The following is a 144,179-nucleotide window of genomic DNA, read 5'->3' on the forward strand; positions in this document are numbered from 1 at the left end:
GAAATTCTCATCCTCTGGGCGGATTTAACCTAAGTAAAGTGTACTATATCCGTGCTGTTTCACAGACTAAGTACTCACAGATACACTGTCTCCATTGCCTTTTAAAAGCATGTCTGGTCAGCTGAGGCTCATCCAAACATAAAGCTCCAGCTCCGTTACTGTAGCATTCAGTGTCAAGTTCATATGAGTGTGAGATATAGAGCTCATTATGAGCAAGTATTTTTCTATACTAACAGTTTTCTAATTGGTTGTCCTACAACAGCTTCAGCGGATTTTACTCTAAGTGACAAAACTTTTTTTATTTTTTTTTAAATTTTCCACTTTACAGTCAAATTCTGTCCTCAAATACACAGCAACTACTCTTCACCTTATATGGCATTCTATGAGTGAGTGTAAAATTTGTTCCAAGTTTTGTAGTACATTTTTAATTGGGAGATGTCAACAAAACCATTGTAGGAAAAAGCTAATAAAAACAGAGTTTAGATGAGTCAAGCTCATTAAGCTTTGGTTGGCTTTTTTAGGCTGCATCTATTATTGAGGCAAATTATGATACTATCTCCTGGTGCTCACCATGCCACCTGATTCAACCATTTTCAACCCTACAACCTAGCTCCTGCTCCTCCCAACTCTCTTGTTCAGAGTGGGGTGCAGCCCAAACCTGCCTGCCACTCCGGCACCATCCACTCTGGGGTAGCTCCTGGCTCTTTACCCCGCCTGGCCGCCAGTGCCTGCTCATAAGGGTTTGGATACTGGCGGTTTCTTAAAGTGCCCGGCCCTGATCTGGGAACTGATCCAAACCATGCAAATCAATGGCACCTCCCCCAAATCCCCTTACCTCCTCCACATGTACTAAAGACCAACCCCACTTGAACCCACTCCTGCAATCTAGCCCCTCCAGCCCCCATAGCACCCACATGGCTTACTTCTCCCTCCTGCAAGTTCTGTGACGGAGAGAGAGTAGCCTGTGCTTAGGCTTTTATGGTAGTGCTTTTATGGTAGTGCAGCTGAGGAAGCTGCTAGCACTCAGCTACTAGACACCTCAATTTTTTTATTTAAATACTGAATTTCACAGTATTCAGTGGGATACTTTCATTTTACATTAAAAATGTTTACACTGCTCCTTCAGCATTGTATAAAGAATGTACATTGCAAAGGTCAAGCTCTGCTTTGCAAACTGGACCATGACTATTTTGGATGGATTCAGACTTGCACCCAGGTCTAACCCATAATATATTAATCAAAAACAGCACATCAAAGAAACCAGAGACTTCTTAGATCGTTCAGCCTATTCCGTATAAAAACATAGGAAGGAGTGTTCTGTCACACTCCTTCAAACTTGCCTTCCCCAAGAACACACAGCAAATTTATTTGAAACAAATACCAAACACTTGCAATACATACAGTTTTCCTGTGAGGTAAAGGGGGAGACTAGAGAGGAACCACATCGTAAAGGGGACATTCACCTCCTGAGTCCCACCTTGCAGTTGAGTGTGGTCCTCCAGTACTTTTCCCATTCCTGGCACCTCTGTAGATTGTCAGCCTCACTTGTTGGGTCTTCAGTGGCTCACCTCTCCAACCAGGTCACACAGTCAGAGAGAACCCCTTCCAGGGTAGCAAAGAATCCAGCCAACAGTCTATCTTCCCTCACCAATGTCTTCAGCCTCGGCTCTGGCCCCTTAAATCCTGCTCTTTGCTCTGTGTTCCAGACAAGCCCTTCTTGGGGCTTAACTTAGGTTTGTCCCCCGTTGTCAGGGTTCATGCCAGTGTTGGTGGGGAAACCTGAGTCCACCCATTACTCTGGGTTCCAATGCAGGGACGCTAGCCAGCAGTCACATACTGCTCAATTTAATTTGTTGCTACTTTCCTGGGCCTCTTCCTCCAACCCCTTTAACTTCATCTTTAGCTCAGGGCTAAAGTTCTCAGGTCTGTCTCCCCGCAAACCCAGCTATGCAAGTGCAGCCAGAAATAGACCCTGACTGGTTGTTCGGCTCCTTTAACCAGAGAGGAACACCCTTTCCTGCTCCTCTGATCCCTGTCAAACACTGCCCCGCAGCTCCTTTCCAATTGGCTGTTGCTAACCCTTCTAGCCCTTGGAGGATCAGGTCTCTGTAGTTTCCAAAATGGCTGGTCCAGACAGGCCTTTCTAGTCAGGCCTGGACCAGGAGGACAGCCCTTTGCTGCTCCTTTCCTCCCACATGACTGCTTTCTGGGGTGGGATGTGGGAAGACCATGGGGGCTCCTATAGGGTGCAACAAAGACCAGGTATACCTTGTCACACACATACAAGACATTAGTCCTTTGTCTGACTTCCTAATTGTGGAAGGCTCTCAGGCACCATACTGAAGGGCATGAGTATGAGTATGAGTACCTGAATAGAATACAATGCGTATAGTGATTAGTCCAGTCTCCTTTTAGAATATCCAAGTGAGGGGGCTGCCCACCACTTTCTCGAAAGATATTTCCACAGCAGACTACATCTCAATATCAGGGAAACTCTTCCTGATATTTAGCCTAAATTTTCTCTCAGTGTTGTTTCTTTGTATTGAGTTATACCTCTTTGTAGCACTCTAAACAGCATGCTTATCCTTGGTGTTGGAAAACATTACACAATACTACTGCCCAGAATTTTTTTCACATAATGCATAATTATAAATAAGGCTAAGATTTTGTCACGGATATTTTTAGTAAAACTCAGGGACAGATCATGGCTTCCGTGAATTTTTCATTATTGCCCGTGACCTGTCCCTGACCTGGGGAACGTGGGCAGCTGTGGGTGGGGTGGGAGCTCCAGGGTCCCCCTCCACTGGGGGCTTCGAACTCTGGGGATTCCCCCTGCCTCCATGGAGGCGGGGAGCTCTGGGGGTCCCTCTTGCCACCCAGAGGCTGAGAACTGCAGGTGTCCCTGTGCTGCCTGGGGTGGTGAAGAGCAGTGGGGGTCCCTCCTGCCGCCCATGGTGGCAGGAGCTGCAGGGATCCCCCTGTCGCCAGTGGTGTCGAGGAGCATTGCGGGTCCCCCCTGCCACCTGCGGCGGCTGGAGCTGTGGGAGGTGACCCTGCAGTTCCCAGGTGGGGCTGGCTGAAGTCACGGAGGTCTTTGGAAGTCACAGAATCCGTGACTAAATCGTATCCTTAATTATAAAACTTCCTGCTTCAGGGTCTAAAGTGGGATTAGGATGAGACCTTTAAAGGGGGCCTATAATCCCACATCTACCTTCTGTGGGGTTTTATGCACCTCCCTCTGAAGCATCTGGTTCTGCCTACTGTGAGAGAGACGATGCAGGACTAGATAGACAGGTCGGAGCCAGCGTGGCAATTCCTAGGAAACAATTTTCCCTGATTGGCATATTGGGGACATTCTGTTGGTTGTCTTTGCTCGTCTCCTGCCCTCTAAGTAAACCAGCTGTGGAAACATTTTAAAGGAATATCCTAAATGGAACTCACCATTCCCTTATGATACCTCAGTTACTTCTCAATTTGGTTGAGTCTGAGTATTCATCATATATTCCGCCTGGGTAATGCTTCAGTTGAATATGGTCTGTCCCTTTCTTGGCTGATTCCTTAATGAAAACTAAATACTACTATGTAAATATGATGTGAAATCCTCACAAAAAGGCAGCAGAGTCTAGAGGCCTGGAAGCTATAAGCTGCAGAATTTTAGCTCTGTTTCTTCCCTGCATAGCCTTGGTCAAATCACTTACTCTCTCTGGGCTAAATTCACTGTTAGCATCATGGCTGAAGGGTGCTACAGCCACTCATGCCAGCAGTGAATTTGGTCTTCTGTATATTATTCTCTCTTTATAAAATGGGGAGGATACCTAGCTCTTCCTCAGGGTTACTTAGCATTTAGTGCTTCATAAATGCTAGCTATTAGTGAAAGCTTTGGCAATGCCGGTGGTTTCTTTACATCATTGTTTTATTTGCAGCTACACATCAGTGTTCTCATGTTTCCTCTTCCTTTTCCTGAGACGTCACTGTAAATCATCTGCTTGAACGGACAGAATCCTCAGAGATTCTGAGCAAACCAGACAAAGTTACAATAATAGTTCAGAGTTTCTTTTACTAATTTATTTTTCTTGATCTTTAAGGCTGTCTGTGTCCAAAATGCATAAATACATTCTCTCCACCTGTATCTGTTATCCGAGTGTATTAACATATAAACCAAAAGCACATTGGAAGCCTTTTTAGAATTAGAAGAGTTATTAAAAGGGGACTAAGAAATCCTACTTAAATGGAACAATTACAGGAAGTTGACACAGCCATTATGATGTTTAGAAGAATGAATACAGATGAAAGTGGTTTTGGGATGGTGCCATATCACATAAGGAAAAGGCTTGTGAGTAGAGATGGTTTTAAAAAAAGAAACAAAGCAAAACAGCAAAAATGGAAAAACTGATTTAACTGAAAGCAGCCTTGCATGATTAAAAATTATCACGTTTGTGTCCTGTTCTGTGACCCACTCTGGTATATCACTGGAAATGGAAAATGGCCACATCTTTCCAAATAGGGATTCCCTCAGGACTGTGAAGTCCCCAGCAGTCAGAGAGCTGGCATAATCTACATCACACCTCTGCCGTCAATCCCCAGATTAAGATATGTTTTAGGCTGGTGAGAGGGCGTGTCCAGGATAGCACCATGGCTATCCCCAGATGGGAAATACACAGCTGGGATTTGGAGCCTTTACCATGTGGCATATTTTAGAGCAGCTCCCAAGGTTGCCCTGGCTTGAAAAAAAAAATTAAGGAAGCACAAATGGTTTCATGCCCTTTTCCTCCCACCCTTGCTGCCATTTCTGCTGCACCCTGCAGAGAATATGGGCCTTTCTCCCTATTTTGGGGTAGGACAGTGCAGTAGCCAGTTCTTTGGATTCTTGTGCAAGACCCAAAACTAATAAATTCTCACACCAGCTTGGGTTTATTGAACCATGCAGCTAAATGAAAGCAACCTGTATTTTTTCACCACTCATAGAGAGAAAAATTGAGGAGGAATACAAAAGCAATATGTTAAATTAGGCTGTATTTTAAACAATCCTTATTGAGGTTACAGGGACAAACCATCCCGATGTGTAGAAAGAATAGTAAATATGGCAGGTGACCAGCTTGGCTTAACAGTGAAATCGTTGCTGATCTTAAACACACAAAAAAAAAAAGCTTACAAGAAGTGGAAGATTGGACAAATGACCAGGGAAGAGTATAAAAATATTGCTCGGGCATGCAGGAGTGAAATCAGGAAGGCCAAATCACACCTGGAGTTGCAGCTAGCAAGAGATGTTAAGAGTAATAAGAAGGGTTTCTTCAGGTATGTTAGCAATAAGAAGAAAGTCAAGGAAAGTGTGGGCCCCTTACTGAATGAGGGAGGCAACCTAGTGACAGAGGACGTGGAAAAAGCTAATGTACTCAATGCTTTTTTTGCCTCTGTCTTCACAAACAAGGGCAGCCCCCAGCCTACTGCACTGGGTAGCACAGCATGGGGAGAAGGTGACCAGCCCTCTGTGGAGAAAGAAGTGGTTCAGGACTATTTAGAAAAGCTGGACGAGCACAAGTCCATGGGGCCGGATGCGCTGCATCCGAGAGTGCTAAAGGAGTTGGCGGATGTGATTCCAGAGCCCTTGGCCATTATCTTTGAAAACACATGGCGATCGGGGGAGGTACCGGACGACTGGAAAAAGGCTAATGTAGTGCCCATCTTTAAAAAAGGGAAGAAGGAGGATCCTGGGAACTACAGGCCAGTCAGCTTCACCTCAGTCCCTGGAAAAATCATGGAGCAGGTCCTCAAGGAATCAATTCTGAAGCACTTAGAGGAGAGGAAAGTGATCAGGAACAGTCATCATGGATTCACGAAGGGCAAGTCATGCCTGACTCATCTAATTGCCTTCTATGACGAGATAACTGGCTCTGTGGATGAGGGGAAAGCAGTGGATGTGTTGTTCCTTGACTTTAGCAAAGCTTTTGACACAGTCTCCCACAGTATTCTTGCCAGCAAGTTAAAGAAGTATGGACTGGATGAATGGACTATAAGGTGGATAGAAAGCTGGCTAGATTGTCAGGCTCAACGGGTAGAGATCAATGGCTCCGTGTCTAGTTGGCAGCTGGTATCAAGTGGAATGCCCCAAGGGTCGGTCCTTGGACCGGTTTTGTTCAATATCTTCATAAATGATCTGGAGGATGGCGTGGATTGCACCCTCAGCAAGTTTGCAGATGACACTCTACCTCTCCTCCCAGTTTATATGCTGGAGGGTAGGGATAGGATACAGAGGCCCCTAGACAAATTAGAGGATTGGGCGAAAAGAAATCTGATGAGGTTCAACAAGGACAAATGCAGAGTCCTGCACTTAGGACGGAAGAATCCCATGCACCGCTACAGACTAGGGACCGAATGGCTAGGCAGCAGTTCTCCAGAAAAGGACCTAGGGGTTACAGTGGACGAGAAGCTGGATATGAGTCAACAGTGTGCCCTTGTTGCCAAGAAGGCCAATGGCATTTTGGGATGTATAAGTAGGGGCATTGCCAGCAGATCGAGGGACGTGATCGTTCCCCTCTATTCGACATTGGTGAGGCCTCATCTGGAGTACTGTGTCCAGTTTTGGGCCCCAAACTACAAGAAGGATGTGGAAAGAGTCCAGCAGAGGGCAACAAAAATGATTAGGGGACTGGAAGACATGACTTATGAGGAGAGGCTGAGGGAACTGGGATTGTTTAGTCTGCAGAAGAGAAGAATGAGGGGGGATTTGATAGCTGCTTTCAACTACCTGAAAGGGGGTTCCAAAAAGGATGGATCTAGACTGTTCTCAGTGGTAGCAGATGACAGAACGAGGAGTAATGGTCTCAAGTTGCAATGGGGGAGGTTTAGGTTGGATATTAGGAAAAACTTTTTCACTGGGAGGGTGGTGAAGCACTGGAATGCGTTACCAAGGGAGGTGGTGGAATCTCCTTCCTTAGAAGTTTTTAAGGTCAGGCTTGAGAAAGCCCTGGCTGGGATGATTTAGTTGGTGATTGGTCCTGCTTTGAGCGGGGGGTTGGACTAGATGACCTTCTGAGATCCTTTCCAACCCTGATATTCTGATTCTATGATAAATATTTGTGAGCAAGCCACGCCAGTTATACATGACGACTGAAGTTTGTTAATGAAAGAGACCAAAGAAGGCATATAAATCATAGACCTATCAGCCTTAAATGATTTTGGTCCTGGGTATCACACATTTCCTCTCTTTCTCCATGTGTTCACATACAATGGAGATTGTCCAAGGCACTCAAGATTCACCCCTGACAGCCTGCAGGCAGTGACTTGTCAATGAGTGACCCTCCCGTATGGAATTCACTTCCTCTTTCACTTTGTTCTAGTATGAACATGATGTCATTGCAAGGCACTACTGTTCTCCAAGACTTTTCCTGATAAAAATGTTAAGCTATTGAGTAAGAATAATAGGAGAATTGATGGGGGTTTTGAGAGTAATAGGAAAGGTATTAATTGCCTTTGTGATTCTCTTTGAATTATTGTTTAATATTTACACATTGTATCTTAAATGTGTGGTTTATAGTCCTGTAATTGATATCAAAATATATAATTTTCAGATGCTTTATTAAGGATCTGATGGTGGTTAAATTTGCAAGTGATACAAAATCATTTGCATTACTCAGGTTAGAGAAACCTGCTGGAGCTTCAGAGGGACCTAACAAAGCAAAGCGAATGGATAGGAAAAAAAAAAAGTATAAAAAATTCAGTGCTGGCAAATGCAGCGTAATGCACACTGGAGGGAATAATATGAATTAGTGATATACATTGATGGATTCTAAATTAACTGCAATCACTCAGGAATACGACCAAGGTGTTACTTCAGACCAATCAATTAAATCTCTGCTCAATGTGTAGTAGCAATCATAAAAGTAAATAAAATGTTAGATTATATTAAGAAAGGGGCAGACAACACTGAAAAATATTATAATGGCATTGTATAAATCAATGGGACGCCCTCATCTGGATTATTGTGTTGTGTTATAGTCACCCCCCACATCAAAACAGTGGAAATAGAACAGGTTCGGAGATATGTGATGAAAATTATTACAGACATAGAACTGTGAAGTGAGATGGAAGAGACTGAGACTTTATTTTAGAGAGGAGATGTATAAGAAGGGGCCAGGATAGATGGACAAAAAATAGTGACTGATATGGAGAAAGTAAACTAGGTGTTTCTTTTTACCCCTTTCATAACACAAGAATAAGAGGACAGTCAATAAAATTGTAGGGCAGTACAGTTAATATTGTTAAAACAATATATTTTTTATACAACACATCATTAGCCTGTGAAACTCATTGCTTCAAGATAACATTGAAGTCAATGGCTTAGTAGGCTTCAAAAAGGCTTAGGCAACAATATGGATAACAAAAGCATTCGGTTTATATACACACTCACACACATCTATATATGTGCATCTGCATGATGATACAACCTTTAATTATACAATCACATATGATTTTTCCACAGGATACCTGCCTCATTCAGCAATAGTACTCTTTCCTGAGTACAGATATTTCTTCATTGTCCTGAGGCCAGATTTTTATTTAATTAAATTTTTTAAATAATTTTAAGGGATTATCCTTTGAGACTGAAACTTGGCAGCATTCTTTTAAAAGTAAGTATTCTTATAACCACATTATATGCTCTTTTACTAGATTCATTACACAAGTAAATCCAGAGTGGATATTGACATTAGTGTATAGCAAATACAGCATTTGGGCCTTTGATTTTTTGTATCTTTGATTACATTTTTGAATTGTTTATTTTATGTTTTTAAATAATCTGTTGCCATGGCAATGATATTTAGATACAGAACTTCTGAAATAGCTGTTGATAGCACAAGGAGGCCAGTGAGGTCATATGAGACAACATAGAATGATACAACATAATAAAATGCCTCCCCTAGCTTCCTTTCTTTCCCTCACTTTTTTACCCCAGAAGCCATTTGGATGAAAGGTCGCACTCAAGGGCTGGTTCATGAATTGCAAAATATCTGGCCAGCCACAGAGTGTGAGTGCCTCTATGTTCTGCAATACAGCCTTGTAAGTGGTTTTACTCACCACCATAGCACTCCCTGGTATCAAAGTATGGCATTAGAGGGGCCTTCGTCTTCAGCCTCCCTGTTGCCCACATCTTTGGCCCTGTGATGGCCTAGTTTGGCAACATCTTCTGTGGCCTGGCCCTCCAGCCAAGTCACCTATTTCCAGTTCTATTCCCTTCTGGGGTAACAAAAGTCTGACTAAAGTCCCAACAAGAGATCCTTTCACCCCTTCCAGGCCACTCCTTAACCCATATTCTGGGCTCATTCCTCAGCCTCACCCTGGGATCAACAGTCCTTGTGTTCAGCCTCTAATACTCCTTCCTGGGGGCTGGTAGGAGAACTCAGCCCCACCTGCTGTGCTGGCTTCCAGCCCAGGGACCTTGTGTTAGCAGCTAGGTCCGCTCCTTTAGATGGGCTGCTGCTTCTGTGGGAGACTCCTTGTCTCCAACTGTGCTGTTTCCCAGTATCCTCTTAATACAGCCTCTCCTCTGGTTCCCAGGCCTCACAGACTTCTCTCTAGGTCCTCCCAGCTCCTTGTTCCCCCTGGAATGCCAAGACACAGGACTGTCTCACTGGACCTTGCCCCTTTTCCAGGACCCATTGCAGGGACTAACTCCATCCCTAAAGCCCCCTCTTCAATCTTCCTTCACCAGATCCTTCTCAGAGAGAGGCACCACCTCACCTCCTTTCTCCTTCTCCTAAAGGACTTCTCCCCTCTCTCTGTGTAGTCGATGTAGTATTGCAACTGAGTCCAGATCAGGATCAGCTGGGAGTTAACTCCTAGGTTAGCCCAACTCCTCTTAAAGGGGTAGCCAGTCTGTTACAAGTCTATAAGGAAAACAGCACTTTTTTTTTTCTGAAATCGTTCATCCAACTCTAATCCTTTTGTTGCTCCACTGGAGAATACCTTTAACAGGTCTTATCTAAACAAAAAGAAATGTATTGTGGTCTTCCCCCTTTCACAGCTTGCCTTGAGTGCTAAATTGCCTTGACAGGTCAAAAATGGCTAAGAACACTGAATGAAAATTAAAGAAAGGATATTAATGTTCCTGAACTAAAATATCATCTGCTCTTGGTTTTTAATAGACCTTGCAATTTCTCTCTCTTCTGTTAATGAGTAGTTAGGGACTACTAGCGTGAGTGTGGGGTTGCAGAATGAGGCCCTTAGAAGGTCACAGCTGTGTAGTTTAGAAAGCACAGTTTAAAATCACCTTCTGTCTTAGGGTCTTGGCTATTAGTGACACCTGTGCGCAAAACAAGTTATTTTGTAGAAGGTATAGAATTATCATCCAAACCAAACTGATGTCATTTAGGTCTTATCTGCACAGGAAAGCTTTACCAGTTCTACTGATATAGTTGTGGAGGTATAACACCCCCCAATACATCCCCCGCCCCCCATACTCTCATTCAGTATAAGAATGGTGGTGCTCTTTGGTTTAGCAGAAGCTCCTCTGCAAGTAACACAAGCTAAACTGAAAAAAAACCTACTTTAAAGTATCTGCATGATTTTTTTTTTACCAGTATAATTATAATAGCTCAAATTCATACTTTCAGTATACCAGTATAACTTTCCCATGTAGACATTAACGGAAATTTCTCTATCATCACAATCTGGCATGTTCAGACTTTCCACACTGCTGCTTTCACTGAGGGCCTTAAAATAATGGAAAGAGATAAAACCACGCAAACAACAGATAATTACTCTATGTGAAGGTGCCCTTCACTTGCCTCAAAGCATGAGCACAGCAGTTGACAATGCATTTATTTGCAGAGGCATTAAATTTCAGAGAGACTATTTTTAATTCTTTTGTAGTAAGTTGAAGCAATCAGCCCAAAGATGGAGGAGAAAAGTTTATTTGTTTTCTTTAAAGCAGGTTTAGTTAGTGAAACCGGGGTTTCTCAAGGCAACTGCCTCAAAGTTACTTGCAATAAGGACTGAAATTTAATGGGACAGATTGTGAAATCTGCGTTCCCACTGGTAATTCATACAAGTCATCCCAATTGATTTGTGTGGCTCAGCAGTGGGAGTGAGGCATTCATAGTCTGACCCAATGTCATTCAGAAGCCAAATGGTGCCTCCATGATTGAAGAATGAGCATATTTTATAGAAATAAAGATTTAAATGAATGAAAAATGGCTGTTCCTTTAGCTAGGACATGCCTGAAAATTCCCCCCACCCACCCAGCCATAGGTAAGTGTTTGGTTTAACACACATAAATAGAAGTTTATCACTAGTTATCAGAAACAGAAAGGTAAAATAAAGGTACACTACATAGTAGGTGCTCTATAGATCAAATAAATAGACATGACAGAGCAAGTGGAAGTCTAAGGGTAATACAAATAAGATCAGAGTTACTGTGCATGTCTCAATGACTCCATTAAACTCTTTGTTGGCATGTCTAAATTAACTCACTTCTTGTGGAAAACATAGAAGCAGTGAGTGTTTAGGAAGGATTTGAATAGGAAGAAAACAGCTTGGCAACAGGGACTGACATGAGACAAACACAGAAAAGGTCAAGAAGAAGGGACTAAGAGGAGGATTTGGAGCAGGGACTTGAACCTAGATCTTCTGCATCTCAAATGAGTGCCCTAGACACCAGGCCAGTGGATATTCTGAAGGAGAGAACTGCCAGTCAGTTCCTAAAATTCCCACTCTGCTTACTGCTGGTTGTCTTTTGTACAGATTAGGTATGCTCTGAGCTTCTGAATCAGGATCCACAGGAAAGATAGGTGAGGAATACCTAGTTCATAGAATCATAGGGTTAGAAGGGACTGCAAGGGTCATTTAGTCTAACCCCCGCCAAGATGCAGGATTTGGTGTATCTAAACCATCCAAGACAGATGGCTATCCAGCTGCCTTTTGAAAACTTCTAGCAAAGGAGCTTCCACAACCTCCCCAGGCAGTCTGTTCCATTGTCTTACTGTTCTTACAGTTAGGAAGTTGTTCCTGAGATTTAATATAAATCTGCTATGCTGTAGTTTGAACCCATTGCCTCTTGCTCTGCCCTCTGTGGCAAGACAGAACAACTTTCCTCCATCTTTTTTATGGCAGCCTTTTAAGTACTTGAAGACCGCGATCATGTCCCCTGTTAGGAGTGCTAGTGATAAGGTAGGATTCAGGCCTGTATTTTCACCTGAGATAGAATTTGGGGCCTTGTTTGCCCATTTGATTTTTGATACACTTATATCCTAAAGGGATGGCTAGGTGCTTAAATCCCATTTGTGAAGTTAGTCCTCTGAATGTAAAATGGCATTTCTGAAAAAAACATTTTTCATGGTTAAGTGAAGTGCAAAAAACTGCAAAGTGGAGGGGAGGAGAACAAGCAGAGCAGCTCCATGCTGCAAACAACCTGCTTGCCATAGTAGCCATGGCATAGTTCAACTTAGGGTCTCATGCATAGGACAGGTGGTATCTTTAAGAGGTCCCCATTAGCCAGTCAAAGGAGCATTGTTGCCACCTACTGTCATGGGGCAAAAGTAACAAATGCCCCTAAAAGTCCTTTCACATAGAGTCCCATAGTTCCAAGAATGATGTTTCAGCATCAGATAAACTGATTAGCAAGCAATGATCTATCCTGGGATGAATGAGCAGAGATCATTCAGAAAAAGGCATCACAATGTATTGTATTTGCTTGCGATGCAGGTATTTCGGGAACACCTCTGGATGCTAACAGATATATTGCAATCTCTTAAAGTATATTTCATAACAAATAAAAGAGGCATGTTTTATCATATATTGCAGAGTCTGGCAGCAGTTTCAAAGCCAGAGCTGAGTGCCAAGAGGGGAATCTGAGAAAGACAAGTAGTAACAAGTTTCAGAGTAACAGCTGTGTTAGTCTGCATTTGCAAAAAGAAAAGGAGTACTTGTGGCACCTTAGAGACTAAATAAATTGGTTAGTCTCTAAGGTGCCACAAGTACTCCTTTTCTTTTTGCAAGTAGTAACAAGTTTGAGAAAACAATGTTACTCATTTAATTTCTTCTGCAAACAAACATTCTTAAACCAGAGAGCTTAGAAATACTGTACACTCTGTGACAGAGCTCTGTCCTTGCCTCCGTGGGTCCTGCATTTCCTGGCAGATTTCGCTAGCCTCAGAGGCTCACTGTGACCCTCCACGTAACCCTTCTCTCTCTAGAGACAAGGGTCACAGTCTACTGAGCCATTTTCATCATAAGCCAGCAAGGGAAGTGAGGAGAAGTTATCCTTCCTTGCACAGTCTCTGTTGTCTCTCAGCCTCATTGATTAATCGGGGAGCAAAGGTGTAGGGGAGGGGGAGCCTGGGCCCACCCTCTACTCCGGGCTCCAGCTCAGGGACCCTAATAGTATCAGCTATGGTAGCTGACCTTTTAGAAACATGACATGTACAATTCCCTGGGCTACTTCCCCCACAGCAGCCCTCACTTCCTCAAGCTCCACTTCACCCTTACCTCAGGGCCTTCTTCCTTGTGCCTGATATGGTGTGTTCTACTCAGCCTCTCCAACAGCGTAACTTCCTCCCACAGCTCCCAACATGCACACCTACCTGACTAACTGGGAGGCTTTTGACTAGTTTCAGCCAGCCCCTGATTGGCTTCAGGTGTCCCAATCAACCTAGCCTTCTCCCTGCCTTCTGGAAAGTTCTTAATTGGCCCCAGCTGTCTTAACTGAGCTGGAGCAGCTGCCATTTCACTTATCCTGGTACCAGGGATTTGTTTAACCTGGAGCTAATATATCTATCTCCCACTACTTTTCTATAGCCATCTGGCCTTGCCCCGTCACAACTCTTAAACTAAGTATTTCCCAAGAAGTTTTGACTTTTGTATAACCCTCTTTCTTAATAGTACTCCTAGCAGTCTGCGGTTTCTGTGGGCAGCTCCTAAACCAGTAGGACAATATGTCATCAGATTGCAGCCCATAATCCAGCTACCCTTATGTTTTGGTTCATTTCAGTTGTGAACATGAATCTTTAGGATTCAAAGTCCATCCTGTCATAAACTGGAGGGAATGGAGCTGCTTTACACTGGAAATGCCTAGGTAGGACCCTATCAATCACCTGTGACTATTGCAGCATGTGGCTACCAAAAAGTAATGAGACATCAAGGACATCAATAATGTCATCAAGGACTTACAGCCTCTACAATTGCATTGACTTCACTTTTATTGATATCAGTTGCCCAGGGATACCAACTTGTAATGACTCTGCAACTCCACCCCCGTCTATTACCATCAGCAAGTGGCATTCTATCCCAGGAGGAGGAGTAGGTATGACTAGTCAGTCAAAGAGTCTGGCTCCCACAGAAAACCGGCAGCAAAAGAGATGAATGGAGAGGACCTGCCAGTCCTTCCTTCCCTATAACTCCCAATTGTTTCAGTGAGACACAACACCAGCTAATTAGGGGACTAGGGCTAGAGCCACAAAGGGGCTTAGGTGTCTAAATCCAATATTCAGACACCACTGACATTCTTAAATCCCCTGCCCAGATGTCCCCTAACTCTGTAAGCACCTAAATCCCCATAGATACCTAAGTTTCCACCCACAGCCATACACACAGCTGCCCAAGTCCTGATGCCACCCCAGAGGTAATGGACTGCTAAGAGCTCTTGCACATGTCTCTGTCCAGGGAATTATTCTCAGACTAGGCAACCCACTTCCTATCTTGCCTGTGGGACCTGATCTGGTAGGTGTTCTCACACAAGAAACACCTAGGGGCAAGCCGGTCAGAATTCTTGGGGGGATGGCTGGTGTGTCCATCCCACAAAATGCTCAGTAGCCCAAGGACTAGGGCACTCACCTGGATGTGAGAGACCTGTGCCCCACTCCCTGCTCCATAATTGCTAGAGGAAGGATTTTAACCTAGGTCTCCCACATCTCAGGGGAGTAGCCTAATTATTGGGCTATGAGTAAAAGGGGGACATCACCACTTCCTCCTTAGTTTTTCTTGACATAGGGCTGACCTGGTTTAGGCATCCAATTCCAGGAGAGGGGTCATGGCTATGAATTCCAAGTGGAGATAGGGGCCTACTTCTGGCCCAGAGTTATATACCTAACTACCGTTGAAGGGCTGGCCTTAAGCCACACCCCTTTGCTTGGCATTTCCTATTGGCTAGCTTAGGTGGCTCCCTGCTCAACTTGCTGTCTTTTGTGAATCCCCTTTTTAGGCACCTAACTCTCCCCATGCACTGTGTGAGTAGCCGGGGCACCTAACTTGGGGCTGTGAATTCCACTCGGCGGCCGGGCATCTCAAAGTTAGGTACATCAACATGTGGCTATGCCACACTTACATCCCTACTTGTGAATCCAGCCTAAAGAACCTATAGACTTTTCTGCTGGTTGGAAAGCAATGCAGTAATGACCGTTGACTCTCATCCTCATGTAGGGAGGGAAATTCCAATATCAGGGCTGCTACTTTTCTTTAATCCAATATGGTGCAGATTTACTGTGTATCATCCAAGCGAAGGGAAGTAAAATGGTCACTTTGCGCTCTCACGGCATACTGCCATGTAACACAGAGAGGCCCATGCAGCTGCTCCTTGAGATAATTTAGCCACAGGTTTTATAACCTGTGATTGGAAATCCCCATAATGTCCTTTGCAGTACATTAGTCTACTACAGTAACCTGTGTTTGGTACATTACTGTACAGTACTATACTTTGGAATGCTCTCCTTAAGGGACCCATTATTGACCTAGGGAATCTTGCCCAAGCTCTGAAAAAACTGAATGGCCTGTACAATCTTGCCGTGAATGTTAATATTCATGGAAATGCTGTTGGAATGCCGAGCTCTGCTGTGAGAGGCTCTCCAAGTTTTCTATTGCTATTTTAAATGCCTGGCATTTTGCTGTAAATTATCTAGGATAAGAGTATGCTTTGTATGAAGGTCAGAGCTAAGCTTGGTGAGTTTGTTAACTGGAGATTTACACAGCTCATTATTGATAAGGTCTGGGATTTTCAAGGGAGTCAAGTACCCAGATCCCAGTGAATTTTAATAGGAATTGGACAGCTAACTCTCTTAAGCGCCTTTCAAAATACCATCGAAAGTCATATTAAAGCCCATGTTAATGCCTTGCCTTGTTCCCCTTAGATATGCTGAACTGCATACTGTGATCATGGTATCTACTTATTGCTATTTCTGCTCCTGTGCCATTGCTTATTTTAACTACTAGACTGTACTCCGGCACTTTCAGTAAACACTTACTGAATCAGTATCCCAGTGTTTTTATTTTAAAATAAAGTACAAGATGGGGAAGAGCAGGTGAGGAATCAGGACAATAGTAGGAATTGAGTACTCGTGGAGATATCAACACTCCCAACCACATAGGCCCACTTTGACTCTCTCTTTTCTTGGGGGGTGTTCTTAGGGTGCTACACTGATCATAGTACATTGAGGAGAGCTATGCAAATGTTTCTGGGAAGTGGGATATGAATTAGGGCTCAGCCTGATCTGTCTTGGGCACCAATTGGCAGGAGCTGAGCATGAATGGAACAATCTGAAAGCCATTTTGGGTATGTCTTCACTGTCACAGGGTTCACTCACCACTGCAGAGCCCCCAGCTGGCTGTCACAGGGATTAGTGCTGCTAGCTGGTGCACCCTCTCCTGGTGTTGCCTTGCTCGTCATTGTCACTGCCTGCAGACCCGCCTGAGTCCAAGTACTGGAGCATCCTCTTCATGACTCAGCCATCCAGCCATATCACTGTTCATGTTTTCACCTTCTGGGGAAACAGTTCTATAACTTAGCCACTTCCCCAGTGATGAGCAGGGGAGACCCAGGCCCACTCACTACTCCACATCCCAGCCCAGGGACCCTGTAGCTAGCATCCTCCTACTGCCTCTTAATTTCTCACCAGTGCTGCTTTAATTCCCTGAACCACTTCCCCATGGCCCCATAACCTTTTCCACCCTCTTCTCAGGGCCTTGAGCCTGCAAGTCCCAGCAGCCAGCCAGTCTCTCTCTCGAGCTCCCTGCTAGCAACTGCCCAGTCCAAGGTACACCTTCATACAGCCCTCTACAAACCCTCTCCTTGCAGTAACTGACCTTGCAGCTTCTTTTATGTGAGCCTGCTGGGCCCTGATTGGCTGCTCCCTGTGCAGCCTCCCTTGGCTGCTTTTAACCCCTTCTCTGCCAGTGTGGGATGGACATCCCATCACACACACTTGGAGCTAGGGGTATAATTCCCCACTCAAGGAGATGTGCCCACACTAACTTTGACAAAGCTAGCATGCTAAAAATAGAGTGTAGCCATGGCACCATAGGCAGTAGGAAGGGCTATCTATTCTGCCCAGGATACCTTGATCTACCAATGCTGATAGACAAAGGTAGTTACTCAGTTGAATCTGAGGGTTTGTCTAGACTGGGGATTTTCCCCAATTACAGCTTTTAGTCTATTGTCCTGTGCAAGCCCTACTATAGACAAAGCAAAGCTGTTTACAATGCTTGAAAACAGAGTAAGTACCACCTGTATAAATAGTGGCTTTGTCAGTCTGCTCTAGGGTTAGAAGTGGTGCATCGGCACTGATGACTGGACACTGGTGGGTGCAATTAGGGAAAATTCCAGGTCTAAACTAGCTGTAAGTGGACTTGGTCAAATAGTACCTGAAAGCCTTAATGACTCTTTGAAGAAGACATGCTTAAATGCTCCTGTCATAAATATAAAGGGAAGGGTAGACACCTTTAAAATCCCTCCTGGCCAGAGGAAAAACCCTTTCCACCTGTAAAGGGTTAAGAAGCTAGGATAACCTTGCTGGCACCTGACCATGATGACCAATGAGGAGAAAAGATACTTTCAAAGCTGGAGGGGGGAGAAACAAAGGTTCTCTCTGTCTGTGTGATGATTTTGCCAGGAACAGAAAAGGAATGGAGTCTTAGAACTTAGTAAGTAATCTAGCTAGATATGCGTTAGATTCTGTTTTGTTTAAATGGCTGATAAAATAAGTTGTGCTGAATGGAATATATATTCCTGTTTGTGTGTCTTTTTGTAACTTAAGGTTTTGCCTAGAGGGATTCTCTATTTTTTGAATCTGATTACCCTGTAAGGTATTTACCATCCTGATTTTTACAGAGGTGATTCTTTTACTTTTTCTTCAGTTAAAATTCTTCTTTTAAGATCCTGATTGCTTTTTCATTGTTCTTAAGATCCAAGGGTTTGGGTCTGTGTTCACCTATGCAAATTGGTGAGGATTTGTATCAAGCCTTCCCCAGGAAAGGTGGTGTAGGGTTTGGGAGGATTTTGGGGGGAAAGACGTTTCCAAGCGGGCTCTTTCCCTGTTATATATTTATTAGAGGCTTGGTGGTGGCAGCAATAAAGTCCCAGGGCAAAAGGTAAAATAGTTTGTACCTTGGGGAAGTTTTAACCTAAGCTGGTAAAAGTAAGCTTAGGAGGTTTTTCATGCAGGTCCCCACATCTGTACCCTAGAGTTCAGAGTGGGGAAGGAACCTTGACATGTCCCTGCTACTGTTGCTGTCATTTTGTGTTGGAATTCAAAACCAGACTTTCAGCTGTAATGTACTTGGCTCCTGCTGAATCCTCAGTGTTGTGTCATGATGCATTTTTCTGCAGCCCTGATCTGAGGTTGGTTTGTCACAATACTCAGATTCTTATTGTAAGAACAACTGTTGCAGCTTCCTGGAAGGAGAAAGTACAGTTTAATGGGAGCAGAGGTCAGACACAAGATAATTCCCTGTCAATTAAGATGAGAATATATTTCTTAATTATACGCCACATAGAATCATCTTGTAAAAGGTGGCAGTTCTCAGCTAGAGTTTGCGCAAACCCCAGCCTGTTTGGTTTCACACGAGTTCAGCGAGTCTTTGTGGGTTTTGGTATTTTAAATCTAATTTAATGCAGAATAACTTGAGTCATGGTTTTAATACTCTATCATCCATAATATGAATGATGGACCAAAGTGGTATACACTGTAATACAAAATGATGGTCTGATACAAAAGACTTAAATGGCTCCAGATAAAATACAAAAAAATGTTTCTTACACATTAACTAAAATATTACCTAATATTAAACATGTAGATTGCTGTCATACCTTGAGGCATCAGCAAGGTCAGGACTCCATTGTGCTAGACATTGTGCAAACATACAGTAAATTTCCATCCCTGCTTTAAATTTTCCTTACAGTTAATAGACCGTACCACGAGGAATGCAGAAACTAAAATGTTACCACTCAGACACAGTATTTACCAAGTATGCAGATAGCTTTCAGTGATATTTTTACTAGGGTTTGGATGTTTAGCAGGTAACTAGTATTACTCTTAAATCTCTATCATGCACATTTACATTACAGGAGGATCTGTATTATGCCCAAACATGTGGCAAATTGCCAGCATTACTATGATGGGTCTCGCGCTTTCTCTTCTTGGGGTGTGGGGGGTTCAGGGCACCATTTCTTGATCTTGAACTGGGGTATTAACTACCCCACTAGTGTCTTAGAGGAGGGGAGTGGAGAGGGAGGGACCTGGGCCCGCCCTCTACTCTGGGTCCCAGCCCAGGGGCCCTAGGGATAGCGGTAAACCACTTGAACTAGAGGTTCCTTCCCCTGGGCTACTTCTCTCTCCTGCCCTTCAGCTTGTGGGACTTCCTGCCCTCCCTCTGCACAAACCAGGTGTCCCTTTACCTAAGGTCTTGGTCTTCTTAGCCCACCACAGCAATTGTCCAAACTGCTCTCTGCTCCAACACCAATCCACTCTGCTTCAACTCCTCCACTTGTCTGATTGAAAAGCAGAAGGATTTTATCATGTGACTGGCTTCAGGTGCTTTAATTAATCTATAGCAAACTTTCTTCCCTCTACAGGGAATAAGGCTCCCTTCTAAACACTCTCCTGCTGCCCTCTGGCCATACTGTATCACACACAGCATATATTTTTTATACACCTGTTGTAGTTTGCACTGCAGAAGGGACTGATTTATATTCATACATTTTGATGAAGGCATGTGGCTCTCTCCCTGTCAACTGACTAATGTCCAAAGACCTTGGGTATTTATCCTAAGGTCTGCGAGAAGGGGCAGGCAGGGGGCTTGGATATCAGCAGACCTAGGGGAATTTGGTTTGGTGGGGGGTTGGTTTTTCCCTATTCACCCTGTTGCTTCTTCCTGTCTCTCACTCTGAACTCCCTGTGACTCCAAGTAGTCCAGTCCCTTTGTCCCTTATGAAATTTGTCAGGGGTCCCCAGCCCCCACACTGCAATTCTTAGAAGGTTCATCAGAGCATCACACCTCTTGTGAACATTAGGATGCTCATTGGGGGCCCAACCAATCCCCCTTATGAGTCTTAGGGATGTCTACACTACACACCCCGTACAGCGGTGTGCAGTGTACATCACTGCCCCTTCCCCACACCCCAGCAGAGCTATAGATAGCAGTGTAGATGGTGAGGCACTGCTTAGGGGACTAGAGTAAACACTGCAGAACCTTAGGCTGCAGGAAGGGCGGCCAGCATGTCTCTTGGCCCGCGCCTCTTCCCGCAGACCCCATTGGCCTGGAGCGGCGAACTGCAGCCAGTGGGAGCCGCGATCAGCCAAACCTGCGGACGCGGCAAGTAAACAAACTGGTCCAGCCCACCAGGGGCTTTCCCTGAACAAATGGCGGACTGGCTTTGAGAACCACTGCTCTACATGACTTTCCACACGCCCAAGCAGTGCCTCCCCCATCTACACTGCTATGTTTAATAGTGTAGTGTCCCTCCCACTGCCTCACCACTGCCGGAGCATTTCACTGACGTGTGTAGTTACACATCGCAGTGTGGACACAGCCTGCTTTTCACTGCAGTGCATAGCTACACCTGCCCCACACGTCACTGCCAGCAGTGTGCAGTGTAGACATAGCATTAGCTTGTTTTCCAGGTCCCCTCCATTCCCTAGCATCAGGGGGTTCCTATACCCCACGAACCAAAAGTCAGTTTTAGTCAAAATTGGTTCATCAGGCCCCCAAGGATCCAGCATACGCTCATCAGTTCCCCAAAATTATGAGGGGGCTAACAAGCTCCTTGGGGCTTTGGGAGAGCCCGTACTGACATGCCTAAGACTCAGAGGGGGTGGTGAACTCCCAGTGGCTTGATGGGGTTTCTCCCCTTCTGCTGATCTCAGGAAGTCCACAAGGAGTAGCTGAATTCCATCGTGATCCCCTGTATTTATTTTTTTAAATGAATAGCATAGCAAAAAATGCCCCACTGAAGTGATTTGGAAGCAGAACTAGCTGCAGAGGGAAATTAATTGGTGGTCAGATTGTCCTAAACTCCTCAGTTCCTCTAGAATCCACAGGAAGCCAGGGCCATTCCGTGCCAGCTCTGAGGCCCCTGAGTGCCCAGCAGCGCACCCTCCAGGAGTCACACACTAACCAAGTTCCTCTGTGCAGAAGGTGCACCTCTGAAAAGACAGATACAACCCCCAACCCCTGGGGCCATTTAGGGATTTGATGCATCTTCCCTCTAGTCCTGTTCCCATCCCCAGACCCAGCCAAAGTGGGCCCACTCCTAGTGTTACTCTTCGGCTGCAGCTGAGTCTCAGAGGACAGACAGGGAGAGCAAGAGGAGAGAGTGAAGACAAGAAAAAGGAAAATAGATTTAAAAAAAGTGCTTAAAATTAACAGCACTCCTAATTCCTACCATGCTGATTCCAATATATTATTTATATATCTAATCAGGTCTCCAGTCCATTACTTCAAATGGACAAGAAATGAATATAACTGCAACCTGCAAAGCCTCAAGCAATCAGTGAACTAGTGTATTATATATATATATAAGAAGAGTAGGTATTGACAAAGGCTTTGCTCCTGGACTCTGCTGGAGGACGTAGCATTCCACAGACCAGATACTCTCCCACAAGGGCTATTCAAAATATGTAAAGTACAGTTTCAAAATTATTCTGCAGTTTTGGGACATGAACACATGCCCACTGAGTACAAGGTTGATTCCCACCAAATACATTTTACTTGTGATCTGGTTCAGATTTTAACTTAGTTATCTTGACCTCCAAAAATCTAGTTAGTACCTTACAAGGACACCGTCAACTTAGTAATTCAGAAAATAGAGAAAAACTCTTTGTTGTTCCAGTTTGTTTCCTCTGTACATGTGACAGAACTTTGTATATAGTCAGTTAAGCACTGATCCTGCAGAATGATGCAGGTGAACTCCTGAGTCTGTGCAGAGGCCCATCAACTTCACATTACAAGATCAGGGTCCTTGTTAGTTAACTACCCATATTGTTTGTGTCGGTCTTTCACACAACAACAGGAGTGAGAAAGACATTTTAAATAGGAGAATGTGATTATAAAACCACAGAAAAATTGGCCTGGGGAATTAAGAGCAGAGGTAGTATCTGAAAATACTTTTAACTCATGTTTTGAAACTGACTAGTTGTCAAATTGCACCATCCCTTTAATATCTCATAGCAGCACCTAACTAACATGATTTATGTATCCTGCACATATTAACCATCATTCAAGAGAAACTGGCCAATGATTTAAGAACGGCTTTCTTATGGGAAGTAGATCTCCCAGACATTGCAAAACTAATGAGAGACTTGGATTTCAAGGTCTTAGAAGATAGTGCCTTATCCAGAACTAATGCCATATTTAAATCTTTTCTTCTAGGTGGTCAGGAACTAGAGGAACTGTCATTACAGTAACAAATGGCATCCTCTGGGTGTATTACCACATTCATAATAGGATAGAGTATGGGCTATTTGCTTCCAAAATTGACTCAGATACCCAAGTACAATCTGTTTAGAGGAAAATGAGCCAATTTAACTTTCAAATTGAGTTTAACTGTATGATTTATTGTGATGTTTATTCCTTTAGTAGTCTTGCTCACTTGCCCATAGCTCCCAAGAAGTTCAAACTCATTGCCTCCCAAGATCTAGAGTGCATTGTGTATTAAGGGTTACACTTTACTTGACAATATGTATAAACAATGGTTGCCCTTTCATGGGTACATTAATGGGGACGCTGGAAGGAACTTCTCTCTTCAGCACTTCATAACAGTAGACAGGCATAATGTCATCTCAGAGGCTCCTGTGACAGCTCCCATCTTGGCCAACACAATGGAGCTTTAGGTCTGGAGGTCCCTGGTTCAAAGCATAAATTGCTACAGCTTGAGTTAAAGTGAGATAGCCCAGGGGAGAAGGGGCTGTGATAATTCTTAACCTCTGCAGATCTGCACAGGGTGGTCGGTGGGGGCAATTCTCACACTCACACAGAGTTACGCTGCTTCAGAATAAGAGGGCCTAATAATGCTGCTGGCAGTCTGTTTGGGTAGGCTGAGTCCAACCTTCTTCCACCCTGCATTCCAGCTGTTGCCTGGAGGCCAGCTTTGGGAACAGCCTTACCTTCGGAGTATATCTTCTGATGTTGACACGGGTTCATTCCAGCACTTCTGGAAACACTATGTTTGCCTCTGCCTCACACAAGAATAATGCCTCTCCTCCCCTTGAGTGGCTTCACTCAAGTTTTATGGCTACTCTCCCCCACTTGTGTACCAATGGCTCCAAGGGCCATAAATTAGCTTCTCTTAGTTTTCCAATTAGGTAATGCAGGATAAATTGTTCCATGGAAAAACCCACGGGAGCTTGCAGCCCTTTTCCACTGACCCAGTCCTTTCCCCCTCCCCTCACATACTCTCTCATGGAGGAAAATTAATCTTAGGAGTAGCAAAGATCCCAGTGTTTTTTCTTTAAAAGGTTTTCATAATGTCTGCATCTTATAAATTTCCCCTGCTGTCACTGCCAATCCACCTGAAGCAAGAAGCTGAGGGAGCTGTACCAGACACAGGGCCTCCTCTCAGCCTCAGAGGAAAGGCTGCGTGCTGTGGGGCAGGCACATTGTGTGTAGGAAAGGCAGGTTGGTGTTGGAGGGAGGATGTCTTCCACTTAAATGAGATCTTTAAATATTTGCCCTGTGTGTATTTCAATTGAGTGAGGTACAGAGGAGAGGAGGGTAGAAAAGAGTAAGTGGCAGGAAGGACTGGGAGAAGATAGTAAAGGGTGGCCCACTACGTTGCATGTTGTGGATGCCAGTGTCACAGACTAGAGGAGTCTTCTCGTGCCATTTGTACCACACCTGAAGACTGTTTAGTACTTTCACCCACCAGCAACCCCACTATAATCACCTCCTGCTGCTGCGACTCGTAGTAAATGTTACATTATTTTTACTTCATATTTGAACATTCAGGCCCAGATCTTCAAATGGTATTTAGGCATCTAACTCCCATCGATTTCAAAGGGTGTTAGGCACCTAAAAACCTTTGGGAATCTGGGCCCCAGCGATTGGGGTGTTGTGGCTGGTGTGCATTCCTTCTGGAGGCCAGACACAGCAGACTTGTCAGACGTAGTCCCTATTGTGGTGGGTTTGTCTTGCTGTGTGACATGCACCCAGCTTCAGTTATGACCTAAACATAAACCTTTCTGGTGTGCAGGCAGCAGTCCTAATAAGATTCCTAACAGGAAAACTCCCTTTAATTCAACAGGTAACAGCTGAGGTAGAGGTCCCCATTAGGGAAGCCTTTCTTACATACATCAGACTAGCATAACTGGCAGCATACATTGTGCACCATATTTTTAACCTTTGAAGTTGCCTGCATACAAACGAGGACACCAGGGGTGCAACCGCATTTTCTTATGAAAGGGGCCTAGAGCTCTCTCTCCCCTGTGCTGCACCCAGCCCCAAGCTCTCTCCCCCGCAGTCTCACGTTGTGCTCAGCTCCACACACTCCATCCCCTCCCTGCCCCTGCACCCACCCATGAGGTCTCCCCTGCTGCCTCCCCCACACCCACTCCTGACCTCTTTCATGCTGTCTTAGCACCCAGCCCTGCATTGTCCCCTCTGTACCCAGCTCTACACACGCTCACCTCCTATCCCACTCTCCTCCCCCTGCACCCAGCCCCCAGCTCTGACCCGGAGAGACCATCAGGCTAAGAGCACCATCCCCACCCATGGGCCAGGTAGTTCTGGGAGTCCCAGACCCCATCTTCTTTCTGTGTCTCTACTTCCTCAGGAAGCACAAAAGCCTGGATCTAATCTTCCTGCCCTCCTGGGCACAGAGGGTTCCCAATGTCCATGAACAGTGGACTGCCTAGATGGTAGGGGGAGGAAGGAGAAGCAGGTATATGGGGTTTTAGTGCCACTCAAATTTGGCCCTGACACTTCTCCATTACAGAGTGGGACAGCCAGGCCAAATTTCCAGCTGTGGTGGAGGTGGGATTGGGACATCTGTGTCTCTCCACACTCCCAGCCCCTCATTGCACCCCTGAGCAACACCATGCTGGTTAACTAACTGCATACATGCAGTAGAGACCAGAAATTTTGGGACTTTCTGCTCCAAAAGGCTCTACCCAGAGAGCAAGGGCCAGCTCCATTTCAGACCTCACAGTATCCACATGAGCAGGAAAGATCTGACACTATAGACAGTGGGACATTAGTACACTGTATGAGCTTGACTGTGTACTGTGTTGCCTCTACTGGGCTAGACCTAGAGCGACAACATCCCTATGTACTCAAAGTGGGTGTAAAATGCTTCTGAGTCAGAATTCTCCACTCCCTCCCAGAGGTCATGTTTTACAGCCAATTTGATCTCACTTTCCACAGGTGCAAACAACTATGCCAAGTTCAAGGCAAAGGAGAATCAGACTCTGCAAGTTTAAAGCTATGCTATCAGTAATGACCCCTTTTTGTAGTAGTGTAAGATTAGCTCTCATGTCAGCTGTGAGCATCTGGTCTTGGCCATATTTGGTCTATTACAAGTTGTTGAATGAACAAATGGGGCAGCTGTGGAAACCCTTGTGGGACTAATATCTTCCAAATAAATGTCTCAGCAAAATAAACTATCAAGAAGAAAGCCCGTTCATTGCACTGCTCCAAAAATAGATGCACATTAAAAGAGAGTCAAGTGTTTTACAAAGTGCCCTGGCAACAAGAACTAATATTGCAGTGAGTTGTAAGTCCTAGGAATGCAAAGAGAGTTGGGCAAACTGCTAAGTTATAAACAGAGGTTGCTGCAGAGAAAGGCAACGCCCATAATGAAATGTGTGAAGGGAACCTCTGCACACTATAAATCTGATGCACTAAGTTCAGGAGGCAGCAAAATATCAGAGGAAATAAAAGACTGACTCTTTTGGAAGCAATTTACAGGGAACTTCACATAAGCTTAGGAAGTACAGTTGAAGCAGCTGGAACAATTTCATTCCAAAGCATTGCACATATTTCAATCCCAAAATAATGTTAATAATTCTTTTCAATATAGGTTATAGATTCTACTTCAGAAGATCCTTCTGAGTGTCAGGAGGGAAAATTTTCCAAACTGCCACAATCCCAATATATTTCCTGCACTGAGACAGGCTACATTGAAGTCAGTGCTTGATTCTGCAAATTTGTGTCTTTGGAGTGCATTGCTAGATAGCATGCAATAATCGCCAAAATAGTTGATTTTGTAAGACACAGTTTGTGGTGATGCATGACTGTGTTCTTCTTTGTAAAACTAGAGCTTCCGGAAACAAACACATTTATTGTAGAAAGGCAGAGATGAGGATTATTAAAAGTCACAACAAAGCAGTTTAAAAGGCACCCGAGGTTGGAGAATTGAGGGGACACGGCTGTCCATCAGTTCATATTGTACCCTGGGGAATGTCACAGCAAGCATTTAGTGAGGCCTGGGGCTTTGGCATGAGCTGGCACCTGATCTGCCAGCATCACAGGCAGTCAAAAGGATGCTTGAAGAATCTGGGAGATATGTGCAGGATGTCAGGAAGTTACAATAGGCTAATTTTACTCACACAGGTATACACACGTGCGGCAATACATACACACCCCTACACAAAGACACACAGTCTCTTACACACATACAATGCATGCATGCACACACTTGTCTACACAGAGACACCTTTTCATACACTTTTCCAGGGTCTGCCTAAATCACGTAGCTGGGAAGGGAGGAGCGAGGGCTGGAGGAAAAAAGGTGGGGGTGGGGGTGGGGGTGGAGGAGAGAGGATGAGGAGGGAAAGAGGTCAAGGATGAGAGCAGGGTGGGGGTGAGAGGGGGCAGTGAAGGTGAGAGGAGGGAGTATGGGTATTTGGGGTGGTGGGGATGCAGGGGGAGGCAGAAGACTACAGGTGCATGAAGATGTTGGGGGCACAGAGGTGAATAGGGACATAATGGGAGTGCAGCAGTGTATGGAGACGAAAGGGGTGCAGGGCTATGAGGGGTGAGGAACATGGGGGTGGCAGCTCTGGGAGGTGGAGAGGATGGGTGGGAAAGCACTGTAAGGGATACAGAGCTGGGATGGGAGGTGTGGGGGGCAGGACAGGATGAGACAGGGAGGGATTCAATGACGGGAGGATGGGGGTGTTGGGGGGGGGGTTGGGGCAGGGAGGGATGCAGTGAGGGGGATGGGGTTGCAACCCCATTCCCAGCACTCGGAGATGGGGATACACATACCTCTAACTCCTGGGTGCTGGCGATAGGGCGACAGACTGACCGTGGTTCACCACAGGGCATGCGCCGCAGCTCGAGCCCAGCCACACAAGGAGCAGGAGGAGAAGAGAGCCAGGCAGCATTCCTAAAGCAGGAGATACCAGAGTCGACCCTGTCTGATTCTAGTATCAAGGATCGCATGGACAATATACTCATCATGGTCTTAAATGTGTTAGTGGGGTGATTGGGAGCAGTGGGGAAATCAGTCCTGAATGTGGGGCTTCAGGAGTGATGTATAGAAAATTGAGTGCATTCAAAGACAATGGGGTAAATCAAGTTCATAGGTGAATGGGTTAAACTTTTCAGTGAACTTGGTAGAAGCCAAAGAACTGAGAGTCCAATTTACAAGAAGGCCTGTTCACGTGTAGGCGTTTCATTGGAGACATGCCTTCTGGATTACCAAAAGGGCCAGGACTCTTCTGGTGTTGAAGTTCCGCATATTGTTTGTAGCTTTTCTTGGCATCCTCCAGGTGAACTTTTAGGTCATCTTGTGTTTGACGTATCTGTTGTATCTAGTACCGGGCTGCTGGGTTGTGAGAAGTTGTGAGTAGCCCAAGGTAGAAGTGAGGGTGGAACCTCATAGTTTGTGACGGGGGGAGTGGAAAGGAGGGAGGCTCTGTCCCTTAGCAGCAAGTTCTGCACTATAGTTTGCGAATTCTGCCTGAGGAAACATCAAGGAGCAGTCATGCTGGTGGAAGTTTATGTAGCACTGAAGATTTTGCTCCAGGATTTGGTTGGTTCTCTCTATTTGAACATATGTCTGAGGGTGGTAGGCAGAGGAGAGGGAGGAGCAGATGCCCAAAATCTGGAGAGCTTCTTCCCAGAAGCGGGAGCTAAATTGTGCACCATGGTTGGAGACAATGTGCTCCAGGAGGCCATGGAGGCAGATGACTTTGTTCACTCAAAGCCAGGCAGTTTCCTGGGAGGATGACAGGGCAATTCAGGGAATGAAATGTGTCATATTTGTGAAGTGGTTCACAACTGTCAGAATGGTCAGACTCACTGGACTAGGGTAGCTCTGTTACAAGATCTAAGGTGGTAATTGTCCAGGGGCCAGGTGATATCTCAAGGGGTTGCATGAGTCTAAGGGGTTTATTGTATGGCAACTTGGAGCAGGTGCATACAGTCACATAGGCCTGCACTGTGGCCCCATGAGACACCTCCAGAAGACATGAGAGACTAGGCTCTGAGTTTTAAAGTGGCCAAAATATCCTGTCAGAAGGGTGTCATGACATAGTTGTAGGGATGTAGTCCTCAGAGGCCCAGAGGAATATTATTACACCTCTTTACTTACATTACCCCATCTTGGACATTGAGGGACATTGTGGGGTTCCTTACTTATAGCTTCCTTCTTGTCAATCAATCAAGCATGAAAAGAATAAGGCCCACTGAACTAATCACTGGTTGAGGGCTTTGGCCATATGCAGATATTCAAGGTTCTGTACACCTGGATGGGTTACTGGACCCCTTCTAAATAGTGTTGCCACCCTCAGTTGCCCAGAGTTTTGTCCAAAATTTCATAGTTTTGTTCGATGAGTGAGAGTTTCCTGGAATAAAAAGGCACATAGATGTAGCAATTGTTGAGGACTATATCTTTGGGAGAGCACTGCTCTGATTGCCAAGTTGGAAGGGTCCACTTCAATGTTGAAAGCCTGCTTGGAGTCAGGGTGGACCAATATGAGAGTGCTGGTAAACATGAGTTTTACTTGCTCAAAGGTCTACTGGGCCTCAGGAGACCAGAAGAACATGGTGGTGTTTGAGGAGCAGAGCAGCGTGAGGGGCAATCCACTCAAAAAGCTTTGAGATGAATCACAATAGAAGTTCACAAATCACAGAAAACTATGTAGTTCACAACTGTGCCATGGTGCTGACCAATCAAGGATTGCCTTTACCTTGTATGGGTCCACTTTGTTACCAAGGGGAGATAGGATGAACCTTAGGAACCCTATGGGGGAATGACCAAAGGCAAATTTTTCTAGTAGGCACATTTGTCAAACCACAGGGCATCAAGAATTATTTGAGGTTACCGTAATGTGTTTGAAAGGTGGTCTTCTATTCGTCCCTAGCTCTAACATGTACAAGGTTATACTCCCTCAGAGGTCTAGATTTGTGTCCACCTGGGTGGAGCTCACATTGTCCATTAGCTCAGGGATCTATGTTAATGGGTACTGGTTTGTAACAGTGACCTGATTCAGGGCCCGACAGTCCACACATAGTCAGAACTTCCATCCTTTTTTTTTTTTTTTAAAACAAAAAGAGGACTGGAGCCCCGGCAGGTGAAGTGCTCTTATGAATAAGTCCCTGAGTGCACTTCTTCTGAAGATAGGTGTGAAATGTGGCTAGTTCAGGCTCAGACATGGTATATATACTCCCAAACAGAACATTTGCCCCGGTTGTAGCTTGGTTGGGTCACCATAGTCCCTGTGCAGGGGCAAGGTTGTCCTTTTGGGGAGAAAAATGCAGATATCTTTGGAGTCATTGTATCTGGACAGAAGTCGAGGACCAGAATCAGCAGGTGACTTTGCCAGGACAGCTACTTCAGAGTGCCATCACTGGGGAACTACCATGCACTATTTCCTGGGGCCAAGAAGTGCTGCTGGCAGAATTCTGAGAAAAAAATCAACTTGTAGTTCATGCCTGCTGATAAAGGGATTGTGGAGGGCCAGCCACGAGATACACAGGGTCAGAGTAAAGCGTGGGGAGTGAATGGCACTGAACTGTAAGGTTTCTTGATGCCCTTGAGAGGAACAGTTTCCATAGCCACTGGTCTGGAGGATAAGAGGGACATGTTGATCTCCTCTACCAGGTCTGGAAGGGACGTAGGCTACAGAGGAATCTGTAGTTCCTGGGCTGCTTCTGCGTTGATAAAAGTTGTCTGCTGCACCCAAGTCAACGAGGGCCTCCTGTGGAGAGAGAATTGTTAGGAATGCACAGGATTTGTAACGCCTCGACTGCTACTTGTAGGTGCAGTGCCAGTCGAAGGAAGCAGTATTGTGTTCATCTCAGGACCTCAGTTTGGGTTTCAGGGAAACAGTGTTAGGATGCCCAGGCTATCCCTCTTCACCAAACCTGGGCTGGCTCATTTTCTGCATTCTGTCAGACTGGGTTCCCTAGTGTGGCCTGCTTTACCACAGTAGTAACACAGGTTAAGGAGTCACTACCACTCTCTCACTTTCAGGCTCGAGTTGCTAGCAGGTCAGGTCTATTTGCATTGGGTCAACTGGTGGGGAAGAATCCAATAGTGGGGGGGGGGCATGGTTGTGATGCCCCTCTTCTTTCTTACCATTGCTCATGAAGACGATTAATAATATGGATAACAAATTTTCTAAAAGTGTCCAGACCCACCGAGGTCTTGATTTGGGCCAGTTCATCCTTGACCTCATCCCACAAGCCCCCCATTCCATTCCTTGTATCATACAAGATGGTTGAAGTGAGCTACATAGAAAGCAGCTGTGCCCCAAACCTGTTGGTGTTTCTGCAGGGTGCCCTCAGCAGAAAGGGTGGGGTTGGAGTAACTGAAGATGGTTGATATCACCTGCTGGAAGGCATCCCAGTTGAATAGAACTGGACTGTTGGCTTCCAACAGGGGAGAGGCCCAGACCAAACCTCTAGCTGCAGGCAGATTACTAAGACTATCTTGGCATGGTTGGAAGCATACACCTGCGGTCGAAGCAATAACATGAGGCAGCACTGATTCATGAAGCCTGGGAATTTAGAGTGGCTTCCATTGAAGCACTCTGGCAGAGGGACAGCAGTTTCCAGCTCAGGTGACAGAGCAGCCAGATAGGCACAGGGTTCTCTGCCTGGAGTTGAGGGACTTCCTTCCACAATGCCTGATTCTCAGTGGCCAGCTATGCATTCGGCACCTGCAATGCTTTGTTGTCTGCCTGGAGGCAGATCACCTGCTTGTGCAATGCCAATGCCCATCTGGGGCGTGGGGAACTCCACCAGGTTCATCCTTGGTTGGACCCACTCAGGAGTTGGTAGTAGTCTGAGCAAGCTGTAAGGCATGGGACATGGGTGTCCAGCCCTGTCAAGGTCCCTCCCCCACTCTGAACTCTAGGGTACAGATGTGGGGACCTGCATGAAAAACCTCCTAAGCTTATCTTTACCAGCTTAGGTCAAAACTTCCCCAAGGTACAAAATATTCCACCCTTTTGTCCTTGGATTGGCCGCTACCACCACCAAACAAATACTGGTTACTGGGGAAGAGCTGTTTGGACACGTCTTTCCCCCCAAAATACTTCCCAAAAACCTTGCACCCCACTTCCTGGACAAGGTTTGGTAAAAAGCCTCACCAATTTGCCTAGGTGACTACAGACCCAGACCCTTGGATCTTAAGAACAATGAACAATCCTCCCAACACTTGCACCCCCCCTTCCAGGGAAATGTTGGATAAAAAGCCTCACCAATTTGCATAGGTGACCACAGACCCAAACCCTTGGATCTGAGAACAATGAAAAAGCATTCAGTTTTCTTACAAAAAGACTTTTAATAGAAGTAAATAGAAATAAAAAAAATCCCCCCTGTAAAGTCAGGATGGTAGATACCTTACAGGATAATTAGATTCAAAACATAGAGAACCCCTCTAGGCAAAAACCTTAAGTTACAAAAAAGATACACAGACAGAAATAGTTATTCTATTCAGCACAATTCTTTTCTCAGCCATTTAAAGAAATCATAATCTAACACATACCTAGCTAGATTACTTACTAAAAGTTCTAAGGCTTCATTCCTGGTCTATCTCCGGCAAAGACAGAATGTAGACAGACACACATACCCCCTTTGTTTCTCTCCCTCCTCCCAGCTTTTGAAAATATCTTGTCTCCTCATTGGTCATTTTGGTCAGGTGCCAGCGAGGTTACCTTTAGCTTCTTAACCCTTTACAGGTGAGAGGAGATTTCCTCTGGCCAGGAGGGATTTTAAAGGGGTTTACCCTTCCCTTTATATTTATGACAAGCCCTAATGGTCAGTATCAGGAGCCTGGAACCAGAGCCAACGTCAGAGCCAGAGACAGTCAGGAGTCAAGTTAGGGATTGAAGCTGGAGTCAGTATCAGGGGTAAGGCATAGGAGCAGGGACTTAGAGTCAGACAGGAAAGCAGAAACCAAGAACTGATGGAGGTCTGGGATTAGGAGAGCAGCAACCAGGAATGTGTGGGAAGGCAGAGTCCATAATAGTGGTCTGCCAAGTATTCACCTAGGTGTCGTACAACTTTCTGTGCCTCTTTCTGGTTTAAATTGTGCATCCCAGTCAATCAGTGAGGCTGGAGGTCTTTCCCAATCAGGAGGAAGTGATCTCTTTACATTTTTTCTCCCATCTGATTTGGCTCAATTGCTTTCTGCTTTGTGAAACTGGCTCTTTTAAAACAAAGTATATATTATTGGTCTGGACTTTATTTTGCTTGCATTTAAGGGATGTAATCAAGTAACAATCACTTGCATCTAAACAACCACTGATAGTTACATCTGTGATAAATTCATCTTTATCTGTCAAGATGAGGTCTAATATAGAAATAGGATGCAACACCTGTGTTAGGAAGTTGTCAGCTATAATTTTTAGAAATTCCAAAGATGTTTTAAAATTGGCAGCATAAGACTGCCAACATGTGTCATTCAATGCAGCTTGTTCTGCCTGCATATTATAGATTAGATGCTTAAGGAGCCATGATGCTTCCCAACTCTAATTGTCCAGAATTCCTTAGCCTTTCTGATGCTCCACAGTCTCTGTACTTTTCCTTCCAGGCCACAATTTTTTTACTCTAGTATGGGCATCAACTTGTTCTTCATACACAGGCAGGAGACAAAACTTGGCACTTCCATTGCTGGTCACAGCCACAGTTTCATGGCTGGCCATTTAAAATCCCCGCTCCTGCAAAGTTCAATGACATTCAGATTCAGGGTTTCAGTTTAGCCTACTACACATAGTGGCCAAAATTATGAACTTCTGATCTGGGTCTGCATTAGATGACAACTCCCCTTCCTCCTCAAAAGCTCTGGGGTGTTTGAGTTGAGGGATTAAAATTGGGGACAATTCTAATGTTAATAGAAATTCCTATTTCAAAATGTCTGTAGTACCTTTCCCACTTTGTCCTTGTTACTATTTGTGCAGACCAAGAAGTGAAAGTGGCTGTTTTTAAATGCCTCATCTTTAGGTCTTGTGGATTCTGAATGTCAAGACCCTACATTGAAAGAAACTGCCTGATGACACCTTGCCACTGTTGATTTTGAAGTATGAACAGTTATTACCACCCCTCCTGCTTCATGAGCCAGGTGACAATGAAACCACTTTCACTGATTTTTAATGAAAACTTCACACTAATATTTTTTTATGGAACATGATTAGCTAGGAGGTACACATGCTATACCTGTATCAGTGTCTGTATTCGCAGTATAGCCTGCTAGTGCACCCATTCCTCCCCACAAACCGAGACATATTTTTCTTGTAGTCTCAGAGCATGCTCACTTAAAATGTACATATTCATTCAGGAGAATTAATTTTCAAACACTGGACAACTATAGACATTAACAGCTTCTAAACCAAACACACACCATTACATCTGTGTGGCTCTCTCGGTTTGTGCTTGAAATCAAGGATTGCCAAGGCTAAGCCTAACCGAAAGAGCTGCAGAAAGGTGTGTCAGCTAGACATACTTCACAAGAAAGCACCTGCACAGACATTGACAGTTCTGCAGATCTTTGGGTAGGCTTTGTGACCAGTTTTGGAGTCTACACTGAACACAGCTACTAGCAGGTGAGTATACCTGGTCTTTGACAGGTACAAAGACTTCAACAAAGGATCCAAGCTGAAGCAAGGCTACAAAAGCAAGCAGCATGCATCAGTTGCTTACACCCAACAGCCACCTCCACCAGAAAGTTGCCTTGATGGTTACTGAAAATAAGAAACAGTTGATTGACATCATTTGTACAGAACTCATTCAAGACAAGAAGTTCTATTAACAACACACACTAAAGCATAAGCTAGCCATCATAGGCAAAAGACAATACCCCAGTTGAAATAAACCAGAGAGGCACAGTGATCTACAGAAGCTCTGGCCACCTCAAATGAAGTCAAGAACATCTTTGTACAACAAATGTGGCAGGGTGGGATGAAATGTCCCTATTTCAAAATGCTTAACAATGATAGAATGTCATTAGGCAGATTCCTAAAATCTTGAGATACAGAATCCACAAAAAACCTTGTATAGACCTTGAAGGAAGACCAGGGTAGTTGCTGGACTGAAAACCTTCACATTTTTACTCCCCTTTTTCTACTCCCCTCCCAACCCTACTAGGAAGGTTTTCAAAGCAAGATATTCTGAGGCAATTTTCAGAAATATCTCAACAGTAGTGAAAGATAATCTTGTACTATAATTGAATACTGTGGTAAACCCAGGACAAACAGCTACAAAAGGGGGGTAGTAATTAGTCCCAAGGGATTAAAAGGCCCCTCCCTATCCACTGAGGAGAGAGAACCGGGTGGCAATAAGGTTCAGCTGGAAAAGGGGTTGCTAGAGAACCAATTAGGTTCAGCTGACTCCAACTACTTGAGACCTTTTTAAACCCTCTCCTGGGTGGTAGGAGGGAGAGAGTGAGGGGGAGCAGGGAAGTTGCTAGTAGGCTGTTTGCAGCAAGACACCAGACCTTCCCAGGAGGGAGGCTGCACTCGCTCCCCAGAAGGGAAGGAAAACAAGCACAAGGGACTAACTGAGGAGAGGCGTAGCAGGACCCTGTGCCACCTATAAGGATTCGCCTTGCCCCAAACCTGAGTCTCCAAGGCTAAAAAGGACTGAGCCTACTGGGGCGAACAGGGTATTTTGCCACAATACATATAATAGGCGTTCACACAAATGGCCTAACAGACACCTCGCTAGTTATTTGTGTGTACATTTTCCTGATTTGCATTCACAGGTGTGGTCTAAAATTTCATTTTAAAATGTGGTAAAATATATGCAGAATTCTGAGTGGATACAACAGCCAACAGGCGAGACTAATAGCTTGCTACAAGTTACCTGCCTAGTGAACCATAGAAACAATATGCTGTAATAAACTGCAGTACATACAACCATGAGTAAAATAAACAGTTTGTAAAGACTGAAAATGTTAACTTTCAAAACAATGGACTGAAGATGAGGAATTAGATTATGTTCTTTGGCTAGAAAAAACATATTAAGCACTTCAATTAGTACAGATTGGCTGTAGTCACTTTGGCATATGAATGGAGTCCACTGTAAAGATACATTTGAACAAGCCTATACATTGCACAAAGCATTTGTTTTGACCTAGCATCTGTTCTATCTTTCTGTCAGATCTTATTGAGATATATTACAAGTAAATCTTCTCAACCATTACCACTAACTCCAAAATATTTACAACTGTTTAGGTTACTATTTCTCATGAAGGCAGAGATTTTGTAAACAAAGTGAAAAATGAATCTAAACTTAGTGCTCTTGATTATAATTTTGGAAAATTATGTTTTGATTGCACAGAGCAGAGCTGTCCCAAATAAGAACTACCTAAGACTGGAAGAAGCTAGGCAGTGTTTTGACAGGAAGATACCAAGGCTTTTATTTATGCAGCTTTCTGATAGAGAAATAAGAAAAGTTCTTTGGAGGAAGAGCAGTACAAAGGGTTTGACATCTCATTTGAGATATATTGAGGGTATTTCTCATGAAAGAAAACATACATTCCTGGGAGACAAATTGTAGATTAGAAAAGAATGTGTGTCTTCCAGTCACATACTATGTTGATAGCAGCTAATAAGATATATAATGGGGCTAGGCACTTCCATCTGCCAAGGTAAATGGTCTTAACATGGAGCTAACAAGGTCAGTCAGGTCACATTAAAAAAATCTTATTGAAGATAGTCACTGTCTTGGGATTTTCCTGATAGGATTAAAAATTAAAGTGATAATTCAGACTATGGTAGTAGACTATACTGTAATAGTAAACCAGAGTAATCCCAGAGAGACTGAGAAACTCTTACCTGTCAAGAGGAATGACATTTGAGAAGCGGACAGACAGAATCAGAAGCTACAGAAGAGCCAGAGCTGCCTTTAAAGTAAATAGGAAAAAGTAAACCTGGCATGACCCAAGCATGGAAAGCATATGATACACAGAAGCAATAATTAACATGGGGTTAAATTAAATATCAACATAAATTGCTTTGATTGTTTTGGAACTGATACTAAGTATATTTCACAGGGTTTGACTCCTTTACAACACTAGACCACAGGAAGATGCATAATTTTCAACACTTTGACCAAAATACATTCTGTATCACGCTAATCTGCCAAGAGTCTTTTTTTTTTAAAATCTCTCATTATGCAGTATTCTCAAAAGGTACAGACTAGTTCTGACATCCTTTCAGAAAGGATATAAACTTTCATATGGTACCATTCATGGAATGCTGAAATGTATCAGTGTCATAGGACCACTAACTAAACAGATCGTTGACACAACAGAAGCCTCAAAGTGTTTGTTTTATCCATTGTATAAAGGCTTTTCCCTCTTAAAAAAAATCTACTGTAAAAAGGTACTAAAGATTCTCTCATAGCTAAGTCTTAAAGGTTCTTCTATCATTTTTGTTACCATTTCTCAGCTACTTTCAGTGGAGCTTCTCATTCTCTCTCTTGATTTCCCCCCACTCTTTTAATCAGTTCACTTTCCTGGTTCACCTCCAACCTTGCTGATCATTCCTTCATCTCTTTTGGTGGTTCATCCTCTCCCTTTCATTCCATCTGTTGGTGTTCCTCATGCTTCTACTCCTCAGTCCTTTCCTCCTCATTCTCTAAACTTGCCATCCACAAATGTTCTACTGGCTTCCTCTACCACAGTTATGTGAATGATGCCCAAATCTACCACTCTATCCTTGACTTCTCCTGCTTTGCCCAGTCTCACATCTTCAAATGCCTTTCAAACATCTCTTTTTGGCTATCCCACCACCACCTGTAACTCAGTCTCCTCCAAACTCAACTTCTCGATCCCACTAAACTTCTTTCTCACACAGTTATTTTTCATGTCTCCCAAATCCTCAGCCTCTGTATCATCTCCAGTTCCTCCCCCCGCCCCCACCCAGTCTTCTGCTAGGCCCTATAGCTTTTTCCTCTTTGATATAATCAAATTCTACCCTTTCCTCACTATTCCCACTACAAAAATCTTGGCCCACACCTTCTTTAACTTGTGCCTTGATTTCTTTAACCTTCTTTCTGGGATTCTGTGATGGGATTATATAAACCCCACACTGGGCAACCAGGGATTAATGTGCTGCTCTGGGCTCAGCCTGTCCTGCCCCACTAACCCTACAACAGAGGCACAGACCAGACAAGAAGTTAAAAAGGAGCACAACAGCTCACGTGGAGGCAAACCTTTTATGCTGGATCATATTAAAGAAGTTCTGTATTAAAATCACAAATGAGTTTGATTCCCCATAATTAAATTCCAGGCTATTACTAATTAAGAGGTCTCTTGGTCTCTTATTTTTACTGTTTCTCTCCCTCTCTGTGTGAAATTTGCAAGCTGCTAATTGTGTCAATACATCCTAAAACAGAGTCTGTTCTCAAAGCAATACTTTGTAACAACAGAAACAGCACACAGAGACTCCCTGCCCTTTTGTTGTATTTATCGCGCTTTAACAATTGTGATTAAAATAGAGAGAGAGGATGTATGTGGATGGATGCTTGGTGTGGATAATAAATGAATGATCATGGAGGTGCCAGCCTAGGAGTTCAGTATTGGTCGGCCAAAGAATGCGCGGAGTGGAGACAAACAGATTGGAATCCACCCAACAGCCTCAAGGATGGGAGAACCAAAGAACAAGATAACATCTGGCAGCATGGAGCTGTCAGGAATGTGCCATCTGCTGATTGATTCAGCAACAGCATGATGAAGCAATTCCCATAGACTGGCACAGGAAGAAATTCCTATAAAAATGGACTCTAGAAAGTGAGAACTTTGGGGTCTGATTCTGCAAACCAACTTCCAGGAGCATCAGATGAGCATCTGACAAGGCCCTGCTCTCTCCTCATGTCCAGGCCACCTGGCCAGTGGCTTGGCATGAGCAACTCTAAGGCTGGCAACTATGATAACAACCTAGCAGAACCTGTGTGTGCGTATGAATGTGTGAATAAATATGAAATTGAATGGAATGTTATAGCTATAACTGCTTACTATGATTCTTTCTTTATTCAAAATAAATGTGGCATTTTGCCTTTTCCCCTTTAAGATCCTGCTGGTTTTTATTTTATTGGTATAACAAACCTGCCATTTGCAGCTCCTGAGAAAAGAGCTGAGGGAAAGCAGGATCTCTCCCTACAACAACTGCACGAAGGTCCCTCCCTGAGGGAAGGGAGGACCTGCTGCAGATACACCCTGAGAGCGTGGCATTTCCTCCTCACCTACTCATATGAACTCAGTTGATTTGTGTTAAGTCCCCCCCTTTTTGTCATGGACTACCCCAGCAGGGGAGAGACACTTAGAACTAGGGTTGCCAACATTGTATTTCAAAAATAAGAGTGTTTTCTTAGCACCCATGCCCCACCCCTCTTCCAGATACTATCAGTAATAAGCAGTACTCCGCTACATTCACAAGTGGTAGTTTCTGAGTGCTGCAAAAAGCAGGAAGAAATACCCATCTTGTACAGAGATGAAGGAAACACTTCTAGTTATCCTGCAAAATTATGTAAATTTTGAGCTGGCTTTTAATTAAATCTATGCTGCATCTGTATGGAACCATCTGTATGAGACCATTTATTCCCCATTCATAAAAAAATTCTCTCTACAAATGCATTTGATTCCAGTACATTCAATACAAATGACATCATTTAGAGCAAGATTTTAAAGTTTTCTTTTCCACACTTCTGAAACATATACATCCATTTTCACTGATAGATTTAGAAATGTCATTTCTTATGTTTTGATCACATCCTGACTGGTGCAGTATTCCTTCTAGAACTGGTCCATGTTAGGATTTCCCTCATTTTGAATGTGTCTGTTACATCCTCAAGCTCTGAGAAACTAAGCTTCTTGCAGACACATGGGTTTCAGCTTCATCACTGCAGTGTCAGTAGAGAAATTAAACCATTTATCAATATACAAAAGCATATAGTCCTAAAACTTCATGAAGTCATGCATTACCTTTGCTTCTTGTTGTGGTAGTAGCTTTCCCATCAGTTGTTTGGCTTTGTAATAAATGAAAGGAGTGTCCTTTTTCCCTCAGGGTCTTAAAGTCCAGCAATGCAAAAGTCCCTTTAATGTACCTGTCCCTTCTCTGACCCCACTCACAGTTGCTGTCTTTCGCCAGTGGAGCCCCAGAGTTTAGAGATTCATCCACAGAGTTTACCTCCCACCCTAGGTGGGAGGGGGCGTAAGAAGGCAGCTTACATGCTGCACTGCTCAGGCACTAGCTCATCACTCCAACAGCCAATTGGCATGACTCTGCAGGGCTCTGCTCTGGCCCCCTCCACCAGCTACTCTGCTGGCCACTTGCCATGCCTCTCCACCAGTCGCTCCCTCACCAAGAAGTCTTGAGGACCACCCCCCACACTTAACACAGCTCTCTGTAATTTCAGCTGTTAGTGGGGGAGCCTTACTGCTAGTGCACACTGCCCAGTCTCTTGCAATAGAAACACTGTCCCAAAGTAAGTGTTAGACCTAGGTATCAGTAATTTCAGCTCTGCAGCATGTAACAAGACTCTATATTGAGTCTAAATTAGATCTTTTATTATATCATGAAGAGAGGAAAGGTTAAATGGTATCTGGGACCCTTAAACAACCCCCACCCCACCAAACACCTCTCCCCACTCATTGGGCTTTGGAACCCATGTCCCCTACCTAACACGTGCTGTTCAGTTGAGGGTGAGTCCCTCCATTGGGGTATGCCAGGTACAGTTCTGCTGCCCTCAGTTCACACAACAAGGATAACACTTTATTACTCCTACCCCAACAAACAAGGAGACTGGGGATCTAACACCAGCCACAAGTGATCATTTGGGCAAGCAATCCCATCATGCTGAGCACCTAGGCAGGACGGGTGTGTCTATGCAAACAAGATCAGCTTCTGAAGTCTTTTTCCATAGCTCACCACTAGAGGTCAGAGGAGAGCTCATCCAAACTCTGCTTACACATTTTTGCAAGTAATGTGGGCTATGTGTGCAGGGCAGTTTGCCTTCGAAATGCGGTCATTTTCAGAACAGAACAACTGATACACCGAATTGTGTTTGGCATAGTTCACATTAATGCAATTAACACTAAGCTGGTGTTTCTCTAGATAGGTCATTACAGTACAATGAATGCCTTTTGCAGATTCATGACTATCTTCACAAAAATTTAGCAGCTTGCACTGAATGCCGTCTGATACAGTGAAACATTGCAGGCACATTGGAAACATCTTCCTGTTCCCCTTATTTGAGACATCGGTCACTTCAGAGAAATACACGTGCTGTTCTGGTGGCGATGGTAATAAATCCCATAAACAATCCCCGCTCAGACTTTGGGGTCAAAACATTGGTCACTAATAACTCCTGCTTGGGTTCTTCCCCAACACAATTCGTTTGCAATATTTTCAGTGCATCCCAACCCTCCTGCACCCCACAGTACTGCTAGTGCATCCCAAAATCTTTGGGGAGAAATTAGACATGTGAATGCTTCCAGGGAGAGGTAATTAGAGCGTGGAAATATGGGGAAATAGGAGGAGAGGGTTTGGGGGCTGAAGTGGGATTATGAGGAGGTGGATAAATAGGGACTGGTGGCAGAAGAGGTGAAAGAGGTGAATGGAGGCTTGGGGGAGTGAAGGGGTGGGATACTGGGAAGGGGAACATGGATTGAGTGGCAGGGCTTAGGAAGACTAGGGAGGGGGTACCTGTCCTCTCCAAATTCTCCCCTCCTGTGAGTGCACGCACTCAGATCTCGGGGGCTCTGAATACCCCTTCCTGCACTGCACATCTGACACCTTGCCCCTCTGGGTGTCTAAAATCTTCCTGCAGCTCCCCATGTGTGAACCAGGGGGTCCCCTTGCCTGGAGTTGAACACCCCCTCCCTATCTTCTCTCATGCTTTTGGGAGGGTCTGAGGCCGCCATCACTATCCCTCATATAAGTTAGGATCTGGAGAAATCCTGCTCCTTTGAGTGGGGAGCTGAGAATGGGTATATTTCACTCCTATCACAGGCTCTCTAAAGCACTCAAGGAGGGGGAAGGGAACATCCAGTAAAATGAATGGAGCAGTTTGGAGGTCTCAGAACTATTGTTTCTGTTTGTATTCATCTCCTTGGGGTGTTCTCATTCAGCTGAGAACATCTCATTGAGGAGAATGAGTCACTTCACACCTTTCAGAGCCCCCTATGCTGCAAATGGAAGTGTAGAGGAGTCTGCCGTCTCCCGGCCATGTCCCTCTATCCCTTGTCCATCTTGAATGGAAACTCTTCTAAGGGCTAGTCTACACATCTGGGGTCATTTCCCTTGGGCGGGAAAGCTGGATGCGCTGCAGCTGGACTTCGTCTATGTAGAAGACCGTATAGGGTAGTTCCAAGGTAAGCACCCTAATCTCAGAGACCCAGTGGGTGGACGTTATCACAACTAGGAACGCGACCTTCCAGGAGAGGAGGAGAGAGCAGGAAGCCAGAGGCTCAAAGGGGGGTCCTGTGAGCTGTGACAGAACAAGATTCAGGTCCCATGCTAGAACGGGGTCCCTGACATGAAGGTAGAGGTGCTCTAGGCCCTGGAGGAACCTGGCAGTCATGTCCTGGGTGAAAATGGACTGACCCTCGAGCGGTGGATGGAAGGCTGAAATAGCAGCCAAGTGGATCTTGATAGATGAAAGGCACAGGCCTTGGAGCTTGGGATGCAAATAGTCCAGGATCAACTGCAGCGAGGCCCACTTGGACTGAATACCTTTATCCAAGGTCCAACAAGCAAACCACTTCCATTTGGCCAGGTAGGTTGTTTTGGTGAAGGGCTTTCTGCTGCCCAACAGGACCTGCTGGACAGCAGCTGAGGACTCCTGCTCCTCCACATTTAACCATGCAGCAGCCAAGTAGTCAGGTGCAGCACTGCCAGGTTTGGATGCAGAAGACTGCCATGGTTTTGGGACAGCAGGTCCAGCCTGAGTGGCAGCTGTAACAGAGCAGCCACTGAGAGGTCCAGCAGCGTGGCACGGCCACACCAGTGCTATGAGGACTACCTCTGCCCTGTCCTATTTTATTTTCATGAGGGCTCTGTGCATCAGCAGCACTGGAGGGAAGGTGTAGAACAGAGTCCCTGACCACAGGAGCAGGAAAGTGTCTGACAGGGAGCCTCTGTCGATCCCTGAATTGAGCAGAAAATGTGACATTTCCTGTTCTGTCTGGATGCAAACAGATCCACCTGGGGAGTTCCTCACCTCTAGGAGATGAAGCTGACCATTTCTGGGTGGAGGGACCACTCGTGGCGAGACAAGAAGGTCCTAATGAGGCGATCTTCCAAAGTGTTCCTGGCCCTGGGGAGGTGATATGCTTTTGGATGGATGTTGTCCACAGTAGTTCCAGAGCCTGAGGGCTTCCTGGAAAACGGGCAGACAATCTGGCTCAACCCTGCTTGTTGATATAGAACATAGCCCCTGTATTGTCCATCAGGACCTAGACCACCCTGTTTTTTATGTGAGTTAGGAAGGCATGGCAGGCCAAGCAAACCACTCTGAGCTCCCTAATGTTGATGTGTAAGGAGTGATTGTGACTCGACCAATGACATTGCATGCTGAGATCACCCAGGCAGACTCCCCACCCCAGGTCCATGGCATTAGAGACAAGGGTCACTGACAGGGACACAGCCGTGAAAGGAACTCCCTCCAACACCAATGCAGGACTCTGTGACCAGTTGAGTGATGACAGTATGTGGTCCGGAACTCTGACCTCAGTGTCCATGCTGTGTCTGTTGGGGACGTCCCTCTGGCCAGGAGGGATTTTATAGTTCTGTATACAGAAAGGTGGTTACCCTTCCCTTTATATTTATGACACCTGCGAAAATGGAAACATGCATCCTTCAAGTCGAGTGCAGCATATCAGTCTCCCGGATCCAGTGAGGGGATAATGGAGGCCAGGGAGACCATGAGAAACTTCAACATTTTGAGGGACTTGTTGAGATGATGCAGGTCCAAAATGGGTCTGAGGCCCCCTTTTGATTTCTGGATTAGGAAGTAGCGGGAGTAGAACCCCTTTCCTTTCATGTCTTGAGGGTCCTCCTCCACCACCCCCACGCGCAAGATGTTCTCAACCTCTTGGACGACGAGTTGCTTGTGAGAAGAGTCCCTGAAGAGGAATGGGGAAGGGGAGTAGTAGAGAGGGACAGTTGGTCACAAACTGCCGGGTGTAAACCTGAGGATATTACTTTGAGCACCCAACGGTTTGAGGTCAGCTGAGACCAGGCCAACCGGAAGGGGCGGAGGCAGTCAAGGAAAGAATGGGAGGAGTGGATCCTGGGAAATGACAGGGACGTTGTCCTCAAGCACACCCTCAAAATGACTGCTTCTGGCCTCCTTGGTTCCTGGAAGGGCCAGGCTGAGCAGGCAAATGGGAAGATGATGAGTGTCACAGTTTATATGCCTTGTCTCTATCCTGCCTCCTGTAGGTGCCCAGCCAGGGAGTCCCCGAGTACCTAGACTGTGGACGAGGAGGGCAGAACTTCTTCCTTGCCTGCTGAGGAGTATGAAGGCCCAAGGAAAGGAAGGTGGCACAGGAGTCTTTAAGGCCATGGAGTCTTCAGACCGTGAACTCAGAGAAGAGCTCCACCCCCTCAAACGGGAAGTCCAGTATAGTGGCCTGCATCTCCTGGGATAACCCAAAAGGACTGCAACCAGGAGTTGCACCTCATGGCCACCACGGAGTCGACCACCCTGGCCACTGAGTCAGTAGCATCCCAGGCCATTTGAAGGGTACCCCTTGCCATCGCTGTGCCTTTGTCCATTAAAGTGGCAAACTCCTGGGCTCGGTCCTGTGGGAGGGCCTCCTTGAATTTGTTAAGGGACTCCCTCAGATTAAAATTGTACCTGCCTAACAGGTCCTGGTGGTTAGACATCCGAAATTGCAGGCTGGCCATTGAATAAATCTGTCTGCCAAATAAGTCCAGTCTCTTGGCATACCACTGACTCGGTTCTGCCTGTCCTTTTCATTAACAGCGGACATGACCAGTGATGCCGATGGAGGGTGTGTATACAGATATTCAAAACCAGGAATGCAATACTTCTTTTCCGCCTTCTTAGAAGTAGGTGTAATTGAAGAGGGGGTCTGCCACAACGATTTGGCAATCTTAAGGATGTGGAGGCGGGGTCAGAGTTGAAATATTCGCTGATTGGAGCACCACTCTACCAAAGGCTGCACCGTCTCAGGCCTGTTGGGTGATTGCGTAATGTGATGTAAAAGTAAGTATCGAGGACCACATCACCGCTCTGCATATTTCCTGGGTCGGAGCCTGCCCCTGGAACACTGCTGACAAAGCCTGCGCCATGGTAGAGTGTGCTGTGAGTGAAGGGGCAGGCACTTCTGCCAGGTTGTGAGGAGACTGGAAGCCTCTTCATCCTGTCTGCTATGGCAACAAACAGTTGAATTGACTTTTGGAATGGTGTCATTTGCGCAACGTAAAAGGCTAATGCCCTGCAAATGTCCAATGAGTAAAGCCTCTGTTCCCTGCCGCTTGAGTGTGGCTTAGGATAAAAAACTGGGAGGAAGATGTCCTCCTGGTTGATGTGAAATTGGGAAACAACTTTAGAGAGGAAAGCTGGATATGGCCTGAGTTGAACCTTGTCCTTACAGAACACCGCGTAAGGGGGCTCTGATGTTAAGGCCTTGAGTTCAGACACCCTCCTGGCTGACATTATCACTACCATAAATGCCACCTTGTATGAGAGGTACAATAGAGAACATGTCACCAGTGGTTCGAATGGTGGTCCCATTAGTCTGGAGAGGACCAGATTCAGATCCCAGGCTGGGACCAGCTGTCAGACGTGTGGGTACAACCTATCGAGACCTTTCAGGAAATGGGTGACCATAGGGTTGGCAAAGACTAACCCTCTGTGCCTGGATGGAAGGCAGAAATGGCGATCAAGTGAACCTTTATTAATGACATGGACAGTCCCTGCTGGTTAAGGTGGAAAAGATAGTCCAGTATAAGAGGTATGGACATGAGTGTCGGAGACGGGTGGTGTTGCGCTGACCAGATCAAAAATCTCTTCCATTTGGCCAGCTACGTAGCCCTGGCGAAGGGCTTCCTACTGCCCAGGAGGACTTGTCTGACCGGGTCCAAAGAAAGGAGCTCCATCAGGTTCAGTCATGGAGCTTCCATGCAGTGAGGTGCAACGACTCAAGGTGCAGGTGCTGGAGAACACTATGATCCTGAGTTATCAAGCCCAGGAAGAGCGGCAAGGTGATTGGGGCTTCCACTGACATTTCCAGGAGAGATGTGTACCAATGTTGATGGGGACAGGCTGGAGCTGTCAATATCACTGAGGCCTCGACCCTCTGAACTTTGAGGAACATCTTGTGAATGAGAGGGATAGGAAGAAATGTGTAGAGGAGGTGATCCCCGCCCAAGGAAGGAGGAACACGTCCACAATGGAGACGGGCTGTGATTCAGGAAGGAGCACAACTGCTGGCACTTCCTGTTGTGTCGTGTGGTGAACAGGTCTTTTTGGGGTAACCTCCACTGTTGGAAGATAAAGTTCACGGCATTTGGGCACAGAGGCCACTCATGGCCATGGAATGACCTGCTGAGATAGTCCACCAACTCGTTCTGTACTCCGTGTAGGTACAATGCTTCCAGGTGTATCAAATGAGCTACACAAGTCCCACAGCTTGAGGGCTTCTTGGCAAAGGGGAGAGGCTCATGCACCCCCATTTGTTTATGTAAAACATTGCAATAGTATTGTCTGTCATTACCGATACACGTTTCCCTTCCAGATGAGCTTGGAAGGTCTGACATGCTAGAAGGACCGCTCTCAGTTCTTTGACATTGATGTGGAGCACGAGTTCTGCCTGAGACCAGAGACTTTGAGTCCTGAGGTCTCCCAGATGTGCACGCCATCCCAAGGCTGACGCATCCATCACTAGTGAGAGGGATGACTGAGGTTTGGTGAAGGGGACTCCTGCACACACTACCTGCAGATCAAGCCACCACAGGAGGGAGTTGAGGACCAGGCGAGGTAGAGTGATGACCCTGTCTAAATTGTCCTGAACCAGCCAATACACCGAGGCTAACCACGATTGGAGTGGCCAGAGTCCGAGCTTATCGTGTTGCAGCACATAGGTACAAGGGGCCATATGTCCCAGGAGTTTCAGGCAATTCCTTGCTGGAGTGGTAGGGAATTATCTGAGACTTTGAATGATATTGTCTAGGGCTCAGAATCTTAATTCCAGGAGGTATGCCCAGGCCTGTGTTGAGTCCAGTACTGCCCCTATAAATTCTATCCACTGAACCAGGGATTCCACAAGAGCATTGATTTTGCCACATTCAGGAGAAGGCCCTGTTCATCAAATGTCATTCTTATGAAGTCGACTTGTGCCTCCACTTGAACCTTGGAGTGGCCCTTGAGCCACATGTGCAGGAACGTGGTCATGACTGCCGTGCACCTGGTAAACAGTCAAGGCACTGCTGACAGGCTGAACAGGAGGACTGTGAGCTGGTAATGGGTGTGGTTGACCACAAACCTGAGGTATCTTCTGTGAGACGGTGTGATCGCTATATGAAAGTACGCATCCTTCAAGTCGAATGCGGCATACCAATCCCCTGGATCCATGGAAGGGATAATGGAGGCCAAAGAGACCATATGGAATTTCAGTTTCTTCATGAACCTGTTGAGATCACGCAGGTCTAAGATGGGCCTGAGGCTGCCTTTGGCTTTTGGTATTAAGAAATACTGGGAATAGAAGCCCTGGCCCTTCAGCTTCTGATGAACCTCTTCCACTGCCCCCAGTGATAGGAGCAAGTGCACCTCCTGGATTAGGAGTTGCTCATGAGAAGGATCCCTGAAGGGGGATGGGGAAGGGGGGTGGAAGGGCGGGGAGGGCTGAGAATTGGATGAAATATCCCAATTCTACCGTGAGGAGCACCCAGCAGTCTGATGTAATACGGGACCAGGTAGGGTAGAAAGGGGATAGTTAGGACAAGAAGGTAAGGTAAGGATCCAGTTGTGGCGCTGGTGTGTTGTCCTCGAGCACACCTTAAAAAGGCCTGCTTCTTGCTCAAAGATGACTTGGGATGGCCAGAACCTTGGCCTAAGGGCTAGTGTGGTCTCTTCCTGCCACTCCTGTTTCTCCTCCGGGAACCGTCCTGTAAGTTCTGTGACTAGTAGAACCGTGGAGGAGGCTGTGGCCTGAAGTGCTCCACTGTGTCTGGAGGCCCAGCAATTTGAGGATGGATCTCAAGTCCTTTAGACTATGAACTTCCTTATCAGTCTTTTTTGAAAAAAGAGCTGAACCCTCAAAGGGGAGGTCCTGAATGATCTGTTGGACCTCATAGGGCAGACCAATGACTTGTAGCCAGGAGCTTCTTCTCATGGCTACAAAATAGGAGCTTCTCATGGTACAAAATAGCATCTCTCATTTTGCTTAGCCGTAAGGGGAATGAGGCGGGGGTCTGCCAAAAGGTTTGTTTTAATTAAAGGCAGGGCAATGTGGTCAGGCCTAGAGGGAGTGAGGATGTCCACCATTGGATTGGTGTTCTCTACCACTTCCACCACCTGGATCCCCAGGCTCTGGACTACCGCCACAACAATTGCTGCAAAACCCTGCAGTCCTCTAAGGCTGGGGCCCCTGAGGTGCCTGCCACCACCTCATCCGGGGAGGAAGATGATGATAACCCTGGAAGAGGTGGCTGCTCTCCTCCTGTGTCACCTATGGTTCCTGGGATGCCATGCTATTTAGTAAGCTATTTTTAATGACTGTATGCATGAGTTACCAGGGGAAATGCAAAAGTTATTTACCAGAAAAAGTCCTAGGTATCTGATGCAATAGAAGAAAGTGAGTACTTGTATAATTTTCTTTAGCACTTCTAGGTGTTAATTACAGCCCTTTGATGTCAATAAATATCATTTAATTTCCCCTGCAGTCATTGCAAAGGCGTCTGTGATAATAAAAAATATTTTCCCATAGCGCATTTTGAGCTTTCAAACTAAGCATCTACCAATCTAATTCCTTGTTAACTGTACTTATCTTCTTTGAGTAGAAGTTTTATATTTAAAGACATGCTAGTAATAACATATATCAAATAAATTATGTTTCCATGGATTTTTATTTGGTCCAATTAAAATTGTATTAGCCTGATTCGCGGCTGCACTGAGTTTGCCCTTAGTGTAGTTAAGAAGACCATGGGGGAAAGGTGGGTCCTGGCCAGGAGCTGAAAAGACCCAGGACATAATATCAATCAGCCAAGGGACTCCTTTAAATTACACTGTCTGTAGCAGTTCTACAGGGACCACCACATTGGCTAGCGGTCCAGTTGAGTGCAGTTGAGGTATGCCACTCCAGGGCAGTCCTCTGCTGGCGGTGAGCTGCTTTGGCTGTTCAAAGCAGACAGAATTGGGGTAGGCATTTTCATTTTCATGTTGGCTAACACCTATTTAAATAAAACACCCAGGAGTAAAGTCCTCTATGTATTCCTGCACTCTTATTCCTTTAGTTAAAGCTTACAAGTTCTCAGCACCCTTCTCTGAGTCAAGCAAAAAATCAAAGGAGACTAGAGCTGATGTTCTATTTTTAAGGTGAAAAACAAGCAAAATTTTTTCTCTTCTTCAAACATAACCTTCCAGGCCCTTTTATATATAATAACTGAAGGAACAGGCTTTTTTCTAAACAAACAGTATGTCACTCTTAAAAGTGACCAGCGCAAATCCTACTCAGCTTCAGCTGCTTATTTCGTGATTACATATGATAATGCTGAGCGACCTCCTGTTCTTTAAAAGAAGTGCCTAATTTTCTAATCTGGAATCATGACACAGTGACAACATATTTGGGGTGCCCCCCCCTCAGATAATCTAGTGTTAGTGCCCAATACTGTTGTCATTTTATAAACTTGAATAACAAATTTGGTCTTGTCCCCAGTGTGTGCTCCAGTAGCCAAACAACGTGCTTCCTGTGGGATTTTATGCTTAATTGTCAGAACTGTGTGGGAGAGTTTACACACAGTGGGATTTTCAGAAGCACATAAAGGATGTAGACGCACAAGTTCCATTGACTTTTCATGTGGCTTTTGCTCCACAGTCACTGAGGAGCTTTTGAAAAATCTCACTCACAACCCTCATCTGCACTGCAGTGTGTCTTGTAGAAGCTACCATGTACTTTCCTGAGCACTAAGGGCTGGAATTAAAGGGGGCTTAGACTGTGTGGCAGCACCTAATGTTTAGGTTCCCTGTTGCCTAGTGGAATCCAGAGCCCTGAACTGGGTACCCAGGCTCTCTATAAAATGCAAGGGGACTGCTAGGCACCTAAGAAAGGGATTCACAAAAGCCAGCATGCTGGGGAGGGAGCCACCTAAGCTATCCAGTGGCCTAAGCCCCATGCGTAATTCCGGGCCAGAGAAAGGTGCCCATCTCCACTTGAGGGTCACACACATACACACAAACCCTCTGCTGGAGTTGGGTGTGCAAGCCAAGTCAGACCTTTCTTGTGACAAATAGTCAAGGTACTGCTGCCACACCCTTGTTTTTGGTACTACCTATAGCCACTGGTTAGTGCACTTAACTAGGATATGGAAGACCAAGTTCAAGTTTCCATTCTGCCTAATAGGGAGAAGGGGCTTGAATGCAGGTCTCTCACTACCTAGGAGCATGTCTTAACCTCAGAGCTATAGCCTCTCTTTGGCTTAATAAATATTTAAGTGTTTATACAAAGTTGAACCACTCCAGCAGGTGAGATTAAGAGACACTCACCCCAGACTACCCTATAGCTCAGTGGTTTGGGCTCTCATCTATGAGGTGAGAAAAGGTCTTGCTCCCAATGAGACACAGTGGGGACTTAAACCTGGGTCTCCCACCTCCCTGGGAAGTGGTCTTATCACTGGGCTATAGGGGACAGACCCTTCCTCCACATCCTGTAGGCTTCCAAGATTGCCTATCAAATTAGGCCCTGCAGGAAAGAGAGGAGAACCAAATGCAGAGACCATGAAAGTAACAGAGGACCCAATCCTACAGGCGCTCCACATACAACTACATACTGAATGGAATTCCCTTGAAGTCAAAAAGCAGCTGCAAAATCCTGCCCACATGTTGTGATTTGGCAGAGAATAAACACCACTGCATTCAAGTCCCTATCAAACATGCCTTGCAAAAACAGTTTCTTATTCTCTTGGTCCTATTTTATGTGACACAAAATATCACTGTGTAGGATAATAAATGAAAAAGATCATATGAATTAAAAGGTCACTTTAATTCATATATTTGTGACTCATGAGAAATAATACATGAGTAATGCCTTTAAAAAAAATAAACAGAAGAATCAGTGTTAATATTTTCCTATATAGCTACCACTTGAACATCAACAAAACTTCATAATCTCACAAAATGAGCAACATCCAGGCTGGAAGGTTATGCCTGTCCACTTTTTTTATTCAAATCAATTAACTCCAGACTTCCTGAGTGAGAACATTTCCTAAGGAAACAAAGGGTGGTCCCACTATGTTATCTAAGTAGCTTGGCCCTTCTTGGATTCTGAAAGTTTGAGATATTCCTGTCATATTTTTTCCTAAAGGTTCTTTAAAAGAAGTGCCTGTAGTGGTCTTGAAATTTGTAAGTGTAATGTTCTTTCAATGACAAGTTTCAGATCTCTATAAAGGTTCAGACCGAGAGAAGCAGCAAAATGATCTCACAAGTATCTTAATCTCCACATTTCTTCCCAGTTAACAAAGGGAGAAATCTAGTCTGAAACATTTCTATAGGGAACATTTCAGTATTGAGTTCCCTTGGTGCATTTGCAAGTGTTGTGTGTTTTGCTCTTTACACAATATGAAAGTGTGATGGGGTCCAAATAACTATGTTTATAATAAGCAACGACTAGCTACATAGACACACTGTTGCTCTGTCGGCTTACAGAACACTGTGAGTGCCATTAGAAGGGCTCACAAACTATTTAAAGGAATACTATCATATTTTGGTACACAACAGCAAGCAAGTTCTAAAAAAGTCCATGAATGCCTGTATCAGAAACCTATACAAACTGAGAAATAATTAGAATGATAGAGTAATAAGCTTCCTTTTGTGAATGAAGCCTTTGCTAGAAGGGGATTTCAGGAGCACATGCCTCTGGGTAAACATATAGGGCCACAATGAGATACCTTACTTATAGTGAATAGCAGATTAGTCCATAAGTAAACTCATTTTTCCAAATGAAATTATTCAAGTTGTAAAGTATTACATAATGTGACTATGAGTAAAGGTGGCAAAATCTGGTCCTTTGAGTGCAAAGAATGGACCTGCTTTGGGGCTAAATCAAGTTTATGTCCTGAAGGAGGCTGTCATTTGTAGGTTCCCAGCTTCATTTGTTGTAGAAATTGGATGGTGTATAGTGAACGAGAAAGGGACTAGAGGAACAGAAAGGATGCTGTCATTGTTCAGGCAACTAAATGTTGCCCAGGAGAACTAGATTCTATCCCTGTCTGTGCCAAAGAGTTACTATGTGATGCTAAGCAAGAAACTTAAACTAAACTTTTCATGGGTGGTCACTAGGTGTGTGTTCCTTTTTCTCTGGGTGTCCAGCTTTATGTTTTGGATCAGATATGCAGAGGTGCTGAGCATTAACTGCTGCAATTTCAAGTCAATGGAAGTTGTGCTTTGAACATATAAAGTGCCAAATTATACTAAGTCCTCTGAAAAATCAGGTCCTAGATGTCTCAAATTGGGCACCCAAAAGTAGTGGAAACTTTTAACTTAATCTTTCTGTGCCTCAGTTCCCTACCCATAAAATGGGGATAATACCACCACCACCCTATACCTCACAAGGGCATTGTGAGAATAAATATTTATGAAGCTCTCAATTACTATAGTGATGAGGACCACAGAAAAGCTCAGAAGAAATTAATAATTTTGTCTTCAGAGCAGGGCGTGAATAGTATACAATAAATAAGGTCTTGAGCCACACTCCAAATAATGAGAATGAAACAAAATATTGAAGATCTGCTCCTTAAGTGAGCACCAGCCATACCATAGATGGAATGAATCAGGAGTCCTGTGAAAAATATAGTACGAGATCATGTAATGAAAGATTGTGTAACCCTTCTGCCACGTGAAGCCAGCAGCAACAAGGGCCGGGTTCAGTATCTAAGAGTTCCTTGTCAACAATACTACAGAAAACCGGCTTGAGCTCCCATCCAGTGACCTAGGAAAATTACACACCACGAACATGATACAGTTCTGTGGTGACCTGGAATCCTATTTTCAACGTCTCCGACTAAAGGAATATTTCCAACATACCTCTGAACAACATACTAATCCACAGAGACCTCCCTACCAACACTACAAAAAGAAGGATTCTAGGTAGACTCCTCCTGAAGGTCGAAACAGCAGACTGGACTTCTACATAGAGTGCTTCCGCCGACGTGCACGGGCTGAAATTGTGGAAAAGCAGCATCACTTGCCCCATAACCTCAGCCGTGCGGAACACAATGCCATCCACAGCCTCAGAAACAACTCTGACATCATAATCAAAAAGGCTGACAAAGGAGGTGCTGTTGTCATCATGAATAGGTCGGAATATGAACAAGAGGCTGCTCGGCAGCTCTCCAACACCACTTTCTACAAGCCATTACCCTCTGATCCCACTGAGAGTTACCAAAAGCAACTACAGCATTTGCTCAAGAAACTCCCTGAAAAAGCACAAGATCAAATCCACACAGACACACCCCTGGAACCCCAACCTGGGATATTCTATCTACTACCCAAGATCCATAAACCTGGAAATCCTGGGCGCCCCATCATCTCAGGCATTGGCACCCTGACAGCAGGATTGTCTGGCTATGTAGACTCCCTCCTCAGGCCCTACGCTACCAGCACTCCCAGCTACCTTCGAGACACCACTGACTTCCTGAGGAAACTACAATCCATCGGTGATCTTCCCGATAACACCATCCTGGCCACTATGGATGTAGAAGCCCTCTACACCAACATTCCACACAAAGATGGACTACAAGCCGTCAAGAACACTATCCCCGATAATGTCACGGCTAACCTGGTGGCTGAACTTTGTGACTTTGTCCTTACCCATAACTATTTTACATTTGGGTACAATGTATACCTTCAGATCAGCGGCACTGCTATGGGTACCCGCATGGCCCCACAGCATGCCAACATTTTTATGGCTGATTTAGAACAACGCTTCCTCAGCTCTTGTCCCCTAACGCCCCTACTCTACTTGCGCTATATTGATGACATCTTCATCATCTGGACCCATGGAAAAGAAGCCCTTGAGGAATTCCACCATGATTTCAACAATTTCCATCCCACCATCAACCTCAGCCTGGTCCGGTCCACACAGGAGATCCACTTCCTGGACACTACAGTGCTAATAAACAATGGTCACATAAACACCACCCTATACCGGAAACCTACTGACCGCTATTCCTACCTACATGCCTCCAGCTTTCACCCTGACCACACCACACGATCCATCGTCTACAGCCAAGCTCTGCGATACAACCACATTTGCTCCAACCCCTCAGACAGAGACAGACACCTACAAGATCTCTATCAAGCATTCTTACAACTACAATACCCACCTGTGGAAGTGAAGAAACAGATTGATAGAGCCAGAAGAGTTCCCAGAAGTCACCTACTACAGGACAGGCCTAACAAAGAAAATAACAGAACGCCACTAGCCGTCACCTTCAGCCCCCAACTAAAACCCCTCCAACGCATTATTAAGGATCTACAACCTATCCTGAAGGATGACCCAACACTCTCACAAATCTTGGGAGACAGGCCAGTCCTTGCCTACAGACAGCCCCCCAACCTGAAGCAAATCCAGACTCCAGCGAGAAACTGCTGAATTGGAATTCATTTGCAAATTGGATACAATTAACTTAGGCTTGAATAGAGACTGGGAGTGGCTTAGTCATTATGCAAGGTAGCCTATTTCCCCTTGTTTTTTCCTACCCCCCCCCCAAGACGTTCTTGTTAAACCCTGGATTTGTGCTGGAAATGGCCCACCTTGCTTATCATACACAATGTAAGGAGAGTGGTCACTTTGGATAAGCTATTACCAGCAGGAGAGTGAGTTTGTGCAGGGGGGGGGGTGAGAAAACCTGGATTTGTGTTGGAAATGGCCCACCTTGATTATCATACACATTGTAAGGAGAGTGGTCACTTTGGATAAGCTATTACCAGCAGGAGAGTGAGTTTGTGCAGGGGGGGGGGTGAGAAAACCTGGATTTGTGTTGGAAATGGCCCACCTTGATTATCATACACATTGTAAGGAGAGTGATCACTTTAGATAAGCTATTACCAGCAGGAGAGTGAGTTTGTGTGTGTGGGGGTGGGGGGTGAGAAAACCTGGATTTGTGCTGGAAATGGCCCAACTTGATTATCATACATGTTAGAGAGCTTATTCCTTCACTCTCCCACTTCCCTGGTCCTTCTCACATGAACAAAGAGCAACAATACCCGAAGTCCGAAGGTGCAAACAATTCGATTTTTATTGGGGTGAACTTCCAGCAAGCTTAAATACAAGTTCCTTTTTCCTTATTTTCGAATCCCAACTTACTTCCTGTTTGCCCCTAATTTATATAGTAATATTCTTAGCTATACCTTAACCAATCATTCTACTGAAATTTAACTAACCAATCCTAACATATTGTAACATGATTAGCTAACCAATTATATCCCACCACAATAATTAGATTACACCCAGCAAAATTAATTATACAGCAGACAGAAACAATCACAGAACCAGACAGAGATTATATAGACAAACAATAGCAAAGTGGGAACTCTAATGACAAAACAATACAGAAGTGAGGATTTCACATCCCAGCTATTGATAAGTGAGTTCTTGCCAGACAGGATGCTATCAAACTAAGTTTCCTTTTACATTTTCTAGGCACTTCCCTTTCTCTGGAGGTGATAGGAATTATCAGGACAGGATTGTATTCAGGACAGGATTGTATTCCTAACAGCCCAATAGCACCTTCTTTCAATGTGACTAGTTTGGAATGTGAGGATGTGACTGTTCGCTTCCTGGCTTATGGCTGCCTCTGCTGCTTAGCCAAAGGCCTTAGCCTAAGCACAGGGCCTCAGACTGTCACAGTAAGAGAAGGCCCTTACACCAGCAGACAGTGATTTTGATTCTTTCTTTTATACCTCTAACTAGCCAAGTAATAAGAATACCCCTAAATTCTTAAAGTACAGGCCTTTACAGACAGGCCTGAATACCTATATCCTAACAATACACATTGTAAGGAGAGTGATCACTTTAGATAAGCTATTACCAGCAGGAGAGTGGGGTGGGAGGCGGTATTTTTTCATGCTTTATGTGTATATAATAAGATCTTCTACACTTTCCACAATATGCATCCGATGAAGTGAGCTGTAGCTCACAAAAGCTCATGCTCAAATAAATTGGTTAGTCTCTAAGGTGCCACAAGTACTCCTTTTCTTTTTGCGAATACAGAGTAACACGGCTGTTACTCTGAAACCTGTCAAAGATGTACAGTTTGTCTTCCATAGATTATTCTTCCAAAAACAATTTTCTTCATGAATCCTATGATTTGATCACTCAGCTGAAGGATCTGTGTGTTCTTTCTTTGCAGACCAGTATTCAATTCATTACGTTTCCCAAATATGTCTGTGATGTGGGAAAGAAGGGACAACTTCCTTTGGACATTTTGGCCTTTCATCATTCTTGACCAAAACACTGGTTAAGCCACAAGCAATGAAAGCCTCATCATGTGTGCGAGCATGTCGTGGACTCCTGTTTTTCATTCATAACTACATCACTTGACTCACTGCTGGAGGCTGAAGCAGATACTCTGTGTAAAAATGAGTCCATTGTGCCTCTTATCACAAATCAGAAAAAGGAATTCACTGTTAAGCCAATGAGGTCAGGACTTAGGAAGGCCCTGTGTGGTGATGTCAGGGCAGCACAGAGACAGGAACTTACAAGGATTCCTTATCCTTCAGTGCCAACAGGGTATTCAGGGTGCCATAAAAGAAGATATGGGCCCTTCTTTAAAGAGCTTACAAGCCACTGCAGATTCCCATCTCAGAATAGGCTATTGCAGGCTCCTACCAGCTCAAGCAGAGAGGATGCTCTGTTGATGAGGCTGCTGCCCATAGATAAGTATCTTCTGCATTCAAGTCCTTGAGCTGGATGCCTGCACAGCCAGATGGTGCAAATGGCCAAATTGGCATCTGCACAGCCACCTCTGCAAAGCCAATGTGTCTGGTCCTGCTCCACAAACACTGCATTAGGAGGCCACTGTTTTGATCTACAAAATGGCAGCCTCCACAAAATGTGACCTCACATGCACCATATGTGCGAGATCACGATGTGTAGAGGCAACCATTTTGTAGATCAAAATGGTGGCCTACTGGTGCAGTGTTTGTGGAGAAGGTCTGGACACATTTCAGGACAGATGGCATCATCTCAAGAGCCATATCTGGCTCGTTGGACTCTTGAACTCATCTGCTGATGACACAACCTCATCTGGGGTTGTAACTCACAGTTTGGGAACCTATGTGAAGGACATAAATCCACACCGTGTAGAGGTCAAGCATAGGAGTTTATTACATACAGCGCTGACGGAGTGTCACCTCGCTTACTAGGCTCAGAGACACTGTCAATCAATTGATTACACTGGAATACATGGATTTTCCATGGGTGGGGAAAGTGACGGGGTAGGCAGTCCCACACCCTGGGATAGGTCTAGCTGCAAGACATGATAGCACAGTAGCCAATGGTCAAAAGGTTCCATAATGTCTCCGCCCATGGTCTCAATGTTAACAAATTAACATTTAGCATTTAATTAGTACTTTAATAAATGTATTAGTATAGACTATATGTTGAATTCAATTTGGGGTCCGTAGGAATGAAGTAGCTCCTTTGATTGTCCAACAGATACATATCTAGGGGTAAAAGCAAAGAAACAGTGAAAGTATATGGCAATAAAGATTGTCTTTCAATCTTCAATCTTCTATTGCTTATTTGTGTTTTAAGGCAGGCATTGGTTCCTAGGAAAGGGAGGTGGGAGGAGGCCATATCTTATACTGACATGCTTGAACCTTTTATAAACTCAAGGTTGGATGTGTGGGAAGAACATCTCCCTACAGAAGAAACTAGCACAACAGAAACAGGGCTTCTTTGTTCTATTTGAAACTTTGAATAAGACACAATTATTGCCCCCAACATCTGGCATTTTGCTGACCAGGCATATCTTAGCAAAAGCAAGGTTATCTTTGGTTATTCTGCTTTCTCTTAGCTATTGCTAGGCCTCTGACCTCTTGACCAAACTCTGGACTTTGGGCCTGTACACAAATCCATATACCAGGTTATTACAATAGCAATGGATTTTAACCCTTCACTATGCATTACTGTAAAAGTGTGGGCAGTTCCCATGCACTCCCTTGCAGCCCTGTGTGGCACTTCAGGTGTGCCCCTCCTTAATTTCCCCCAGTGGGGCAGTAATGGGTTCCCTTTTGTAAGTAGAGTCAGGATGAGCTCCACCCTGACATCTGGTGATGAGTTGTGGCAAGTTGTGGAAAAGAACTTCAGGGGCTGATCTCGTTTGCATAGGCACACCCACCCCGCCTAGCATGAGCCCATAGCTGCCCAAATGGTCACTTTGGCTGCTGTGGGATCCCCAGTCTCTCTGTTATTGGGGCAGGAAGAATAAATTGTAATTATCCTGATTATTTAAATCAAGGACAGTGGAACTGTACTTGGGGTTTTGTTATGATGGAGGGACTCGCCATCAACTAAGGAGCACTCGCTAGGCAAGGGATATGGGTTCCAAAACTCAGTGAATTGAGAGGTTAGGAACAGGTATTAATATCTGGTGCCTGTTTGTCATGCTAATTGCATCTTCTCCTCGTTCCACTGTAGAATATCAGAGCTAATTTTGATTCTATTAGGAGTGTAGTTACAGACTGTTAAGCTGAATTCACTTTGGGCCAATGGTGCACCAGCACTGAGGCTCCCCTACTACAGGCTGAAATCACAAAAGAGCTAAAATCACTGAGTGTTGTGTTAAGTAGTGGGGCAGCCTGAAGATATATTGCAGAGCAGTTTGCGGGACAGCTGGCAGAGCAGAGCGGCTCGTGGGGTGGCTGCTAGAATGGAGCAGTTTGTGGGATGGTTGGAGCAGCTCATGGGGCGCGGCTGGCAGAGAGGAGCGATTCATGGGATGGCAAGCGGAGCGGAGCCCCATAGAGAGGTGGGGCAATCGGCTTTGGACCACGTAAGGTGCCCCTAACCCCCTCCCGGTTGGGAGGTAAAACTCTGCAGATAAACCTTTGAGCTCTGGTGCTGCACTGACCAAGGAGAGAGACTTTTGAGTTGTTGGACTTTTGGGACTTTGGGTGACTTTGGGTTGCTGGACTCAAGAACCAAAGGGAAAGGACACACTCCAAATTGCTTGGGCTGGGTTTTTTTTGCTCATGGGTTGGGTTATGAATCCTGTTGGTGGTGTTTCCCCACATAATGCCACATTGTTTCTCTCTGTTATTAAAAGGCTTTTGCTACACTCAGACTATGTGCTTGCGAGAGGGGAAGTATTGCCTCTTAGAGGCACTCAGCGGGGGTGGTATATATTTGTCCCAGGTCACTGGTTGGGGGCTCGAGCCGGTTTTGCATTGTGTATTGGAATGGAACCCCTAGATACTGCCAACTCTGATGGGCAGAAGGGTTACACTTTAACAGCCTGGGGCCAGGAGAAGCCAACACACAGTAACAAAATAGCATGTCCTCTTTTAATAAGGTTTCAGGACAGGAGCAACTACAATACACAGTTCATAAGGTCCTCACCTAAGGGCCCTGGTTAAAGTCCATAACACATAGGCCTTGTCTACACTACAATGGTTTGTTAGCAAAGCTGCTTTAATGAAAGCACTTTATTTAAAACTGCTGTTGTATGTCCACACTAGTTCCTTGTGTTGGCAGAGTGCATACACACTAACAGCTCTTGCAGCAACACAGAGAGCAGTGCACTGTGGTAGCTATCCCACTGTGCAACTGGCTGCAGGGTGCTTTGGGAAGGGTTTGCAGTGCCTCATGGGACAGGTACAGCATCACATGATGTAGGTTTCTCAATCCCATCATTCCAGGGGCCTCCTAGTAGACTGTCAGCCACTTTTTCAACTAAAGTGTGTGGGGGGAGGGAGAGGAGAGTGGTGTGTCTGGGGCAGGGGATACAGCAGGCTGACTGACCTATCCTGAGGCAGGGGGAGGGGAACACCCAAAAGTCAGCCCCCCGGCTCTGCTCAGCAGTCTCTCCTGAAGCAGCCCGCTCTGCCTGCCTGCCTGCCTATGGTTCTGTGATTCCCTCCCAGTTCTCCCACAGCCTCCTCAGCTGCTGGGAGCAGCATCCTGAGCAGCTCTGTGAGCTCTCCTTGTTGAGGATTGTCAAAGCAGGACAGCAGTCCCCCCGACCAATCCTCCAGCCCCCACTCTCTGCAGCAGCAGTCTGTCTGCCCCTGTGTTCCTAGTGCAGGGCAGAACAGGACCATTCCATGTTAACGATTTCCTCTTTGCTCCCCAAAGGAAGCAGCACGCTCTGCTGTCAGATACTTCCCTGGAGCTTTGAAAGGGGAGGGGCGCATGTCTGCAGGGCAGCAGAGATCAAAACAGTGAGCAGAGCGGTCACGGCCAGGGCCAGCTCTAGGTTTTTTGCCACCCCAAGCAAAACATCTTTTGGCCACCCTCCCCCCGCTTTTTTTGGGCTTTTACACATGCTTGCACTTTGCAATTTTTTTTGTTTTGTTTTGGGGTTTTTTTTGACTGTTTAAAATTTTAAAATAAATGAAAACAGAGAATGTGTAGTTAGTGAACTAAAACAATTTCCTACTAGTGTACTCATTTAATTTTAACAAAATCACAGATCACAGTTACAAACAATTTGGGTTCAACTATACACTGTAATGAAAAACATTAGTGTCTTGCGGTGTGCCCAGCTTCTCATAAATTAAAAGAATTTATATGAACGGAAAGGAGTACTTGTGGCACCTTAGAGACTAACCAATTTCTTTGAGCATGAGCTTCCGTGAGCTACAGCTCACTTCATCCGATGAAGTGAGCTGTAGCTCACGGAAGCTCATGCTCAAATAAATTGGTTAGTCTATATGAACGGAATTTTTCTGGTTTTTATACTTGCATAGTCTTTTAATAATTCAGTGAAATCTAATTTTTTTGCAATGGTACTTTCAATTGAAATTAATGCGAGTCCTGACAAACGATTTTGAGACATGGTGGACCTCAAATAATTTTTTAGCAATTTCAGTTTTGAGAAACTGCACTCACCAGAAGCCACTGATACTGGTAGTGTGAGAAGAATGTGTAATGCTATAACAGTGTTTGGAGTGAAAAAAATTATTTCTTGCTATAAATTCTAATACTTTCAGAGGAGAAGTTTTAGGACTTATTAACTCAGATAAAGCTATTAATTCATCATACAATTCTACTCCATCAGTGTCAGCAGCGTTATCAGTACTGAGCACTAAATGTAGGTCTTGGCAGTGCTTTATGAGGGCTTATTTGGAAAACTGATTTTTAATATTTCAAAAAATAAAAATTCAAAAGTTTCACAATGACCATGCAACTGATAAAATCTTTCTTCAATGGAAGTTATAGCTACAGCCAAAACCAAAAAACTACACCTTTGGTCTGTGAATTCACTAACCACAATCTATTAATTTGTTCCCCATTTTTCATTTTTTTCTTCATACTGGATGGCATAAATTGACGATTTGACTCATTAAATGGATATTCCAATGTAGGATCTAGTTTTGAAGAACCTTTTTTCACAATAATCATTAGCATTGCTTTGTAATTATTGTCAGCCATTTACTTGGATCCGATCCTATGTCAGTCTCTCCACCTTCCAATAATTGTTCTTCATTTTTAGATTTGGATAACAGTTCTTCGTTTCTGGACTCTTCAGCTGAAGAAGTAAATCTTTGGATGAATTGTGATTGTTCGTCTTTATCAGTTACCGAAGATAATCTTTGGTCGGATTGTTGTTCATCTTTATCTGTTGATAAAGATAATCTTTGGTTCGATTGGTCTTCATCAGTTGATGAAGAATCACTTTCAATGCATTGCTTAGAACTTTCTCCTTGATTATCAACTTTTTAAAAATACATGTTTGAAGTAAGAGATAGTTTTTCTAATTCTTTTTGCCGTTTCTCTCTTTGTTGCTGGTAGGCAGCACCAGAAAGTTGTTTTTGTCCAGGCATTTTAGCCCTATAACCACTGGCACTGATGCAACACAGAAATTGGCGCGAATGGCGCCAATAGGGCAGCACAGTACACACAAGTAATCATGATTCCTGATTTAATTTATCAATAACCGTTAACGTTTACACATTTACACACTTTCACATTATGAGTGACCATGTCACAACGTGACACGATATTTTTCATGTCACGCTCCTATCGCACTTCTGGAGATTTTTTTGATCGTCATGTATTTTTTTTTTTTTGTACGCTGGTGGATTTTTCCGAAAAAAAAAGGGATGGCTGGAATGCCGCCGCGCCTGGAAATGTGCTGCCCCAAGCATGTGCTTGCTTTGCTGGTGCCTAGAGCCGGTCCTGGTCATGGCAGGCATTGTGGGATACTGGTGGAAGCCAGTTCTGTCACTAAAACAAACAGCAGTGTCTACACTGGCTGCTGGTGGGTGCACTAATTTTTCCCTGTGGGTGCTTCAGCCCCGGAGCACCCACTGAGTCAGCGCCTATGGGCAAAAGAGTAGTTTTGCTACCAAAAGTAGCTTTGTAGTGTGTACACCTCCCCTGTTCTGTCGGCAAAAGCTGCCTTTTGCCAACAAAACTTTGTAGTGTAGACCAGTTCATAGTCTATGAGTTTGGTTGGGCTGGTCTCCTGGAGCCTGAAAGAAACCACCATCCACTGCAGCCTGCCTCACTTTCCCTCTCTCTTGCCCAACTTTCTTTTCCTGTTTATATAGCCCAGCCCTAGGGCAGGGCCTCTTTGATTTCACCCTAGGCTGTCCTAGACCTAGGCTTCAGCTTGTCCCCTAAAGAGGAGGTACACTTCTTCACAGTTACCTTCACAGCATTTTTTAAATCACTTTTTTTTTTAACTTTGTCCCTCTGCCACTCACCCATTGCTCTCACCAAACCATTCTTCTGTATCATTGCATTCATCCTCTTCCTTCCTCCTCCTTTTCCCCCACAATTCCTTTTGCTCAATTGCTCCATCCTTGTTACCCTCATCCCTCCACAGTTCCCACCAGTTATGCCTGCTCCTCTTTCCCTCTCCATAGTGATCTCCCACCAATCCAAAAACCATGTCCACATCCTCCTCTTCCTCTTCACCTCTGATGAGATTTTCCCCAATCCTGGCCTTCCCTCCATCACCACCTCCCACATGTGTCCCTGCCATCACCACTACCCCTCTCAGACCACCACTCCTAACCTTATTCCCATCCCCCTCCAACCCCTCCTTTCTTTCTCTTGCTGTCTCTGGAATGCCCATTCCATCTCTAAGAAGATCTCAACCATCCACTTCTTCATACTTCACTTCCTTCAGTACTTGGTTGTTATAGATTCTAGATCTGGATCCCTTCATCTGATACTACCTCTGCAGCTAGCCTCTTTTACAGAGGCCTCTCCTTCTCTTGCAGTCCCTGCCCTGGTTCAGACCAAGGCTCTCTCTTCTTCTTCTTGTCACAGTCTCCCACACTTATCCTTGGTGACTTCAGTTTACATGCTGATGGCTCTACTAGGCCCCTTAACTGCACATTTTCTTGTCCTTACCTCTTCACTTGACCTGCAGTCCTCGTTCAACTCTCCCACTCACCAAAAGAGCCACTCACTTGACTTGGTCTTCGCCAACCATTGCTCTCTCTCTGGTCTCTCTGATTCTGAATTCCTCTTTGTGACCTTAGGCACCCCTGTATTCACCCCTTAACCACAATTGCAATAATATTTGTACAAAATATACCTTGTGAGGTATAATTTGAAAACTAATAGCACACTGGTCAACAATATCATTGAGAAATATCTGTGGCAGTGTTGTATGTGGAATTATGGATACTCATTGATATTATGCCTTTAAGTCCCCGGGCATGCCAGGGGAAGTGGTAAACAGCTTTTCTCCTGGCAAAGGAAAGAGGCCAACACCGCAAATCAGCTGTGGCCAAATTTAATGGTCTAGTCATTTGTATCATAGGTTGCAAGAAGAGGTAATTTGCATTGTAAAAATCACCAGCAATGGAGTAGGCAACACAGAGGCTACAACAGACAGCATTGCATCCACACCCAGCGGGGAAAAGGTACTTTATCTGTGGATACATTTCAGAAGAATACTTTTCAAAGGTTTATTGAACTAAAAAGAGAGGGGGAGTGAACCCCCTAAGTTATCCTTCACCTGAAGAGACAAGGAAAACAGCACATTGTACTCTAAGGGGACCTAGGCAGAAAGCTCATCATCTATTGCTGGGAAAGGGAAGATTGGTGAGGAAATACCTTGAACAAAGACTATAGCTTGTTAAGTCAGGTCTTAGCCATTACAAGTATATTTTTATTTTTGTTTATTTGTAACCCTTTCTACCTTTATTCCTTCTACTTAGAAACACTTCAGCCTTTGTCTTTTGTTTAATAAACTTGTTTTACTTTTATGTTTGAAGGGAAAGATGTATTTACTACAGTTAAATTAATAAGCTGGAATGTACTGACTCTTTAGAACAGCAGCAAACTTAATAAGCTACTGTACATGTACAGTGTTAGGGGCAGTGCATTGCAGAGAAACATCTCTGAGGATCCCAGGGATGGAGTTCACTGATTGTTACTTGCTAGGTAACATTTGGGCTGGGAGAGCCTGGAGGAGATTGCTTGTGAGGAAAACAGTCTGGTGTGGCAGGGAGCAGACTCATAATCTAATATCTTCAGCAAACGCTCATTCTTGCTTAGCCAGACAGGTAACACAGGGGCTTACAGCTCTGAATATTCCCAGCACTGTGTTACACCCTTCTATGACCATCACCTAATCTCTTTCAGCATCGCCCATCAACTGCCCCCACCCCATGCCCTGTCATGCAGCCCTCCAATGACTTCCAGTCCATCAACTTTCTATCAAGGTTCCACAGAGTTCTGATGCTGGTCCCCTTTTCTTCTCCCTCTACACCTTTTCACTTGGTAATCCCATGCAAATCCAACTACCATCTCTATGCATATGATTCCCAGATATACCTTTCTACGGCATCTCCTTGTGGACATCTAGCCATCGAGTCAAGTTCAACATGGCTAAAACAAAGCTCTTAATCTTCCCCCAAGCCCTTCCCACTAATTCCTTTCTCAATCACTGTGATCAACACCACTATGCTGTCTGTCACTCAGGCCCATAACTTGGGCATCGTATTTGACTTAGAGCTCTCTCTAGGGCCTCATATTCAGGCAATGTCTAGGTCGTGCATATTTTTTCTGCATAATATCTCTAAGACATGGCCTTTCCTACATATTCACATAGCTAAAGCTGTCATCCAGGATCCCATCATTTCATCTCTCTATGGCTGCAATAACTTTTTCTCTGGCCCCAATAAATGCATCTTACCCTGATCATATCCATTCAGAATGCTGCTGTAAAGAACATTTTCGTAGCCCATCATTTGAACCACATCACCCATCTCTTTGCATCCCTCCACTGGCTCCGTATTCTCTATCACATCAAACATAAGCTGCTTGTCACTTTCAAGGTCCTTCATGGTGAATCCCCATCCTACCTATCATCTCTCATTCAGTGTCAAGAAGTTGATGCCTTCCTCAGTTGGTCCATGGTCAGCCTCCATCACCCACTTGTTACATTGTCAAATAAGCACCTTCATGCGTTCTCCCATGCTGCCCCTCATGCTTGGGAAGACCTTCCCATAAACATCTGCAAAGCCATTTCACTGTTCTCCTTCAAATCCTTTCTTTGCCACATGCCTCTAAAACTATTTGATAACAGTTAGGCTGCTGGTGTATAGAGTCATTTAGCTATCATACTGACCAATATTGTCTCATTGTTTTCATGTACTCCCCTTGTGACGGGTTGGGTCACAGAAACCCCCTTGGGACTGCCACCTGATTTGCTGAGACTACTTTTAAGCCCATTTCCCCTGGCAGCTTGGGACTTCAGTACCTTGCCAGGTTGTGCCAGACACGCTAGCCTGATACAAACTCAGACTCAGGTCTGAACCACATCCCCCAAAAGCTGCAGTCTTATCTGAAAACAGCTTAAGAAGTGCTCCTGTCTCCAACACTCAGATACCCAGTTCCCAATGGGATCCAAACCCCAAATAAATCTGTTTTACTCTTTATAATGCTTATACAGGGTGAAGTCATAAATTGTTCGCCCTCTATAACACTGATAGAGAGATATGCACAGCTGTTTACTCCCCGAGGTATTAATACTTGCTCTGAGTTAATTAATAAGTAAAAAGTGATTTTATTAAATATAAAAAGTAGGATTTAAATGGTTCCAAGTAATAACAGACAGAACAAAGTAAATTACCAAGCAAAATAAAATAAAACACGCAAGTCTAAGCTTAATACAGTAAGAAACTAAAGCAGGTAAATCTCACCCTCAGAGATGTTCCAATAAGCTTCTTTTACAGGCTAGACTTCCTCTAGTCTGGGTCCAGCAATCACTCACACCTCTGTAGTTACTGTCCTTTGTTCCAGTTTCTTTCAGGCATCTCTTTGGGGTGGAGAGACTATCTCTTGAGCCAGCTGAAAACAAAATGGCGGGGTTTCCAGGGGTTTATATAGTCTCTCTTGTGGATGGAAACCCCCTCTCCTCTCCTGTGTAAAATCCCCTCCACAAAATGGAGTTTTGCAGTCACCTGGGCAAGTCACACGTCTATGAATGATTCAGTTTTTTGCAGGCCGACGCCATTGTTTACATGTTAGTTTGAACATTCCCAGGAAAGCTCAGATGTCAACTGGTGTCTCTCAAGGTCCATTGTTAGCTGTGTACTCCCAATTACTTGAATAACTCCTTCACACTATGTTGACCAAATCTGCCTTATGTGCTTCCTACAGCAAACGCTTTAAATACAAGCATAGAGCCAACGCTCATAACTTCAGATATAAAAATGATACATGCATACGAATAGGATTAATACATGCAGTAGAACATAACCTTTGCAAAGATATGCTACATGGCATATCTAACATAAAACATATTCCAGTTATGTCATATTTACACTCATAAGCATATTTCTATAAAGCATTATGGGGTGCAACATCACATCCCTGTCTTTCTGTAGCCATCTGTTGTCTTATACTTAGTTTGTAAGCTCTTTGTGGCAGGGATAGTCTGTTTGTTCTGTGTTTGTACAGCACCTAGCACAATGGGGTCCTGGTCCATGATTACAGCTCGTAAGGGCTATGGTAATACAAATAAGTAAATAATAACAATACTATCGTACACCTTGCGCAGACATTTACAGCTATGCAAAATGAATGCCCAATGCTGACATTCTAATTGGTAGTGCATTTAAATGGGTATACAAAGTATAGAGAGGAGCAGTATCAGGCCCATAAGCTTTGGACTTTCCTGGATTAAGGAACTTCTTTCTACACATTATTACAGAAAGGGGTCCATGTACTTACACAGGTCTTGGAGTAGCAAAGTGCTTAAGATCAAGCTTAAGTCCCATTCAGTAAGACTTAAGCATGTCTTTATGTGCTTTTCTGAACAGGGATGGACTTAAACATGAGCTTAAAGTTAATTGTGTGCTTAAATGGTTTGGTAAATTGCGATAGTTCTGCCCAGCAAAGAGTTAATTTTCCCATGGTACACCAAATCCAGCAAATCCATTAATCAATAAGTGACATTTCTCTTTTGCGTATGGCCAATAACATTTTAAAAACTGTGAGAATAAGATAATTGCAGCATTCTTTACAAAAGAGCAGAGGACTATCTGGGTAGAATCCTAGAAGAGAAACAACTGGATTGAATTAAAATTGGAATCCTGTGATCTTGTTTATGATATCACTGACCTGTGACCATAAATGAGATGGACAAAACCACTACTTCTGTTGTATCTTAACTCAGCATTTCTCTGAAATGTCATAATTTATTCCACATACATATTCATGTCATTTATAGAATCAAAAATAATTAATATACATTTCTTGAACCATATATGAAAATAAGTACTTTGACGTATGCTTCCAAATGATTTTGCCTTCTTTGCCTGGGGTATGTGGATACCATTTTTTGACAGTGGCTTTCATTTCTGGATATATGTCAAGGATTGTTTTGAAAATATTTCCAGTAATGAATTGGGTATCCTTGAGAATAAACATTGTAAATTAATATTATGATTTTGCATTCCCATTAAAACAGTTTCCTCATAAATTTTGTGGTATAAAGTTAGAGATAATGAGGTATATGTAGTGAGTCAGAAATTCCGTCTGACAAATATATTTCCTATATTTTAATAAACAGTTTTAAGATTTGTACCAGGCCCTTAGCTTCATGACATTAATAAGAGCAAGAGAAAGCTTGTTTGAAATTAGTGTGTGAATCTTTGTAGGGATATAGTAGGGATATAGGAAGAAAGTTTCTTGATAATGTTTGCATGATTACACACTTTGTTCTAGGTAGATATGTGCAAAAGAGAGATGAGCTGGGATCCTTGATTTAATAAAGAGCAAACTTAAAAAAGCGAAGGGAATTAGATAGGGAAGTGGACTGGACTGAAAAACTCAAGGATTTGAATACAGAGAAGGCTTGGAATTACTTGACTTTAAAATTACAGAAGCTATCTTAAGCCTGCATCCCAAGCAATGGGAAAAAAAATCATAGGGAAGGGTTGCAGACCAAGCTGGATGAGCAAGCATCTCAAATAGGTGATTAAGAAAAAGCAGAAAGACTAAAAGGAATGTAAGACAGGACAGATCAGCAAGAAAAGCTACCTCTTGAAGGTCAAAAAGTGTAAGGATAAAGTGAGAACTGCCAAAAGCCAAGCAGAGTTGGACCTTGCAAAGGAAATTAAAACCAACAGTAAAAGGTTCTATTGCCATATAAATATAAAGAAAACAAGGAAAGAAGGGGGACCACTGAGGATGGGGTGGAGATTAAGGATTATCGAAGCATGGCTCAACACCTAAACACATACTTTGCCTCAGTTTTTAATGAGGCTAATGAAGAGTTTAGGGATAGTGGCAAGGTAACTAATAGCAACGAGGATATGGAGGTAGAAATTACCACATCTGAGGTAGAAGTCAAACAGTTTAATGGGACTAAACTGGGGGGCCCGGATAATCTCCACCCTAAAATGTTAAAGGAACTGGCACATGAAATTGCAAGCCCAATAGCAAGGATTTTTAATGAATCTGTAAATTCAGGAGTCATACCTATGACTGGAGAATTGCTAATATAGTTCCTATTTTTAAGAAAGGGAAAAAAGTAATCTGGGAAACTACAAGCCTGTTAGTTTGACCTCAATTGTGTGCAAGGTCTTGGAACAAATTTTGAAAGAGAAAGTAGTTAAGGACAGAGAGGTAAACAGGAATTGGGGTAAAATAACATGTGGTTACAAAAGGTAGATCATGCCAGACCATCCCGATTTCCTTCTTTGAGAAGATAACTGATTTTTTAGACAAAGGAAATGCAGTAGATCTAATCTACCTCTATTTCAGTAAGGCATTTGATGTAGTTATATGTGGGAAATTATTAGTTACATTAGAGAAGATGGGGATTAACATGAGAATTGAAGGGTGAATAAGGAACTTGTTAAAGGGGAGACTACAACAGATCATATTGAAAAGTGAACTGTCAGGCTGGAAGGAGGTTACTAGTGGAGTTCCTCAGGGATTGGTCTGGGACCAATCTTATTTGTATTAATGACCTTAGTACAAAAAGTTGGGAGGTATTGCCAGTACAAAGGAGGACTGGAATATCATAAATCTGGACGACCTTGAAAACTGGAGTAATAGAAATAGCCTGAAATGTAATAGTGCAAAGCGCACTTGGGGACTAACAACAAGAATTTTTGCTATAAGTTGGGGACTTATCAGTTGGAAGCAACAGAGGAGGAGAAAGACCTCCATGTATTTGTTGACCACAGGATGACTATGAGCCCCCAATGTGATCTGGCCAAGAAAAAAAGGCTAATTCAGTCCTCGGATACATCAGGTGAGCTATTTCAAGTAGACACAGGGAAGTGCTAGTACCATTATAGACGGCACTGGTGAGACCTCATCTGGAATAGTGTGTGCAGTTCAGGTCTCCCATGTTTAAGAAAGGTGAATTCAAACTGGAACAGGTACAGAGAAGGGCTACTAGGATGATCCGAGGAATGAAAAACCTACCTTATGAGAGGTTTCAGAGTAGCAGCCGTGTTAGTCTGTATTCGAGCTGTAGCTCACGAAAGCTTATGCTCAAATAAATTTGTTAGTCTCTAAGGTGCCACAAGTACTCCTTTTCTTTCTACCTTATGAGAGGAGACTCAAAGAGCTTGGCTTGTTTGGTCTAACCAAAAGAAGGCTGAGGGGAGTTATGATTGCTTTCCAGAAATACATCAGAGGGCTAAATAGCAGGGAGGGAAAGGAGTTATTGAAATTAAGCTTCAGTGTGGATACAAGAACAATATATAGCCAGTATATATACTGGCTATCAACAAATTAAGGCTTGAAATTAGATAAAGATTTCTAACCATCAGAGGAGTGAAGTTCTGGAATAGCCTTCCAAGGGGAACAGTGGGGGCAAAAAACTAACTGGTTTCAAGACTGAGCTTGATGAATGTATGGAGGGGATGGTATAATGCAGTGGTGGGCAACCTGCGGCCCATCAGGGTAATCTGATTGTGGGCCACGAGACATTTTGCTGACATTGACTGTCTGCGGGCATGGCCCCCTGCAGCTCCCAGTGGCCACAGTTCAGGGATGTGGCCACAGAGGTTGAAGTGTTCTCCTACCGGTTTTTGAATGTTATGATTCCTGAACACTTCAACCTCTGTGGCCACTCAGTAAAAGATTTAAAGGTGGCAATTTTGCAACAGAAAAGCTTCAAAAACAGACTCCAATGAGAAACTGCTGAGCTTGAATTAATATGCAAACTAGCTATCATTAACTTGGGTTTGAATAGAGACTGAGAGTGGCTGGGTCATTACACATATTGAATCTATTTCCTTAAGTTAAGTATCCTCACACCTTCTCAACTGTCTAAATGGGCCATCTTGACTATCACTACAAAAGGTTTTTTTCTCCTGCTGATAATACCTCATCTTAACTAATTAGCCTCTCATAGTTTGTATGGTTTCAGAGTAGCAGCCATGTTAGTCTGTATTCGCAAAAAGAAAAGGAGTACTTGTATGGTAACTTCCAACTTATCTGTATCCATTCTATGCATCCGATGAAGTGAGCTGTAGCTCACAAAAGCTTATGCTCTAATAAATTTGTTAGTCTCTAAGGTGCCAAAAGTACTCCTTTTCTTTTTATGGATACAGACTAACACTGTTGCTAATCTGAAACCTGCAGTGATGAAGACAGGAGATAAAGGCCTGGATGAAATTGTGGCAGTTAGAAAAGGCCAGATCATGCAAATATTATGGTAAAAGAAGCAAAAAGATTTGGATAGGCCCTGGACATCTGGGGCTAGACAAACAGGAAAGTGAAAGATGATACTCAGGTTACAGGCATGACTAACTAGGATGATGGTGGTGTTTCAACAATGATAGACTAAATAGAGAGAGGAGAAAGCTTTGGGACTAACATCAACAGCTCAGTTTTGGCCAGTTAGCTGTCTTTTACCCAAGTAAAAGTTAGCTATGAGGAACATGGCTAAATGAGGGAGTCAATTAAATTAATGGAAGAGAGAACAGAGCAGTAGAGAGGAAGCTGAGAAGTTGTGGATGTCAGTGGACTGGTGGTCATGAGAGCTGGTTAAAAAATGTGGGTATTTCCTCAGAGTTTTCCTGCAGAAGAGTCAAATACCAAAATATTTTGGTTGAAAACTAAAATATTTCAGTTTGGAAATGCTCTCATGGGAGTTGTAGTTTGAGTTTCTCAAACTTTCACACTCCTCTATAGGCCCCATTGCCCAGGATGTGCCACAGTTTCACGTCTCTGGTCATGGTGCATCACAAGAAATGTAGTCCTAGCTCATAGAAGAGAGAACGGAAACATCATACAATCAAACTACAATTCCCATAAGGCACCACAGCAATATTTCCAACTGTTTTGGTTTGAGTGTTTTCCACAGACCTTTTTTTGTGAAAAATGTCACTCGGCCAAAACCAGTTTTCCATCAAAAATCAGTTTTGATGAAAATTTTTTGACCAGCCCAGAGGTCACAAATGGCTAGATCTATAAACATACTGAAGTACTTAACTGCCTCTGTAGGTGCCTAAGTCTACCTTTTAGTTGTCACTTATATTCTGAAAACCCTGATAATGATGAAACCAAAACTCTGGCAGCCCTGAAATGGGATTCTCAAACTAGGCATTCCCCTGCTTATCTTGCCAATGGAGCCTGATCCTATAGGTGTGCTCAGATCATGCCTGATACCTGTCATAAAAGGCAGCCATGATGAGCAGGCTGGAAATTTCTGAAGCTGTATATGTCCCAGCCTGTTGGTTAGGGTACTTGCCTGAGATATGGCAGCACTAAGTTCAAGTCCCTGGTCCAAAAATTATTATTATTTATATGAAGTGGAACAGCTCCAACAGGAGAGATTGAGCAAGGCTGTTCCAGCATCCTCAATAGCCTGATAGTTAAGGCACTCACCTCAAATGTAGAAGACTGGATTTTTAATTCCCTGCTCTGTCTGATTTGGAGCAGGGACTTGAACCTGAATGTCCTAACCACCAGGCTATTGGCTACAAGTGGTTTGTTTTTGCAAGAAAGGTCTGTGTTTTGTCTGCTAGGCACAGGTGACCTAGCTTAGGTGCTTAACTCCAAGAGAAGATTCATGGCTCAGCATGGCCCACGCAGCAGGTTGTGCCTCCCTCTACCATGTCAGTCAGGTGCCAAAAGGCCCATATCAATGGGAGTTAAGTGCCTAAATACATTTGAGAGATGGGGTTTCAGCCCTACCCCTTTTCTCTGCACTTCTTGACTGGCTAGTTTATATCCATCCCTGCTCGGCTTATTGGCTCCTGAGGTCCCTTCCAACCCTGATATTCTATGATGTTGAAAAAGCTGAAGTACTCAATGCTTTTTTTTGCCTCGGTCTTCACAGACAAGGTCAGCTGCTCCCAGACTGCTGCACTGGGCAGCACAGTATGGGGAGGAGGTGAGCAGCCCTCAGTGGTGAAAGGTTAAGGACTATTTAGAAAAGCTGGACATGCACAAGTCCATGGATCCAGCTCTAATGAATCCAAGGGTGCTGAGGGAGTTGGCTGATGTGATTGCAGGCACATTGGCCATTATCTTTGAAAATTCATGACGATCTGGGGAGGTCTCGGACTATTAGAAAAAGACAAATATAGTGCCCATATTTAAAAAGGGAAGAAAGAACCCGTGGAACTACAGACCGGTCAGCCTCACTTTAGTCCCCAGCAAAATCATGGAGCCGGTCCTCAAGGAATCCATTTTGAAGCACTTGGAGGAGAGGAAGGTTGATCAGGAACAGTCAACATGGATTCACCACGGGCAAGTCATGCCTGACCAACCTGATTGTCTTCTATGATGAGATAATGGGCTCTGTAGATATGGGGAAAGCGGTAGATATGATATACCTTGGCTTTAGGAAAGCTTTTGATACCATCTCCGACAGTATTCTTGCCAGCAAGTTAAAAAAGTATGGATTGGATGGACGGACTATAAGGTGGATAGAATGTCGAGTTCAACAGATAGTGATCAATGACTCGATGTCTAGTTGGCAGCCGGTATCAAGTGGAGTGCTCCCGGGGTCGGTTTTGTTCACCATCTTGATTAATGATCTGGATGATGGATGGATTGCACCCTCAGCAAGTTCACAGATGACACTAAGCTGGGGGAAGAGGTAGAAAAGCTGGAGGGTAGGGATAGGGTCCAGAGTAACCTAGACAAATTGGAGGATTGGGTCAAAAGAAATCTGATGAGGTTCAACAAGGACAAGTGCAGAGTCCTGCACTTAGGAAGGAAGAATCCCATGCACAGCTACTGGCTGGGGACCAACTGGCTAAACAGCAGTTCTGCAAAAAAGGACCTGGGGATTACAGTGGAAGAGAAGCTGGATATAAGTCAACAGTGTGTCCTTGTTACCAAGAAGGTCAATGGCATATTGAGCTGTATTAGAAGAAGCATTTCCAGCAGATCAAGGGAAGTGATTATTCCCCTCTATTCGGCAGTGGTGAGGCCACATCTGGAGTACTGTGTCCAGTTTTGGGCCCCCCACTACAGAAAGGATGTGGATAAACTGGAGAGTGTCCAGCAGAGGGCAACAAAAATGATTAGGGAGCTGGGGCACATGACTTACAAGGAGAGGCTGAGGGAACTGGGCTTATTTAGTCTGCAAAAGAGAAGAGAGGGGGGATTTGATAGCAGCCTTCAACTACCTAAAGGGGGGTTCCAAAGAGGATGGAGCTTGGCTCTTCTCAGTGGTGGCAGATAACAGAACAAGAAGCAATGGTCTAAAGTTGCAGTGGGGGAGGTCTCTGTTGGATATTAGGAAACACTATTTCACTAGGAGGGTGGGGAAGCACTGGAATGGGTTACCTAGGGAGATAGTGGAATCTCCATCCTTAGAGGTTTTTAAGGCCTGGTTTGCCAAACCCTGGCTGGGATGATTTAATTGGTGTTGGTCCTGCTTTGAGCAGGGGATTGGACTAGATGACCTCCTGAGGTCTCTTCCAACCCTATTATTTTATAATTCTAAAGCAACAGACAATTATCTTAAACCTTCATATTGTATCATCTGCACCAGTCACAATCACCTCCTAGCATTAAAAGCACTCCACTCCCAAGCGTAGCAACAAATATAAGTGGCTTTCAGCTTCAAATTGCTGCCTCAAGGCATCCCTGATCCTTTTGGCCCCTTGTGCCTGTCATAGAAAAACACAGTTCTCACTCTCTCGGTTGCGTGCAGCAAGTCAGATACACTTTATTTTCTCAAGCATTTGCACAGAGGGAGAGAGAGCGCACTAGGACACAGGGTTCCCCCCTCCTAGGCAGGTCTCTCAAAAGAAACAATTAAGGCAAGCATTTATACCTTTTGTTACATACAGTAATGAACTGCAGTTTGTTTATATTATGTCTTGCCCATTCCTGTATTTTCTCACTTCTATTCTCAAAACATAGCTATCTCAAGGCTGGGTCACGCTGACTCTACTCTGCTGTCTTCCTACCCGCTTCTGATGTGAGCCCTGCTTCTACAAATCTCGCGTTATTAAAACTAGAGTTAGCCTGAGTTCTGCTCATTTCAGAGGCCTGCATCCAAATTCCCTTTATCTACTTCCACCCCCCCCACCCTTTTGTGCTTCTACCACAACTATCAATCTTAGACTTCCATTCTCATTAAATCTTGTATTTCTGACTCTCCATTAAATACCTCAACCTTAGGGGTTTTTTGATTGGATACAATGACAATGCATGATTAGCATGGACATGGAAAGTATTATTGTGTCCCTTACAACAACAAACAACATCATCATCATAACGCTATGTTAAACAAGAATACAAGCAATAGCATTTCCATAGTGATAATATAATGGGGTTATTATACAGTTTTAGTCAGAAAGCACAATACATCATGCTTAGTACATAAAGTAGACACTCCAAGTGGTATGAAAGGCCTACTTTTCAATTTGATATATATTTTGAAGAATATGAATTTGCCCTTGTAATTCAGAGATTTTTCTGAACCTCTGGTAGGAGTGAAAACAAATTTTGGAACCTATCAGGTACTAAGACAATCCAATTGAAGGGTATTTGAAACCTAAGGGCTAATTATATTATTTATTGGCCTGTGGCTAGAATTTTACAATTGCCTGCAGCAGTGGTGAGATTAAAATGAATATCTTGTAACGTGGTGGCCTCAACCTGCACACAGCTATCATTGGCTTGGAAGAGCAGGTGTCCTGTCAGGGTAGTTCCTTGTTCCATACCCTCCCAACAAACATTGTCATGAACAGTGACAACTTCCCCTGGCTTCAGTTTATGTACACACTGAAACTGTGGGGGTTCTAATGGCTAGAATGCCCATTGACTCCTTATCCCTATACAAATGTTGGGTGTTATTCCAGGAACACTGACTAAAAATCGATTAGGCAAACCAGGTAGTTGGCCTTTATAGATATTCCAGATTGCAGCTGCGCTATTTGCACCATCCCATAGGTAAAACCAGCTAAATCTCTTTTCTTTCTAGAGGAGACCTGTGCCCTTTGCTGTGCTAGCCAAATAGCAGCCCCCTTTGAGCAATTTGGATACATGAAAGTGATTTGAAAGCTGAATAGGGGCAGGGTAAACTTTACAGTCCCTAACATGGCATTAATTATTGTTATTCAATGTCCTAGTACATTTCTCTTGGGGATAGCATTATACCACATCTATTGTTTAAATATTCTCAGGTACTTTCAAGAAGCATTAACATAAATAGCATAGGAAGGGGTATATTGTAATATGGTACAGGTTAAATTATTAGTTACTGGGATCATTTCAGTACAAGTAAAATTTCCAGTGGCAGAACACACTCTCTGAGCATGAGTCTGATTTACTAATTGGGTAACCAAAACAATAAGGACCCCTTCTCCCGGATATAGTACAGACTTCTGGAATGGCCATTATGTCAACCCTATTATAAAACCTTAATTTCAAATTCTGGAAACTCAATTGTAAGGATGTCATATACTTTTATCTCCTCTGACCAGTCTTTTTCCCCACTCAATTGTTCGCTTATATGGAATATCCTGAACCTTACAAATAATTTTTTCAAACAATATTTAAATAAATCACTAAAGTGCGAAGGCCTTGGCCACTGGCTTTTATCAGCTATATAGCATTGTCTGTATTTGGATGTGTTACAGGGGTAATAGTGTAATGGAGGAAATGGCGGGGCAGTGGCAACAAGGTGCCTTTGGTATTTGTCGTCATTTAAAATCCAATTAGGGAGGGTAATACATGCTGAAGGTACTTATCCAAAAAACACAGGGCGCAGCCTGTAGAATAAATCCCAAAATCCAGTCAATACCACATTCCCAAGCATGGGTCCCTCAAGTTTCTTCCTGCCAGTGTATAATTCTTTGTTTCTTCACCAGGGTCAGTTCTTAATGTCTTTTGTAGTCAGGAATTCCTGGACTTTGGCAATTTCAGCGGAAGGAATATTTTTGTTCTTCTTTCCTGAAGCAATCGTGGCACAGCATCATACAGGGGAGAGGTTACTAGCACATCACCCTGTAGCGCTTTGGTTTCTGTAGCAAATACAGAATGCAGGTTAGCTCTGTCAGTGGACAAGGGAGAGGTTACCAGCACATCGCCTTGTCCTTTTTCCCTGCAGTCCAGAAGGAGGAAAAGAAAGAAATACCAGAAAGAGAGACAGGCTGATCAATAGTAGGAGTTGAATTATCTCGAGGCTGAGGGGCTTTCTTGCAGTGAGAAGCATGGGTCCAGGCAGTCAGTCCTTGACACTTTACAGCGGTGTTGGTAGTTAGCAGAACTTGATAAGGGCCTTTCCAGTGTGAAGCCAGAGCAGTCTTTCGTTGATGGACTTTACATAGACTCAGTCTCCTGGTTTCAATGAATGGCACGGCTGCTAGGGTCTTTAGGTAACGCTTTTTACCTGTGAGAAAAGAAACCTAACATTTCATTAATGCCTGGCAGAGTTTTGCAGATTTTACAGCTGCTTGGGCACATTCAAGCCCACCCCCACCCCCTTTTCTTGGTTGTCAGCCAAGTCTTAGCTGTGAGCAGTGTCCTTGAATGGGGCCAGCATCTTATCTTTGGACTGTTCTGTTCTTTTTCCTTCTCCCCTCCTTCTTTAACCTACAAAGGAAACTTCCACTCATATACCTTTTCCCAACAATAAACACATACACATTGCTATTATACAGTACTTTAGTCTTATTATTCAATGTATGCCACATACACCCTTCCAGTAAAAAGGACTTTATTACAGAGCTTTGGAGCAACAAGCCAGGACAAGCACACCCACTTTTGAGGAGTTCACTCAGTACAACCTCTGGTGTCCGACAGCTTTCCTCCCTCCCCAGCCCTCTGGCTAGAAATCAGAGGTAGCCAGAAGGATCCCATGTGCAATATGGGGAATGAGTTAACCTTTCACGTCCTTGCTTCTAAAGACTGTTGGTGTGCAAAATTTAACATTTTTTTCAATTAAAAGATCTGGCCAATGAAGTTTGTTTTTCTTACATAAGCAAATGTATTAGACTTTAGTAAATCACATTTTCCTGATATTATCCAAACACTTTGTATTCCAAATTGAATAAAACAAATATCTACATTTTGATTTAACCCTTCTATTTGATTTTGAACTAGACTCTCCTATGAAAATATTAAAACACAACAATTCTGGCCACAAGACAAACACCACAAGATAGGACATAGAACACAGAACACAATTCATACTGTGCCAGTAAATGCATGGTATGTGGATTGCTTTTCAGCTGGCATTAGTTTCTCTGATTTTCTGAAAGACAAAAAGAACATAGATCTACCGCTTCAGGGCAGTCAGTCATTGTTTAAAATATTCCCTTTTTATACAAATACCCTTGTTAATTGCAGGCAAAACAGAGGAATTACCCATATTTTCTTTATTTGTTTCACAGGCAGCCCAGGTTTCTGTGACTTCTACCTTATCAGTTAGATAATTTGCATTAACACAGGATTTCTGGCTTGCTTCTGGATCCAAAGCTATGCACAGCTTAAAGACTCTTATTTAAAAGGGACAATTTTGATTGCCTTTTACTTTTAACTCCTGCTTTCAAAAAAAACACAGATCTGAAAAAGACAACACAACCTATTGTGGCTCCCTTTGGAGTTCTAATATGATTTTAATTAAATAGCATGGCAGGTTTGCATTTCTTTTACTCCTTCTACAATATACACTGCACATGTTCTGGGGGAAATGCACATTTCCTCCACAATTCAATTTCCACAACACTAGTCATATCAATTTCTACACAAAGGTAGAACTGTTCCTTTTGTGCTTACAAAGTCTCCATGTACGCCCAGTAAAGTGACAGCTCGACCACACACAGTCGGGGCACTGTCCTTCTCTCTCTTTACCAGATCTTTTATCTGCTATTTTGTTACCCAAAAACAAATTCAAATCTTTTTCCATTCTCCTGGCTTTGACTGCCCTGCTGCAGCCACAACTTTGATCTTTTTAAAAAACAAATTTAAATCTTGTAAAGCATTAAGTCACCTTAAGGATTAAATGCTAAATACCAAAATTAAACACTAGTTTCCGGTGTCTGACAAAAGTATTCTCAGTTTTGCAACTTTAAAAATACCACCAATTCATCTCAAACTTACAAAACACAGATTGTACACACCAGGAGTGTTCTTTAGCAAATTTGACTAACTTATTCAGAGTGAAATGATTCCATTTAAATAACCTCTTGCCTGGATTATTTACAGACATCCCTTGGAAAAGGGCCGATTTCTCCTTCAGAATGGCTGCAAAGAAACTAAGAATTTTCTTTTCATAACACCTTTTCTCTTTTCACATTCCTACAAGGTTTCACCACTTAATTCCCTCCAGCATCTACAGAGTTAACTACTCACTCTTTTCCCAACTTCTTTCACTGTTACCTGCCTGCTTTCTGGGCCCAACACTTTTTTTTGTTGTTGAACCATTTCTTTCTAGGGGCTCAGGCTTGTTTCACTACCAATTTAGCAAGGAGGGTGGGCTTCTCAACTAGCCCCTACCCTTCCTGGTCTCTTTTCTTAACAATATCACTCACAAGGGTCACCCGAATCATCTCCCGTGAGGCTTGCCACCTGGACAGAACGCACAGCCAATTGGCATTTAACTGTTCAATTTTCTCTCCAGCTGTCAGGTACACATCTCTTCCCTTTCCCCCCCCCCCCCCAACTCCTCTATTGCCCAGTCCCGCTACGGCCGCTGTGACCTGCCACCCTTCCCCGTCAACCAGGGTGGAGAGAGGAATGCTAAACCCCTCTCTGGTTCCTAGACCTACTGTGGCTGAGAGAGAGAGCACACCTTTAATCATGCAATTCTTAAAATATAATACCAACCAGACCAAGCAAAGCAAACAAAAAACAACAAGGGCAAAACAAATAGATGGGTTCATTCTGCAGGGCTCTTCCCTTTGTCATAAATATAAAGGGAAGGGTAAACCCCTTTAAAATCCCTCCTGGTCAGAGGAAAAATCCTCTCACCTGTGAAGGGTTAAGAAGCTAAAGGTAACCTCGCTGGCACCTGACCAAAATGACCAATGAGGAGACAAGATACTTTCAAAAGCTGGGAGGAGGGAGAGAAACAAAGGGTCTGTGTCTCTGTTGGTATGCTGCTTTGCCGGGGATAGAACAGGAATGGAGTCTTAGAACTTTTAGTAAGTAATCTAGCTAGGTATGCGTTAGATTATGATTTCTTTAAATGGCTGAGAAAAGAACTGTGCTGAATAGAATGACTATTTCTGTCTGTGTCTCTTTTTTGTAACTTAAGGTTTTGCCTAGAGGGATTCTCTGTGTTTTGAATCTAATTACCCTGTAAGGTATCTACCATCCTGATTTTACAGGGGTGATTCCTTTACTTCTATTTCTATTAAAAGTCTTCTTGTAAGAAAACTGAATGCTTTTTCATTGTTCTCAGATCCAAGGGTTTGGGTCTGTGGTCACCTATGCAAATTGGTGAGGATTTGTACCAAACCTTCCCCAGGAAGTGGGGTGCAAGGGTTGGGAGGAAAGACGTGTCCAAACTGCGTTTCCCAGTAAACCCAGTTAGAGTTTGGTGGTGGCAGTGGTTATTCCAAGGACAAAGGATAAAGTTAATTTGTATCTTGGGGAAGTTTTAACCTAAGCTGGTAAAAGTAAGCTTAGGAGGTTTTCATGCAGGTCCCCACATCTGTACCCTAGAGTTCAGAGTGGGGGAGGAACCTTGACACCCTTACTCAATTTTCCACCAAAACTGACAGATTTTTTTTGTTACCAATCTATCCCTCGTGTCAGGTGATCAGGCTGACGCTGCAGGATTGTTGGGGGGAGATGAAGAAAACACGCCGTATGACTGAATTTTAAAAAAGCTTCATTAATAAAATAATAAAATAATAAAACAGAGTGTGTTGGGAACGTTCCCACATCACTCAGGGGAAGAAAAACATTAATGCCCCAAGCCACTTTCATACTCACACACATATGTCCAGACAGGCAACATCTGTGTATAACATCCAGAGAAGGTGGGAGAGGTGGACGGGAGATTATCCTGTATACAGATTGCACAGCGTATCTCTGGACAATCTCCAACTTGCTTCCGCTCTTGGGAGGGCTGTTCTTTTATGCCCTGGGGTCTCCTGGGGCATCTCTTTCAGAGACCCTTTGCTCGGTATTCCAGTCAAGCCAACTGACTGTGGCTTCTTCAGTGTCCCCAAACCACGTTGGCTCCAGGGTCATAAAGGCAGACTGTTGGGTCTCACTGGGCAGCCACGCTTTGCAAATATAATTTCAGGCCTGTAACTTGTATTGCCTTTGCTAGCCTCTGTCTATATATTTCACAGGCAGCTGGAGATAAAAGCAATTTTTTAATTTGTGCTTGGTATGGTCTGTGTTGATTCTTGACCCTTATTGCAGAGCAGCTCTCTCTTTATCTCTGGGCCAAGCTGAATTTTCAAATTAACCCATTCCTTTCGCTCCTCGCTTTCAGCCTTAACTAACTGGGGATATAAGGGAGCCGAGGGGTTGAGGAAGAGGTTTGGGTAGGGAGGCATCCGGATGCTATCGACAAATTGCTCCCACTGTGTGTCAGAGGCTTTTGGTGATGTAAGGGTTCCTCTGAGGTATGTGATTTTATCTAAATCAAAGGTACCTTCTAGTGGGAACTGTTTAGATGGATTATCACGCGTGTAACAGTTCCAATTTTCTAAATACCTGCAGGTTCTGGGACCATAATACACATACATGTGGTACACAGGGGTACCCTTTGGGGTGAGGGGGAATACTTAGACTGTCCCCCACCCATTTTCCAATCAATCACACACACACACACCAGGGGAGGCACCCTGTCTGCTGGTGGCTCATAAACTAAAGTCTCACACACTCCCAGGGAGGGCACCCTGTCCGCTCGGTCAGTTCATGAGCTAAGAAAATTCTCACTCTTTCCTCAGGCACTCACACAGGAAAGATTTATTGAGGATGTCCATGATGCTCCTACACCCCCTTCAGCAAAGAGCATCGGCTAGTCTCAGAATAGAGTATGCGGCATACTCTAGTCTAATCGCCTCACCGGAGGCAATTAGACTAGTCAGTGGTTCAAATGGGGAGGAGAGGATGAGGAGAGATGGGGTCACACAATCCTAGACCCAGGTACACCTCTTGCCGGTCATGCCATGCAGAGAAAAGCCACCTTGGGTTGGATCTTTTACTGATCCACTAAGGTGCAGCCACTGGGCTTGCATTAGAGACATCCCTGGTCATGAGCTTGTGCTTTGCAGGGAGCTCAGGGCATCTTCATTGGCCCTCATTCACAGAGGTGGCCCTCATTCACACTGGCACACACACACACCCCCCTCTGTGTCTTCACACCACGATGCATCTCATGTACAATAACCTTAATACAACCTTTTAGGCAGTAACAACCCCTCAGCACCTGTGCATTAACCTAATGCATTAACCTTATGCATTTACCTTATTGGGGGTGGCAAAACTAAGTCCCCAGCACCACATCAAATTAACCTTATTGGGGGCGGCAAAACAGTTCTCCAGCACCGCTCTGCATCTGATCTTGCTGCACAATCAATAAGTTCAGATGGCGTAAGCCCAAAAGGGACAGACTGCCTCCACGGGCAGTCCTCCTCGGATACCCCAATAGAGATTTCAAAAGGTCTCCTACCTCTATTGTGGTGCCATGGGGTCCGCAGCAGCTGCCATTGTCTCAGCAGGCATTGCCATCCTGGACGAGCCCCCAAATTGTCGAAGAAAAACAAACAGAGTTCTCACTCTCTCGGTTGCGTGCAGCAAGTCAGATACACTATTTTCTCAAGCAATTGCACAGAGGGAGAGAGTGCACTAGGACACAGGGTTTCCCCCTCCTAGGCAGGTCTCTCAAAAGAAACAATTAAGGCAAGCATTTATACCTTTTGTTACATACAGTAATGATCAACAATTGCAGTTTGTTTATATTAGGTCTTGCCCATTCCTGTATTTTCTCACTTCTATTCTCAAAACATAGCTATCTCAAGGCTGGGTCACGCTGACTCTACTCTGCTGTCTTCCTACCCGCTTGCAACGTGAGCCCTGCTTCTACAAATCTCGCGTTATTAAAACTAGAGTTAGCCTGAGTTCTGCTCATTTCAGAGGCCTGCATCCAAATTCCCTTTATCTACTTCCACATGCCCTTCTAATAGCCCTGGTCTCTGCCTGTTCAAATTCTGCCTCCGGGCACTAAGCCTCAGTGGTCCAGCCCTGAGTGAAGCTTTCACCCTTCCTTTCACAAATATTATGAATGTATAACATAGGAATATTGTCATCGGCAAGGTCCATCTTCCCATATAGGCAGCACCAGTGGGCCTTTAAATGGCCAAAAACACATTCAACAGTTATTCTGCTTGCTCAGTCTATTGTTGAACTGCTCCTTGCTGCTGTGTAGGTGCCCCATGTATGGATTCATAAGCCATGCCATTAAGGGGTATGCAGGATCTCCCAGGATCACAATGGGCATTTTGACTTCCCCTATGGTGATCTTCTGGTCCGGGAAGAAAGTCCCTGCTTGTGGCTTCCTGAACAGGCCAGTGTTCCGAAGAATGCATGCGTCATGCACCTTTCCGGACCAGCCTGCGTTAATGTCTAGGAAACAACCACGGTGATCCACAAGCGCCTGGAGAACCATTGAGAAATACCCCTTCCAATTAAGGTACTCTGTGACTAGGTGGTCTGGTGCCAGAATTGGAATATGCGTACCATCTATCACCCCTCCACGTTAGGGAAGCCCATTTGTGCAAAGCCATCCACAATGTCACACACATTGCCCAGAGACATGGTCTTTCAGAGCAGAATGTGATTAATGGCCCTGCACACTTCCATCAACACGAGTCCAACAGTTGACTTTTCCCACTCCAAACTGGTTAGCAACCAATCGGTAGCAGTCTGGAGTAGCCAGCTTCCACAGTGCAATCGCCATGCCCTTCTCCAACAGCAGGGCAGCTCTCATTCTTGTGTTCTTGTGCTGCAGGGCTGGGGCGAGCTCATTACACAGTCCCATGAATGTTCTGCAGTCACTGCTCGTCATCCCAAACATGCATGACAATGTGATCCCACCACTCAGTGCTTGTTTCCCAAACCCAAAAGCAGCATTCCACTGTGGTCAGCACCTCCGTGAATGCCACAAGCAATCTCGTATTGTAGCTAGTACGCATGGCGGGATCAGTATTGTACTCTTGCCTTAGTAGTTTAAGGAATAACTCCATTGCCACTCGTGACATGTTGGTCAGAGCGAGCAGCATACTGGTCAACCGTTCAGGATCCATTCCTGCAGACTGAAGAGGCAGGGTGAGCAGTACACAAACCGTTGAAAGATGGCACCGAATGCGGACAGAAGCACAGGGCTTGCTGGGATGCGAAGCAATGCATCACAGGGCATTGGGACAGGATCCAGGATGCCCCGTGCTCCCCTCCACCTTCCCAGAACTCTTAGTGGCAGAAGTGGAAGAGATGCTGTGTGGGATAGCTGCCCAGAGTGCACCACTCCGAATACCGCTGCAAGTGCCGCAAGTGTGAACACGTTATTGCGCAGGCAGCTGACAGTGTGAACCCACAATAGCGGTTTCCCTTCAGCGCTTTCTGAGCAGCGCTGTAACTGCCGGTGCTGTAACTCTGCCAGTGTGGACATACACTTAGGATAGTAACAGCATCAGTAGGTTGTTTACTCTAATTAAGACAAACTAGTAGCTAAATATCATTAACATAATTCAACAGCTAAACTTAAAGAAATAGTATCTTATAAGCAAGTATAAACTGAAGTAACTACATTACAACTACTATAATTCAACTTGATAATCAAAAATTTAAAAGTAAAGAATGATTTAGGATGAAACTAACTAGGTTGAATAGGACAATATAATTAAAAGTAGTGTTATCGTAAATAAAACCTAGCAAAGCCTTTATTACTTTTTTACTATTTTTGTAAGACAGAAGCATTATCTGGTTTAAGTTTGATTCTTGAGGCAAGTTCACAGCCATATGACTACTACAGCTTGAAATAAAGCAGTGTTTCGGTACATACCTAACTGGAAATGTTACGAAAATACATACAAAGCTAAGGTACCAAAAACACCCAGTGTGATAATTAGGGCTCCATGTCTGTCATGGAGGTCACAGATTTTGTGACTTTCTGCGACCTCTGTGACTTCTGCAGTGGTCAGTGTGGCTGACCCCAGGGCCACCCAATCCAGGGCCACTGGATCCAGTGCCAGCTGCTCAGGTGGCCCCCAGGACAGCCACTGCTCCGGTGGTCCTGGGCAGCGGTCCCCAGGTGGGTGGCCGGAGCAGCCGTGCTGCTGGCCCCGGTGTCCTCCCCCGCTGCACCCTGCCCCAGCAGGGCCCTGCCATGCTCCCCCCAGCTGCCCCACTCCCCCAAGATTTAATCACAGGTATTTTTAGTATAAAACATGGACAGGTCACAGGCCATGAATTTTTGTTTATTGCCTGTGACCTTTAGTACTTTTACTAAAAATACCCATGACTAAATCATACCCTTAATTCTAATACAACAGTACAACACAGAGGATTAACTCTAATTTAGTGGAGTCAATAGAAAATTTACAACTGTGAAAGTTCAGAAAGCAGTTTGATTAACCAAGATATTAAAATTAAGGTTAATTAAGCAAGTAGAGGAAGTGTCCTTGGAAAGCTGATAAGGCCGATAGCACACTGGACAGGAGATACTGATATTTGAGTTACTTGGCAAAATACCACACACCAATGGGCAAACATAGAAAGAAATATCAAAGTACCCTCTTTTGGTATTTAAAATTGACACAGGTAAGACAGTAACTAGTTAAGTTACCACACCAACATTGAAATGAGGCTAGTATGGAGTGTAAGGTATTAATATATTAGTTAACCCTGTAGTTAAAAACACACAACACAATTAAAGTTAGTGAAAAAGTTTATAACACACAAAAGACTGAAGTGATAGCTTTTCTCACTTCACACACAGTGTAGTATTACAAGGGACATAGATCCAAGGATGTATCTCTCACTAGCAGATAATTCTGTCACACATTCAAGGCAGCACAGCTGCAGAGTGCATAAGTCACAGGACAAAGAACAGTGATTTCATGAAGTTGTTAGTTCTTAGTAATATTTAAAGCTGGGAACGTAAGGACCAACAGGTTCACAGGCAGCCCTCACACCCTAGCCACCACTGGGCAGCTCACCCAGAACTATGAGAAATGAGAAGCTAGCAGAACTCTGACCCCTTCTAGAGGCACCGCCCACAAGAAATCTGATTGGCCAGACCACACTATTTAAGACAGGAGGCAGCACAAGAAGTTGTCCAAACAACTAGTGTCTTCCTGACTGGTTGCTGGACCTGACTCTTGTTTGAACCCTAGCTTCCGATTCTGGCTCCGACCTGTGACTTGGACTCCAGCTCTGACCATGACATCAGACAGCCCACATTCCAGTGCTGTCAAGGAACTGAGTTGAAACAAAACAAAATGAACCATCCAACAATTAATTTCCTTAAAATCTTTGGTTTTAAATGGACATAACTACTATAAACATCTGCTGTACTTAAGTTATATTTTTGTGGTTAGCTCTTCTAAGCAATAAATCAGATAATTTAGTAACCCAAATGAAGAAAGTTCATCACTACACACCAGGTAATTCTGGTAGTTAAGGGTGAAAGCACGCAGTTGAAATAAGCGCCAAATCAGTTTTAGTTACAATGTTGTTAGATTTAAATCCTATAATTTAGTTCAGTTAGGTTCTGAGGAGAATATTCCCTAATCTTTAAGGCTCTATTTTTTTTCCTATTTCTAGTGTAAGTTTTTTTTTTTTCTACATTTGGTATCAAAATATCTTAACAGTAGCGATGGATGTTGTTACATTTATGACTTTGGTGTTTTCCAGCCAAGAGTTCCTGCAAGCCCAAGATTCTGATTTTTTGAATAGGTCTGAACCCCAATGGGTTCAGTGAGGTAAGAGAACAATAATTATGCTATAACTCAAATTCTGATTTCCTTGGAAGCAGAACAATTACCTAAGGAATTTTAGCAATACTCATTGGATTTCCTAAATCTCTAAAAGCAGGTGGAATTTCTCTCCTTCCTTCTGTTGTTTGGTGTGCAGCCTTCTTTTTTGTGGTGGGACTTAGGAGTCTGTCTTCAGGGAAATGTCTCTTTCCCCCCGACAAGATGCTTATAATTGGGATTCTGGGCTTCAGCATCCCAGGATGTAAAGTACTCCTAAAGAGAATGACTTTTCCTTAGGGAGAGTTAAACACTTCTTATGTAGAATGGACCAGCTTCTCTGGAGCAGGCATTAATCTGCTGAACACAATCTGCTGCCATAGGTTTTGTTGGGCAAAGTTTGGGGATTGACAATCCTTTTTAAGTATGATCACCCCATTTGGCTGCACTGGGAGGGCTTGATCTACCCAAAAATATGTATATGGCAATTTTCTATTCGTCCTTTTCTTTTGAAGAGGAGGTCATTCATTAGAGGTGAACAGGTCAAATTTTTGGCAAGTTTCCTGCCCATCCAGTAGGTGGTATTCAAGATTCATACAAAGTTCCTTTCCAAGGGTTTTTATCCTTTCCTTGGAATTCTTAATTTCTTATTTAGCACAGTTAATTAAAACACACTCACAGAATTGTTTAGAGAGTCTTTGGGTTCACTTTCTGTTTTCTAGTTCTTGAACCATTTAACAACAGGATTGAGTTTTCATATTGTTGTAATTTGATAGTTAACTTCCGGTAGCTTTATGCAATGACCAGGATGTGAGTGGCCAGGCCTTGTGGTTGGAGCAGGAGGCAGGCCTAGTGATTGGAGCAGGAGGTCAAAACCAAAGACAGCAACAGGTACCAAGCTGAAGGCTAGAGACAGAGTCAGGTGCCAAGCCAGGAATCAGAACTGGAGACAATACCAAATATCAAGCCAAAGGTCAGAACCATTGACAATGTCAGGTGCTAAGTCAAAGGTCAGAGCCAGAGACAAGGTCAGAGGAGCAGGAGAAGAACACGACAACAGGAACTGGGAGTAGCCAAGAGCCTGAGATGGGAGGTCAAAGATCGGAGGGGAAACAGGAACCAGGAGCAGACAGTAATGCAGAGCTCAGAAGTCAGGTAAGCACCAGGGGTCCATAGTAGCAGCCAGCCAAGGATTCCTTAAGTTCCTCAGACAACTTCCTGTTATTACTTCCTGGTTTATAGAGTACTCCTTAGCCAATAGAGCAGCTGGCTGTTTCCCTCACTTGGGAGCTTTGGGGGCAGGACCCTCTGCAAGCTAACCCTTTCCTAGTTACTCAGCTAAGCTGCTGGGTGGCAGTCATGACCGGAGCGCGGCTGTGGGGCTGGGTTTGAGGCCTGTGATCCCTCACACTCTGTGATTCCTGTTAACTTTAATCTGAGGAGAGTTTTAGGTCATCCCACTTCCAAATGCAGGAAGAAATTAAACCTAATTTGATTCTAATTTTAAACAACTTCCAGGTTCATTATAAAAGCAATAGCCTAACTCCAAATGGTTAGAATAGTTTCATTTGTTTTAACCAGTCCTAGATACTTCAAAACATTAGCAAAACAACAAGAGCATTAATTCTTACTAATAATGACTTCTAATATAACCCACTTGCTACACAATATTTATACAACATTTCTAGGTTTATTAATATTTGAGGATACATTATAGTTCTGTAGACCAAATTTTTAAGATTTGTTAGTAAAAAGATCTTTTGACATGTCCATGAACGTATTCAACTATACAAAACTGACTATTACAAAATAGCCTTTGTTTAATCACTTTAAGCCTTAACAAAAGTATCATAAAATGTGATTTGGCTGTAAAGTTGTAAGGTTTCCCAAATGGGAACTGGTTGTTCACTTATCACTCCATTATCTTTCCAGGTACTGAAGTTAAGGTGACTGACTTGTAATTCCCTGGGTTGTCCTTATCCCCATTTTTATAGATGGGCACTATATCTGCCATTTTCCAGACCTCTGGAATGTCTCTCCCATCTTCCATGACTTTTTGAAGATAATTGCAAAAGGCTCCGATATCTCCTCTGTCAATTCATTGAGTATTCTAGGATGTATTTCATCAGTCCCTAGTGACTTGAAGACATCTAACTTGTCTAAGTCATTTTTGACTTGTTCTTTCCCAATTTAGCCTTTGATCCTACCTCATTTTCACTGGCATTCATTAAGTTAGATGTCCAATCACTCCTACCCTTTTTGGTGAAAACTGAAACAAAAAAAGGTCAATTAGCACTTCTGCTATTTACACGTTTTCCATTATTGTCCCCCCCCCCCATTGAGAAATGGGACTACTCTGTCTCCTTGGTCTTCCTCTTGCTTCTAATCTATTTATAGAATGTTTTCTTATTACCCTTTATGTGTCTAGCTAGTTTAATCTGGTTTGTGCCTTGGCCTTTCTAATTTTGTCCCTGCAAACTTGTGTTATTTGTTTGTATTCGTCCTTTGTAACTTGACCTCATTTCCACTTTTTGTAGGTCTCTCTTTCGAGTTTCAGATCTTGATGGTCTCCTGGTTAAGCCAGGGTGGTATCTTGCCATACTTCCTATCTTTCCTATGCAGTGGGATAGTTAAGAACATAAAAACATAAGAACGGCCATACTGGGTCAGACCAAAGGTCCATTTAACCCAGTATCCTGTCTTCTGACAGTGGCCAATGCCAGGTGCCACAGAGGGAATGAACAGAACAGTGATCCAACCTCTGTTGCCCATTCCTACTTTCTGGCAAACAGAGGCTAGGGACCCTGCCCATCCTGGCTAATAGCCATTGATCGATCTATCCCTCCAAGAACTTATCTAGGTTTTTTTTTTTTAAATGCTGTTATAGTTTTGGCCTTTACCACGTCCTCTGGCAAAGAGTTCCACAGGTTAACTGTGCATTGTGTGAAGAAATACTCTCTTTTTTGTTTTAAACCTGCTGCCTATTAATTTCATTTGGTAACTCTTAAGTCCTGTGTTATGAGAAGGAGTAAATAACACTTCCTTATTTACTTTCTCCACACCAGTCATGATTTTATAGACCTCTATAATATCCCTCCTTAGTAGTTTCTTTTCCAAGCTGAAACGTCCCAGTCTTATTCATCTCTCCTCATATGGAAGCTGTTCCATATCCCTAATCATTTGTGTTGTCCTTTTCTGACCCTTTTCCAATAGATCTTGAACCCCATCTCTGCTTACTAGTTCTTTTCCCCAGACTAGCATCCCATGATCAAGCAAGCTGAAGCCCTCCTGGCACCACCATCTTTTCAGCAAGTTATTCATCTCCAGGATGCATCTGTCTCTGCCTGGGCCTCTACCCTTAACCAGAAGGATCAAAGAGAGTATCACCTGCATCCCCAGCTCCTTCACCCTTTCTCCCAGAGCCCTGTAATCACTTCTGATGTGCTCAGAGTCATACCTTGCATACCACATTAGTGAAACATGGATGAGTAGTATGAGGTAGTAGACAGGGCCAGATGATCCTTGACAATCTCAACATAATGTCTCAGATATGGGCCACTGGCAGGTAGCATACTTCCCAGGAGCCATTTCAGGCCAACAGATGGGTGCATCCATCCCCCTCAGAACAGAGTCACCAACCACCACTACCCTACATTTCCTTCTGGGAATTGTGGCTATGATCCTCCCAGCCTGGGGGACTCATGGCTTCTCCTCCGCCTTTGTGGGCGATTCCTCATCGCACATTGCCAGGGCAGCGTAACGGTTCTTCTTCACTATGGTGGATGGGTTGGGAGTAGGGATGGAGCACTGCCTGCTGCCAGAAGTAACCAGTAGCCAGTGTCCTCCCTGTGACAGAGACATATCATCCTTTCCCCCAGAGGGCATAACAGCAGTTCTCTCTAGCTGGATAGCTTCCTCACTCTTGGGCATTTCCATATGAATACTCTTGAATTCCTCATGCGCACGGATGCTCCTCAGCCTAACCACGTCCTCCTGTAGGTCTCCCACTTGCTTCCTGAAAGATTCCACCAGCAGACACCTTTCACACTGGATGGTCCCCCCATCCTGGCGTTCTAGAGTGGAATCTTGATTCTTTAACAAAAAGAGATATTGCCTGAATGGACACAGAAAGTGGATTGTAGCATCTCTTGTATAAGTTTCAGTTTCACTTATTAGGAGGTGAATTGAAAGACACCAGGAAGGGGTTCTTCAGATATATCAGACAAAAAATAAAGATCAAGGATGGTGTGGGTCTGCTGCTCAATGGAGAAGATGAGCTGGTAACAGAAGATGATAGGAAGGCAGAGTGGCTCAATGCCTACTTTGCTTCAGTCTTCTCACAAAAAAAGTAATATGCGACTGGATGACTAGCAAAGTTCCATAGACAGTAAAGGGGAAAGGATGCAGATTGGGATAAGTAAAGAACACAGATCTTCTCACCAATTTGATACTTAGGGAAGAAAAACCAAATGCACAAATATAGAATTGGGGAAAACTGGGCTTGGCAGCAGCACTACTGAGAAGGATCTGGGAGTTGTGGTGGATCACAGCCCAATAGGAGTCAATGTGATGCTGTTGCAAAAACAAAAAAACACCGCAAATGGAATTTTAGGTTGCATTAACAAAGGCATAGTGTGCAAATCATGGGAGGTGATAGTACTGCTCTACTCAGCGCTGATTAGCCCTCAGCTAGAGTACTGCATCCAAATTTTAGTCACCAAGGTATAGAAAGGATGTAGAGAAACTGGAAAGGATCCAGAGGCAAGTGACAAAGATGATCAAAGGGATGGAATGCACTTCATAAGAGCAAAAGCTGAAGGAACGGGGTACGTTTAATTTGGAAAAGAGGAGATTTGGGGGCGGGGGGGGGGAATATGATATCAATCTTCAGATACTTGAAAGACTGCCATAAAAAAAGATGGAGAAAAGTTGCTCTTTTGTCACAAAGGGCAGGACAAGAGACAATGGGTTCAAACTACAGCATAGCCAATTTATATTAAATCTCAGGAAAAACTTCCTAACTGTAAGAACAGTAGGACAATGGAACAGACTGCCTCAGGAGGTTGTGGAAGCTTCTTCACTGGAGTTTTTCAAAAGGCACCTGGATAGTTATCCGTCTTGGATGGTTTAGACAACAATCCTGCATCTTGGCTAGAGGACTCTTGCAGTCCCTTCTAACCCTATGATTTTATGAAACATTTGTTTTGATACTTAGTATATTTTGAGACCTTGTGGAGTATTACGTTACTTTCTTTGTTGGGCCTGTCCTGAAGTAGGCGATTTCTGGGAAGTCTTGTGGCTCTATCAATTTGTTTCTTCACTTCAGCAGGTGGGTATTGTCGTTGTAAGAACACTTGATAGAGATCTTGTAGGCGTTCGTCTCTGTCTGAGGGGTTGGAGCAAATGCGGTTGTATCTTAGAGCTTGGCTGTAGACAATGGATCGTGTGGAGTGGTCTGGATGAAAGCTGAAGGCATGTAGGTAAGTATAGCGGTCAGTAGGTTTCTGGTATAGGGTGGTGTTTATGTGACCATCACTTATTAGCACAGTAGTGTCCAGGAAGTGGATCTCTTGTGTGGACTGGTCCAGGCTGAGGTTGATGGTGGGATGGAAATTGTTGAAATCATGGTGGAATTCCTCAAGGGCTTCTTTTCCATGGGTCCAGATGGATGGATCATCAATGTAGCTCATTGGATCATCAATGTAGCTCAAGTAGAGTAGGGGCGTTAGGGGATGAGAGCTGAGGAAGCATTGTTCTAAGTCAGTCATAAACATGTTGGCATACTGTGGGACCATGTGGGTATCCATAACAGTGCTGCTGACTAAAAGGTATACATTGTCCCCAAAAGTGAAATAGTTGTGGGTGAGGACAAAGTCAAAGTTCAGCCACCAGGTTAGCCGTGACATTATCGGGGATACTGTTCCTGATGGCTTGTAGTCCATCCTTGTGTGGAATGTTGGTGTAAAGGGCTTCTACATCCAAAGTGGCCAGGATGGTGTTTTCTGGAAGATCACCAATGGATCCTCAGGAAATCAGTGGTGTCTCGAAGATAGCTAGGAGTGCTGGTAGTGTAGGGCCTGAGGAGAGAGAGTACATAGCCAGGCAATCCTGCTGTAGGTGCCAATGCCTGAGATGATGGGGCATCCAGGATTTCCAGGTTTATGGATCTTGGGTAGCAGACAGAATGCCCCTGATTGGGATTCTAGAGGTGTGTCTATGCCGATTTGTTCTTGTGCTTTTTCCAGGGGTTTTCTATTATAACATTCAAAAACCAGTTGGAGAACACTTCAACCTCCCTGGACACTCAATTACAGACCTTCCTACTGTATTTTCCACTACATGCATCTGATGAAGTGGGTTTTAGCCCACGAAAGCTTATGCTCAAATAAATTCATTAGTCTCTAAGGTGCCACAAGTACTCCTCATTCTTTCTGCTGTTACAGACTAACACAGCTACCACTCTGAAACCTATGGCTCCTAGGGTGAGTAGAGTCTGAATCTCCTTAAGGAGCACCAACCTGTGAGATGGATCCCTGAAAAGAGATGAAGGAGGAGGATAGGAAGAGTGGTGGAAAGGAATTGAATATCCCAGTCTCAATTGTACTTGTCTAAGGTTATGGCTTCCCAAGCACCAAGGAAGTGGAATAATCTGCCCCCAAACAGGGGGAAAATGGAAGAAAGATCACTGTTGATTGTAATGCTATCCTCAAAGGAGAAGTCAAAAGCAGGCTGACGATGAGGTGGGTGATTTGAACTCAAGTTAGAGGATCTCCTTCTCTGAGACTTATGTGACTGAAGTTCTTCAGTCTCACTGGACAGAAGGGCTGCCTATGGTACTGGTGGGAATACTGTTGTTGTGCAGGTCTATGACCCTGCCCGCATGACCTCACCTACTGTGCATGCGAATTCTCACTGTGTGGGGAACGCAATTTTGCGCTGCAAAATCATGTCCTCTAAGTGGCAGTGTAAAGGACACCATTTTGTTTCTGTATAAGTGCCAGAATGTTGTCTGCCACATTCCGGTCCCACTACACCACTACTTCTAGGAGCAGAGGGTAGCTCAGAAATTTTAAAACAAATGTAATGCTTCTTCAATTTTGTCTGAAAACAAAAATCATCCATCAAAGTGAAGGTCCTCTATAATTTTATGTTGGGTCCTATTATCCTCTCTAGCATGGAGTGGAATGTTGTTTCAGCTATCAGACTGCCTTCTGCTACAAAAGTTTCAAAAACTCCTCTCTTGCATTCTCAGGCAATCTATGAATGAATTTGGACACAGCGTCCCAATTCAGAAAATTGACTTAGCTAACAGTGCTTGCTGGTTAGCGATCTGTATTTGGAGAGAGATGGTAGAATAAACTTTTCTTATCAATGAGTCTGTAGGTTCCTTTTCCTTATGAGTTGATTTGAACCTCCCTTGTCATGGTCTCTCATTAAAGGCCATCAATCGTAGGAGGTTTGGAGCTGGGTGGGAGTAAAAACCATTCAAACTCCTGTGAGGAAACATATAGCATTTGTCTGTACATTTAGCTGTAGGCTAATGATGCTGGCTTCTGTCAAAAGGCCTTTGCCAACTCCAAGAAGGCCTTGTTAATTGGGAGGGTTACTCTGCCTGGAATCAATGCTTGAAGGATATCCAAAAGCTTATAGGTATTCTCTTGTACCAGCTTAAGTTGGATATTCAGAGCTACATCCATTCATTGAGTAACTCCTGGTAGGATCTAAAATCCTCTGGGATCAGTGAGGTGCCTGGGACCACTGAGACATCAGACAAAGAAGAGAACAGATTAACAGGAGCCAAAGCAGCCTCAGGAAGCAAGGCTTGTTCCTTTGGCAAAGTTCAGTGGGCTCAGCATCTTCCTGCACCTCAAAAGCAGGTGGTTCTGGGGGTTGGTCCATGTCAATGTGGTGACCTCTCTCTTCACTGGGATGGAAATCGAGAACTGCCCCCCCCCATGGGTTCTAAGGTGCCACTGTGTACAGCATAAGGCATAGGAAGCCAGTAAGCATTAGGCCATGGCAGTCTGTCTCCAATATACTAGGGCATGGAAATCCATCTCCAAAGATGTCTTGGTACCAGTTTTCTCTCTCAAGTAAGGGCCAAGATAATTTAAGAGACTGATTCTGCCTAGGTGGTGATGGAAATGAGCTGGCGGATTCTGAACTGGGCTGTAGGCATCAGTGGTGCCCAACCTGGTGGAGTCACTGAATACCCCAATTTGTCCATAGCTCCCTATCAGAAGGGCAAAGCCAATACCAAGGTCAGAATAGTAGTCAGTACTGCAAATGTCTCCCATGAGATGAAAGGTCTCACCTCTAGGTCTGCTAACTGGAAGGGATCTACAGCTGGGTCCGAGGAGTAAGTTGAAGTCAGTACCCACTCCAGTTACTGTCCAGGTACCGAGGTTGTAGGCCCTGAGGTGGGGGATGCAATTGCTGCTGAGTCTGAGGATCACACAGTACAGGCATGGAGGGTATGTGCATCAAGGACAGTACCAGGGGCAAGTCTCTGGTATGCTTCTCAGTTGGTATCAAAGCTGGCACCATTAACAGTCTCTGCCCCAGAGCTAAATAGCTAGAGAAACCAGGAATGGCTTTGGGCACCACAGAACCATTGGATTCCTGAGTTAATGGACAGTCCAGGACAGAACAGCAGTCTCTTGCTGTCATGTAAACCAGCGAGATTGTCAGTCCCAAACTCAACATCCATCCTGCAGATGGCCCTGAAGCCAATGGTATAGAACCCTCCTGTCCTGGTACTGGGAGTCATGGGTTGATGGCCTGGCTCTACCCTGGGTATCAGATGAGTTTCTGTGACACTCAGAACTTTTCTTCAGTGAAGAAGGGGATGAACCTCTCTTCAATTTTGAGTGGTGCTAGTCAGTATTATGGGTCCTCTCCCAAAGTATCCCAGGAGAAGACTATTCACCTCTTCTTCTTCTCCTCAGGGAAGAGTCAAAAGTTCAGGGGTCTGTCAGCAACTATTGCAGGAACAGAGGTCAACTGTGGGCAGGCAGCATGATGATCCAAAGAGGGGTCTGGTGCTGAGGCAGGCTGCATTGCCTGCTCCAAATGGTGGTGTTTGAGGCTTAAGTCTCTAAAAATCAGTTTTTAAATGAACAGCTGCTGCACCTCTTTTTAACATGTCTCTTGCCAAGACACAACAAACAAAGTGTGTGGGAGGTCATTATTGGGGATGGCAACCCCACCCAATGGGCAGTGCTTTAATCTCATAGAGCGCTGTGTGCTCTGTGGTGCCTAACACCACTGATTCACCATTTCTGTAGTTAAACAAGAAGTATAACAAAACTAAGTACAGAATGCAAACTGCTACTAAACTCTTGACAAATGGTTCATGCTAGCTCTCCAACTATGAGGAGAAACTGCACTAGAGTTCCAAGTCTGCCTTCATATAGCCTGGGAAGGGGCCATAAGGAAGCACAGGGTGCATGCCCCACCCTGACAGGTACTACTGTGGGAAAAAATTCACCGACTCTGGTGCGCTGGGTGCTCACACCCCTGAGTGGAATACATGTCCGCAACTACTCAAAGAACACTCAGGTAGTACAGAGTTAAGGGACACACCATGTAGCATTAATTCTGCCCCTCCCCCACCCTAAGCTGACAATAGCTACAGGGAATTATCCCTAGGCACTGCCTCTGCACTCATTTGTAACAGTACTGAATAGTTTGAATGGTGGTGGCACTAGGTTGGGCAGGCTCGCAGGGGCATGTGTGTGATCTGAGGAGATAGGGATCAGCTTGAGGAGCAACACAGGGCTGTGATTGCAATATGAGCCGATCAGGTCTGCACCCACCCTGTGGGCGAGTAAAGGAAAGGGAGCAGCTGTACCTTTAGGCGCTATTACAAAGTAGTGGGGCATCTCGGGGCACGTCGATACTATGGGAATGACAGTAGCACAGCTGTGGTTCCAGTAGTGTAGATATTTCCTACATCGATGGAAAAAGTTCTTCCATTGATGGAGGTAATCCACGGCCCCCAGCAGCACCAAGTTCTAATCTGGGTGCAAACATCAACTAACCCGGGCTCCGAGACTTGGTGCTGTGGGGTTTTTTATTGCAGTGTAGACATACCACTTTTATTTTCCTGGAAGAGAAAAGGTTGCTACTACCACAATTTGGCTCCTCGCTGGACTTCCACATTCGGGCTGCCATCAACACACTCCCATTCCTGCCTCTCTGGAAACCCAGCAACATCACTAACTCTTGTCTCTTCCCAAATGCCTCCAACCCAGCCACTTCTCTCCTGATTATGGGAAAGAAAGATGTTTTAAGCTGTTGAGCACCAAATAATTTTATCCTAAAATTAATTATAGGCCAAATAATAATTCTCTCAATGCCAATCCTCAGATAGAGATGTGGTTCTTGTCTTTGAGTTTCATAAGGAAGTCACCTAAGCAGTGCCAGATTACTAATTCATTCTCCAATTGATACTCAAATGGGTTCTATATTAGTAACCAGTTATACTAAGGTCCCTTGATTACATATTGGTGCATAAAACATCTTACTAGTCACATAGCAGTAGTATTAGTAAGCGGTTACATTAGATGGTTGCATTTTGACACTAAACATTTGCAAATGAGCATTGCAGAAGACGCTTATAGCATTTAAGGAATTAACAAATGACTTCACCTTCAAGTGGGTTAGATGTAACCCAAACGTTATCCAGCTAATACATGTTTTCTTTGAAGGGAACTACAAAATTGCTATTACGGTTTTATTGTGTCACACCTGTCAAACTGGTTCCAGCATGTTAACATCTTTATACTCGGGTGCATTAATACTTGTTCAGCTTCTATCCACTTAATTCCCCCTGCAGGTCTCCTTGGATCATTTGTTTGTCTGATGGAGAAAAATAAGGTGTGTACAGTGATGGCTGTATGAAATATGTAGGCTATCTAGCTCAGAGGTAGCCATTTCTCCTCACTGTAATGCAAAAGAGCCTATATGGGACAACCAAGACTTGCAAATTGGGAACAGACATAATTTGGAAGAACTGGCTAGTGATCAGATGGATTTCTCAATCAACCAAGGATAAGGGCCTTTTCCCTTTTATAATGCTAAAATAGCACTGATCTGCTACCCTCCACAGAGTGGCAGTATTACAACTAAGACATGTAACAACATGTCAATTTAGCTGAGATACCCTTGGTCTGCCAGAGGCCCCAGAACCCCTAGAAAAGTTTCATACAGAATGGGTGTAGGCCTGGGGAAATGTATCTTGTTAAGAGGATCTCCCTTAGTCAGGGGTTCTTTGAGAAAGTACAGAGAGGGGATTTATCACAGCCCTTAAAAGAATCCCAATGGCAGATCACATTATGTTGTGTTAAAAATGCTCTGTATATCCAGCTACGTTTGATACAACAAAAAATTTTTCAAAAGATATCATACACTGCAGAGGCTGTACAAAAAAGGTTTTAACCTGTTCTCTGTTGGTGCAGTAAAAAAGAAAAAGGGACACCCGTTGAAAGAGGTGGACATGGGAGTTAAAATGGAATTCAGCAGCCAAACCTCTGCTGAAAGTTATATCCTAGGATATTTACCTGCTAAGCTAAGTTTAACTTTGCCATAGACTTTGGTTCTTAAGGGCTGCAATGATCACCAAGCACATGATTTTACAAAAGTGGAAGTGTAGGCTCAGACCCTGAATAGAGGAGTGCTCAGATCAGAGTTAGCAGCCAAAGAAAGAAAAGTTTGTTGTATAGAGATCAGTTGTATATGTTTGAAGATATTTGGACCCCATTTCTAGATATGTTGAGACTGCGCAAAGAATTCCAGACCATTATCCCTCTTCCTTTTCCCTCCCTTTGATACATCCTCCTTCCTCTGTACATGTCTCCTTTTTTCATACTGTATTCTCCACCCTAACATTATGTCTATATAGTATTATATGGTCTTAAATTGTCTGGTCTTGCTGCTTTGACTTGTAAAAGTCACCCAATTGCATAATTCTACTGGAGATTCTGTGAAGTGTGTCGGTTTCAGAGTGGTAGCCATGTTAGTCTGTATCAGCAAAAAGAATGAGTAGTTGTGCTACCTTAGAGACCAAATTTATTTAGGCATAAGCTTTTGAGGGCTAAAACCCACTTCAGATGCATGCAGTGGAAAATACAGCAGGAAGGGGTGCGTGTATACACACTCTGAAAAAAAAATGGGGGTTGCCATACCAACTCTAGTAAGACTAAATCAATTAAAGGTGGGCTATTATCAGCAGGAGAAGGAAAACTTTAGTGATAATCAGGATGGCCCATTTCAAACAGTTGAAAAGGTGTGAGTAACAGTAGGGGGAAAATTAGCATGGGGAAATAGTTTTTAGTTAGTGTAATGACTCATCCACTCCCAGTCTTTATTCAAATCTAATTTAATGGTGTCCAGTTAGCAAAACTGAAATTAATCTGCAGTTTCTCACTGGAGTTTGTTTTTGGAAGTTTTTTTGTTGAAGAATTGTGACTTAAGTCTGTAATTGAGTGTCCAGGGAGGTTGAAGTGTTCTACTGGTTTGAATGTTATAATTCTTGACATCCGATTTGTGTCTATTCTTTTATGTAGAGAGTGTCTGGTTTGGCCAACGTACATGGTAGAGGGGCATTGCTGGCACATGATGGCTTATGTTAGATGTGCAGGTGAATGAGCACCTTATGGTATGGCTGATGTGATTAGGTCCCATGATGGTCCCTTGAACAGATACGTGGACAGAGTGGGCAACGTGCTTTGTTGCAAGGATAGGTTCCTGGGTTAGTGTTTTTGTTGTGTGGTTACTGGCGAGTATTTGCTTCAGTTTGGGGGGCTGTCTGTAAGTGAGGACTGGCCTGTCTCCCAAAATCTGGGAGAGAGATTGTCCTTCAGGATAGGTTGTAGATCTTTGATGATGCGTTGGTGAGGTTTTAGTTGGGGGCTGAAAGTGACAGCTAGTGGCATTGTTTTACTTTCTTTGTTGGGCCTGTTCTGTAGTAGGTGACTTCTAGGTACTCTTCTGACTCTATCAATCTGTTTCTTCACTTCAGCAGTGAGTACTGTAGTTGTAAGAATGCTTGATAGAGATCTTGTAGGCATTCGTCTCCATCTGAGGGGTTGGAGCAAATGCGGTTGACTCTTAGAGCTTGGCTGTAGACAATGGATCGTGTGGTGTGGTCTGGATGAAAGGTGGCGGCATGTAGGTAAGCATAGCAGTCAATAGGTTTTCGGTGTAGGGTGGTGTTTACGTGGCCATTGCTTATTAGCCCTGTAGTGTCCAGGAAATAGATCTCTTGGATAGACTGGTCCAGGCTGAGGTTGATGGTGGGATGGAAATTGTTGAAATTATGGTGGAATTCCTCAAGGGCTTCTTTTCCATGGGTCCAGAGGATGAAGATGTCATCAACGTAGCACAAGTAGAGTAGGGATATTAGGGGACGAGAACTGAGGAAGCATTGTTCTAAGTCAGTCATAAAAATGTTGGCATACTGAGGGGCCATGCGGGTACTCATAGCAGTGCTATTTGGGACCCTCTACAAGCTGCAAGTTTTTACCTTTCTGTGCTTCTCATCTGTTTAATGAAAATTTAAAAAACTAAACAGTGAAACTGAAGGCTTTAGAATGTATAATAGCAATAAGTTTGAATAAGAATTTCTAGAATTCTCTGTGTGGGTTTAAAACTGTGATTTGTCTCCTTGATGAGACAAGCAGAGAAACAGGGGTTAAAAGTTGAGCCTAAAGCCTCTTGTGCGTTCTTGTTAAACCAGGTACTACACATTACTTCTGAGATCCAAGAAGAATATCTTTATACCCTTTAAAGAGAGGATGTGAGGAATTTGAATGTCTCCTCTTCGGGGGTGTGGGGAAAGCAAGCAACAAAGTCTTGTCCTCTGATGGTCCACAATACTTTGTCTAGTGTCAGTGGGCCTTCTTTGTTGGGCAGGCAACAACATTTTCTGCTGGAGACCAGTATTTCACACTAGTTAATGTTTGTCTGGTGACATACAGTTACAGAAGCATAATGCAAATGCTCAAATATTATGGGATACAGATATTAGAAGGGAGATTAATGCATTCAGCAACCTACAAGCGTTCAATAAAGCCTAAACTCTAAGCACATTTTTATAAATCTATTACCTATTTGACCAACACTAACACAGGTGAATCAGGCTGATTCCAGTTGTGTTGATGGTATTCAAATGAGGCATGGGGACCCTGGCATTAGCTGGCACCTGTTTTGCCAGCATCACATTCCCAATGCAACAATGATGTAGGAAGGTATGTCACTGATGAGCCTGAATACCTCCCTGGTTCTCCCATTTTTGATGAGACATCTTCTAAATTTTCTTTCCCATTGATGTGGATTATTTCCATGGCATAATCCTGTAGCTCTGGGCTCCAGTGTAATAGTCTGGAACGGGTCCCTTTACCTTGGTGCAACCATATTAGTGAAGAGCATCCATCAGAACCTTGATTTTCTATTAAGCAAATTAGGCCATTAAGTAACTTAAGCCTTAACTATGGCATAACATTTCTTCTTGAGGATGGTACAGTTCTGTTCAGTGAACATAAGTGTTTTACTTAAAAAGGCAATGAGGTGCCTCTTGCACCCCCAATCCTGCATTAGCATTGCACCTAGACCAATATTAGAAGCATCAGTGCATAGCGCAAACGGTTTGTGGAAATCATGGTGGACTAAAACTGGCTCTTTAGACAGACTCTTGTCTTTGGAACCTGTGAGACAGGTTCCAAGTCCATATCACCTTGTCTGGCTTACCCATCAGACCTTACCAAAAAGGGGATCAAAATGTAGCTGGACCCCTTTACAAACCTCTGGTAATAACGGATAAAGGATTGGACCTGATCCTTGGTTTGTGGGGCAGGCCAACTGTGAATGGCTTCTACTTTTAACAGGTCAGGGTGAACAAACTCATGGCCCACCCGGTGTCCTAAATAAGGTATCTGTGCCCCACCCCAATCTTGCATTTGGATACCTTGACATGGAGGTTTCTCCAAACATGATTCAAGTGGTCTTACCAGGAGTTGCTCAAAATAGCAAAGTCATCTACGTAGGACCTAGTGAGGGTCCTCATTGAGGAGTCTCTGAAAGGTAGCCCCTGCATTAATTAATCCAAAAAGCTTAAATAGGCCAGATTCCACTATGAAAGCAGACTTTTCCTGGGCATCAGCATCTAAGGGAATTTGTCAATACCCATGAGCCAAATCCAGAGTACTTATGAATTTTACCTCTTTCCCCCTGCCCCAAACAAATCTAGGGTCTGGGGGTAATGATCAGGTTGGGTGATAGCATTTACCCTTCTAAAATCCACACAAAAACCTCGAGGTTTTAGGTATCACCACAATAGGAGATGTCCAGGGCTTTTTGATTAGTAATCACCCTCACATCTAGCAGGCTTTCTACTTTATCCTGAAACGGACTATGCCATGCCAGAGAAGAAATGCAAACTCTGCTAGGGGAAGGGCATGGCTCTGTAGTTTCAATGGAATGCACTCTTGTCAGTCAAGCCATGCAAACTGGGAAATACTTGCCTGTGGTGGTTCAAGAGTGCATATGTTTCCTGCCTTTGGGTTTGGTTCAAACCCTCCCAAATTTCAATGCTCTCCCAAGGAGCCTCTTCTTTACTCATTCTGTCCAAATCAATTGAGAACATTTACTGCCCCTTTATCAGTACAAAAAATAAACCACATTCACCATCTCCCTTCTCTGGTAAGCTTTCAATCTATTGACATGTACAGTTTGCACTGTTCCCTTGCCATAGGGTTTCACTGCATTGTAAGTGACCTCATTCACTTTCTCTCATCTCTGAAGGACCCTCAGCAGTCTTGCATCTTGCTCTCTCACTGGAACCAACTCTAATACCAAGCTGCCTATAATCAAAAGATCCAGCCTGTCATACCAAGCTCTCCGGGACACCTAATTCCTTTCAAGGTTCTGATGCATTAAGTCCATCATAGCTTTTAAATTCTTTAAGGTGGTGACATGCTCCCCTACAGACTATCCTGACTCTAAGAGCCTCAGATTAATGCTAGGGGTCACCTCACCTGTCTCCCATAAAGGAGGTCAAAGAAGGCAATCCCTGTAGACTCTTGGGATCACTCCTGTATGCAAATAAAGGAGTGACACCTCCCAGTCACTCTTTCCCCTGGTAACATACATCCTTCCTCAGCATAGATTCAATGGGACATGGAAGTCTTTCTACCAGATGGTTAGTTTATGGATGAAAAGGGGAGGCTTTTATATGCCTCACTTCACACAACTCTGATTTTTTGGGAACTACTGATTAGACCCTGGTGCAAATTTCACATTGAGATTAGTTTTCTCCATGGCATGCTACTAAAATGGTGATTAGGGTTGTAGCCACAGTTTCAGCTTCTACATCAGAGGGAGCTGTGGTTCAGGGTACCTGGTGGCACACTCCATCACAGCCAATATATATTTCTTTCCATTCCTGGAATGTTTTGGTATGGGTCCCACAATAGCGACAGACACTCTGGCGACCACCACCTTAATGATGGGCAGTGGCTGTACAGGTGCTCTGCAGGGTTCCTTTAACCTCTTATGCTTCTGCATCAAACATTCAGGTGCAACAGAAGTTTTGTTTGAGCCTCTCATAGGTTCTCTCCATTCCCAAGTGTCCAGCAAAGGCACAATCACGAACTACCCGCAGCAATTCTGTCCTGTACTATCAGACAAGCACCTGATTGCAAATGTCTCCCATGATCCTATTTTTCCCCTGTGGGAACTTCCCTGTACAACAAACCTCTTCTCTCCCCCCCCCCCCAAAACAAACCACACCTACTTTCCCCAGCTCGTGTATTATTCTGAACTGCATTCCTCTCCTTGTCCAGGGAAGGATTGGCCTGTTGAGCCTCTATAAACTCCTTTTGAGTTGCACTGGCAAAGCAATGAAATTGTAACACCTCCTCTGGTGACAAACTTACTTTCAGCTAAAGAATAGAGGGCATTTTCTTCCCCCCACAGCCCTCCCTGCTGTCCGATAAAACAAGCCAGACTGATTTAGGGTGACTGTATGTTGCATTTTGGCTGGGACACTCCCTTTAAACCTGGTCTTGGCCATCCTGACTTTAGTTGGCAAGAGCAAACAGGACAAATGCAGAGTTTTGCCAAAAAAGTGGGGTGCAACCCCTAGTTGGGCATTGAGGAAGGTGTGGGGGGCAACAGAGGTGAGAGGCAACGCCAGCCTGTGTGGAAAGGATGGCTCAGGCCGGGCCAGCCCCATGTGGGCAGCATGTTGGGGGGGCTCAGCCAGTTCCACATGCAGGAGGGAGCCCTTGGGCCAGCCCTGTGAGCAGCAAGGTGGGGTTCGGGCTGGCCCTTGAGCAGGAGGCAGGGAGCAGGCAGCTCCATGCAGTGTCCCATTTTTCCTTTGGGAAAATATGGTCATCCTAATCATTGACCCATACTCTTTCTGGCTACAAATGGTGGCATTAACTTGCTTAGACATGGCTAAAATATCATTACTATTAAAATATCAGTGGGAAGCAGATTTCTAATGTTTAGACCATCTCCCTTAAAAATCCTTGCACTCCAGGTAAACTGTGGCCACAGATACACTTACAGGGAATTTGGCCAAAGATTATATAGATAAGCCTGTCTTCCTCGCTTACCAAACTTTCCTTGACCAAAGTGATTTGGGGTGCAGTGTCCCTCCAGACTTACAATCTATGCCATTTACTTTATAAATTTATAATGCTCAGTACCCTCCTAAGGCTAAGTCACTACAATTTTCTCCTGTACTACTGCTGCCTCTGAAGCAATGGGAGTAGCACTTACTGTGGCAGGAGGGAGTATGGATCATGGGTTCCCGTAGCTTCTGAGCAATTTGGTTTTATGTGGCTGGGAGCTCTATAGTGATGGCAGCCCACTTGCCTTCACTTTTGGTAGGGGCTTGAAAACCTGGGCTCCCTTGTGGGTTTTTTTAAAATCAAATTTGGAGTTATGTTTATATCCAGTCACCTCTTACCCTGAGTGATATGGGGATTTCCCATCCCCTGGGATTTGTACCCCTTCATAGGCCTTTGAAGCAACATATTTAATCAGCTTTTCTGCAGCCTCTATGCTGTGAGCATTTTGTCAAATCAGATAGTTGCCTTTACCTCACCTGTAACTATCCATCACAATTGCTCCTGGGCCATCAGTTCAAACAGTTTTCCATGATCACCTTCAGCACCCACCTACATTATCCATTTTTGCATAAAAGTACACATTTTATACACATTGACAATGTTACTCATGTTCAAACATTCTGGGGGTTCTATACTTCTGATAGACCTGAGGTAATCTTTTCAATAGATTTTCTTTAAATTTCATATGAAACTTATCATTCTCCTCCATAGCATTAAACACTTGTCTGACTTTCCCAGTTAATTTGGTTAAGAGGACAGGCATCAGTTTATCTACTGGGATATTGGGTAGCCCACAGAGTCTCTCAAAGGTGGACAGGAACTATTCTATACAGTCAGTTCTTTTATAAATTGGGTAGACTGTCCCACTCCCTATGTTGTGTGGGGACGTATACTCACTGGCTGGGGGAAACTCCTTTTGCTGTTCCAGAATTCTGACCTGCAACATTTGAGCTTTTATCTGCCTCCTGTGTGGCCTCTCCTTAGCTTCCTCATTGGCTCTGACTGTTACTAATTGTGCCAGGCATCTTTGGTGGGCTCTCACCTCAACTTCTTCACTGGCTTTGAGTGCTGCCTCTTGTTCTGTTTCTCTTTGGTGGGCTCTCTCAGCTGCCTTGAATTATTAATGAGGAAAAGGAAATATGAAACTTATCAATAAGGTCAAAGCAGGTAAACAGACTCACAAAAGAGTTAGTCTTAAGTTTCAAAAGGTAATACAGAACTTGCTTATTATAGCAGCTTCTATGTCCTCTAGGGCTAAACCAGGCTAAGCAGCTGGGGATCTCTTGCTTATGCCTAGAAATCTTGCCCCCCCCTAGAGTCCAAGCAGCAAAGATAGCCCTTTTTAGACCTTTCCCTGTCCTGGTCCTAGTTGCAAACTTAGGCAATAGCAGGAATTCACTTTAACATCTCCTCTTCGTTGGGAGGGGGGAGAGCAAGCAACAAAGTTTTTTCTTCTCTGATGTTCCACAATGGTTTCATCTGGTATTGATAGGCCTTATTTGTCAGGGAGGACATCTTCAGTTGCAGACCAATATTACACACTAGTTAATGTCTCTCTGGTGACTTACAGAGGCATATAATACAAATGCCTAAATATTACCTTATAATATGGGATACAGATGTTCTAAGTGAGATTAATGAATGCAGCAATTTACAAGCATTTAATAAAGCCTAAACACTAAGCACATTTTTATGACTCTAGTACCTATTTTACCAATACTAAACACATAAGTGATCCAGACTGATTCCAGTTGTGTTTATCTGTGTTCAAGTGAGGCATGGGGACCTTGGCATAAGCTGGCACCTTGTTTGCCAGCAGCACAGCTGCATTTCAGAGTCTGGCTAATTAGAGCCAGAGGTGACAAGTACAGCTTTACAGCCAAGAAAGAATTAGTTTCCATGAAGCTTTTCATGTCTGTCACTTATTTGGAAAAATTAGAGATTTCCTAGACTTATTAGGATGAACATTTAATGAACTAAGCAAACAAAACCATATGTATGCAGCTATTTGCCAAACAGCATGTTTGAAAGGAATTGTAAATATCTCCTAAAATTCAGTACAGGCAAAGGCATGCTTGCAATCTAAAATAAGTTTAGTTTTATTAATAACCATTTTTGTATCTATTTTGGTGTTTATCCCACACATGACCCTCCCAACCCATTTTCCTCCTCACCCCAAGCCCCACTGTTTCCAAAATTCCCTTAATTCAAAGGCCCTCCTCCCCTTTGCCAAACCCAGGCCCTTTACTCCTGCTTTCCCCAGATCCACCAAAATAGTGAGCCATTGCCAGCCTCTCCACCAATCTTACCCAGCAACCACCATTGCTACACTGGGAGCTCTCCAAACCATAGCTTTTTTGCAAAATTTCCCCACATCCATTTTTTGAAAGGCTGGCAACTATGTAGTACCATAGAAACACTGAAGTCCAACCAGTTCAGAGAAAGAGGCCTTAATACACCTGAGGCTGTGCCCATGCTACACTTTTGTCCTCATCTTTCTTACCACTGGGTAAGCTCCAAGGTTGGGAAGAATAATGGGAGTGCTATGTGTAGCTCAGTGTAATAGGGTTGCACTCACCTCTCACAAGAGCATGTGACTGCACTCTCTTCCTTTATCTGTTTGTGGTGGGTCTTCATTGACTCAGCCTTTTGGCCAAGTCATATACAGTTTGAGAGATAAAAGCAAAGCAAACTGCTTTTGGGGTACAAGTCCAACAGGGGCCTCTCTCACTGCCCTCTGATGTCTGTTTGTCCCAGCTCCAGAATAGAGCAGTGCCCAAGGGCTCCTTCCCTGGAGGCAGTGTCTTTAGCCTCAGGGCCTTTCTGAGCCCCACTCTTCAGCTGGGTCACTACAGTTCAGTCCCCCCTTCCAGGGGGCTCAAAGTCCATGCCACTTTCCCAATGGCTGGGGGCAGGAGGAGGAAAAGACTCCCAGACCCATTCTCTACTCCAGGTACCAGCCCAGGAACCCTACAGATAACAGCCATTCCCAATATCCCTGTAAATAAACTATTGCCACTATAATTCCCTGAACTGGTTCCCCCATAGTCCTCACTCTTACCTCAGGACCTCATCCTTGGGAAGTCCTAGCAGCTAGCCTAACACACCATCCACTCTCCTCCAGCTCTAGCAAAGAACTGAACTTGTTCTGGCCCTGCAGCTCTTCTTATACTGACCTGCTGGGCCCTGATTGGCTGCTTCCCACACAGCCACTCTAGACAGCTTGGAGGACCTCTCTACTGCCCTTTTCTGGAGTGGGGTGTGGCAGGGCCACAAGGCCTCCAGCAGGCGACCTCAGAGTCCACCCCATCACAATCAGACAACAGCATTTTAACCAACCCAATATTCTCTAAACCTGCTCAGACAATGAGGTGGTTAAAATGCTGGTGGCTACTGGCACCTTACGTACACTAAAGCTTCCACCATTTCTACTGCAGATGAAGCTGCACTGGAGACATCAATGGTAAGACATTTTCTGGAAAAAAAGTCTATTATAGATAAACCTTGAAAGAGTATCTATTATAAACCAGTTTACAGCTAATGTCAAAATGAATGAGTCAACAGATTTCAGTGCAGTTCTTAATGGCACATAAGGGTAGATAGTCAACAAATGCCAGCCTCCCTTTTCAAATAAAGACTAGCATAACACCTTGAATCGGGAATACACATGGCTCTCTGAAAAGGAGAAATGCCTTGACAGTGTCATGGGAAACTGCACACATAAGAAATATGCAAGGCAGGCCTGCACTGGCAATGGCAAAGCAAATGGAGCTTATTGGGCAGATGAATAAAGTAGTCTTTTGAATTTAATATTCCAGCTAATCAAAATGTTGAGTGTTCTTTATAAGAAATGTTTTAGGAGGATTATACAGATTTGATTACAAAATTAATACCAGAACCAAGTTGACTATTAATGCTACAACCATGAATCAATGGAAGACATTGGCACAGGTGGTGAATTATGTAGATGCAAGGACATTTTTGTTTACCACGAACATTACAGGAAAAACACGACATTAAGAAGAAAATTCAGCTCTCATATATACACATGCAATGCTGTTGATTTCATTAGTGCTGCATAACCATGAATTCATTTCAGTGTCTTTTATAATAAGGTTCTACTATTAAAAAATATGTTTCTGTTTAATGAGTTGTCATTGATTTACCACAGTGCACTTATTGTTCTTTTCTTTTTAAGGAGAATGCTTTTCAGACTGTATATTGTCTTTATCACCTAACTGCAACCATCATACTGCCTTGTGAACACATGTGCTGGCAAAACATCAGGAACTGGAGAATCAAAGTTTAAAAAAAGATACTACTCACAATGAAGAACAGGAGACAGGATTTGGGTGGAGAAACACTGTAATGGGTGACATTCACATGTTTCCTTGCTTTTGTTTATATTTTGTGAATGAGATCTTTCAAAATAAATGGGATTTTGAGGAAATTGTAATGATTAGCTGTTATACCTTAGAAAGCTAGATACATCTTTACGACCATAAAGGCGTGCTCCTGTAAATCTTTTTCCATATGAGTAAAAGACCCTATTGAAGTTAGAAACTCCATTAGGAGTTGTGACGGGGCGGCTGACCCACACAGGTAGATGGAAGGTTAAAGGAGCCCTCAGGGAGGCTGTGCAAAACCCATTCAGTGGGAGGAGGGCTTTTAGAGAGCCAATTAGTAGAAGGTTTGATGGAGCAGCTAATCAGCAGTGCTGGGCAGGGTCGAGGGAGCAATAGGGAGTTCCAGCCTGAGGCCCCCGATACAAAGGGATAGGAAGGTGCTAGGTCTATGGGGAAATAGCTCAGGGAAATAGGTGGTGGGAGTTGGAGGAGGAGCAACATGTGGCTGCCAGCTACAGGGTCCCTGGGTTGGGGCCTGGAGTAGTGGGTTCGCCTGCTCCCCCCATTTTCCACCACTTACAACAGGGGGGGTGGCCAGTATTTTGACTGCAGTTTACCCCTTGAGGAGAGGGGCTAGACCGAAGGCTGCAGTAGGCCACAGTGGCAAGTGGATGGACTAGGGGCAGCTGGTTCCCCCAGCCAGAGGACCGGACCCAGAAGAGGATGCTGCGGTCTGGGGAGCAATGTGGCTCTTAGAGGTAGAGCAGAAGTGACGGCAGTGAGACATCAGTAGAGGAAGATGCATCAGCAACCAAGAGCTAATTCCCAGCATGGCCAGCAGGAGGTGCCCAGGTGGTGATCCTCGCCCTGTCACAGGAGTGGATAATGTGGAATTAATTCAAAACCATAAATTCTTGGTCCTCCAGATCCTAGAGAGAACCAAGAAGTTGTGTGGGAGAGTGTTGGGTTGTTGTTTGCAACTTGATTAAATGGAGAAACTTATGGGTGAGGTTATTTCTTCTTTCCTAGAATCCTGGCATATGTGCCTAATAAATCTCTGCCTACACACAATGGTGTCAGTAGTGAAAATTCCTCTTCCCAACCTGCCAAATAAAGTGACAGTTGCACCTGTGCCCTTTCACTCAGACCATCTGAAAAGTCTCTCATAAGTATAGTTGCAGGCAATGAGGAAGGTGAACTTCAGCTCTTTCTTTAACTGCTGCTGCAGCTTCTGTGCTATTGTGGATCCTCTCCTTGACTCTCCCATCTATCTGTCTACGTAAAGTTATGATGCTGATGAGTGGTGCAGTTTGAAGGGTCTATCAGCATGAGTTTGGGATGCCTGCAGTATTCATCTTAAATGAGGTGAGGCAGGTCATCCCAAAGAGGTGCCACTGTTTTAGTGTAATTTATTTATTTAACTGAAGTTGGAGGGCCTAATTCAAAAGAGGTGTTAACTCCTGTATACGTCTATTGATTTCAATGGTGTTATCCTGGAATAAAATGGAATTAACATAATGGTGACTCAGGCTTAGTAACAGCAGTTCCTAGAATGTAAACACTTTGTGGTAGAGACTGTTTAATCATTCTGTGTGTACAGTGTCTAGCACAATGAGGCTCCTGACTCAGGCCTCTAGGCACTACTGTAGTACAAATAATAACAGTGCAGATAGGTGGGGTGGCTATGGTGGCTACCTTAGCTGATGTAGGCACCTCTTCTGCTGTATCAATAGTAAGTTCCTACTTTGATCCCACTAGTGTTGTTGCCATGTGAGCGCCTCTTACCTTCTATAGTAAAGGTGTGACACAAGTTCTGTGTCAAAAAAAAGTGCCAAAAAAGCGTGTCAAGTTCTGTGTCAAAAAAGCCAAAAAGGAGTTTGAAGAACAGCTAAGCAAAAACTCAAAAGGTAATAACAAAATGTTTTTTAAGTACATCAGAAGCAGGAAGCCTGCTAAACAACCAGTGGGGCCCCTGGACAATCAAGATACAAAAGGAGCACTTAAAGACGATAAAGTCATTGCAGAGAAACTAAATGAATTCTTTGCTTCAGTCTTCACGGCTGAGGATGTTAGGGAGATTCCCAAACCTGAGCCGTCTTTTGTAGGTGACAAATCTGAGGAATTGTCACAGATTGAAGTGTCACTAGAGGAGATTTTGGAATTAATTGAGAAATTTAACAGTAACAAGTCACCGGGACCAGATGGCATTCACCCAAGAGTTCTGAAAGAACTCAAATGTGAAATTGCAGAACTGTTAACTATGGTTTGTAACCTGTCCTTTAAATCAGCTTCTGTACCCAGTGACTGGAAGATAGCTAATGTAACGCCAATATTTAAAAAAGGCTTTAGAGGTGATCCCAGCAATTACAGACTGGTAAGTCTATCGTCAATATCAGGCAAATTAGTTGAAACAATAGTAAAGAATAAAATTGTCAGACACATAGAAGAACATAAATTGTTGCGCAAAAGTCAACATGGTTTCTGAAAAGGGAAATCATGTCTTAATAATCTATTAGAGTTCTCTGAAGGGGTCAACAAACATGTGGACAAGGGGGATCCAGTGGACATAGTGTACTTAGATTTCCAGAAAGCCTTTGACAAGGTCCCTCACCAAAGGCTCTTACGTAAATTAAGTTGTCATGAGATAAGAGGGAAGATCCTTTCATGGACTGAGAACTGGTTAAAAGACAGGGAACAAAGGGTAGGAATAAATGGTAAATTTTCAGAATGGAGAGGGGTAACAAGTGGTGCTCCCCAAGGGTCAGTCATAGGACCAATCCTATTCAACTTATTCATAAATGATCTGGAGAAAGGGGTAAACAGTGAGGTGGCAAAGTTTGCAGATGACACTAAATTGCTCAAGATAGTTAAGACCAAAGCAGACTGTGAAGAACTTCAAAAAGATCTCACAAAACTAAGTGATTGGGCAACAAAATGGCAAATGAAATTTAATGTGGATAAATGTAAAGTAATGCACATTGGAAAAAATAACCCCAACTATACATACAATATGATGGGGGCTAATTTAGCTACAACTAATTAGGAGAAAGATCTTGGAGTCATCGTGGATAGTTCTCTGAAGACGTCCACGCAGTGTGCAGCGGCAGTCAAAAAAGCAAACAGGATGTTAGGAATCATTAAAAAAGGAATAGAGAATAAGAGGGAGAATATCTTATTGCCCTTATATAAATCCATGGTACGCCCACATCTTGAATACTGCATATAGATGTGGTCCCCTCATCTCAAAAAAGATATACTGTCATTAAAAAAGGTTCAGAAAAGGGCAACTAAAATGATTAGGGATTTGGAACAGGTCCCATATGAGGAGAGATTAAAGAGGCTAGGACTTTTCAGCTTGGAAAAGAGTAGACGAAGGGGGGATATGATAGAGGTATATAAAATCATGAGTGGTGTAGAGAAAGTGAATAAGGAAAAGTTATGTACTTGTTTCCATAATATAAGAACTAGGGGCCACCAAATGAAATTAATGGGCAGCAGGTTTAAAACAAATAAAAGGAAGTTCTTCTTCACACAGTGCACAGTCAACCTGTGGAACTCCTCGCCTGAGGAAGTTGTGAAGGCTAGGACTATAACAGGGTTTAAAAGAGAACTAGATAAATTCATGGAGGTTAAGTCCATTAATGGCTATTAGTCAGGATGGGTAAGGAATGGTGACCCTAGCCTCTGTTTGTCAGAAGGTGGAGATGGATGGCAGGAGAGAAATCACTTGATCGCTACCTGTTAGGTTCATTCCCTCTGGGGCACCTGGCATTGGCCACTGTCCGTAGACAGGATACTGGGTTGGATGGACCTTTGGTCTGACCCAGTATGGTCATTCTTATGTTCTTAAATTCACACTGGCAGAAACTGAGGCAAAGGACTACTGCTCAAGATACTGCAGGGGTGGGTGTTTTACTTACTATTCATATAAACATACTGCTGTTTGTTGTTGTGACTTTCCAAATTAATGCTGTGTTCCTTCCCCACCCCACCCCAAATAAAAAGTTTCCTTGTTTTTGGACTCAGTACTTGTGAGAGGGGAAGTATTGTCTATCAGGTTTCTGGGGGCTCAAGCAGATGTGTTTGCTAATTTTAAGAGGAACCATTAGGTATTTGAACCTAGCCCTTTTTGCTGCCAACGTACCTGGTAGAAAAGTTACATGAACTAAGATCTACAGGTGAAAACATTATTTTATGTCTTTTTTGACTGGCTGGTTGATTTTTTTCCTTCTGTTTTTGATATAATTTTTTACTGAAATGAAAAAAAAATATTGACACAAATATTTTGATTTTTTTTCAGATCTACAAAACAATGACTTTTCACCTGCTTGAAAAGTTTTCAGGCTGCTTTTCTTATAACCTTAATGTTATTGACATCGTTCTTTGTGTATTCAAGGCATAGAAATTATGGGCCAAATTATGTCTAGCATATGAGCACATATACACACTCGAAAAGACTCAGTGTTACAAGGAATACACAGAAGAGAAGTTTTCCTCCCCGAAGTTCTCATGGTTAGAAAATGTGGGATGTAAGTACATGGTCTGACTCAGCAATGGGAACTTCATATTGTCAACCAGAATATTTGTGCTGGCACGAATAAATTGTTCAGTGCAGTCTGTGCCAGGGTGGTGATAGGGCATTACTGATCAAAACATGGGAGCACAAGACTCCCTTGGCAATATATAGGAACATCTGTTTGGGGGGTCATTTAAAAGAACAGAAAGTACTGAGGTCATGGAATTTTCCTTTAAATTCATTTGTGATTATATCAAAGTGAGCAAATATGTTCAGAATTTGGAATTATGATTGCATATCCTCCTATTGTGTTAAAAAAGTCTACTTAGATAAAATGTATAAGGATATCTGGTATTACTCACTGAGGGGAGGGGGTGGGGGAAGGCACTCGTTAATTTGGACATTGTTATGGAAAAATTAGATCTCTCACTCAGGCTTGGCTCTATTTTGCTGCTTCTCATGAAGCACCCTCACTGTTAAAAATGTGTGCCTTTTTCTAATTTGAATTTGTCTGGCACTAATTTCCAGTCACTGATTCTTGTTAGGCCTCTCATCTCACGGTTAAAAAGTCCGTTAGTACTCAAAATTTTTATACCATAGAATTTATACATCATAATCAAATCACCTCTTAATCTTTTTGATAAACTAACCAGATTGAGCTCCTTAAATCTCACTATAAGACATTTTTTCCAATCCTTGAATCATTTTGCTGGCTCTTCTCCACACAGTCTCCAATTTTTCAACATCCTTTTTAAAATGTGGACACCAGAAATGGAGGCAGTATTCCAGCATTGGCCTCACCAGTGCTGTACACAGAGGTAAAATCACCTCCTTGCCACTACTCACTATTCCCCTGTTTATACGTCCAAGGGTTGCACTAGCCATTTTTGCCACAGCATTGCACTGGAAGCTCATGTTTAGCTCATGTTTAGTTGTTTGTCCACTCTGACCTCTAAATCCTTTGCATTCCAGGATACAGTCCCTCATTCTGTATGTATGGCTGGTGTTCTTTGTTCCTAGGTATATACCTTTGCATTTGGCTATATTAAAAAATATTTTGTTTGAATGGGCCTTGGTTAACAAATCATTCTGTGTAACTGCCCTGCCCCCACCATTCCTTCTCATTCTGCTAATCTTTGTGTCATTCGTAAATCTGATCAGAAGCAATTTTACATTGGCTTCCAGATGATTGATAAAACTTTGAACAGTATCTGGCATAGAACCAATCCTGGCAGAACCACACTAGAAATATCTCCATTTGATAATGATTCCCTATTGACAACTACTTTTTGAGATCTGTCAGACCTCCACTGTAGTGATAAGAGAGAAAGACCCACTGAACTAAGGGCTGTTCCACACTAAAAACTTAGATTGACCCAGCTACGTTGCTCAGGTGAATGAAAAATCCACACCACTGAGCGACTTGGTTAAGCCAACCTAAGTCCCCATGTAGACAGTGCTAGGTCAACAGAAGAATTCTTTCATTGGCCTAGCTACCACTGCTCAAGGAGGTAGATTGTCTTTGCCAGTGGGAGAACCCCTTTCATCAGAGTAGATAGTGTCTACACTGAAGCGCTAGAGTGGCATCTCAAGTGTAGACAAGCCCTTAGCTTGCCTAAATGGACACTTAGGCCATAGCAAGCTGGAGTGTGAATCTACCCTGCACTAGATTGTGCCTGTTGTGGGCTAACTGTTCATGTGCACTGTGCTGACATGGGTTTAATAGCTCGTTAGAGAGTTTTGATGTAGTTCTCTCGGAACTTATCTCACCCCTCAGCGGCATAATTACATTGACCTACGTGTTATTTGTAGAGCAGTTCTCAGTGGCTATGGAACAGGTACTACATTCTCATTCCCTGATAGTGTCATTCCAAGGCAGAGATGAGGAACACTGACATCAACAAGTGCAAGCTACTTGCAGAGATGTATCTGAGAATTTAGAACATCTCTCTCCAAGGCTGTTGGTCCCTCCAGCATCATTAAGAAAATTCAGTCAAAGGCAATAAAAAACAGGAAGACAGTCTGCAAAGCACATTCCAGGTTACTATAAAACCTCTTAGAAGTTTTGAAGTCTTTTTTGCAGTGTTGTTGGAGCTGTGCTGGTCCCAGGATATTAGAGAGACAAGATGGATGAGGAAATATCTTTTATTGGACCAACTTCTGTCATACATATTACCTCATCCACCTTGTCTCTTTTAAAATGTCTGTGCTTTTAATACTATGCAAAGCATATTATCATTACCCAGAAATTTTCTTTTTAAACTCTTATTAACAGTACCAGGATTTATGTGTGCACACTAATGGCAGACTCCTTAAATACTGTTACATTCAAAGCCACAATCTTTTTAATAAGTTTCAGCATCAAAGACATCTGTGTGGATGAATTGCCCATATTTTAATATTTAAAGTATTTGCACCTCAATTTTACAATAAAAATGATACATTTTATGTGCCGCACTGAAAGCAAATTCAATATAACAAGTTGAGACACACTGTGGATTTTAAATAACTTAATCTACTGGATGCACTGAAATACATATTTAGCAGATTAGTTGGATTTTGTGACGTTTTACAATCCTTTACAGTGGTTCCTAATTAAAACCAATGGATTAATTCACTCTTTCATAACATGTTTCTGGTTCTCATTATGGATAGTCATTTTTAGAAACCAGGGCACAATCCTTTAAAAAGCCATTGTTTGTGTATTTTTATGTACTATCAGTATTTTCAGTGTATATTTTGTTAAGGAATCTTCATGAATTCAGGTTGATCAGGCTTCAGCTGATCCCAGATAAAGACTTGTCATTGAACATATTCTCTTTACCTCTGTATATGAACTTTAGTCTCCACAGAGACCAGAACTTGGAAATCACCAAGACATTTTGGACCCATGACCTCTGTACTTAAAACACACTTGGAATGCAGGACTGGACTCTTAACTGGTAAGAGGCTACCAGTGAAATGGCAAAGCATCTTTTACAAAAACAATAAAAAGGTGCTTTTCAGATGCCCATAGCAATTCTTTAATTTCACTTCCAGGACAATACGTTTAATGAATTATTTAAATTATATAGGTTTCAGAGTAATAGCCGTGTTAGTCTGTATTCGCATAAAGAAAAGGAGGACTTGTGGCACCTTAGAGACTAACCAATTTATTTGAGCATGAGCTTTCGTGAGCTACAGCTCACTTCATCGGATGCATACTGTGGAAATTGCAGAAGACATTATATACACAGTCACCATGGAACAATACCTCCTCCCACCCCACTCTCCTGCTGGTAATAGCTTATCTAAAGTGATCATCAAGTTGGGCCATTTCCAGCACAAATCCAGGTTTTCTCACCCTCCGCCCCCCCACAGACAAACTCACTCTCTTGCTGGTAATAGCCCATCCAAAGTGACCACTCTCTTCACAATGTGTATGATAATCAAGGTGGGCCATTTCCTGCAGAAATCCAGGTTCTCTCACCCCCTCACCCCCCTCCAAAAACCACACACACAAACTCACTCTTCTGCTGGTAATAGCCTATCCAAAGTGACCGCTCTCCTTACAACCTGCATGAAAATCAAGGTGGGCCATTTCCAGCACAAATACAGGTTTTCTCACTCTCCCACCCCCATACACACACAAACTCACTCTCCTGCTGGTAATAGCTCATCCAAAGTGACCACTCTCCCTACAATGTGCATGATAATCAAGGTGGGCCATTTCCAGCACAAATCCAGGTTTTCTCACCCCCCCCCACACACACCTACATGCCTCCAGCTTTCACCCTGACCACACCACACGATCCATCGTCTACAGCCAAGCTCTGCGATACAACCGCATTTGCTCCAACCCCTCAGACAGAGACAAACACCTACAAGATCTCTATCAAGCATTCTTACAACTACAATACCCACCTGCGGAAGTGAAGAAACGGATTGATAGAGCCAGAAGAGTTCCCAGAAGTCACCTACTACAGGACAGGCCTAACAAAGAAAATAACAGAACGCCACTAGCCGTCACCTTCAGCCCCCAACTAAAACCCCTCCAACGCATTATTAAAGATCTACAACCTATCCTGAAGGATGACCCAACACTCTCACAAATCTTGGGAGACAGGCCAGTCCTTGCCTACAGACAACCCCCCAACCTGAAGCGAATACTCACCAACAACCACATACCACACAACAGAACCACTAACCCAGGAACCTATCCTTGCAACAAAGCCCGTTGCCAACTGTGCCCACATATCTATTCAGGGGACACCATCACAGGGCCTAATAACATCAGCCACACTATCAGAGGCTCGTTCACCTGCACATCCACCAATGTGATATATGCCATCATGTGCCAGCAATGCCCCTCTGCCATGTACATTGGTCAAACTGGACAGTCTCTACGTAAAAGAATAAATGGACACAAATCAGATGTCAAGAATAATAACATTCATAAACCAGTCGGAGAACACTTCAATCTCTCTGGTCACGCAATCAGAGACATGAAGGTCGCTATCTTACAACAAAAAAACTTCAAATCCAGAGTCCAGCGAGAAACTGCTGAATTGGAATTCATTTGCAAATTGGATACTATTAATTTAGGCTTAAATAGAGACTGGGAGTGGCTAAGTCATTATGCAAGGTAGCCTGTTTCCCCTTGTTCCCCCCCCCCAGACGTTCTGGTTAAACTTGGATTTATGCTGGAAATGGCCCACCTTGATTGTCATGCACATTGTGGGGAGAGTGGTCAGTTTGGATGAGCTATTGCCAGCAGGAGAGTGAGTTTGTGTGTGGGGGGGGGGGTGGTGAGAAAACCTGGATTTGTGCTGGAAATGGCCCACCTTGATTATCATGCACATTGTAGGGAGAGTAGTCACATTGGATGAGCTATTACCAGCAGGAGAGTGAGTTTGTGTGTGTGGTTTTTGGAGGGGGGTGAGGGGGTGAGAGAACCTGGATTTCTGCAGGAAATGGCCCACCTTGATTATCATACACATTGTGAAGAGAGTGGTCACTTTGGATGGGCTATTACCAGCAAGAGAGTGAGTTTGTCTGTGGGGGGGCGGAGGGTGAGAAAACCTGGATTTGTGCTGGAAATGGCCCAACTTGATGATCACTTTAGATAAGCTATTACCAGCAGGAGAGTGGGGTGGGAGGCGGTATTGTTCCATGGTGTCTGTGTATATAATGTCTTCTGCAATTTCCACAGTATGCATCCGATGAAGTGAGCTGTAGCTCACGAAAGCTCATGCTCAAATAAATTCGTTAGTCTCTAAGGTGCCACAAGTCCTCCTTTTCTTTTTTTAAACTATATAGAATCTCAATATTTCACTGTCTGTGTAAAGATATTTTAGATCTTTAAATATGTAAAATTCAATACAAAATACTTGACAAAACCTAATAAAAAGGGGAAAATTGAGACTGAATGGAATCAAAGATCAGGTATCTTTAGACTTTTTCTGTGAGGGAAGAGGTTTAATCAGTGATGTGTGACTAAAAGATGGGTGAGTGTGCTAGGGTATGCCCGTGTTAAAATAGAAGAGTAAATTTATTCTCTCTTTTTGTAAACCAGATTGATAGAGAGAAAATGTAATTCACTGAACATCTGCAACTTTTCTCTTACATCAAACATTTAAAAAATAGGAAGCAATTCTACTAGGAAGAAAACAGGGAACATGTTCTGACCTCCCGTGCCCTGAATGGATTTTGAACCAGCTTGGAGGCAGTTATTTTTATATTTCCAATATGAGTAGCCCCTTCTTACCTATGTTTTGATCTGTCTCTTTTGTCTAGAGAACACAAGCAGATTATGTGGTGGGCTCTTCTTTGGGCTAAAGCTAGGCTGGTTTCAGCATGTCAAGCATAGCAATGATGCTTAGCATTTTGGAAATTCATTGCTTAAAGTAAATAGAAGCCCTAATTTACTTCCTAGTCAATTTTAGTTAGAAATTGATTTGCCAGACAGTACTGGATATACAAGAATGACAGCAGTGACAGAAAAGGCACATCATACATAATAGTTCTCAGGCATGAAAAATGGGCTGGGTGCAGTGGGGACAGGAGGAAGGGCACAAGGAGTCTTCCCAACCTTATGCAGCCCGTGTAAGGGCAAGGCATAACGACAGTCCCCTCTTCTGGGAATACATGTGCTACTCCACCAAACTCTCCCATGGGTACGCAGAATCCCAAAGTGGGCAGGGTGGAGGTGGGACTGTGGATTAATTTCACCACTCCATGGTGGAGCATAACCAGAATGCGGGGTGATGTGGTATTCAACACTTTATATAAGGGTACAGCAGCAGGTGCACTCTCCTTTGTGCCCGGGAGCTTCACAAGGTATTCCAAAGCTCTTGACTGGGTGGTGAAGCTCTAGCATCCAGTGAAGGGCTGCCCCTTAAAGGCATGATGGTGCCACACAGAACAATCCGCCCCAAGTATGGCTAGATCACCTGTGTAGATGGTTAGGTAGCACTGTAGTTCCGTGAGTTAACCTTTCATCTCAGACAGCCCCAGGATCCGATTCTGATTTATATGACAAGTGAAAAAGATTCTCATCCTAGTTTCCATTTATGCACCTCCCGCCCAAAAGAGCCACACCATTGGGCACAACTAAAGATGAGTCTATGCTCAGGCCTGAGCCAGCACCAGAACAGTATGAAGTGTACACATTAGGAATGAGGTACTTTGGGAGAGCTGTGTAGAGAAGCTGCTACTACCATGTATTTCAAAGAACACTTAAAAGAAAAAAAGTGAAGCAAAATATTGGAAATCCAGGTGTGTGCGAGGGACAGGGAGTGAGGAAGAGGAGTGGAAAGTGTCAGTAGATGAGTGCTTAGGAAACATACTGTAGATACCTCCCCAAACCCCTTTTTCAGATTTAAATTGCAAGAATTTTTTAAATTTAATTGCAATTCTTTCTTAGATTGTAAACTCTTTATATTTCTCTAAAGTGCACTTTTATGAACTATATAAATAATAAAGAGGCCTTTTCATTATTTGCTACACAAACATTTGATATTTTTGCCATGGTATTTCTCTTCATCCTAAGCAAAATTAAATGTGATCTGACTTACGTTGTATACGAGTTGTGGAACTAGAAATGCCCTAAAATCCCTCACAATCATATATTTCAATATCTACATAAGTGGAATGCTCCTGTGGCTTATTGGCAATACACAGATGAACTTCTCCGCTAAGAAGTAGCTTTGTATCTTTAACCAGTCACTGCGTCTGAGGTTCTCATCTTAGTCCCAAGATGAGTCTGCATCACAAAACCATCTCCTAAATTGGTCCAATTCACCTTCTGCCTCCAATACTAGAATGAGCATGCCTACTGCAGGTCAGATTGAGACTCTGGTGCTTTAACAAATCTATGTGGGTAAACTTGCATTGTGCCTGCTCATATTATGCTTTAGTCAAACTAGTGCTACTGGTCCCTTGCTTTATTAATCACTAATGTCACATAGGCATTTCAATTTAAAAATCTATTTTAAAGAAGCATCTATAATATGCTCCTTATTCCAGGCACCATAAAAAGACACTTCAAATTCCCTGGGCTGGGAAACTGTCTGTTAAACTTGACATTTGCAGTGGATTACTTTTCTCCACCATCCGTTTTGTGCAAAACTTTGGCAGTATATAACTACTAGCAGAAATCCAGTATTAAAAACATACAGCAAGCAAATACTGAGCTCAGCTTCAAATGTAGAAACAAAATCTTGCAACATTTGGTCCCCTATGAATAACATCATCTTGTTCAGTTTAGCCAATTACACGATGTCCAGAGGGCTAGGCAAGTTGAGTGACTTCTTTATCAGAGGTTTTGCAAGGACTTGTTTGAAATATATACTTTAAAGCTTTTGCATATTTAACAGTCTTGAACTTGACAACTGGTTTTGGCTATGCAAACAAAATATAAGAGCTGTTTCATAATATTTGCATTTAGTTACTACTGATACAGAATACATATTGCCTGTCCCTTGTTACAGCTTGTCATACTACAGTATAAATGTTCTTATTACAGTTCTTATTACAGTAGCTCTTGGTCTCTCTTTAACCTATGCCCCTACTGTTGGTTACTCCCACTGCACCACATCTAAAATTTGATGATAAGCAATTTCTAGCTGGAACCGTGTCAACCTTTTATTTTTATTTTTTAAATTTGGTTGTCAGTGCCTACCGCATTTGGACATGCTATGAATAAAATATAAAAATCTACTAATCCTAAAAGCACAAAAGAACCAGTGTTGTCATGTTGTATATTTTTATGAAGCATAAAATCTATAAACTTTCAACCGTCCTGTCAAACTGTCCTGCAGTGACTCCAGAGAATGAGTACCAACCTCAGGGCAGACTGTAAGGGCCCAGGGACATATCCCCGATTGGTTGTGAGTTCTATTCTTTGATTTCACCAACCAATTATCAAGTCTAAACTCCTCAGGCACTATAACAGCCTAAACATGGAGTCACAGATTGTCCCCTTGGGAAATCTAATCTATTTTGCCACACTGGTAATCTTACCTTTTGTGATAGATGATCTCTTACACCATGGATCACAGCAATATTCAGATTACTCCCAGTCTCAAAGGACCAGTCATTTCCCCTAGGTCAATTGCACTTCAGCTCTCACAGCAAAGATAATGCTTGTAGCCAATCTGATAATAAACTGTCTAAAAATAGGAAACTAATAAAGGAAAAATAGGAATAAAACTAGGAAAAAGAAATGAGAGTTATTTACATAACTAAATCAGGTAAACATATATACACACAAATGAGGTCTAATCTTAAATTTCTAAAAATAATAGAAGTGTTGTGATAATCAAGCTCTTTATGTCCATTAGGGCTAATCCAGGTTAAGCACTGGAGATCTTTTACTTATGACTAGTAATGCTTGCTTCCCCCTCCCCTACCCCCGTCCAAGCAGTATAAAGATTTAGTTCCATCTTTTTAATGTTTTTTTATTCCCTTCCTCCCTTCTGCTTTGAGCTGCAAACTCAGCAGATTAAACGAATTCACAAGCAAGACATCTTCATGGGCAGGGCATAAACAACTTGTGGGGAGAATAAACAACAAAGTCTTTTGTCCTCTTTAACGTTCCACTGTCGTCCATCTGGTGTTGATGGGCCTTTCTTAACACCTTCTATTGGAGACTAGCATTTCATACTAGTTAACACAATTACACAGGTTTGCAATGCAAATACTCAAATATAACTTTGTACTATGGAATACAGATGTTATAAGTGAGATTAAAGAATGCAGTAATTTACAAATATTCCATACAGTCTAAACACTAAATACATTCTTATAATTCTAAAACCTATTTTAACCATATTAACACATAGGTGAGCCAGACTGAGTCCAGCTATGTATTTGTCAGTATTCAACTGAGGCATGGGGGCCTTGCCTGAGCTGGCAACTGGTTTCTTCCGTATGCTTTTTCCAGGGTTCTGTCAGATACCTTTACAAGAAGATATATTATTCTCACAACACAGTCGATGTCAGTGAATTATTTTGGAGTTTCCAAAACTATTTCAATTTTTCAATCTATGCCTTATCCTTACGGAAATAATAATATTGCTAGGTTCCCCCAGAAAAGCTGTGTAATTATGGAGAAGAAGAATGGGGTGAATCTGGAGAACAAGTGCTAGTGGTGAAGAGTTTGGCTTACCAGATATGGGGCTGGAATTGTGATGAGGACTTGTCATTTTCTGAATGTTTACAAATGCCATTCTGGTATGAGAACCCTGCAACTTCACAGGTAAGAAATTTAAAGTGTCCGTTTTGTACAAATCATGGTCCCTAAGAACACAAATATCTGCACAATTGTACTCACATAAGTAGTGCCCCTGGAGTCAGACGATTCATGTAAGTAAAGTTATGCAAGTGCACAAATGTTTGTGGGATCATTGCCATAGAGATTTTGTAACCACCACTTGTGCATTTAATTAGCAGGGAGTTACTCTGAGTCATATTTTGGTCCCTACTTCTCCCTTACTTTTTTCTTGTTTTGTCTGCACACAGCTCTCTTCTCCATTTGAGTTGACCTGATCTTAATTTGCTCCTCACCTGTGTGGAAAGGGGAGCAGCAGCCCTTTAACAGAGGCTGCTCTCCTCTCTATGCACCGGTTGGCAACATGAGTAACCCAGGCAGGGAAGTAAGGGTGCACGCTGATCCCCTGCATGAGCGCGTAAGGTGGTTCACAGTTGAGCACTGCATTTCAAGGTAGATAAACACAATACAATTTTAGGGCCTACTCCTGCTGCTACTGACTTCAAGAGGGGCAAGATTTGGGACCTTTTTTTGTATTGCATCTTCATAGTGTTTTCAGATGAGATTTGAAAATTGATGGAGAGCTTGGTGAGACAGAGTGTTCACAAGGTGGCTAGCCACAGTAAATGAAGCAGGTCAAGACCTCCTGTGCAGGAAAAGCTGCTCTGATCTGGCCAATTAAGAGGGTGATGTGGGGCAGCATGTGTCTTTCGACTATAAAAGATCAGGGAGCGTGTGAATAGGATAGAGTCATTGAGAGACAGAGAGCTGGGATGGATGAAAATGAAAGTGAGACTAAGACCTGGAGCATAGCGACCTCCCCACCTCTGGTGAGATAGGGCTGCCACAGACTAGAGGAGGTCTCTGAGAAAAGCTGCCAAGAACAGAAAGTTTTCCACAGGCGCTTCATGGAAAGAGGATGGAGTTATCAGGAAGCTAGTGGAGAGGTTAATCTGATGATTTTCAGAAGCCAAAGCCAACGCTGGGAGGTGAGAAAGGGATGAGAGTTAGGAAGCTAGTAGAGGGGCTACACAGCTGTCCTTCCAGAGCCAGGGGACCATAGCTGGAGATGTCTGAAGGCTGAAGAGCCTGGATGTAGCAAGGGATGCTGGGGCCGTGCTGGACTATTGCTATGGGACTTGTTCTTATGGTTTATGTGCAGGGGGACTTTATTTTGTAATAAACTGTTTGTACTCAGACTCTTTGGACTATTTCGGGGGACTATGAAGAAGGGAAACTGAGGCAGATATGCCTATCGTGCTGCAGCCTGCCACAGGTTGGTGGTCCAGCCGGGCTAACGTATGGCAGTTATATAAGAAGGGAGAGACAACAGTTGGGGACTTATTTGTTAGCCACTTATTTGTAAATCCACACTTTTCAGTGGATCCAGCTCATAGCTGGCATTGTTAGAATTGCCTATTCCTCTTAAGTGCCAATGCTCCTTTATGGATGACAAGCTGTATTTTGAAATGTCTAATTATTTTGAGTGAAGCTGAAGGTTTTTTGTGTTTTTTTAACATGCACGTTAATTTCATTTTAAATTTACAGTGCTTTTTTAAAACAAATCAGGAAAAACTGATAAAAACCAGAATACTTGGCAAGCAAAGAACAGGCAGAAGTTTTCTTCTAAGGAGAAGCAGTGACAGCCTGTTTTCCTATTGATCAAATTATCATTTAGAACACAGACTTTGAACTATTCCATAGACTTTGTAAATGTGTAGTATGGGGGTGGGGAGTAATAGGTGCCTATATAAAAAAAAGCCCCAAATATCAGGACTGTCCCTATAAAATTGGGACATCTGGTCACCCTCGCTTCTGTAGACAGTGGTAATAATTCCTAGAGGCTACTATTACTATTTAACAGTTATAGGGTGGTAGCATGTAAGTGCCACAGCCTGGTTGGGCCCCTTTGTATGAAGAACTCTACAAACATACAAAATAAGTCCCTGCCTCAAAGAGCTTAGAGCTCAGAGCTCCTTACTCACAATACTGACGTCAAAGGGGTTACTCATACGAGTACCTGTTGGTCAGTGTCAGCAGGGGAAGATTGGGTCACAATCTGGCCCCAAATGTTATGATAAGTCATCCGTTTCCAGAGAAAGATTGTTTTGTTTATTCTTAATTCTTGAAGACTTTCAATCCAGAAAGCAGGGTCCTCTGGGAAAAATAGCATGCAGTCATGTAATTAAAAACTCTATCAAAACTCTGGGATTTCCTAACTTTTTGAGAACTTGACTTTGCAACCTTGCAGTTATCTTAACACAGTTTTTATTTAATTATTAATACAACTGAAACCCAACAGCCACAGCAAACAACAGAAATGATCTGTGAGCAATTAATAGTTTTTTCAGGCATGACTAAGTGGCCTTTAAAAAAAGACCATTCTATCCTGTGTACACAAGGAAGACTTGTTAAGGCGCTTATCTTCTTTGTTATTGCCATGCATCACTGCTCTGGTTTCCTTAACATCTACATTGCCATTCAAAACACAGCTGCTAAGATAAATTTCATGACATTTTGACCATGCCATACCTGTTCTAAATCCCTCCACTGATTCCTCCTTTACTACTGTACAGTATAAAATTCAGGCTTCTTGTCCTGACCATTAAGGCCTTTCCAGTTCTTCTCCCTACTTATCCTCTCAGCTCAGGGCACCCTCCTTCTATTTTGTCAACAATGCTACCTTTGACTACAACTGTCTTTGCACCTTCTTCCGTCTGGTCTTCTATGCATGGAGCACCCTCCTGAATTGACATGTAAAGCCACTACCCACTCCTCCTTTGAATCCCAGTGTAAGATCCCCTTCTATGACACCTACAAGAAACTGATCAGCTACTAAGGGAGGGAAGGAAGGGTAGTCAATTACAGTTCATGTATTTTTAAAATGCATATCATGTAATAACGTATGTAATGTACACTATCCATTGTACAGAAGTGTAAATACAAGTATACATATGTTTAGTGTAAGTCTTTTCCCTAGCTTTTGTATATTGCTTGTCTTCTGGATTGCAAATGTTTGAAGACAGACTATGCATGTAGACTCCAGCTACCTACCAGAATACAAGTAAAATATAAGTATTTGACTGTAGGAATAGACAGCACATAGGAATAGACAGCATATTCATGGTTGCTATGTTTGCTATGTCTGAACTACAGAGTTTTGTCGACAAAAGTTATGCCACTTTAATTAAACCGCTGTTGCATGTCCACACTATACTCCTTGTGTGGGCAGAGTGCATCCGCACTAGCAGCTCTTGCATTGACACAGAAAGCAGGGCACGGTGGGTAGCTATCCCACTATGCAATTGGCCACAGGATGCTTTGGCAAGGGTTTGCAATGCCTCATGGGGCAGGTACAGCGTCACATGATGCAGGTTTCTCAATCACATCATTCTAGATTGCCAGTTGCTTTTCAACTGAAGTGGGAGTGCAGGGGGGAGAGTGTGTGACAGGGAGAGTGTGTGTGGGGGGAGAGACAGAAACAGTGTGTGTGTTGGGGAAGCGTGTGTGTTGTGGGAGACTGAGTCAGCATGCTGTCTCTTTAAGTTCAGACAGCAGCTTGAGCAGTCTCTCCACCCACCCCACTGGCACAGCAGCAGCCGGCTCTGTCTGCCTGCCGGGAAGAGCAACATTCCACATTAATGGTTCTGATTCCCTCCGAATTCTCCCACAGCCTCAGCTGCCTGGAGAAGCATTCTCAGCAGCTCCATGTGAAAGTTCCCCAGAGCTTTGAAAGGGGAGGGCCACATGCTTGAGTTGCTAGATGTAGGGCTGTTAAGTTCAAAACAGTGAACAGAGCGGTGAGCATTGTGGGATACTAGGGGAGGCCGGTTATGTCGACATATCGAATGGCAGCATGTACATTGACACTTTGTCACTTTAACTTTGCTGCAAAAAGATTTATGCCTCTCGTCGAGGTGGTTTTATTTTGTTGGCAAAACAGCAGAGTTTTGCTACCAAAAGTAGCTTTCTAGTGTGTACACCTCCCCTGTTTTGTTGGCAAAGGGCAGCATTTGCCGACAAAACTGTGTAGTGTAGACAGGGCCTTAGTCTCAAAGTATGCTCCTTGCAATGCATGTCAGGGTACAAGAAACTAGCCCTGCTATTCTGGTGAAAGTTGCATGCTGGTACATAGCACTTAATAACAGCACAGTGCTTTACGAAATAACATTTTAAATGACCATCTGTTATTGTTTGTGTAAATGCCAGAGCACATTTCCTGTGGTATTTACATTTTGAAATATAAAATAGACATCAAGTAAGCAACATTTATGCAGTGTTTTTATTTTACAGCCTTAAAATACTCTTCTAACTGAATCTCATAATCCTAAAAATTAAGCACAGAGAGATATTTTAGATGATCATAGAATCATAGACTTTAAGGTCAGAAGGGCCCATTATTATTGTCTAGTCTGACCTCCTGCACAATGCAGGCCACAGAATCTCACCCACCAACTCCTCTAACAAACCCCTAACATATGTCTGAGCTATTGAAGTCCTCAAATCATGGTTTAAAGACTTTGAGGTGGAGAGAATCCTCCAACAAGTGACCCGTGCCCCACACTACAGAGGAAGGCAAAAACCCCCCAGGGCCTCTGCCAATCTGCCCTAGAGGAAAATTCCTTCCCGATCCCAAATATGGCGATCAGCTAGACCCTGAGCATGTGGGCAAGACTCACCAGTCAGACACCCAGGAAAGAATTCTCTGTAGTAACTCAGATCCCACCCCATCTAACATCCCATCACAGGCCATTGGGCATATCTACCATTAATAGTTGAAGATCTATCCCATCATATCATCCCTTCCATAAATTTATCAAGCTTAGTCTTGAAGCCAGATATGTCTTTTGCCCCCACTGCTTCCCTTGGAAGGCTGTTCCAGAACTTCATGCCTCTGATGGTTAGAAACCTTCATCTAATTTCAAGTCTAAACTTTCTGATGGCCAGTTTATATCCATTTGTGCTTGTGTCCACATTGGTACTGAGCTTAAATAATTCTTCTCCCTCTGTGGTATTTATCCTTCTAATATATTTATAGAGAGCAATCATATCTCCTCTCAGCCTTCTTTTAGTTAGGCTAAACAAGCCGAGCTCTTTGAGTCTCCTTTCATAAGACAGGTTTTTCATTCCTCGAATCATCCTAGTAGCTCTTCTCTGTACCTGTTCCAGTTTGAATTCATCTTTCTTAAACATGGGAGACCAGAACTGCACACAATATTCCAGATGAGGTCTCACCAGTGCCTTGTATAACGGTACTAACACCTCCTTATCTCTACTGGAAATACCTCTCTTGATGCATCCCAAGACCACATTAGCTTTTTTCACGGCCATATCACATTGGTGGCTCATAATCATCCTGGAATCAACCAATACTCCGAGGTCCTTCTCCTCCTCTGTTACTTCCAAGTGATGCATCCCCAGTTTGTTATTAATCCCTAAATGCATGACCTTGCACTTTTCACTATTAAATTTCATACTATTACTATTACTCCAGTTTACAAGGTCATCCAGATCTTCCCATATGATATCCCGGTCCTTCTCTGTATTGGCAATACCTCCCATCTTTGTGTCATCCGTAAACTTTATTAGCACATTCCCACTTTTTGTGCCAAGGTCAGTAATAAAAAGATTAAATAAGATTGGTCCCAAAACCAATCCCTGAGGAACTCCACTAGTAACCTCCTTCCAGCCTGACAGTTCACCTTTCAGTGTGATCCGTTGTAGTCTCCCCTTTAACCAGTTCCTTATCCACCTTTCAATTTTCATATTGTTCCCATCTTTTCCAATTTAGCTAATAATTCCCCATGTGGAACTGTATCAAATGCCTTACTGAAATCAATGTAAATTAGATCCACTGTGTTTCCTTTGTCTAAAAAATCTGTTACCTTCTCAAAGAAGGAGATCAGGTTGGTTTGACATGATCTACCTTTTCTAAAACGATGTTGTATTTTGTCCCAATTACCATTAACCTCAATGTCCTTAACTACTTTTTCCTTCAATTTTTTTCCAAGACCTTGCATACTACAGATGTCAAACTAACTGGCCTGTGGTTACTTGGATCACTTTTTCTTCTTTTCTTAAAAACAGGAACTATGTTAGCAATTCTCCAGTCCATACAGATTCATTAAACATTTTTGCTTATGGGCTTGCAACTTCATGTGCCAGTTCCTTTAATATTCTTGGATGAAGATTATCTGGGTCCCCCAATTTAGTCCCATTAAGCTGTTCACGTTTGGCTTCTACCTTGGATGTGGTAATATCTACCTCCATATCCTCATTCCCATTTGTCGTCCTACCATTATCCCAAAGCTCCTCATTAGCCTCATTAAAGACTGATGCAAAGTATTTGTTTAGATATTGGGCCATCCCTAGATTATCGTTAACCTCCACTCCATCCTCCACTCCATCCCACTCTGTCAATGCAGGTTTATTCTGTACAATGCATCTTCTAGTGATTTGTTTCTGCTAGTTTCCATGGTCCCTAGCAATGGGGTTTCCACTGGTTCTCTTGGGAGACTTTTCAACTATTTAACAGTTTCTACCATTATTCTCTGATATTAAATTTCCCTTTTTCCTTTTCACTTTATTACTCATAATTATATATTATCCCCTTGTAAATAATTTCTTTCCATTTTTGTAGCTGAATCCTCTACTGATATAAATCAGCATAGAATCATAGAATTGTAGGACTAGCAGGGACCCCAAAAGGTCATCTAGTCCAGTCCCCTGCACTCAAGGCAGGACTAAGTATTATCTAGACCATCCCTGAAAGGTGTTTATCTAATCTGCTCTTAAAAATCTCCAGTGATGCAGATTCCACAGTCTCCCTAGGCAATTTGTTCCAGTGCTTAACCACTCTAACAGTTAGGAAATTTTTCCTAATGTCCATCCTAAACCACTCTTGCTGAAATTTAAGCCCATCGCTTCTTGTCCTATCGTCCAAGGTCAAGGAGAATAATTTTCCTCCCTCCTCCTTGTAACCTTTTATGTATTTGAAAACTGTTATCATTTTCCCTCTCAGTCTTTTCTTTTCCAGACTAAACAAACACAATTTTTTCAATCTTCCCTCCTAGGTCACCTTTTCTCGACATTTAATCATTTTTGTTGCTCTTCTCTGGATTTTCTCCAATTTGGCCACATCTTTCCTGAAATGTGGAGCCCAGAACTGGCCACAATACTCCCGTTGAGGCCAAAGCAGCACGGAGTAGAGCGGAAGAATTACTTCTCCTCTCTTGCTTACAACACTCCTGCTAATACATCTCAGAATGATGTTTGCTTTTTTTGCAACAGTGTTATACTGTTCACTCATATTTAGCTTGTGATCCATTATGACCCTCAAATCCATTTCTGCAGTACTCCTTCCTAGACAGTCATTTCCCATTTTGTATGTGTGCAACTGATTGTTCCTTCCTAAATTGAGTACTTTGCATTTGTCCATATTGAATTTCATCCTATTTACTTCAGACCATTTCTCCAATTTGTCCAGATCATTTTGAATTTTAATCCTATTCTCCAAAGCACTTGCAACCCCTCTCAGCTTGGTATTGTCCAAAAACTTTATAAGTGTATCTCTATGCCATTATTTAAATCATTGATGAAGATATTGAACACAACCAGACCTGATCCCTGCAAGACTCCACTCATTATGCCCTTCCAGCATGACTTTGAACCACTAATAACTACTCTCTGGGAATGGTTTTCTAGCCAGTTTTGCACCCATCTTATAGTAGCTCCTTCTAGGTTGTATTTCTCTAGGTTTTTTTATGAGAAGGTCATGTGAGAGAGTATCAAAAGCCTAGCTAAAGTCAATATATACCACATCTACTGTTCCTCCTGCCCCATCCTCAAGGCTTGTTACCCTGTCAAAGAAAGCTATCAGGCTGGTTTGCCATGATTTGTCCTTGACAAATCCACGCTGACTGTTATTTATCACCTTATTATCTTCTATGTGTTTACAAATTGATTGCTTAATTATTTGCTCCATTATCTTTATAGGCACTGAGGTTAAGATGACTAGTCTGTGTCATAAATATAAAGAGAAGGGTAACCACCTTTCTGTATACAATTCTATAAAATCCCTCCTGGCCAGAGGCAAAATCCTTTCACCTGTAAAGGGTTAAGAAGCTAAGGTAACCTCGATGGCACCTGACCCAAAATGACCAATGAAGGGACAAGATACTTTCAAATCTGGAGTGGGGAAAAAGGCTTTTGTCTGTCAGTGTGTATACCTTTGCCGGAACAGAGCAAGGATGCAAGCCCTCCAACTCCTGTAAAGTTAGTAAGTAATCTAGCTAGAAAATGTGTTAGGTTTTCTTTGTTTTGGCTTGTAAATTCGCTGTGCTGGAGGGAATGTATATTCCTGGTTTTGTGTCTTTTTGTAACTTAAGGTTTTGCCTAGAGGGATTCTCTGTGTTTTGAATCTGACTGCCTGTGAGATTATCTTCCATGCTAATCTTACAGAGTGTTTCTTTTATCTTTGTTTTGTTCTTGTAATAAAGTTCTGTTTTTTAAGAATCTGACTGGGTTCTTAGGGTCCTAAGAAACCCAAGCTGGTCTGTGCTCAACTTGTTTATTCTCAAGCCTCCCCAGGAAAGGAGGTGTAAGGGCTTGGGGGGATAGCTGGGGGGAAAGGAACTTCAAGTGGTCCTTTTCCCTGGTTCTTTGTTTAAAGCGCTTGGTGGTGGCAGCATACCCTAGTCCAAGGGAAAAAATTTTGTGCCTTGGGGAAGTTTTTAACCTAAGTTGGTAGAAATAAACTTAGGGGTCTTTCATGCGGGTCCCCACATCTGTACCCCAGAGTTCAGAGTGGGGAAGGAACCTTGACAGTCTGTAATTCCCTGGGTTGTCCTTATTCCGTTTTTTATTGATTGGCACTGTTTGCCCTTTTCCTGTCCTCTGGACACTCCCCCATCTTCCATGACATTTTGAAGATAATTGCTAATGGCTCTGATATCTCCTCAGTACATCTTTGAATATTCTAGGATGCATTCTTCAGGCCCATGTGACTACTTAGACAAGTTAGATGTCTTCAAATTTTTAACTTGTGCTTTCCCTAGTTTAGCCTCTTTTGATCCTACCTCATTTTCACTGGCGTCTATGAAGGTAGATGTCGTATCGCTACTAAACTTTTTGGTGAAAACTGAAACCAAAATGTCATTTAGCAATTTGGCCATTTATACATTTTCTATTATTGTTCCCCACTACACACCTTTGAGTAATGGGCCTACTCTGTCCTTGGTGTTCCTCTTGCTTCCAATCTATTTGTAGAATGTTTTCTTGTTACCCTTTATGTCTCTAGCTAGTTTAATCTCATTTTGTGCCTTGGCCTTTCTAATTTTGACCCTACATAATTGTGTTATTTGTTTATATTCATCCTTTGTAATTTGAGCTTGTTTCTACTTTTTGTCTACTCTTTTTTGAGTTTCAGATCACTGAAGATCTCCTGGTTAAGCAGGGTGGTCTCTTGCCATAGTTCCTATCTTTCCTACGCATTGGGATAGTTTGCTCTTATGCCCCTTAATAATGTCTCTCTGAAAAACTGCTAACTCTCTTAAACTGTTTTTTCCCCTCAGACTTGCTTTCCATGGGATCTTACCTACCAACTCCCTGAGTTTGCTAAAGTCTGCCTTCTTGAAATCCATTATCTTTAGAGTGGTATTTTCCCTCCTACCATTCCTTAGAACAGAGGTGGGCAAACTACGGCCAGCGAGCCACATCCGGCCCGTGGACCATCCTGGGCTACTAGCCTGGGAGGCTAGCCCCCGGCCCCTCCTCTGCTTTCCCCCCATCCCCTGCAGCCATGCAGGCAGTGCTCTGGCCCTCCGCTCCTACCAGGCAGCGCGGGGAGCACAGCTGGCTCCAGCTGGGTGGCACGGCTGCGAGCTCCTGCTGCTCTGAGCAGCATGGTAAGGGGGCGGGGGATTCCAGGGGGCAGTCAGGGAGCAGGGGGAAGTTGGATGGGGCAGAGATTCTGCGGGGGCAGTCAGGGGATGGGGAACAGGGAGGGTTGGGAGTGGGAGTCCCGGAGAGCCTGTCAGGAGGCGGGGGTGTGGATAGGGGTCTGGGCAATCAGGGGACAGGGAGCAGGGGGGGTTGGATAAGGGGGTGGGATCCTGGGGGGAAGTTAGGGATGGAGGGTCCTGGGAGGGGGCAGTCATGGGACGAGGAGCAGAGGGCAGTTGGATAGGGGGTGGGAGTCGTGGGGGGGGCTGTCAGGGAGTGGGGGTGTGGATAGGGGTCAGGGCAGTCAGGGAACAGGGAGCAAGGGGGGTTGGAGGGGGGGGTCCTGGGGAGTGGTCAGGGGACAAGAGGAAGGGGGGGTTGGATGGGTTGGAGGTTCTGAGGGGGGCAGTCGGGGGAGAGAAGTGGGAGGGGGTGCATAGGGGGCAGGGGCCAGGCTGTTTGGGGAAGCACAGCCTTCCCTACCTGGCCCTCCGTACAGTTTCGCAACACTGATGTGGCCCTCGGGCCAAAAAGCTTGCCCACCCCTGCCTTAGAATCATGAACTTTGCCATTTCATGATCACTTTCACCTAAACTGCCTTCTTCTTTCCAAATCTCAACCAGTTCCTCCCTATTTGTCTAAATCAAATCAGGGGACCGCAAACGGGAGTTTGAGAGGGAGAGAAGGCAATTCCACACTGAACAAACAATGTACAAGTACTAATCTTGGGGTGAGTGAGTTTGTTTGGCTGTTTGGTTTTTGGCTGTTTGTGTTTTCTTTCTCTTTCAAGTTATTTAAAGGTACAGGGTCAGTTGGGATTGTGTGTTTGGGGACTGTTTGAGCCTTTGTTCCCTGGATCATCTTGGATCATCTTTGATCACCCTTAATCAGCCTTGTGAGCATCCTCCCCATTTGTGATTAACAAGGGGGTAGGGCTGACCAAGGAGAGAAGCATAGCTACACTGATTTCAAGGGAGCTACAATGACTGTACGTCGCTGAGGGTCTGTTTCTTCATGTTTACACCGTTCACATAGATTATTATAATTTTGTGTCTTGGCCATCTCTTAAGTAGGCTCATTGAGTCTTTTCTCATGTGTGTCCCTCCAACCGCCTAATCATGTGTGTGGGGGGGTGATCCCTGAATTCCCTCCAATTTCTCTGCTTTTCTGTTTGTGAAGTGCCGCTTTGTCTCTACAAAGTGCAAATTGGTCTCCATATTGGAAGAGAAGTTTCAAGGTCTGGAGAAACAAGTATCGACCCTGCATTGCATAAGAGAAACTGAAGACTAGTGACAGAGGATGTGGAAAAAGCTAATGTACTCAATGCTTTTTTTGCCTCTGTCTTCACGAACAAGGGCAGCTCCCAGATTCCTGCACTGGGCAGCACAGCATCGGGAGGAGGTGACCAGCCCTCTGTGGAGAAAGAAGTGGTTCGGTACTATTTAGAAAAGCTGGACGAGCACAAGTCCATGGGGCCGGATGCGCTGCATCTGAGAGTGCTAAAGCAGTTGGCGGATGTGATTCCAGAGCCATTGGCCATTATCTGTGAAAACTCATGGCGATCGGTGGAAGTCCCGGAAGACTGGAAAAAGGCTAATGTAGTGCCCATCTTTAAAAAAGGGAAGAAGGAGGATCCTGGGAATGACAGGCCAGTCAGCCTTGCCTCAGTCCCTGGAAAAATCATGGAGCAGGTCCTCAAGGAATCAATTCTGAAGCACTTAGAGGAGAGGAAAGTGATCAGGAACAGTCAACATGGATTCACAAAGGGCAAGTCATGCCTGACTAATCTAATTGCCTTCTATGATGAGATAACTGGCTCTGTGGATGAGGGGAAAGCAGTGGACGTGTTGTTCCTTGACTTTAGCAAAGCTTTTGACACGGTCTCCCACAGTATTCTTGCCAGCAAGTTAAAGAAGTATGGACTGGATGAATGGACTATAAGGTGGATAGAAAGCTGGCTAGATTGTCGGGCTCAACAGGTAGTGATCAATGGCTCTATGTCTATTTGGCAGCCGGTATCAAGTGGAGTGCCCAAATGGTCGGTCCTCGGGCTGGTTTTGTTCAATATCTTCATTAATGATCTGGAGGATGGCGTGGATTGCACTCTCAGCAAGTTTGCAGATGACACTAAACTGGGAGGAGAGGTAGATACGCTGGAGGGTAGGGATAGGATATAGAGGGACTTAGACAAATTAGAGGATTGGGCCAAAAGAAATATGATGAGGTTCAACAAGAACAAGTGCAAAGTCCTGCACTTAGGATGGAAGAATCCCATGCACTGCTACAGACTAGGGACCGAATGGCCAGGCAGCAGTTCCGCAGAAAAGGACCTGGGGTTACAGTTGATGAGAAGCTAGATATGAGTCAACAGTGTGCCCTTGTTGCCAAGAAGGCCAATGGCAGTTTGGGATATATATATAGGGGCACTGCCAGCAGATTGAGGGATGTGATTGTTCCCCTCTAATCGACATTGGTGAGGCCTCATCTGGAGTACTGTGTCCAGTTTTGGGCCCCACACTACAAGAAGGATGTGGAAAAATTGGAAAACGTCCACCGGAGGGCAACAACAATGATTAGGGGACTGGAACGCGTGACTTACGAGGAGAGGCTGAGGGAACTGGGATTGTTTAGTCTGCGGAAGAGAAGAATGAGGGGGGATTTGATAGCTGCTTTCAACTACCTGAAAGGGGGTTCTAAAGAGGATGGATCTAGATTGTTCTCAGTGGTAGCAGATGACAGAACGAGGAGTAATGGTCTAAAGTTGCAGTGGGGGAGGTTTAGGTTGGATATTAGGAAAAAACTTTTTCACTAGGAGGGTAGTGAAGCACTGGAATGCGTTACCTAGGGAGGTGGTGGAATCTCCTTCCTTAGAAGTTTTAAAGTCAGGCTTGACAAAGCCCTGGCTGGGATGATTTAGTTGGGGATTGGTCCTGCTTTGAGCAGGGGGTTGGACTAGATGACCTGCTGAGGTCACTTCCAACCCTGATATTCTATGATTCTAAGAACTGAACACTCTTCCAGATGTAGTTTCACGAGAACCATAAAGAGAGGCACTATTACCTCCCTGCTGGGTCAATAAATTCTTTTCTGTTTGCTGACCTTTTTTGTTGCCAAATTTTTCATGTTTAACTTGTTGTTCCAGGTGTCTTTCAGCATTACTGCCTCCCAGGTTTCTGCTTCCTGTTGATTATCTATTATTTAGATTGTTTTCCCCTAGATTTATTATAGTAGCTTGCATTTTTCCAGACTGAACCTCATTTCAAACCAGATTTCAATATCCTTACTCAGGCTGAGTAGAATCTTACTCCATGAATAGTTCCATTGACTTTAATGGGGACACTTGTAGAGTAAGATGCTATTCAATGCAAGTATCCAAATCTGGCCTTTTGTTATATTATCTCCACATATCTAGCCTTTCTAGCTCCTTGTGTTCTTCCACTCTCCTCATTTCCGTGTGCAGCACCTCCAAAATTATTGCAGAAATTGGAAGGTTCATAGTGTATGAGGCAGGGGACTGCAGAAAGATAGAAGTCTCACGGTTAAGGCAGATGAATGCTGCCCTGGAGAACTGGATTCTATCCCTGCCTCTGCTGCAGAGTTTCTCTGTGATGGTAGTCAAGTCTCTTAAACCAAACATTTCACAGGCAGTCACTAACTATGTGTTTCTCATTTTCTGACTGCCTAATTTTATACCCCAGGGTCAGATTTACAGAAGTTGAGTGCTCAGAAGTGAATTCAATGGGAAGTTTGCTCAAAATACAGGCAACCTTACTTCTGGCATTTTCTAATTGTTGAGTGTATGACACCCTTAATATTTTAGCATAAATTTTGTGTGTAATATACATGTTTTCTACAATCTTAGATACACATTTATAAAATCTTGTGTAAGCCACATAATCAGAATTTATAAAAGCTACTTACATCTGAGGTGTAAATTTTGTTTGGCATTCATACATGAATGTATAAAGAAAAGATTAAAAACTATTTAACATACTATCAACAGATGATTAAAACAGACTGTTGTTGAACTGTCTTCACTGAACTCTTGGCCAGAGTACGAAAAAAGTATATGAAATGATTTGTATTTTGACTTACTTGTAGCAGCACACTATATTTCCTCCCCTGCCTTGGTGGGCATAAATATTAGTATTTCTCCGCAAGATCTCCTATAGGGTTGCTTTATAGTGCACAGCTGTATATGAACAAAGAGAAATATACTAACAAAGGTGGAACTATAAATTATAGTAATCTCTTTTAGGATTGGGAAAGAGTTCCACACAACTGTACATTGTCTGACCACCAAAGTAATTTCCAGGATGGGAAAACTGAAAACAAATATGTTTCCCTTCACTCTTCTAATAGGTGTAACTTCCTTCTTCCCTGATTAGCTGGAGGGATATGCACTATATTTATCATTCCTCTACTTCCCCCAACTTAGGAGGAAGGAACTGAAGTAATTCCTTACACTGATGACATCAACAGTCTCACAGAGCCCACCCCCACCAAAAGAGAATTGGGAGAGTAGCTATTAAAATCCTCCTTGAACAGTTAATGCTAAGATAACACTGGAGAGATTTAGATATGGGGAAATAAGGAGCTTTGCTCTCAGAAGTAAGTTTCTTCCCTGGAAAGCCAGTATAAAAATGGTATCATGGGGTTTCCAGTTTATTCTCTCATATTTGTTCAGTTTACAAGTAACAAGATGGTTTTTCTAACTGCCAGTCCTGCAAACTCACCCTTAGATTTGGAAATCATAATGTGTTCTTTCTGCTTCACACATCAAGGAACTGTTTTAAAGCCATTTGATGTCAACAGACCATCCAGTCCATCCACTTCAGTAGGTTTTCACCAGGTCTCAACACCAGCAGAAAAGATTCTGATGGCTAAATTTAAAACTGCACAACTTTAATTAATAGCAGAATTTGGCTGTGTTGCTTGAACAGAATGCAAATGTCTATTGATGCTTAAGACAAATATTAATTATTTATGTAACCGTAGTGCCCAAATCAGAATAAAGGTCCCACTGTGCTAGGCAATGTATGAGCACTTCAGTTCTTGTCCTGAAGTGTTTATAATCTAAACGAAGGCATGAATATGAAAGGTAATGGGAAAGGGAGACAAATCTAAGCATACTTCATATTTTCACCTTTGTGTTTTTAGAATCCAGCTGCTAATCCAGCATCTTTAGTACAATATATGATCAACCCTCCTGTATGGATGTGAGAGCTGGACACTTAAAAAATATGACTTGAACACTCAAAGTTTTGGTGTTACAAAGGAATGTTAAAAATTAGCTGGATAACCAAAACTAAGAATGATGAGGTGATAAGGACGAATTTTAAAAGAGCACAATTACTTGAGATCCTAGGTAAAAGAATAATATCTGTCTGCGGACACGTTGCTAATTGACTAAGTGCTGAAATGGAGTTGTTTCGAATGCGATCAGACAAGATCACAGGCAAACTAGTAAGAGGAAGAAAGAGAGCCAGCTATGTTGGAAACATCAGCAGATGTATTGGTATCCAAAGGTGGAGTAGAAGTTCTACCACTCTATTGCAACTGTGAAAGATGGAAAGTGGTGGTTGACAACCACAGTACCAGAGATGTCACTTGAAGTGTGAACAAAATTATAAAAGGAAAAAAACACAGTAAAATCTTGTTTTGCCACTAAAGTAAAGAAAGGAATACACACAGAGGTCAGATGTCATGAGTAAAAAGGTGACATTTCAGTTCCAGTCTGAATATAAATCCCTCCAGCTACCTGGATGGTTTCCCAACCTGTTTAGTGCAACTTTAAGATTAAGAAATCATGTACTCCGAAGTCAGGAAATGCAGAACTAATGTTTCAAGCACAACCATAGCTATGTCCTGTAGATGTATGTTTGTAAAATACAACACATTTACATATTATTTACATTTGAGTTTTATTTTTCACATTGCTTTGTATGTTCATGTTTATTCAGTGTCATGTAATATTTAATAAAAGGTGCAAAGATAAAGACTTTGTCAAAACAGTTTTTGATGGAAAATTGAGTTTGACTTTTCATGAAAAGTGTGTGCTTTCTGCAGAAAACACTGCCTTTGTCAAAAAGTTAAACAGCCAAAAACATGTTTGGCTGAAAACGAAAAGTGATAAAGGAGTTTGAGGCACAAGTGGTGTTCTCGTACATCCTCCCCGTGGAAGGAAAAGGCCTGGGTAAAGACCGTCGAATCATGGAAGTCAACGAATGGCTACGCAGGTGGTGTTGGAGAGAAGGCTTTGGATTCTTTGACCATGGGATGGTGTTCCAAGAAGAAGGATTGCTAGGCATAGACGGGCTCCACCTAATAAAGAGAGGGAAGAGCATCTTCGCAAGCAGGCTGGCTAACCTAGTGAGGAGGGCTTTAAACTAGGTTCACCGGGGGAAGGAGACCAAAGACCTGAGGTACGTGGGGACGTGGGATACCAGGAGGAAGCACGAGCAGCAGAGTATGAGAGGGGAGAGCTCCTGCCTCATACTAAGAAAGCAGGACAAACAGCAAGTTATCTCAAGTACCTGTACACAAATGCAAGAAGCCTGGGAAACAAGCAGGGAGAACTGGAAGTCCTGGCACAGTCAAGGAATTATGACCTGATTGGAATAACAGAGACTTGGTGGGATAACTCACATGACTGGAGTACTGTCATGGATGGATATAAACTGTTCAGGAAGGACAGGCAGGGCAGAAAAGGTGGGGGAGTTGCACTGTATGTAAGAGAGCAATATGACTGCTCAGAGCTCCGGTATGAAACTGCAGAAAAACCTGAGAGTCTCTGGATTAAGTTTAGAAGTGTGAGCAACAAGGGTGATGTCATGGTGGGAGTCTGCTATAGACCACCGGACCAGGGGGATGAGGTGGACGAGGCTTTTTTCCAGCAACTCACGGAAGTTACTAGATCGCAGGCCCTGGTTCTCATGGGAGACTTCAATCACCCTGATATCTGCTGGGACAGCAATAGAGTGGTGCACAGACAATCCAGGAAGTTTTTGGAAAGTGTAGGGGACAATTTCCTGGTGCAAGTGCTGGAGGAACCAACTAGGGGCAGAGCTCTTCTTGACCTGCTGCTCAGAAACCAGGAAGAATTAGTAGGGGAAGCAAAAGTGGATGGGAACTTGGGAGGCAGTGACCATGAGATGGTCGTGTTCAGGATCCTGACACAAGGAAGAAAAGAGAGCAGCAGAATACAGACCCTGGACTTCAGAAAAGCAGACTTTGACTCCCTCGGGGAACTGATGGGCAGGATCCCCTGGGAGAATAACTTGAGGGGGAAAGGAGTCCAGGAGAGCTGGCTGTATTTTAAAGAATCCTTATTGAGTTACAGGGACAAACCATCCAAATGTGTAGAAAGAATAGTAAATATGGCAGGTGACTAGCTTGGCTTAACAGTGAAATCCTTGCTGATCTTAAACACAAAAAAGAAGCTTACAAGGAGTGGAAGACTGGACAAACGACCAGGGAAGAGTATAAAAATATTGCTCAGGGATGCAGGAGTGAAATCAGGACGGCCAAATCACACCTGGAGTTGCAGCTAGCAAGAGATGTTAAGAGTAACAAGAAGGGTTTCTTCAGGTATGTTAGCAACAAGAAGAAAGTCAAGGAAAGTGTGGGCCCCTTATTGAATGAGGGAGGCAACCTAGTGACAGAGGATGTGGAAAAAGCTAATGTACTCAATGCTTTTTTTGTCTCTTTCTTCATGAACAAGGGCAGCTCCCAGCCTACTGCACTGGGCAGCACAGCATGGGGAGGAGGTGACCAGCCCTCTGTGGAGAAAGAAGTGGTTTGGGACTATTTAGAAAAGCTGGACGAGCACAAGTCCATGGGGCCGGATGTGCTGCATCCGAGAGTGCTAAAGGAGTTGGTGGATGTGATTGCAGAGCCATTGGCCATTATCTTTGAAAACTCATGGCGATTGGGGGAGGTCCCGGATGACTGGAAAAAGGCTAATGTAGTGCCCATCTTTAAAAAAGGGAAGAAGGAGGATCCTGGGAACTACAGGCCTCGCCTCAGTCCCTGGAAAAATCATGGAGCAGGTCCTCAGGGAATCAATCCTGAAGCACTTAGAGGAGAGGAAAGTGATCAGGAACAGTCAACATGGATTCACGAAGGGCAAGTCATGCCTGACTAATCTAATTGCCTTCTATGACGAGATAACTGGCTCTGTGGATGAGGGGAAAGCAGTGGACATGTTGTTCCTTGACTTTAGCAAAGCTTTTGACACAGTCTCCCACAGTATTCTTGCCAGAAGAAGTATGGACTGGATGAATGGACTATAAGGTGGATAGAAAGCTGGCTAGATTGTCGGGCTCAACGGGTAGTGATCAGTGGCTCCAGGTCTAGTTGGCAGCCGGTATCAAGTGGAGTGTCCAAAGGGTCGGTCCTCGGGCTGGTTTTGTTCAATATCTTCATTAATGATCTGGAGGATGGCGTGGATTGCACTCTCAGCAAGTTTGCAGATGAAACTTGTCATAAATATAAAGGGAAGGGTTAACACCTTTAAAATCTCTCCTGGCCAGAGGAAAAATCCTTTCACCTGTAAAGGGTTAAGAAGCTAGGATAACCTCCGTGGCACCTGACCAAAATGACCAATGAGGAGACAAGATACTTTCAAAAGCTGGGAGGAGGGAGAAAAACAAAGGGTCTATGTCTGTCTTTGTGATGCTTTTGCCGGGGACAGAACAGGAATGGAGTCTTAGAATTTAGTAAGTAATCCTGGGCAGGGGGTTGGACTAGATGACCTCCTGAGGTCCCTTTCAAACCTGATGTTCTATGATTCTATGATATTAATCATTATTATTGGGACTGGTAAACTTTGCATTCCACCTCATTTTTAGTTCTTATGAAACTCCTTCACTTCCCCCACCGCTTTTTTTAAAAAACAAAACAAAATAAGTAACCAAACATTTCACATTCCCACTTGTAGTGACTAAGACACAAAGATGATTAGAGCCTACTGCTGCTACTACCCATCATTTGTCATTTTTTAGCTCAAGTGGTGCTTTGGTGATGAAGGTCATAGGTTCAACCCCGATGATGAGCCTTGGAGGGCATTAATAAGCTTTCACCAATCGAAAGCCTGAAAGCTATCTGTGTAGAACATAATTGGATGGACAATTTGGGCAGACAAACAAATTTAATAATTGAATATCATGTGATGATGCGTAACAAAGGGAAAAGGAGGTGGAGTAGCACAAGGGGTAGCTGAATAGATAAATGATTTGGATGTGAAATAGACTCTTAGGAAAAGAAATGGAAGGAGGAAGAGGCCTGGAAACAAAATCTTTACTCTGAAGCTCTAATCTTTCAAAACAGAGCAGGAGTTAAATGTGTAGGTAGCGAGTTTTGTGTCAACAAGACGTAGATTGAAGCCATGCTTCCACTGGGTTTCAGCAATGCGTTCAAGCTTAGCAAGGGGATAGTCTGAAAAATGATTTGGTCTTATCATGATTCACTATCTCTGTTCACTACCACAACCTAAGACATTTCCAGAAGAGCATGGTGGAGTCATTAAGTGTTCTGCTGGATCAGAGAATTTATGAAGCAAGGTGCATGAACCTTGCCTCACTAAAGACCATATTCTGATTCTCTTACTCACAGTGAATAGTACCTTGCATCTAAATAGTCCAGTTGAGATCAGTGGAACCATTCCTGGAATAAAGTGTTATTCGATGAGTAATAGTATCAAAATATGGCCTTCAGTAACCATATTGTATGACACAACATTCCAGTGTGGACTACCTAAGCAAATTTTTATTTACTTGTAACCTCAGAAATTCCATCCAAAATCTATTTAAGAGAAAGTTAAAGCTTCACATTTAAACACAATGCAAGTAAAAAAAATCCCCCAATTATGGTTGCATATGCAACTTTAACTTTGTCCTAGAGCTAGGCAAAACGTTTCAGATGAATAGTTTATTCCATAAAAAGTGCAGTTTCAGATGGCCCAGAACTATTCATAATTTGCCAAGGCTATAGAGATATTTTCACACTCTTGCCCAGTGAACATTGAAGTATTTCATACAAAGAAGCTGTGAGCTGAGGAGCAAATTCAACCCCAGGCATGAGCAGCAGAAGGGGGAATGCCACGGCTGCCCACTCCATGGCACCACCAGCCAGAGGAGCAGCTGCCCCTCACTGCCTGGCTGTGTCTTCCTGCCTAGGATCTGAACAGAGGGTAGGACCTTAGGGGGGCTGTGGGAGAAGAGGAAGTGGGGGGAAGGGAGAGTTGCCCCCAGGACTACCCCACTCTAGATAAGAACATGCAGTTTGGGGGGCAACATCCTTGTACCCCCTCAACTCTGCCCATGGGCTCAAGGTTTCTGGCTTCAGGGGGACGATGGTGGGGAGCCTCAGCTCCGCACAGCTACTGGTTGCAGGGAGGTTGGGAGGCTGGGGTTTTAGCCCCACTCTGCTCCTGGTTTCAGACCCATAGGGGGGTGCAGGGGCTTGCGGCTTTAGCCCTGCACTGCTCCCCACTTCAGCCCCATGCAAGGGGAGGGGGGTACCCGGGCACTGGGTTTCAGCAGCGGGGCTCCGAGGACCCCTGAAGGGGTCCTGCAGGGGGACGCAGATCCCTGGTTGAGAACTGCTGCTCTAGTCTATCACACACTTTTCTGCTTCACTTAGGGCTGGGTCTTATGTTCACTTTTTCCCCTTTTCCCTGCTGCCATAACTCCTTGAAAAGGTGAGGGAAAACTGAGGGAACATAATCTTGATAGGCCTAATTTAGTCTCAATAGATGTGGTATTCAGATTTTCTTCCTCTGACAAAACTGCTTCTCCTATTTTTCCAGCATCATCATCCTTCTCAGCGGGGGAGATCGAATTTGTATCCGGATTAACAACTGCTTTACCTAGCAGCCTGTATCTTGAAAATTTAACTGATGAAGATTTTAGTTCATTGGACAAAGTCAAGCAGGTCATGCTGGAGATGTTCAATCTGCTCATTAGGAAATCTCATGGCTTGAAGTGGAAATATGTTCTGTAGAGGAATATGGCATCTACAGTTTGCCTGGTTCCTATAATTTTAGAATACTTGCTATACTTTGTGAAATCTGGCTTGTC

General features: G+C 43.6%; 1 long non-coding RNA gene across 1 annotated transcript; it reads left to right on the top strand.

The window, feature by feature from the left end:
* Positions 1–17,842: 17,842 nt before the first annotated feature.
* On the top strand, positions 17,843–108,954 carry LOC141986567 (uncharacterized). Its single transcript, XR_012639327.1, has 3 exons — positions 17,843–17,901; positions 86,843–86,910; positions 108,742–108,954. It is a non-coding gene; the product is annotated as an uncharacterized LOC141986567 (long non-coding RNA).
* Positions 108,955–144,179: the final 35,225 nt, after the last annotated feature.

This window comes from Natator depressus, chromosome 1 (genome assembly GCF_965152275.1).
Source record: "Natator depressus isolate rNatDep1 chromosome 1, rNatDep2.hap1, whole genome shotgun sequence".
NCBI classification, from domain to species: Eukaryota; Metazoa; Chordata; order Testudines; family Cheloniidae; genus Natator; species Natator depressus.